Below are 144,179 nucleotides of genomic sequence, written 5' to 3'. Positions count from 1 at the left end.
ACAAGCAGACTTCACAGAGGTTTGTCCAATTTAACATGGCTTTGTGACTGCAGCCATGAAATTAAAAGATGCTTACTCCTTGGAAGGAAAGTTATGACCAACCTAGACAGCATATTAAAAAGCAGAGACATTACTTTGCCAACAAAGGTCTGTCTAGTCAAGGCTATGGTTTTTCCAGTAGTCATGTATGGATGTGAGAGTTGGACTGTGAAGAAAGCTGAGTGCTGAAGAATTGATGCTTTTGAATGTGGTGTTGGAGAAGACTCTTGAGAGTCCCTTGGACTGCAAGGAGATCCAACCAGTCCTTCCTAAAGGAGATCAGTCCTGAGTGTTCATTGGAAGGACTGATGCTGAAGCTGAAACTCCAATACTTTGGCCACCTGATGTGAAGAGCTGACTCATTGGAAAAGACCCTGATGCTGGGGAAGATTGAGGGCAGGAAGAGAAGGGGATGACAGAGGATGAGATGGTTGGATGGCATCACCGACCCAATGGACATGAGTTTGGGTAAACTCCAGGAGTTGGTGATGGACAGGGAGGCCTGGCATGCTGCAGTCCATGGGGTCACAAAGAGTCGAACACAACTGAGCAACTGAACTGATCTGAACAAGCTTTACAGTGTCACTTTTCCTTATATAGCCCTTGGCCATAACAGGAGAGTGAAAAGAAATTAGTCCAGTATTTTTTATGTTTTCCACTCCTCATATGATCTCACTCCTGTGCTCCTTCTTCCGGTAAAGTATAGAAAACTCTAAGGCTGTTATCAGTGATTTGCATAGCCAGTTTAGTACTAGTGATTAAGCATTCATTTGGGAATAATATCAAGGAAATCACTGCCAGGTCATATGGTTGGATTTATACAACTGACATTTGATATAACTCTGATTTTATTTTCCAAGCATGCTCAGAGAAAGAAAATAATAACCACAAAACTGATCTATTGAATTTATAAAATCTCCCTATGACTTAGTATGTAATTAGTTATTGTGATGCTTATCTCTAATCTTCACAAAATTGTGAGGAATAAAATGTATTAATTGACAACATCATTAGCATCCTTATTTAAATAAGGAAACTGAAACACAAGATCACATGTAATATAAAGAACAGAGCTGGGATTCATTTCCATGTGTTTCAGAGTCCAATGCCTGCACTTTTCTACTGTAACACTCATAGGAACAAAAGCTATCGAGACAGCCTTTATCAAATATCTTTTAAACATCTAAATGTTTATTCTATTTTTAAATCTCTAGAGAAAAAATTCAGTTTACCAATGATATAGCTAGAATTCACAATGCCAGCAGTCTTTTAGTCATAAGGCAATAATATCTATCAGTAAATATTTACAGGAAGATTTTTTTTTTTTTGGCTTCAGTGTAAGACAAATACTTTGTAATCTAACCTAAGTCCATAGTTTTGTATATGTACACACACACACACATACACAAAATGCATATTTGTGTTTGTTTTTTAATCTCAAACAATATATGTTTGTGTTGTACATATGTAAATTATAGGTTATTATGCAAGTATATAGTATATATTAGTATATATAGAGAGATAGAATATATAGAGTATTAGTATCAAGTACGGAGAAGGCAATGGCACCCCACTCCAGTACTCTTGCCTGGAAAATCCCATGGATGGAGGAGCCTGGTGCACTGCAGTCCAGGGGGTCGCTAAGAGTCGGACACGACTGAGCGACTTCTCTTTCACTTTTCACTTTCATACATTGGAGAAGGAAATGGCAACCCACTCCAGTGTTCTTGCCTAGAGAATCCCAGGGATGGGGGAGCCTGGTGGGCTGCCACCTATGGGGTCTCACAGAGTGGGACACAACTGAAGTGACTTAGCAGCAGTAGCAGTATCAAGTATATATTAATAATATGACCTTTCATTTTAAATTGATTTCCCATATTTTTTGTCTGTAGCATAAGTAATTCAAATTAATTTCTTCTTCCTACAAAGATTTAATTTGTAACATCTTAGTTATGCCCTAATGAGTACTCTACTTTTGTCTCTCTTCCATTTTCCAATTTGTTACAGAAATTGAATTAGTCAATAATAATCCATTTTCCACAAATCAGTAATGACAGTTATATTCAAATGACAATTATACTTATTTACATCTGGATTCTGTTTTTTAAGATCAGTATATTGTCTAGGTATGTAAACTAAGCTTGCTGGCTGACAGTGTTTATTTTCCTGCACTCCTCATTCATGGAAGTTAAAAGGAAATGGACAGTGTATCCTTTCCCATATTCTATTCTCAGTCATTTCATTAGGTTTTAATGACGTCTTTTGTAGAACTGGTTAGACAGACTAGAGGTGAGTGAGGCCCAAAGGCTTGTGCAGTATTTTATGGTTTAGAAATGTGAAGACGGAAGCTTTTGCTAGCAAATATTTAGTGTTAGGTGATATTTTTCAGACTTTTTAGGGAAAATCTAAGATCAATACATTTGTAACGAGTAAAGGAATAATGGCCTTTCCTGGTGAAAAGAATCCACCTGCAATGCAGGAGACCCAGGTTTGATCCCTGTGTTGGGAAGATCTTTGAGTCAGAGAAATGTGGCTTCACTTAAAGTCTGTGTCTGTACATTTTAAAAGGTTCATGTTCTCAGAATTCCTTAAACATTCAGATTGTATAACTGTATTTTCTTCATACTTCATATTATTTAAAGTTGAATTTTCTAAATCCCAGAGTCCAGGAAGTGATTCCTGTTTGGCTATGTAATTTTTTCCAAGAGGAAAATATTTTTTTAACTTGTGGTATTTTTGCAGTTTTAAAATATATTTTATGCATTATTTAATCACTTTTATCTTTTTCTTCATTATAAAATGGGCATATAGTTAGAAGTCAATATCAAATATATATAATTGATAAAGGAAAATATGTACCATAATGTGCTAGTCATTTGTATGTCTTTGGCTAACCTTAGAATTCCAATACATTTTTAATGAAATTTAGCACTTTTTAGTCAGAATATTGTGTTTAGGTCAGTTTTATAGAGTACGAAGGCAATGGCAACCCACTTCAGTACTCTTGCCTGGAAAATCCCGTGGATGGAGGAGCCTGGTGGGCTGCAGTCCATGGGGTCGCGAAGAGTCAGACACGACTGAGCGACTTCACTTTTACTTTTCACTTTCATGCATTGGAGAAGGAAATGACAACCCACTCCAGTGTTCTTGACTGGAGAATCCCAGGGATGGCAGAGCCTGGTGGGCTGCCATCTATGGGGTCGCACAGAGCCGGACATGACTGAAGTGACTTAGCAGCATAGATGACTTAATATAAAAAGTTATTTTGTTAATCTACTGTGCCAAAGAATTGATGCTTTTGAACTGTGGTGTTGGAGAAGACTCTTGAGAATCCCCTGGATTGCAAGGAGATCCAACTAGTCCATCCTAAAGGAGATCAGTCCCGGGTGTTCATTGGAAGGACTGAGGCTGAAGCTGAAACTCCAATACTTTGGCCACATCATGCAAAGAGTTGACTCGTTGGAAAAGACCCTGATGCTAGGAGGGATTGGGGCAGGAGGAGAAGGGGACAACAGAGGATGAGATGGCTGGATGGCATCACCTACTCGATGCAAGTGAGTTTGAGTAAACTCTGGGAGCTGGTGATGGACAGGGAGGCCTGGTGTGCTGCGATTAATGGGGTTGCAAAGAGTCGGACAGGACTGAACGACTGAACTGAACTGAACTGTGTCATTAATGAGTCCATTAACAACTGTTATATTATTAACTTTTTCATTATTTATCATAGAAGCTGTATTTATTTTGTCTTTTAAAATTAATACTCTTGGAGAGAGGCATTTCAAAATAGGACAAAAAGCTAAGGATAAATCTCAATATACTAAAAACTTCATGAGATATTTGGAGGAACTCTATTTGGTGGACAGTTTTAAATAATCTTTAAATTTTTATAATTATGTAGATAAGTAAATGTGGTCATAAATATGTGAAATCATATAATATAAAATTCTTATTAGAATTTTAAATGCAGAGATTTTTATTAGTTTTTCCATAAATACATTCCCAGAGCCAACAACACTGTCAGGTAACTGGCAAGTACTCTATATAAATAATGGTTAAATGAAATAATTTAAATAATTCTCTAGTTGAATGACTTGAATTTAAGATGAACTGCCTTTGGGATGAATAATATTAACATATTAATGTATTGTTTAGGGTTAAGTCATGTGCTGTGCTGCATTTAGTCACGTCTGACTCTTTGTGACCCCATGGACTGTAGCCCACCAGGGTCCTCTGTCCATAGGGATTCTTCAGACAAGAACATTGGAGTGGGTTGCCATGCCCTCCTCCAGGGGATCTTCCCAATCCAGGAATTCAGCCCAGGTCTCCTGCATTGCAGGCAAATTCTTTACCATCTGAGCCACTAAGGAAGCCCAGGGCTAAGTTATAGGGAATAAAAATTTCTTCTAGCTACTTTTAGTATAAAAGGATATCCTATTGAGTCCTAATAACTTACAGAATTATTGGAAAGACTAAAGAAGGTGACTCTAGGTTAATCTTTCAAGAAATGATTCCAGATGCTGTGTTGTAGAACCAAGCCACCAAGAAAGCCACTTCTATGAAAACCAGAATGTTCATAAAATCTCCACAACCACCTGATGGTAGTGATCAGGATACCACATCTACAGTGACATTTGCCAGCAGAAAAGAGCTGAAGTATGCCCTCCATGTCAGTTCTGCCATGCAAATTTGTTAAAAGGATAGCAAAAGTAACGAAATTTAAATCTTCAGTATCTTGAAGTTTAGAAAATGTTATTTTTCTGCCTTTGCAAGATGATCATTTTGGATTTGGAAAGAGGATATTAAGTGTCTTGTATCTGTTTATTTTTAAAAATTTTTTGTAATATCTATTTTTGCATACTTTGTAATTTTCATCTCATACTAGCAAGTTATTGTGCTTATATAGTATAATAGTAGTAGTGTTAGTCACTCAGTTGTGTCTAACTCTTTGTGACCCCATGGACTGTATCCCACCAGGCTCCTCTGTCCATGGGCTTCTCCTGGCAAGAATACTGGAGTGGCTTGCCATTTCCTTCTCCAGAGGATCTTCTGGAGTGAGAATTGAAACTGGGTCTCCTGTATTGCAGACAGATTCTTTACCATATGAGCTACAGGGATCAATAAATAACATTATTGAAGTGCATGCTAAAACTTTTTAAACATGCAACATCAGGAGTTTGTGTATTACCTGTCTAGAGAAAGGAGGAAAATAGCAAAATCTTGAGAGATCATTGTGTTCTCATAGGGCAGCTTACATAAGTTGAACACATAACATTATCACACATATTTACTCCTGTAGAATATAAGTCGGAGAAGGCAATGGCACCCCACTCCAGTACTCTTGCCTGGAAAATCCCATGGGTGGAGGAGCCGGTAGGCTGCAGTCCATGGGGTCGCTAAGAGTTGGACACGACTGAGCGACTTCACTTTGACTTTTCACTTTCATGCATTGGAGAAGGAAATGGCAACCCACTCCAGTGTTCTTGCCTGGAGAATCCCAGGGACAGGGGAACCTGGTGGGCTGCCGTCTATGGGGTCACACAGAGTCGGACACAACTAAAGTGACTTAGCTTAGCTTAGCTTAGAATATAAGTTCCTGCATGTAGAGGACATGTATTAGTCAACTAATTCTGTCTAAGGGTCATAGTGCATACTCATTGTTTATTAATGAGTGAGCCCAAAGTTTGAAGAGCTGTCATGGAGAAGAAGGAATAAAATTGTTTTTCTTTGCACTTCCCTGGTGGCTCAGTGGATAAGAATCTGCCTGCCAATTCAGGGGATATGAATTCCACATCCAGTGGGACAACTGAGTCTGTGCACCACAACTACTGACCCCGTGCTCTAGAGCCCTCGAGCTGCAACTGCTGAACCCACACACCACAACTGTTTGGAGCCTGCACACTCTAGAGCCCATGGGCCACAACTAATGAGCCCCTGTGTCACAACTACTGAAGCCCATGTACCCTAGAGCCAGAAAGCTGTAACTGCTGAACCCATGTGCTGTAACTATTGAAGCTCATCCACCTAGATCCTGTGTTCTGCAACAAGAGAAGCCACCACGAGGAGAAGCCTGTGCACTGCAACTAGAGAGTAACCCCCCCTCTCTGCAACTAGAGAAAGCCTGCATGCAGTGATGAAGACCCATCACAGCCATAAATAAAGCAGTCTGTAAAAATATTATTTTGCTTTTCTCCAACCTATAGTACTAGAAGGAGTAGTTCACGATTAGGGGATAAACATATGAACTGGAGTTTTCTAAGTATCAGAGTTTTCTAAAGTTGAATAGATTGCCATAATAGGCATCATTTCAGGAGAAAATGAGTGATCATCTACTAGGGATGTTGCAGAAAAGATTCTGTTTAGGTGGCTGAACTAGATGAATGAGTTCAAATTCTAAAGTCTCCTTAAATTTTCTGATCTTATTATTATAAAATTATTTTTTGGAAAAAGTCCAAGTATAAAAAAGGGAACTTTTTTTTGTTCATACGTCAGCCCAAAAACTTGAGATAAAAATTAGAGTCAGGACTATGATGCAATAGGCATAAAGAATGAAAATAAGGCTGAAAAACATGCTGGCTCTAGATGGTAAGATTCTTGTAGGAATACATTGCTAATTTCTATGCTGGGGGACTTCCACATTCCAGTCTTTAAAAATTCAAAACCATGTATCACTACTATGCTTAAACCTCAAAATATCACATTCAAGATGCGTCTGTCTCCATCAAGTAAACTTTGGAGTGTATCCCACTTAAGAAAATATCAGACACATGCAGGATGTGACTCATGTCTCCCTTCAAAATTACATGTGGAATCTTTATAGAAAGAAAGATTATATATGTCTCAAGCTCTGAGACACTTTAAATTAGTAATTGTAATACTTTAAATCTATGCAAATAACAAGACCCTGACATGGTACATAATCCATTTGTCTTTCCTCAAAGAGACAGAAAATAACTCAAAGTAACTTAATCAAAGAATCCTGCCATGACAGTAGCAGACAAAGCAAACACACCTGTCTTCCTTATCTGTTATTAACTGAGTTTGAGTTCATAGTAGACCTATCAACACTTGACAGATCTAGCCTGATTTTTGCTAGGCACACAGGCCAGTTTATTTACCTTTTATGTGATATACACTTTTAATTTAGAAAATACAATCATTGCAAAAATATTAAAACAATTATATAATGTGAATACGTTTACACTTCTTTCTCGATGAAATAATAAAATTCTGTTATATTACATCAATAACTATATTCACAAGCTTAGTAGGGTGAAAATAGTAGAAATTATTACTTTTATTACTTATTCCATTCTGGTCAGATAATAAGATTAATGATTAAATAGATTGCTCCCATTTCTATTACCTGTCATACTAAGGCTGAAGTCAGTGCACTCTTTTTCTTTTTCTTTTTTTCTTGACTTTTTGTTTTTTACATATTTTCTTGACACAAAATCAAATGCCCATTTTTTGAAGAGTGAAGACACTCCTGAAAATGTCCCTGTTTTCAATGGTTTAAAAAAAAAAAAAACTCTCTTTATAGATACCATTACTAACAGAAATTTGTAATTTTCCTGATAAATATGTGGGAGAGAAGACATTAATAGTGTATTTTCCTACTCCTTTTTGTAGGATTGGCATAAAAGCAATAGAAACACTGCTCAATGGTTAGAGATTATGCAGAAATGTGGCCTTCACATGGATTTCCCATTGTGGTGCCAAGATGCCCCAGGGAGAATGTTTACTGGAGGTTGCAAGAGGTAAACATATTGGGATATATAATTCAAATTATTTTAAAATGGAACAGAAAGCCTATCCAGTTATACATAGATGGAGTGATAAAATTGGCCTGGAATCAAGTTTGAGAATATGTTAAGGAAGCAATTCTGGATGAAGGTTGTGAACAAAATATGTGTGTCAATTTTCATTGATTGCTCTATGCTTAGTACTTGCTTAAGTGAGTAACTACAAGAACAGGGATGATCTGTGTTTAATTTAAAATCATCTAAAGTATTTAAAATATAATGTTAAGAAACCAAATTTTACATGTAGAAGTTCTGTGGAGCAATTTGAGCAATTAGGGAAGAATATTTATTTCATTATATTTTATCAAACATTTTACATTTACTGACTTGATATGTCTACTTCACTTTTCCTTCAGTGAGGCCATATTATTTATGTTTAATACCTTTGTCTTTATCACTTATTGTATATTCTTTTTCATTATCTATTATTATTATTATGTATCTATTTGAAGGTCTCAGCTCTTTTTGTCAGTAGTTGTTACAGTTTTCCACCTAACAACTGATTCCTGATGGATCCCCAGTACTGTATTTCCAATGATTTAGCAGAATATAGGAGATAAAGTATGTTGAGTATCTGCCATGTGCCAAAAATTAACTATGTATTAATATATGTAATAGTATATATATATGTGTGTATATATATATATGTATAAATAATTTATATATCTACCTTGTTTAATTCCAACCAACTGCAGTTCTGCAAGTCTAGCATCATTTTTTTATGACTTGCATTCCTTTGGTACCAGTAAGATTCTTTTAAATAAATATTATAGTACAAATGACTTTTTTCTTACATCTAAGAAAAATCTTAATAAATATGGCCCATATGCGAAGAGTTGACTCATTGGAAAAGACTCTGATGCTGGGAGGGATTGGGGGCAGGAGGAGAAGGGGATGACAGAGGATGAGATGGCTGGATGGCATCACCGACTCAATGGACATGAGTTTGAGTGAACCCCGGGAGTTGGTGATGGACAGGGAGGCCTGGAGTGCTGTGATTCATGGGGTCGCAAAGAGTCGGATACGACTGAGTGACTGATCTGATCTGATCTGATCTGATCCTTTTCAGGGCAGGAACTCCAGTCTTTATAATCATCACTCAGAAATTTTTAAAGTAATCCAAATGTGAAACTATAACCATTTTTTAAAATGTCTTGGAGGAAAAAGTATACAATAGAGAAAAGATAGTATCTTTAGTAAGTGATGCTGGGAAAACTGGACAGCTACATGTAAAAAGAATGAAATTAGAACAGTCTCTATACCTTATACAAAAATAAAATAGATCAAATGCCTGAATGTAAGACTGGGTCCTATAAAACTCTGAGAGAAAAACATAGGTAAAACCTTATTTGACATAAATCACAGCAGTATCTTTTTGGATTCACCTCCTAGCATAATGAAAATGAAAAAAAAAATAATAATAAACGAATGGGACTCAATTAAACTTAAAAGCTTTTTTCCCAGCAAAGAAAACCATAAACAAAATAAGACCACCTGCAGAATGGAGAGTGCAAACAGGAGAAAGACAAGGGATTAATTTCTAAAATATACAGTTTATTCCACTTAATACCAGAATAATAAACAACCCCATCAAAAAATGAACAGAAGATCTAAATAAACATTTCTCCAAAGAATACATACAGATGGCCAACAGGCACATGAACAAATTATCAGTATTGCTAATTATTAGAGAAATGCAAATCAAAACTACAATGAAGTATCACCTCACTCACCAGTCAGAATGGCAGTCATCAAAAAGTCTACAAACAGTAAGTGCCTGAGAAAGTGTGGAGAAAAAGGAACCCTCCCTACATGGTTGGTAGGAATGTAAATCGGAATAGCTACTATGGAGAACAATAAAAAGTGTCCTTTAATTTCTAGACATAGAAGTACCGTATGATTCTGCAGTACCATTCCTGGGCATATATCCAGAGAAAAACATAATTCAAAAAGATACAGGTACCTCAGTGTTCACTGAATAGCCATCAAGATATATATTTATGTATATATAGAGTAGAATATTACTCAGCCATAGTGTGAGTTAATGCCATTTGCAGCAACATGGATGGACCTAGAGATTATCATACTACGTAAGATAAGTCAGAGAAAGACAAACATTATATGATATTGCTTATATGTACAAGTACAAGCAAACTTATTTACAAACCAGAAATATACCCACAAACATAGAAAGCAAATTTATGGTTACCAAAGAGGAAAAGAATGAGGGATAAATTAGGAGTCTGGGACTAATGTATATACACTACTATGTAATAGATGAACAGCAAGGGCCTACTGTATAGCACAGGAAGCTATATTCAATATTTCATAATAACTATAAGGGAAAATATTAACACTATATATATAGTGTGCATATTATATAATATATCTATATGCATACAACTGAATCACTATACTGTACAGCTAAAACTAACACAACATTGTAAATCAATTTTATTCCAATAAAAAATAATAAAATAAAATGTCTCATATTCTCCAGTTTTCTACTACAGTGTAACTCATTGCAGCTTTGCATCTCATTCCTCAGAAGAACCTTGTCCTCATCTTCTGCCTTATAACACTACCACCAGACTCTCAATCAGTAGTCCTTCCCTGGTCTACATGTTCAGGCCTTGTATAATCTTAATTCTAAAAACCATGGGCTTCAGGAGTAATAAAGACAATTCCATACCACTGATCCACTGGACTATATTCATAGTAACTTCCTCAGATGAGGTTTTGAGAATGATTCCTGACCTACTTCTAAACAGAAAAGGTCTCTTAAACTAATTGTGTATATCTACTTTAGAAATTATCAGTGTTTAAATTTAGATAGTAAGTCAGTTATTTGTGTATATTGTAAGAAAATGGGTATATAGATATATAAATACATCATTTTTTGATACTAAAGGTTGCATTACAAAAACAATATTGGGCCTAATTAATGGTTAAATGGAATTTCCTAATGCATCTATTTCCAGACTTTCCAAATATTACTCTTTGAGTATTATGTCTAAAATTATTCTTATATACCTTTAGCAGTGGCTTGTACATAGCTATAAACATGTAATTATGGACTTTTTAAATAAACTAGCTGTCAGCAAATTTCACCTAAAAAACTGTACTAACTAATTGACCTTTGGTTTACGTGTGTATCTGCTTTTATGTCTAAACTTAGCTTTGATTGTTTTCCCAACATATTAATTACAGAATTTTTACTATTCTGTTAGGTATTATTTCTGTGAGTTCTGTAAAATTATTAACTAAATTCTTAGTGTGAATTAGTTGTTTTTGCTTTGGTTATGCCATTCGTCTACTTGTTAAAAATGCCTATTTCAATTTTTCTTGAGTCCTTTGTGGTTTTTTGGTGGCCTTTTAAGTGAAAATAAAATTAATTTATTCATAACAGAAAATAGGTTCATGAAGAAAACTTATTTTTTATTTCAGTGAGAAAGTAACAGCAGGAAGGTATAGTATAGGAGTGAAACATAAGAAAATGATAAACTATCCTAACAATATATTCAAGTTACTTTATCTCACCTTTTCTATCTTTGTTCTTTCATCATTGTCAAAATGTCTTCTCTGTTTAAAATTCAGACAGCACAAATGTTTGAATTTTGTTTCTGTGATTATAATGTCTACATATTTAATCAATGCCTGATTAATTTTATATATCATAGCATTGTTTTCACATGATTATATTTTATTTATCTTATACATTATTACTGAAAGTCAAGCTTTGTTGTTAAATAATTATATTAGTCAGCTAAGGCTTCTATAGCAAAATACCAGTCTTTTAATAGATGGGGCAGATGAAATAATATAAATTTATTTTCTCACAGTTCTTCTCACAGAAGTCCAAGATCAAAGTGTTGGCAGGGATGATTTCTGGTGAGGTGTCTCTTCTTGACTTGTAGGCAGCCAAATTCTGTCTATTTTTCTGTATTGAATCACTCTTGGTGTTTCTTATTCTTATGAGGACAAAGGTTCTGTTGTATCAGGGCTTGCTAAACTAAATGCTTTTCCCCTAAATTCATATGTTGAAGCCTAATTCTCAGTGTGGTGGTATTTGAAGATTGTGATTAGGTCATGAGTGTTTGGCATGAGTAACATTATCATCCTTATAAAATGCAGAACTCCTTTGCCCTTGAGGGCCATCTTAGGACACTGTGAGAAAACAATCATCCATGAACTATAAAGTAAGGAGCAAATATTCAATTCTCTAGCATCTTGATCGTAGACTTGCTAGCGTCCATAATTTTTAGTAATAGATTTTTGTGGTTTTTAAGTCACCCAGTGTTACTTGTGTTATAGCAAAAGCCAAGCAGATTAAGGCAGGGCCACACACTTAGGATTCTCATTTAACTTTAATAGCTCATGGAAGGCCCTATCTCTAAATACAGTCACATTGAGGGTTAAGCTTCAACATGTGGATTTTTGGGGGGCCACAGTTCAGTCCAAAAGAGTACTATGTTCCTGAAATATTGCTACTGGAATATGTCCCTATTGTATTATACAATTATCATCACACTTTCCTTTCATCACTTCAAGGCAAATAGATGGGGAAACAGTACAAACAGTGGCAGACTTTATTTTCGGGGGCTCCAAAATCACTGCAGATGATGACCGCAGCCATGAAATTAAAAGACACTTACTCCCGGAAAGGAAAGTTATGACCAACCTAGATAACATATTCAAAAGCATTACTTTGCCAACAAAGGTCATCTAGTCAAGGCTGTGGTTTTTCCAGTAGTCATGTATGGATGTGAGAGTTGGACTATAAAGAAAGCTAAGCATGGAAGAATTGATGTTTTTGGACTGTGGTGTTGAAAACTCTTGAGAGTCCCTTGGACTGCAAGCAGATCCAACCAGTCGATTCTAAAGGAGATCAGTCCTGGGTGTTCATTGGAAGGACTGATGTTGAAGCGGAAACTCCAATACTTTGGCCACCTGATGCGAATAGCTGACTCCTTTGAAAAGACCCTGATGCTGGGAAAGATTGAGGGCAGGAGGAAAAGGGGATGACAGAGGATGAGATGGTTGGATGGCATCACTAACTCAATGGACATGAGTTTGGGTAAACTCTGGGAGTTGGTGATGGACAGAAAGGCCTGGTGTGCTGTGGTTCATGGGGTCGCAAAGAGTCGGACACGATTGAGCAACTGAACTGAACTGAATCTGTTTCATATATACTTTAACTCATACTGTATGAGAAATATTTTAATATATATCATCTTTAATATCTTGATGAGATTTTAAAGAGGAACCCCTGATCAGTTATATCATTGTTATTTTTCAATGGCATTTATAAAGAAATAATGCTCTTAAGTCATTGTCACTAGATGACAGAACTACCACTTGCTGAGGAGCAATGCCTGGTGATTTGATAATGATCCTTGATGTAATCAAATGGCATGTATTTATATATATATATATATATATATATATCATATATGTATATAAAGACACAATTCAGTGAAATCAATTAATTCATATTTCATATAAACTCAGCAGTGGCCACAGGACTGGAAAACGTCAGTTTTCATTCCAATCCCAAAGAAAGGCAATGCCAAACAGTGCTCAAACTATCCCACAATTGCACTCATCTCACACGCTAGTAAAGTAATGCTCAAAATTCTCCAAACTAGGCTTCAGCAATATGTGAACCGTGAACTTCCTGATGTTCAAGCTGGTTTTAGAAAAGGCAGAGGAACCAGAGATCAAATTGCCAACATCTGCTGGATAATGGAAAAAGCAAGAGAGTTCCAGAAAAACATCTATTTCTGCTTTATTGACTATGCCAAAGCCTTTGACTGTGTGGATCACAATAAACTGTGGAAAATTCTGAAACAGATGGGAATACCAGACCATCTGATCTGCCTCTTGAGAAATTTGTATGCAGGTCAGGAAGCAACAGTTAGAACTGGACATGGAACAACAGACTGGTTCCAAATAGGAAAAGGAGTACGTCAAGGCTGTATATTGTCGCCCTGCTTATTGAACTTATATGCAGAGTACATCATGAGAAACGCTATGCTGGATGAAGCACAAGCTGGAATCAAGATTGCTGGGAGAAATATCAATCACCTCAGATATGCAAATGACACCACCCTTATGGCAGAAAGTGAAGAGGAACTAAAAAGCCTCTTGATGAAAGTGAAAGTGGAGAGTGAACAAGTTGGCTTAAAGATCAACATTCAGAAAAGGAAGATGATGGCATCCGGTCCCATCACTTCATGGGAAATGGATGGGAAAACAGTGGAAACACTGTCAGACTTATTTTGGGGGGCTCCAAAATCACTGCAGATGGTGACTGCAGCCATGAAATTAAAAGACACTTACTCCTTGGAAGGAAAGTTATGACCAACCTAGATAGCATAATCAAAAGCAGAGACATTACTTTGCCAACAAAGGTTCGTCTAGTCAAGGCTATGGTTTTTCCAGTGGTCATGTATGGATGTGAGAGTTGGACTGTAAAGAAGGCTGAGCGCTGAAGAATTGATGCTTTTGAACTATGGTGTTTGAGAAGACTCTTGAGAGTCCTTGGACTCCATTCTGAAGGAGATCAGCCCTGGGATTTCTTTGGAAGGAATGATGCTAAAGCTGAAAGTCCAGTACTTTGGCCACCTCATGCGAAGAGTTGACTCATTGGAAAGGACTCTGATGCTGGGAGGGATTGGGGACAGGAGGAGAAGGGGACAACAGAGGATGAGATGGCTGAGTGGCATCACTGCCTCGATGGACGTGAGTCTGAGTGAACTCCAGGAGTTGGTGATGGACAGGGAGGCCTGGCGTGCTGTGATTCATGGGGTCACAAAGAGTCAGACACGACTGAACGACTGAACTGAACTGAACTGATCCCTGGATTAAGACATTAAGAGCCAGAACAATTCATTCAAGTGCCAAGAAGACTATAAGTGTGTAAAATTGCAGAGCATAAAGCCATAGAATGCTTTGGCATCTTTGTGTTCTTTGACTTCCACTGCATCACCCTTATATCTTGACATTGTGGTCTTGGTGTGTGTGTCTGTGTCCCGATTTCCCTTTTTTATAAGGATACCAGTCATATCAAATTGATGGCCTACCCCACTCCAGTGAGACTTCATCATAACTAATTATGTATGCAATGAGCCCACTTCCAAAGTTCTTAAGTCTGAGGACTTAAGGCTGCAACATATGAGTTTTGATGAAACACAGTTAACCATAACACAAGGATATTATCAACCAAGATTCTCTGAAAGAATGACACTCCCACTTGCCACCGTGAGCTCTGCCCTTCAGGCAAGCTCATGCACTTTATTTTATTCATTATGTAGATTAATGAATAAATAAAATAAAGTTGAATTCCCTTCTTGATGTAATTAAGAGAGTTCTTGAATTTCTAAAACAAGGAGCATTCATAGATGTATTAAAACACTTTTGAAAATCCCTCCTTACCCCTTGGATTTGAAGATGGGTTATCAAAGTACAGATGTTCATATTGAAAAGCAGTATATCAGGGGAGAGAGTGAATATTACTCCCAGGTTTTTGCAAAATGATTCCCCCAAATAGAAGTACTATAGTAAAGACTTTTTACTCTATAGATTGCTAGGGGTGAGCTAGAAACAGAAACTCTTCCCCTATAGGAACACAGGGCATAGAAGCATGAATATCTGAATCTTGTGACTTCAGGGTTTGAAACAGATCTTCTAGAATTTTTGAGAGAACTAATGCTAGAACGGGCCAAGAAAAATAATTTTTTAATTAATTAATTTATTTATATTTATTTATCTGGGGCTGTGCTGAGTCCCCATTGCTACATGCAGGCTTTCTCTAGCTGTGGCCAGGAGGGGCTACTCTTTGTTGTGGTGTGCAGGCTTCTTAATGAGATGTCTTCTCTTGTTGTGGAGCACAAGCTATAGGCATACAGATTTTGATAGTTGCAGCACGGGCTCTGTGGTTGTGCATATGAACTCTAGAGCATGGGCTTAGTAGTTGTGGCACACAGGTTCAGTTGCTCCACAGCATGTGGAATCTTCTCAGATCAGGGATTAAACTCATGTCCCCTGCATTGACAAGTGGATAGCACTGTTCTACCCAGAAAGTTCAAAAAAGAATGACCCCGGGGTGCAGTAAGTGAATTGGTGAGGCCAAGAGCACTCACTGAAAAGAGGAAGAGAGGCTGGCCTAAGGGAAAACATTTTGCTGGATAATCCTCCTGTATACAGTCCCTCATTCAGTACACTTCTGACTAAAACAAACAAACAAAATAGGCTCCCATGGGAGAGCCTTCATGGGAGAGTCTGAGGCCTCTCAGTTCCAGGAGAGTGTGCCCCAAACCCAAGCCCCTATATTTAACTCTCAAAAGTAGCCTAATTAGAACCTCACTTTTTTTTTTTTTTTTAAGATTTGGTCTGTAGTGAGTAGCAGACAGCAGTCATCTGCACTGACCAGCTACTGAAGACAAGTAAGGATTGTCTTATGAAGGCTCTCAGGTGAAGAAGAGCTGATTCTGGGAATTTGTGGGCAAGTGAAAGGAACCACTGGGGTCCATCCTGGGTCCCTGAGTGAATTCATGGCATACGTAGTGGCTCATGTGTACCTGGACTCAACAGTGTTTTCTGCAGCTCAGGCCCAACTGCCTTATTTCTGGCTTGAGTAGATTTTAAGTTGTCAGTGTTGGCATGCCTCAGAATCAGGTGGTAAGGTAGTTAAATGATCAGTTTCAGAGATTTTGGCTTAGAATGTTCAGAATCAGTCCATATGGAGAAAATTTATTTTGACATTGCCACATGTGTTAGACTTAGTTTCTGATTTAGTTATTGGACAGTTTGATTAGGTTACTGGACATTATTGTCACTGTTCCACACTTCAATTATGTTTACCACTGCACACTGAATTCATGGAGAAAATATTTACAAAAAATCAACAGAACTTAAAATCACCTTTTACCTTTCTCAAACCTAGATCCCTCTTCTGAGTTAATTACTGGTTTATTATGTAGATTTTCCATATCATTTTTTTTTTTTTACTTTACAATATTGTATTGGTTTTGCCATACATCAACATGAATCCGCCACAGGTGTAGGTTTTCAAGATCTTTTCTAATATATTCACATTCTTCTGAATGTTTGAAATATGATTCTGTTTTATTGAGGTGGGTTATTTCATATGTATGGACACTCTATGTATTTCTGGAAATTGTTGAACACAGTTTTACTCTGTCCCAAATTGGATTTTAATCAGTGCAAAAAAGGTAGACATATTACAAAGAACAATGCTTGGAATACTGTATATTTTTACTTTTAATTGAATTTTTAATATGTGAAAGTGATCCCCCAAATCACTTAAAAATGCTATGCCATTTTCTACCAACATTCTAGTGGGAAACTGGATTAATGTAATTAATGTCCAGATGCTGTAATTCTTAAAGTCCTGGTTACTCTGGGAGTGTCCAGACTTTATTGAGTTGATGACAGGATAAACTCTTATTCACTGTGTATTATTACACAGGCATATTATTGACTTTATTACTCTGTTATTAATAGTTGAATTGACATTTTTACAATAAATATTACAGAGATTCATGTTCAATTATAAGAATTTTCTTCTGGAAGCAGAATTTGTGAAGCAGTTATGTTATAGAGAGAAATTTTATAAGCCATTATATATTATCTTACAGACTATTGAAGTGCTGAAAGATGATTATAAATCATGTTGTAAATAAAGCTATTTGCTTTGTTTCTCTAATTTTGGCACATTTTTATATATTATTGTATAGTTGTTTATCATTTCCTGTGTGGATGACATCTTAACAGTCTGTAGACTTCTTGAGAGAGGAATATTTATTTCTCTAGTATATCCAAGAGTTAATTCCAATCACTTCTTGTCCTACAATGGCTATAGAAAATGTAAAGTGATTGTTCTATGAAGCATTTTTTATTTGTGAGGTACTTAACACTCAATCCTCAGTGAATCTGTTTGAATGCTGCTTTTTGTGCACTTTAGAAACCTTTCACACCAAATAATGTTAACATCTCATTCAGAAACTAATCTTTTTACACTTAGCACTTGCCAATTTACAAAAAATGTCATATGTCATTGTTTAATATTCCATATTTCCTTTTCTAACTGACACCTGTTTATTTTTATTAGCAGTAGTTCATCTTAACCTCACCCTTATTGGTACCAGCCCTCTTTTTCCCACTACAATGCCACATATAATCCTTTTCTGGATAGGCATTCTGCCTCTCTTCAGAGTATTTAAAGTAGACCATCCCATTTGAGGGTAAAAGCTAGTGACTGTCCTCAGAATGGAGTGTATTTTTACTTTTTAGTTTCTTGCCGACTTCTCTTATTATCTGTGTTTAAGTCATCCAGCTTCTTAATTGGAAATTATTGTTAAGAGCAAATATACAGTTAGACTGACACAGTGGAATGAGTCTTTCCCTGATAAGTTTGATAATGAGGTAATTTTGTGCTTTTGGTAAAAGCAATAAGGTAACTCACTCTAGAGAAATGTTTTTGAGGATTTTTTTTGTTTTTTGTTTTTTCTTTCTAGGTGTGGTTTTGTATCTCTGGGCATCTACCAAGTATTAGATAATGTTTGAATAAGAAAGAACCTTATTATAAATCAGGTGTAAGGAACCTGAGATTGCTGGTATTCAACAGATTTGCTAAAGTTAGCATACTTCAGTGTTTTAGCTTCTCCTATTTCTCATAAATGTCAAGGATTTTCTCCATGCCTACACAGTGATATATGTCACCCTTTCTAAGATTAATAATCTTTGCCAATATTGGAGTTGATTTATGCTCTGGCTCTGTTGGCAACAGTCTTCCCTACCCCAGCCCTCATCAGCTACATTGATTGGGCACCAGAGCTTCTCCCAGCCTGCTGGTTAAGCAGATGCTAATGGGCAAATGAGCAACAGCAGGGGGGCATGCTGGGGTGATCTTCATTCATTAGCAACTGTTCAAGCAGCAGGATGAGGGAATCTGCAGATGCTGAGAAAGACTCTAGGATGAACTTGACCTCAAAGGTACTTGTGAACAAAACTTGAATTTTACGAGAAGGTAAGGTTTTCCATGTTTACCAAAACTCCAGTATTCTTGCCTGGAAAACTCCATGGACAGAGGAGCTTGGCAGGCCATAGTCCATGGGGTCCCAAAGGGTCTGACACAACTGAGTGACTAACACTGTCATACATTATCACACACAGAGGATCAAAGGCAGATTTAAGTCACCTGTTAAATCATCAACTTGCCTTCTGAACATTGGAATGCTTATAGAATTGATCCTTCTCCCATTTATCAGATGTTACTTTTTTTTTCTGAAATACTTACAATGCTGTCTTTGAATTTTCTCAGGAAACAGTCTCTGTCCTCATCTCTGGCAGTCAAAGTGTGCTTATATTAAGAGATGATTTTTATTGGATTATTTAGATTGTTATATACAATTATCGTTGATGTTTGAGATTATAAGTAGCTAATTAAAATTGTTATCAGATACCTCTCATTTAAAGCTGGGTCACTGTAATCATTTTCTTGGGCTGTAGTAACAAGTTACCACAAACTTTGTGGCTTGAACAACATAAATGTACTGTCTCACAGTCAGGAGGCCAAAAATCTGCAATCAAGTTGTCACAGGATTGCTTCCGTCTGGAGGATTTGAGGGAGAATCTGTTCAGTGCCTCACTTCTATCTTCTAGGGGTGCTGGCAGTCTTCCTTGGCTTGTCGATGTATCACTCCAATCTCTATCTCTGTCTTCACATGTCTTTCCTCCATGTGTCTCAGTCTTTCTCTCTTTTCTCTTATGAAGATATTTGTCATAGGATTTAGGGCTAAATCTAAATCTATGATGACCTTATCTGATCATCCAAATAAGTTCACATTCACAGATATCTGGAGTTAGGACATGGACATATTATTTGGAAGGACACTATTCGATCCACTAAAATCACTGAATTCTAATGATGTACATCAAGAAATGACATAAATACATTATTTAACATAAATGGCTTATTCGTGTTTTTCAAGTCTTTTAAGGCAAGACTAAAAAAACATAGTATGTCTGTGCTTTTTTTAGAGTTGTTTTTTTTAATTTTAAAATTTTAATACATATGTACATTAAAAATTTTATTTTTTTTTAGAGGTATGCAATTTTAATTTTTTTTAATTTTATTTTATTTAACTTTACAATATTGTGTTGGTTTTGCCATATATCAAAATGAATCTGCCACAGGTATACATGTGTTCCCCATCCTGAACCTTCCTCCCTCATCCCTCCCCATACCATCCCTCTGGGTCGTCCCAGTGCACCATCCCCAAGCATCCAGTATCGTGCATTAAACCTGGACTGGCGACTCATTTCATATATGATATTATACATATTTCAATGCCATTCTCCCAAATCATCCCACCCTCTCCCTCTCCCACAGAGTCCAAAAGACTGTTCTATTTCTCTAAAGACATTAACCACATTCACACCTGTATGTGATATATGCATGAATTATGAATTAAGTTAAAATTTTAGAATTGAAATAAATTTGTCATGTGCATTTCCTGTTAGAGGCATCTAATTATCATCTGACTGACCCACTATACTGAATTTTGATGTTGTCCAGATATATTCATGTCTTGTCAATTTTTTAGAAGTGAACATTATTCAAATTTATTTTATGTGAACTTAGAGGGAAGTGTTTTGAGCAATATATCCAGTGTTTGTTCATACACATGTCAGCCTTTGCTATTCAGAGTACTCTTAACACCAAGAAAGCAATCTGATTCTTATTTCAGGAATGATAATGACTGTGTAAGTTGAGATGAATATACAACCGAAGATTTTATTTTTTGTTGTTAATTTTCTTTTTTAGCTAACCTTCTACAGTGAGCATAAAATTCCCAGGAAACCATTAATTTGTAATTACATTCATATTTTCTTCCTGTGTCTCCCTTTGTCTCTTACTGTCTCTCAGAACTGTGTCCCTTGTGTGGCCTCTGTTTTTAAATTCTCAGTTGGTTCAGCTGCTAAAGGGAGAAATAGGTCTGCAGCACACTCCTTGCCGAACACTGGGAGTATAGGTTTCCCATTTTAAATTCGCAAAATGTAGTCCTTCTGGCCCCAGGAGGCTTCAGCTGCTTTACCTTGATGCTGTAATGAGAATATACTGACACATTTTCATTATTAGATCAAAGGAGAAGGACATTACATGAAGTCACTTGCAAATGAAATATAAAAATTGGCTGGAGTGTACACTTTCATTCTCTTTTTCCAGAATCAATAGAGGAAACCAAAGAAAGGAGACACGCAGTCTGAAATTAATATAGCTGGTGAAATCAGACTTAAAGTGGGTCCATTTATTCACAATTAACTTGAATAACTGAAACATAGATTTTATAATTAGAATGTCTTGGAAAATGCAACTTAATTTATAGAAGGGACACACAGAAAAGTTACATGTGAGCCTTATTAGTTTTAGTATTCAATTGTACTATATTCCTGATTTGATAATTCAAGGTGAAATGGTAAAACATTATTTCAAGAGATAATTTTGTCCCCAAATATAATAGCATCTTTTTAAAATTGCATATGCCTTTAATCTAAGTAATGTTTTAAAAATATTGCTTTATCTTTAGTGACTGTAATTCAAAGTCAATTAAATTATTATTCATTACTTCTGTCATTGGTTCATTACTAGTGTCACCAACTGTAACAAATCAACAAAATGTTTTATTACAGAAAGGTGACACTTGTGTTTGTTATATGTTCAGAGTTGATAAGAATGTATCAGTCTTCTCAAAGTTATATGCCAATCTTTGATACCTTAGGGCAGTTTCTCTGGAAAAAAAACTGCTTACATTGTAGCAAACTGAGAAGTCTACAATTTGCTCAAGTATTTTTTTTTATTTTTAACCAAATTACAAAACCTAAATGACCTTAGATTTTATTGCTTAGATGTATTTAAAAATAGTGTGTGGCATATTTTGGGAATATACTTACCCATTGACTTTCTTGGTAATACATTTTTTACAAACTCATGTGTCTAAATATACGTATTATATATACTACTTAATATCTGTGCATAACAATTATGCATTTATGGGTGCAAATAATCAAGTTGGTAAGACTCAATAGGTTTATGGTTGTAGTTGTCCTGTTGCTTAACTCAAATGAGTACTATACATTTCCTCCTAGGATCTTTTTTCTCTTAAACCTGACCTGGAGTCACCAGTCTTCGCAGTTGAAAGTCAGTGAAGGAATAATTATATTCAATAGTTATAGGCTCTCTTCCATATCTGTGACCTTGCCAAGATATCTATATAGTTATTAGATTTATACAAAATTATAAACAGTATCAAAAGGCTGGCAACCACAGCTTCTTTCTGTGTAATAACAGACTATATCAGAATTGTAGGGGTTCTTATGTAAAGCTTACAAATTCCTTTAATTTCAGAGAGGGATCTTAAGGTGTACTGTAGTGTCATGAAGTCTATTTTCCTAACAAAGAAATTCTCCTTTAATTGAAAGTGAAGAAAGAAGTCAGAAGTAACACCCACTAGTTGGCCTGTGTGTTTCCAGGCATCTTAATAAAGTTTGAATTGTATTTAAAGTAGTTGCTTTGGACATTTGGGATTGAATCAAGATCCTGTGATTTTTTCATGGTTCCTGTTCAGCACTGAAAGGATAAAAGTGTAACTGATACGTGGATTATATGCAATAAATGGGAAATATATATGCAGGCTCCCTAAATCTAACTTTTGTCAAGAAAATGTTAAACAGATATTAAGAATTAAAAAAAATTTTTTTAAAGTTCACAGTCTTTGTGTATACAATTGGAGGGAAAATAATCTAAGTTAATGAAAAATAAGGACTCTGAAAATCCAATAAAATTTCAGTTCAGTTGTCTCCTCTGGAATTCTGCTTCTCATCAAATATTATTTTAGATTACTATTTCCCCAAAATAATATGATAAAGACAGTTGTAAGTGGAATATTCTATTAAAGAACATTTACCCTAAGGCTAATTACTAAAACAGGGAATGATAATAGCTACTCAGTTACACTGGAATAACTTTTTCATAAGGCAATCTTCATTAAATAATATTAAGGGGACTATTTTCAATGTGAATGAAGAGGTTTCACCATATGATTCATTTTATTCTTAATTATGATCACATGGTTCTATAGGCAGCATAAAGAAAATGTGCACCCAGGATTTCAGTATATTCTTAAAACAAAAGTATTATGAAGTGTGTCATTACTCTACCTTTTTTCCCCCTCATTTGGAGTAGACATTATGACTGTTGAATAATTATACATCTGACACTTTTCCCAATACATAAGAATTAAATTTTCCTGGGCTTCATTTCAGACCCTTTGAAATTTATATTAGTTCTTTAAAGACACTTTACCAATATGCATTTAATTTTATGTTGCAGACCCTTGAAATAGAACCAGATGAAAACAAACCTTGCATGATTTATTGACCTGGTATTACCGTGAGATCACTAAACCTGAATATAAACCCTGAGTTATTTGGTTTTTTTGAGCTGATTGAGAATTTAGATAATATCTGCTTACTATTGGAGAAGCCAGGAAAATTTTAGATTTTGGTTCTTTCTTTGTAATCAATTTTTATGGCATTTTGATGAAAGTGAAAGTGGAGAGTGAAAAAGTTGGCTTAAAGTTCAACATTCAGAAAATGAAGATCATGGCATCCGGTCCCATCACTTCATGGGAAATAGATGGGGAAACAGTGGAAACACTGTCAGACTTTATTTTTAGGGGCTCCAAAATCACTGCAGATAGTGACCGCAGCCATGAAATTAAAAGACGCTAACTCCTTGGAAGGAAAGTTATGATCAACCTAGATAGTATATTCAAAAGCAGAGACATTACTTTGCCAACAAAGGTCTGTCTAGTCAAGGCTATGGTTTTTCCTGTAGTCATGTATGGATGTGAGAATTGGACTGTGAAGAAGGCTGAGCGCCATAGAATTGATGCTTTTGAACTGTGCTGTTGGAGAAGACTCTTGAGAGTCCCTTGGACTTCAAGGAGATCCAACCAGTCCATTGTGAAGGAGATCAGCCCTGGGATTTCTTTGGGAGGAATGATGCTAAAGCTGAAACTCCAGTACTTTGGCCACCTCATGCAAAGAGTTGACTCATTGGAAAAGACTCTGATGCTTGGAGGGATTGGGGGCAGGAGGAGAAGGGGACAACAGAGGATGAGATGGCTGGATGGTATCAGTGACTCGCTGGACATGAGTCTGAGTGAATTCTGGGAGTTGGTGATGGACAGAGAGGCCTGGCTTGCTGTGATTGATAGGGTCGCAAAGAGTCGGACACGACTGAGCAACTGAACTGAACTGAAGTGAGGGCATTTTACCTTCCAAGATTTATAATTATAGGATAATTCAGCTAGATTTGAATTTTAAAACAGTTTACACAGGAGGGATAGAGTGACTCATTTCCCATGTTAGCTCTTCATGATCACCCTGGTCATCACTTCACATTCCAAAACAAAGTTGAAAAAGAAAAGAACAAAGTTGAAAGACTGTTGCCTCGTTGTAAGACTTCTTATAAAGTTATAGTAATCAAGATAATTAGATATTGGTGCAAAAATAGATTAATAGATAAAACAATAAATTTGACTTTATCCTCATTAAAAATTTCTGCTTTTCAAAACACAGGTGGTGAGAACACTAAAAATAAAGATGTATAATAGAAAATACTTGATAATCATAGAGCTTATAAAGGACTTATATCCAAAATTATAGAGTCTAGATTTAACTTAATAATACAAAAACAAACCACCCAGTAAATAAATGAACAAAGGTATGAATGGACACTTAACCAAAGATTATACAAGCTTTGAAATAGGCACATTAAGATTTTCACCATCCTTAGTTATTAGGAACTGCAAATTAGTACCACAGAAAGTTTCAACTGTACATTCATTGTATTGACTAAAATGAAAAAAAAAAAAAAATTCATGCCAAGTGTTGGCAAAGATGTGGAATGAAGTCTAGTGGAAATATCAGATTTCTAACCACTTTGCTGGATTCAAGATTGCCAGGAGAAATATCAATAACCTCAGATATGCAGATGACACTACCCTTATGGCAGAAAGTGAAGAGGAACTAAAAGGCCTCTTGATGAAAGTGAAAGTAGAGACTGAAAAAGTTGGCTTAAAGCTCAACATTCAGAAAACAAAGATCATGGCATCTGGTTCCATCACTTCATGGGAAATAGATGGGGAAACAGTGGAAACAGTGTCAGACTTTCTTTTTTGGGGCTCCAAAAACTCTGCAGATGGTGATTGCAGCCATGAAATTAAAAGACGCTTACTCCTTGGAAGAAAAGTTATGACCAACCTAGATAGCATATTGAAAAGCTATCTAGGCATCAGATCAGATCAGATCAGTCGCTCAGTCATGTCCGACTCTTTGCAACCCCATGAATCGCAGCACTCCAGGCCTCCCTGTCCATCACCAACTCCCGGAGTTGACTCAGACTCACGTCCATGGAGTCACTGATACCATCCAGCCATCTCATCCTCTGTCATCCCCTTCTCCTCCTGCCCCCAGTCCCTCCCAGCATCAGGGTCTTTTCCAGTGAGTCAACTCTTCACATGGGGTGGCCAGAGTACTGGAGTTTTAGCTTTAGCATCAGTCTTTCCAAAGAAATCCCAGGGCTGATCTCCTTCACAATGGACTGGTTGGATCTCCTTGCAGTCCAAGGGACTCTCAAGAGTCTTCTCCAACACAACACTTCAAAAGCATCAATTCTTCAGCTCTCAGCCTTCTTCACAGTCCAACTGTTACATCCATACATGACCAGAGGAAAAACCATAGCCTTGACTAGACGAACCTTTGTTGGCAAAGTAATGTCTCTGCTTTTGAATATACTATCTAGGTTAATCATAACCTTCCTTCCAAGGAGTAAGCGTCTTTTAATTTCATGGCTGCAGTCACCATCTGCAGTGATTTTGGAGCCCAGAAAAATAAAGTCTGACAGTGTTTGCACTGTTTCCCCATCTATTTCCCATGAAGTGATGGGACCGGATGCCATCATCTTCCTTTTCTGAATGTTGAGCTTTAAGCCAACTTTTTCACTCTCCACTTTCACTTTCATCAAGAGGCTTTTGAGTTCCTCTTCACTTTCTGCCATAAGGGTGGTGTCATCTGCATATCTGAGGTTATTGTTATTTCTCCCAGCAATCTTGATTCCAGCTTGTGCTTCTTCCAGTCCAGCATTTCTCATGATGTACCCTGCATATAAGTTAAATAAACAGGGTGACAATATACACCCTGATGAACTCCTTTTCCTATTTGGAACCAGTCTGTTGTTCCATGTCCAGTTCTAACTGTTGCTTCCTGACCTGCATACAAATTTCTCAAGAGGCAGATCAGGTGGTCTGGTATTCCCATCTGTTTCAGAATTTTCCACAGTTTATTGGGATCCACACAGTCAAAGGCTTTGGCATAGTCAATAAAGCAGAAATAGACATTTTTTTGGAACTCTCTTGCTTTTTCCATTATCCAGTGGATGTTGGGAACTTGATCTCTGGTTCCTCTGCCTTTTCTAAAACCAGCTTGAACATCAGGAAGTTCACAGTTCACATATTGCTGAAGCCTGGCTTGGAGAATTTTGAGTATGACTTTACTAGCGTGTGAGATGAGTGCAATTGTGCGGTAGTTTGAGCATTCTTTGGCATTGTTTTTCTTTGGGATTGGAATGAAAACTGACCTTTTCCAGTCCTGTGGCCACTGCTGAGTTTTCCAAATTTTGCTGGCATATTGTGTGCAGCACTTTCACAGCATCATCTTTCAGGATTTGGAATAGCTCAACTGGAATTCCATCACCTCCACTAGCTTTGTTTGTAGTGATGCTTTCTAAGGCCCGCTTGATAAGAAGAGATAAGAAAGCCTTCTTCAGCGATCAGTGCAAGGAAATAGAGGAAAACAACAGAATGGGAAAGACTAGGGATCTCTTCATCAAAATTAGAGATACCAAAGGAACATTTCATGCAAAGATGAGCTCGATAAAGGACAGAAATGGTATGGACCTAACAGAAGCGGAAGATATTAAGAAGAAATGGCAAGAATACACAGAAGAACTGTACAAAAAAGATCTTCACGACCCAGATAATCACGATGGTGTGATCACTGACCTAGAGCCAGACATGCTATATCTAGGCATAGCATATTGAAAAGCTATCTAGCTAGCTACATTACTTTGTCAACAAAGGTCCATCTAGTCAAGGCTATAGTTTTTCCAGTGGTCATGTATGGATGTGAGAGTTGGACTGTAAAGAAAGCTGAGCGCCGAAGAACTGATGCTTTTAAACTCTGGTGTTGGAGAAGACTCTTGAGAGTCCCTTGGACTGCAAGGAGATCCAACCAGGCCATTCTGAAGGAGATCAGCCCTGGGATTTCTTTGGAAGTAATGATGCTAAGGCTAAAACTCCAGTACTTTGGCCACCTCATGTGAAGAGTTCACTCACTGAAAAGACTCTGATACTGGGAGGGATTGGGGGCAGGAGGAGAAAGGGACAACAGAGGATGAGATAGCTGGATGGCATCACCGACTCAATGGACGTGAGTCTGAGTGAACTCCGGGAGTTGGTGATGGACAGGGAGGCCTGGGGTGCTGCGATTCATGGGGTCGCAAAGAGTCAGACACGACTGAGCGACTGAACTGAACTGAACTGAACTGAACCACTTTGCAAAGTTTTTCAGTTACTTATTATGATTAGCCTTTAACTGTCATATAATTTAGCAATTTTGTTTATAGATATAAACTGTCTACCAGTGAAAAGATTAATGCTTAGACATACTTGTTTATAAATTTTTCTAGCAGTTGTAATAGTAATAGCCAAAAACTGTAAACAACCCATATATCCAATGAACAGATGAGTCAATAAACATCTGTGAATGGATAAATAGCTGAATCAACAAATATCTATGTTGTATCCTTATAATAGAATACTACTCTGAAATAAAAAAGAATGCATTATTTGATTTACATCAATATGAGTGAATCTCAAAACCTATGTAAATGAAGTCAGATTGAAAAGGTACACATTTCCTTGTTTCATTTACATAAGATTCTTGGAAATGAAAAATAATATACTATGATAGAAAACAGGTTATATGAAGTCTGTGGGGTTGGGAATATGAGAAAACTTTAGGAAAGGTGTATGTTCATTTTCTTGACCCGTTACTGGTTTCAAAGGTTTACTCATGTTATAAATCTTGTACACTATGAATATATCCAACTTATTGTATGTCAATTACAATTAAAGCCATTAAAAAATCATTTTTTATGGATGAAGGTAGGCAATAAATTTTGCTGTAAATCTGAGATTAATAGAAGCCCCAGCACTTAATTTCCATATTGACATGAGAAAGTTAAGAGGACTTCTTTCTTCATCTATAAAATAGAAATATAATACCCATCTAAGAGATATAGTCTAGGATTTAAATGTAATGATATGTAAAAATATTTTGTATTTCACCAAGTACATATTAGATTCTCAGTAAATACTGATTTCCTTCCCATAGTATTGATATTTGCTATCTCTGATGATCATATTTTGCCACAAGTAAAAAGTCACTGGGAAAAATGCTAAGTTAAGGATTTCATAAATCATATATGTATATTTTAAAATTTTCTCCAGAAATGCCATAAACCACAAAGTGAATGACAGCAGCCATGTACATGACAGGCACCACTTACCAGGAGAGTTTGAAAAATTATCACTTTCGTTTAAAATCATACCCTGAAGGAAAAAGAGGTGTCAGAAATAGCACCCAAATAAGAAACACCTACATGCCCAGATGAAAAGATACCATCTGAAACAAGTAACAGATCCTGTCATGAATAGGAGAAATTAGGTTATGACTAGAGACAGTAACAGTCCTTCCCTCCCATCCTAAGAGTTGAAAAAGTTTAAGCATTCTAAAACTGAATGTGTGACCAAAAGCATTAAAACAGCTGAGTCAGTAATTTTGGCAGATTTAATGACAGAACTAGATCAACTAAAAATTCAGCCTGACCTGTTATATAAAGGTGGATCATTAAAATATCAGGGAGAAAAGTAACCAAACTTCTTGACCCTAAAACTGTGAACTTAATTAAATACATTGTGTAAAGATAATATTACCATTTATAATATATGCACAAGCATCTTTAGAACTAATCAATTACCTTAGTTAGAAAATTCAGATTAAAAAGTATTTTCATTACATAAAGCTTTAAAATATATAGCAAAAAACATCTACCTAATTATTCAGAGGTTATGAGGAGAGGTAACTATATTTCCTCATAACCATCTTTCCTCATGGGAATAAATATAAGTTCCTATATGACTTCATGTAAAGGATAAGTTTCTGTATTGGTTATGGCAGTTTCTCTTCAAAAGAGAGCAAGTTAGATTTTGGTAATAAAGTGAAGTGTGAAAGTCTCTCATTCGTGTCCAGCTCTGTGATCCCACGGTCTATACAGTCTATGGAATTCTCCAGGACAGAATACTAGAATGGGTAGCCTTTCCCTTCTCCAAACTAGGGATCGAACTCAGGTTTCCTGCACTGCAGGCATATTCCTTACCAGCTGAGCTATGGCTTCCCTGGTAGCTCAGCTGGTAAAGAATCCACCTGCAATGCCAGAGACCCCGATTGGATTCCTAGCTTGGGAAGATCCCCTAGAGAACAGATAGGCCACCCACTCTAGTATTCTTGAGCTTCCCTCGTGGCTCAGATGCCAAAGAATCTGCCTGCAATTCGGGAGACCCAGGCTAGATCCTTGGATTGGAAAGATCCCCTGGAAGAGGGTATGGCAGCCCACTCCAGTATTCTTGCCTGAACAGTCTCCATGGACAGAAGTGCCTGGCTGGGTTGCAAGGGCTGGACATGACTGAGCAACTAAGTACAACACATTCTTCTCAAACAATCTAGGTGATCACCATTTGCTGAAATTCTATAATAAGTCATGTTCCTAATATGAACTTTTTTGTAAAGGACATAATTACCTCTGAATTATCTTCTATATTGGAGCTTCCCTGGTAGTTTAGATGATAAAGAATTTGCCTGTAATTCAGGAGACCCAGATTTGATCCCTGGGTTGGAAAGATCCCCTGAAGAAGGGAATGGCCACCCATTCCAGTATTCTTGCCTGGAGAATGCCATGGACTGAGGAGCCTGGCTGTCTACAGTCCATGGGGTTGCAAAGAGTCTGACATGACTGCCTGACTGACACTTTCACACTTTATCTTCTATGTTAATCTATCTATCTATACAGTTTCTTATAATTCATACTATATTTTACAAATTGTAAACTCCTTTCACTATAGTATCCCATTTAATCAATTTTGCTTTATGAAAGGTAAAATGTCCAAAATATTCAAAGAACTTTTAAAGCTCACAATAAAAATTAAACAACTGAATTAATAAATAGATCAAAGACCTAATGTGCTACTCTTATATTGGTCTGTCCATTGGTTCAGAGGGTTTGCCTTGTGCATTCCTCCCTTGATGTTAGTCAATGCCAGCATGGTGAGAACATTCTCTGGCTAAGGATATATGGTATGGTCAGTTTGGGTTTTTTTTTTTTTCTCTAATCAAACCTAACTTAATAAAACAGTATTGATCCTGTGACTTTACCTCATTAATACACATTCTAAACAAGCAAATTAAGTGATTTCAATCAAGTAATTCAAAACAAAAACTGGAGTGAAAAAGGGGTCTTTACATTTATGATTAGTGGACCCATACCTATTCCTAGTTCTATAACCAATTATGTGAATACTGGTACAAACTAGAGGGAAGAAAGTTCTCCTATGTTTTGATCACAAAAGAACTGATTCAGTGACTTCCACATACATTCACTCATATCAGTATTTCAAGTAAATCAATAGAGGAGACCCCTCCATTTGAAAGATGATACATTTTAACCAGCAATCTTCTCTGAATCTTTAGAAAAAATTTTGATGAAAAACACTGGACTCTTCTGACATAGTTTGTATTCCTTTCATAATGACTATATTGTGAAAAGAGGAATATATATATATATATGAATTTGTCTGAAATGCTGAATAAAGGTACAACCAGATAGCCAAACTATATAAATATTTACATAAATTATATATTAGTAAATAATTCTAGTTTGGAGTTCTTATTAATTTCATATCAAGGTTTTTTATTACCTCTGAAATTATCATATTAATTTACTAATTTAATCACTTTCTTCCTTCACTATGCTGTGTAGTCTATGAGAGCAAAACTTATTTCTTAATTATTAATTGGAGTATTCTAAGGGCATAGTATGTGTCTAGCACATATTGAATGACCAAAAGATTAATATTTCATATACTTGCCCCAATACAATATGAAGAATAGATAATAGAACCGTTGGCCTCTTTATGTGAAAATATTATTCAGGCTTTAGCATTTCCTTCTTTATTTTTCTCACTATTTTGGAGTATTGCATAGATCAAGGAAATGAAATTATTGTACATGTAGGAAGTGATTGAGTAAGTTCTAAATTAGTAAATATTCCCCAAGATTGTGATTTAATGCAGTTACTGCCCTCCAGGTAGCTGTTAATGGTTTCCATTCTCTGTAATTATTAAAGATCATCATGTTGCTGTTTACATATTTCTTTCTAATTGCTTCAACTTGAGTTTCTACTTCCTATTCAAGGCATGTGTGTGTGTGTGTGTATGTGTGTCTGTGCGTGTGTATACAAACATTTGTGTGTGAAATATAGACCTGATTTAGAAAATATTTTTGTATTTAACAGGAGAATTATTCATATATATAAGTTGAATCAATTTAAGCTAAGAGTCCTTGTCCTTGGTTAGTTCTTCTGTTATGATATTTGTTTTGTATATTCATGTTTTGAATAATTTAAAATGTCTAACTAAAATAGAATTGAACTGTGTTCCTAGAAAAAATATGGAGATTAGATATTTATACAAAGTATAAACAGTTTTTGTGAAATCTCACTGATGTTATAAATTTAATTGTTTCAGTGTGCATGCCCTGTACATAAAGATTCTTATACTGCTAGATTGTTTAAATAATAAAATAATTTTATACAATGAAAAGCCTATACAGACTTTCCATGTTTATTTTATTTTAGCTATCTAAATAAAGATACATCATGGGCCTAATAATTTCTAGTAGTTAATTTTTTTAAGAAAAGCTAATTTTAGTCAATAAAATAAAAAAGCATAGACAGTACTGAAAATATTTTCCTCATTTAGCAATCTGACTTATAACAAGATGTTCCTAATCTGATTTAGAAGCTCTATTTGTACATTTCTAAATTGAAAAATCTATGAAATTACCTATATACTGGAAAAGGTGAACAATTTTGGAAATGAACATTTCATTTAAATTATCATAGTGAATTTTTTACCATATACATTCAAACTTGATAATGTTCTTCAGAAGATATTTCCCCCAGGAGTACACAAAAAAAAAACTTCTACTTTTTAATATTACAAAAATAAGCTCACTTAGCATTCTTAATTAAAAGCAAAGAAAGACCATGAAGTGGTATTTGCTGTTCCATGCATCCATGTTTTTAAAGGTATTAAAAAAATTATGACAACCAAAAAGCAAGCAAACAAACAAAATGAACAAAGAAAGTTTATCCAAAGTGTATGTTTCAGTGTGGGAAATAACAAGAAGCTCTTGGTCATTCCTGAACAAACAGCATTTTTCTGAAGAACACTTTTGAGATTATGTGTTCTCTACTGGCAGTTCAGTTCAGTTCAGTCACTCAGTCATGTCCAACTCTTTGTGACCCCATGGACTGCAGCCTGCCAAGCCTCCTTGTCCATCACCAACTCCCAGGGTTTACTCAAACTCATGTTCATTGAGTCAGAGATGCCATCCAACCATCTAATCCTCTGTCCTACCCTTCTCCTCCCGCCTTTAATCTTTCCAAAAATCAGGGTCTTTTCCAATGAGTCAATTCTTTGCATCAGGTGGCCAAAGTATAGGAGTTTCAGCTTTAGCATCAGTCCTTCCGATGAATATTACGGACTGATCTCCTTTAGGATGGACTGGTTGGATCTTCTTACAGTCCAAGGGACTCTCAAGAGTCTTCTCCAACACCACAGTCCAAAAGTATCAATTCTTCAGTGCTCAGCTTTCTTTATAGTCCAACTCTCTCACCCATACACAGACTACTGGAAAAACCATAGATTTGACTAGACAGACCTTTGTTGGCAAAGTAATGTCTCTGCTATTGAATATGCTATCTAGGTGGTTATTTACTTTTCTTCCAAGGAGTATGTTTCTTTTAATTTCATGGCTGCAGTCACCATCTGCAGTGATTTTGGAGCCCAAAAAAATAAAGTCTGACACTGTTTACCCATCTATTTCCCATAAAGTGATGGGACCAGATGCCATTATCTTAGTTTTCTGAATGTTGAGCTTTAAGCCAACTTTTTCACTCTCCTCTTTCACTTTCATCAAGAGGCTCTTTAGTTCTTCACTTTCTGCCATAAGGGTGGTGTCATATGCATATCTAAAGTTATTGATATTTCTCCTGGCAATCTTGATTTCAGTTTGTGCTTCATCCAGCACAGCATTTCTCATGACGTACTCTGCATATAAACTAAATAAGCGGGGTGGCAATATACAGCCGTGACATACTGCTTTTCCTATTTGGAACCAGTCTGTTGTTCTATGTCCAGTTCTAACTGTTGCTTCCTGACCTGCATACAGATTTCTCAAGAGGCAGGACAGGTGATCTGGTATTCCTATCACTTTCAGAGTTCTCCACAGTTTCTGGTGATCTACACAGTCAAAGGCTTTAGCATAGTCAATAAAGCAGAAGTAGATGTTTTTCTGGAACTCCCTTGCATTTTTGGTGATCCAATGAATGTTTCCAATTTGATCTCTGTTCCTCTGCCCTTTCTAAATCCAGCTAGAACATCTGCAATTTCATGGTTCAAGTATTGTTGAAGCATGGAGAAATTTGATCATTACTTTACTAGCATGTAAGATGAGTGCAATTGTGCGGTGCTTTGAGCATTCTTTGCCATTGCCTTTCTTTGGGATTGGAATGAAAAATGACCCTTTTCCAGTCCTGTGGCCACTGCAGAGTTTTCCAAATTTGCTGACATATTAAGTGCAGCACTTTCACAGCATCATCTTTTAGGATTTGAAATAGCTCAACTAGAATTCCATCACCTCCACTAGCTTTGTTCATAGTGATGCTTCCTAATTCCCATTTGACTTTGCTTTCCAGGATGTCTGGTTCTATGTGATCACACCATCATGATTATCTGGGTCGTGACAATCTTTTTTGTACAGTTCTTCTGTGTATTCTTGCCACCTCTTCTTAATGAGAGAGTCATTTCCTAGGCAGGTTGATAGGAAATCTAGGGGTCCCCAAGGAGAGAGGGGTCTGGAATTCTCAAGGAAGAAGAAAGGACAAACTGTTTTTCTTTCTCCACATTCCTTAGGATTATATAACAATAATGTATCCTGCCTAAGGACAGTCTTTGGATTCAACCTTCTGTTATCTTAAAATGTTAATTATGGGAGTAGACCTGGTCTTTACAAGGATATATCTTGCCTGAGGACAGTGTTATCTTAAAATGTAAATTATGGGAGTAGATCTGATGAGGTCTTTACAACCTCCAGACAGTCTTTGAATTATGTAACCTCATTGTTAACACTAGCAAGCGGGTACTCTTTCTGTCCCCTTCTGATGCCTATGTCAGAAGCTTTCTCTATCTCCTTTATACTTTAATAAAACTTTATTACACAAAAGCTCTGAGCGATCAACCCTTGTCTCTGGCCCCGGATTGAATTCTTCTCCTCCGGGGGCCAAGAATCCCAGTGTATTCGCATGATTCAACAACAACCTTTCATCTTGGGGGCTCGTCCGGGATCCTTCAGGACAAGGTAAGGATGCTTGGAGCTTTAGTTCTTTGTTCTCTTAGCGAACACGTTTTCTGCTGTGCTTTACTAACTCTACGGTGTGCTTGTGTGAATGAATGGCATGCCCTGCATGAAGCAAGTAAGGGGCCCTGCTCTGCGGTTCCACGGTGATCTCATACGGCTTATGGCAGAAACCTGTCAGGGTGTTATACCGACCTGCCAATGCCAAGAGGCACCCAATGTCTCCTTCGGGAACCGACCAGAAATGGGCAAAGCGTGTGGACTGAACTCTCCTTTCTCGGTCAAACTTTTCGGTCTCTTTGACCATTTCATAACTCCTTGGGAATTAGAAGTACTAACCTAATCTATCGGATCCTAGACTTTCAAGGGACTTGTGATCTATACTGTTACTGTGTACTGTGACTTAGGTCCCAAACTTGGATTGGTAGTCAAGAAAGTGTCTAGCCTCGCTAGGAATCGAAAGTTCAGAAGCTAGATGGAGCTCTAGCTCCCAGAACATCTCTGAGGTTAAAGGGTACTCAGATTGGGACTGCAATGGATTTTTTTCTTTGGTAACGCTGGCTCTTAGTAGATCAGAGGAGACTGTTATACTGGTGTGGTGATGCTTGGAAAGAACATCTCAGTTTTATGTTCATGTCGGTCTTATTGTAGTCAGGAAATACTCAGGGTCGTGCACAGTCACTCAGGTGACGAATGTTTCCCACAGCGGTCTTAGCTTGGGAGGCATTCTGGAAGGTTACTCTGATTCACCCCGGGTGACATCAGAGGCAAGCAAGGTTAAAGGTGAAGAGCTGGACGTCAAGTAGGGATGCTATCAAGTCTACCCCTGGTACATCCCCACCCCATCTCGGTGGTAGAACCGGGAGGGACGAGTATGGCGCCTGCGTCGGTAAGGGACAGACTAAGTCCGACCAGGAAAGAAAAGCTTTTGGTGTAATGTCTGTCTACACCCCCATCTAGAGCAGGGAGGGACGCCTCCAGTAGAAAAATGGCACTGGTTACTTTTTTTCTCTCTTACAGATGGGAGCTAACAATTCCAGCCTCACTCCTTTGAACTGTATCCTGAAAAGCTGGGATAGATATGATCCCCAGGGCTTAAATAAAACACACCTGGTCTTCCTATATGATACTACATGGCCACGGTATCCATTGGAGGACGGCGAACGGTGGCCAGTTGGAGGGTCTCTTAAGTATAATACTGTTCTACAATTAGACCGGTTCTGTAAGGAACAAGGGAAATGGGTAGAAGTAGCATATGTGTTGCCCTTTTTCTCTCTGCGAAATATGCCAGACTTATGTCCTAAGGGTATAGGTCTGGGCGTGAAATCTTCAGCTCCCTCCTGTCCTCTTACTTTGCCCCCGTACCTGGGACTCCAAACTGGGATTCAAACTGCCCACATGGAGGTCCAAACAACTCCTGTCTCAGTACGACCTCAGACTACTCTGGTTTCAGTAGAAACTCAGACGATCAAAGTAAGAGATGAGATGGAGGACAGGAGACAAAGAGAGGAGGAAAAACAGGTTTCTCCAATCTATCCCTGGGATCATATGCGCAGAACAGCCAGAGAGACTGAGGAACAGCCACACAAGCTGTTGCTTCTTTATGAAACACCCACCGGGAGAAATAATCAGTCTGTGAGAGTTAATAAGTCTTTCTCTTATCAAAAAAATACAAAGAATCAAGGAGGATCTGGGAGACTATTTAGAGGGCCCAGAAAAATATATTAGAGCTTTTAAAGGTGTTACTCTGCTTCATGACCTCACTTGGAAGGATGTGATGTATATCTTGGGACAAACGCTGACTCCTGAGTCAAAGACTCGAGTTTTGGGAAAAGCGGTTGCTTATGGAGATGAATGGCTTGGTAATGAATCAGTAGGGAAGAGGGAGAACAAGATAGCAGCCCTCCCCACTGGGTATCAGGCGGTCCCAACTATAGAACCAGACTGGGACTACAACACAGCTAAAGGAAGATGGGATCAGAGTCATTTTGTTAGATGTATTCTTGAAGGACTTAGGCAGGCGAGTTGTAAGCCTTTAAACTATGGCAAGTTGGCAGACATAGAACAGGAGGAGAAGGAAGCTTCTGGTAAATTCCTAGATAGACTGAGAAAAGGCTTTCGCAGATTCACTGAGACTGATCCCGAAAGTGAAGAGGGAAAAGTGATCTTAAAGGATAGATTTCTCACTCAGTCAGCTCCAGATATCCGCCGTAAGCTATTGAAACAGGCGTATGGACCAAATCAGTCTTTAGATACTCTGTTACAACTGGCTCAGACAGTCTATTATGGTAGAGAATATGAGGAAAAGAAAGAAAGGCAAAAGAAAAGACAAAGGAAAAGGCGGAAGCCTTAGCCCTGGCTATGAAAAACGTTCTTAAATAGCCAGAGAAAAATGCCCAGAGGGGCCCAGGTGAAAAGGGATGGGCTTGCTATTACTGTGGAAAGGAGGGGCATCTCAAGCGGGATTGCCCTCAGGCATCTAAGCTGCCCCCGGCTCCATGTCCGGTCTGCAAAGGACCACACTGGAAGAGAGACTGCCCCCAGAGGTGTAGGTCTCCCGGGTCAGACTCTCAAGACAATCAGGACTGAAGGTGCCCGGGGGTCCCCACACAAGCTCCCGTCCTAATTACACCTGAGGAACCCCGGGTATTAATAGTTGTGGGGGGCCAATCCGTCGATTTCCTTTTAGATACTGGGGCAACTTATTCTGTGCTTACTGAAGCCCCTGGCCCACTTTCTTCCCGATCCGCTTCCGTAATGGGACTGTCTGGACGAGCCAAAAGGTATTATTTCAGCTATTCTTTATCTTGCAACTGGGATTCTGTGCTGTTTTCACACGAGTTTCTGATTGTGCCAAAATCTCCCTCACCCCTTTTGGGAAGGGACATACTGAGCAAGGTCCATGCCTCTGTTTTCATGAATATGGAGCCCTCCCTTTCTCTCCCTTTAGTTGAACAAAATGTAAATCCTAGAGTATGGGCTGATGGAAAATCTGTGGGTCGAGCACAAAATGCTATTCCTGTAGTTGTTAAGCTCAAAGACCCACACGTATTTCCACATAAGGAGCAGTATCCACTGAAACCTGAAGTTAAGGAAGGGTTAAAACCCATCATCGAAAATTTAAAGGAGCAGGGACTATTAATTCCCTGTAACAGTCCTTGCAACACTCCTATTTTGGGTATAAAGAAATTGAATGGTAAATGGAGACTAGTTCAAGATTTACGAATAATAAATGAGGCTGTAGTTCCTTTACACCCCGTGGTGCCTAACCCTTATACTCTATTGTCTGAAATTCCTGAACGGGCCAAATATTTCTCAGTAATTGATTTAAAGGATGCCTTCTATTCAGTGCCTTTGGCGGAAGAAAGTCAATTCCTATTTGCCTTTGAAGACCCTACGCAGCCAGCTTCTCAGTTAACCTGGACAGTTTTGCCCCAGGGATTTCGTGACAGTCCTCACTTATTCAGACAAAGTTTGTCACGGGATCTACAAAACTTTAATAGCTCTGAAGCAGTGGTGTTACAATATGTAGATGATATTTTGCTCTGTGCTGAGACAGAGGAAGCTTGTTCGCGAGCCTCAGAAGATTTCTTAAACTTTCTGGCGGGCTGTGGTTATAAGGCATAAAGAGAAAAGGCTCAGCTTTGTCAACAATATCTGGGCCTGATCATATCAGAAGGGACTAGGGCCATAGGCCCTGAGAGAATTAAACCTATACTAAATCACCCCCTACCTATGACTTTAAGACAATTGAAAGGATTTTGGGGAATCACAGGTTACTGTGATTTGGATTCCAGGTTACGGGGAACTTGCCCGGCCTTTATATAAACTTATAGCTGAAACTCAGCAGGCCCAAACCGACAAACTGGTTTGGTCTCCAGAAACTCAAAAGGCATTTAAGGTTCTTCAGACTGCTCTCCTGCAAGCTCCAGCTCTAAGCTTGCCCACAGGGTCAGAATTTAATTTGTTTGTCACTGAAAAAAAGGTGTGGCATTGGGAGTTTTGACACAACCCCGAGGGCCTCACCAGCAACCTATTGCTTATCTAAGCAGAGAATTAGATGTAGTTTCACGTGGGTGGCCCCACTGCCTAAGAGTAATTGGGGCAGCGGCTTTATTAGCACCTGAAGCTTTAAAAATAATTAATGGATGAAACCTTACTGTACTGACTTCTCATGATGTGAGTGGAATCTTAAATTCTAAGGTTAATATTTGGATGACAGACAGTAGGCTTCTTAAGTATCAGTCATTGTTGTTAGAAGGACCAGTAACTAAGCTTAAAGTTTGTGGAAATTTAAATCCTGCCACTTTCCTTCCTGAGAAGGAAAATGAAACACCTGATCACGATTGTTCTCAATTCCTAACTTTGAACTATGCAGCTCGGGAGGATCTAAAGGATACCCCATTAGACAATCCTGACATGGAAATATTTACAGATGGCAGTTCTTTTGTTCAGGATGGAAAGCGTAAAGCAGGTTACGCCATGGTGACTGCTGAACAGGTTTTAGAAGCAAAATCTCTCCCCCAGCGAACCAGTGCTCTGTTGGCGGAGCTTGTGGCCCTGACCCGAGCTCTAGAATTAAGCAAAGGGTAGCGGATGGGCCTGATAATCTATTTGAGTCTACTGCTGACACCAAAAATCCTGAGTCTGCAGTTTGATCCTCAAGACAATGTATTCCTGTCCTGGGCTCACTCCTATGCTGCATTCCACAATCGGTCTAACTGCTGGGTCTGCAGAGCACTCCCCTCTTTGTCAGTGAAAGGCTTCCCATGGTGGACATCCCCACTTCAAGGAAAAGACTTTCTCCAAGTCTGTAAATACCTTTGACAACAATCACATGCGATGCCTCTTCTTCATCTGATGACATCTACCAACCCTAAAATGGACTGGTGCAACACTTTGCACTTTAACTATGGACATAATGTGACTTTTAATTATGATTCTGAATGTTGTGTTTTTGCTGTTTGCTCTCTGCATCTGTAATTGTATAACTGGATTTGTTTCTAGCCGCATGAAAGCTTTTAAGTTACAAATGGTTGCTCAAACTCCTGCTATTGCTGTAGCTTCCTCCAGCTACTATTTGGGGCCCCTGGATCAGATATCCTCAATATGAGGATTAGGAGAATATGTTGCCTCACCAATTTAGGGACAACGCCCCTTGTCAGCTTGGAAGTAGTTATGGAATGAGAATGACGCCCCTTTTCCCTAGGCAACATAATTCTCCTAAAAGAAAAGGGGGGAATGAGAGAGTCATTTCCTAGGCAGGTTGATAGGAAATCTAGGGGTCCCCAAGGAGAGAGGGGTCTGGAATTCTCAAGGAGGAAGAAAGGACAAACTTTTTTTCTTTCTCCACATTCTTTAGGATTATGTAACAATAATGTATCCTGCCTAAGGACAGTCTTTGGATTCAACCTTCTGTTATCTTAAAATGTTAATTATGGGAGTAGACCTGGTCATTACAAGGATGTATCTTGCCTGAGGACAGTGTTATCTTAAAATGTAAATTATGGGAGTAGGTCTGATGAGGTCTTTACAATCTCCAGACATTCTTTGGATTATATAACCTCATTGTTAACACTAGCAAGCGGGTACTCTTTCTGCCCCCTTCTGATGCCTATGTCAGAAGCTTTCTCTATCTCCTTTATACTAAACTTTATTACACAAAAGCTCTGAGCGATCAAGCCTCGTCTCTGGCCCCAGATTGAATTCTCCTCCGGGGGCCAAGAATCCCAGTGTATTCGCGTGATTCAACAACAACCTTTCATTAATATCTTCTGCTTCTATTAGGTCCATACCATTTCTGTCCTTTATTGAGCCCGTCTTTGCATGAAATATTCCCTTGGTATCTCGAATTTTCTTGAAGAGATCTCTAGTCTTTCCCATTCTATTGTTTTCCTCTATTTTTTTTCCTTGATCACTGAGGAAAGCTTCCTTATCTCTCCTTGCTATTCTTTGGAACTCTGCATTCAAATGGGTATATCTTTCTTTTCTCTTTTGCTTTTTGCTTCTCTTCTTTCATAGCTATTTGTAAGGCCTCCTCAGACAACCATTTTGCCTTTACATTCTTTTTCTTGGGGATGGTCTTGTTTCCTGTGTAGGAGATCCCTCCTGTATCTACTTGCAGCAATACCCTAATAGAGTGAGGGGATAAAATTTGGAAGGAATTCCTCCATCTGAGGACTTGCAAATATGTAGCTGTCCTTATAAGTGACTGTGGAGAGAAGAAAAATAAGTCAAAACTTTGAAATTTGCAGTGGTTTATAGTGTGCAAAAGGCCTCCTCAGACAACCATTTTGCCTTTTGCATTTCTTTTCTTGGGGATGGTTTTGATCACTGCCTCCTGTACAACGTCACAAACCTCCATCTATAGTTCTTTAGGCACTCAGTCTATCAAATCTAATCCTTTGAATCTATTTGTCACTTCCACTGTATAATCATAAGGAATTTGATTTAGGTCATACCTGAATGGTCTAGTGGTTTTCCCTACTTTATTCAAAGGCAAAGGAGAAAAGGAAAGATATACCTATTTGAATGCAAAGTTCCAAAGAATAGGAAGGAGAGATAAGAAAGCTTTCCTCAGTGATCAATACAAAGAAATAGAGGAAAACAATAGAATGGGAAAGACTAGAGATCTCTTTAAGAAAATTAGAGATACCAAGGGAACATTTCATGAAAAGATAGGCATGATAAAGGACAGAAATGGTATGGACCTAATAGAAGCAGAAGGTATTAAGAAGAGAATACACAGAAGAATACACAGAATTCACAGAAGAACAATACAAAAATACACAAGAACTATACAAAAGAACTATACAAAAAAGATCTTCATGTCCAGATAACCGCAATTGTGTCACTCACCTAGACCCAAACATCCTGGAATGCAAAGTCAAGTGGGCTTTAGGAAGGATCACTACAAACAAAGCTGGTGGAGATGATGGAATTCCAGTTGAAGTATTTCGAATCCTAAAAGATGATGCTGTGAAAGTACTGCACTCAATATGCCAGAAAATTTGGAAAACTCTGCCACAGGACTGAAAAGTTCTCAGTTTTCATTCTAATCCCAAAGAAGGGCAATGCCAAAGAATGTTCAAATATTGCGTAATTGCCCTCATCTCACATGCGAGCAAAGTAATGCTCAAAATTCTCCGAACCATATACTTCCAAGTGTTCAAACTGGATTTAGAAAAGGCAGAGGAACCAGAGATCAAATTGCCGACATCTGTTGGATCATAGAAAAAGCAAGAGAATTACAGAAAAACATCTACTTCTGCTTTATTGATTATGCCAGAGCCTTTGACTGTGTAGATCACAGCAAGCTATGGAAAATACTTCAAGGGATGGGACTACCAGACCACCTTACCTGCCTCCTGAGGAATCTGTATGCAGGTCAGGAAGCAACAATTAGAACCAAACATGGAACAACAGACTGGTTCCAAATAGGGAGAGGAGTACATCAAGGCTGTATATTGTTACCCTGCTTATTTACCTTATATGCAGAGTACATCATGTGAAATGCTGTGCTGGATGAAGCACCAGCTGGGATCAAGATTGCCAGGAGAAATATCAATAACCTCAGATATGCAGATAACACCACCATTAAGGCAGAAAATGAAGAGGAACTAAAGAGCCTCTTGATGAAAGTGAAAGAGGAGAGTGAAAAAGCTGGCTTAAAACTCAACATTCAAAAAACTAAGATCATGGCATTTGGTCCCATCACTCCATGGCAAATAGATGGAGAAACAGTGGAAACAGTGACAGACTTTATTGTTTTGGACTCCAAAATCACTGCAGATGGTGACTGCAGCCATGAAATTAAAAGGCTCTTGCTCCTTGGAAGAAAAGCTATGACAAACCTAGACAGCATATTGAAAAGGAGAGACATTACCTTGCTGACAAAGGACCGTCTAGTCAAAGCTATGGTTTTCCCAGTAGTCATACATGGATATAAGCTGCTAATGCTGCTAAGTCGCGTCAGTCATGTCCGACTCTGTGAGACCCCATAGACAGCAGCCCACCAGGCTCTGCCGTCCCTGGGATTCTCCAGGCAAGAACACTGGAGTGGGTTGCCATTTCCTTCTCCAATGCGTGAAAGTGAAAGATGAAAGGGAAGTCGCTCAGTCATGTCCGACTCTTAGTGACCTCATGGACTGCAGCCTGCCAGGCTCCATCCACAGGAGTTTCCAGGCAAGAGTACTGGAGTGGGGTGCCATTGCCTTCTCCAATGGATGTAAGAGTTGGACTATAAAGAAAGCTGAACACCGAAGAATTGATGCTTTTGAACTGTGGTGTTGGAGAAGATTCTTTAGAGTCCTTTGGACTACAAGGAGATCAAACCATTCAATTTCAAGGGAATCAGTCCTAAATATTCATTGGAAGGATTGATGCTGAAGCTGAAACTCCAGTACTTTGGCCACCTGTTGCAAAGAACTGACTCATTGGAAAAAGTCCCCGATGCTGGGAAAGACTGAAGACAGGAGGAGAAGGGGACGACAGAGGATAAAATGGTTGGATGACATCACTGATTCTAAGGAAATGAGTTTGAGCCAGCTCTGGGAGTTGCTCATGGACAGGGAAGCCTGGTTTGCTGCAGTCCATGGGGTTGCAAAAGTCGGACATGACTGAGCGACTGAACTGACCTGAACTGAGGTTGGTCATAGCTTTTCTTCCAAGGAGCAAGGGTCTTTTGATTTCATGGCTGCAATCACCATCTGCGGTGATTTTGGAGCCCCAAAAATAAAGTCTGTCAATGTTTCCATTGTTTCCCTATCTATTTGCCATGAAGAGATGAGACCAGATGCCATAATCTTAGTTTTCTAAATGTCGAGTTTTAAGCCAACTTTTTCACTCTCCTCTTTCACTTTCATCAAGAGACTCTTTAGGTCTTTGCTTTCTGGTCTAAAGGTAGTGTCATCTCCATATCTGAAGTTATTGATATTTCTCCTGGCAGTCTTGATTTTGTCACTTATTTGCTGCTGAACTCTGTTCAAATATTTCAGTCTGAAATTTCTCTTGTAGAAGATGGTAATAATAAAATCACTCCTGGGGTCAGGTCAAGACTCAAGTGTAGTGTCTTAACACATTGTAGGCCTCAATAAGTGCTAACTGGCTTCCTTTTCTAAGGATGTTCAGAATTATAGCACTATACTAATTGCAAACTTTCAATCTAGTCATTGGTATCAATCAATGACAATATATTTTGGAAGACTATGCATAATATAAGGGCTTCCTGAGTAGCCCAAATGGTAAAGAATCTGCACACAATGTGGGAGACCTGGGTTCAATCCTTGAGTTGGTAAGATCATCTGGAGAAGGGCATGGCAACCCACTCCAATATTCTTGCCTGAACTCCATGGACAGAGGAGCCTGGCAGGCTACAGTCCATGGAGTTGCAAAAAGTCAGACACGACTGAGCGGCTAACAATTTCACTTTCATGAATAAAATAATAACTAACATTTCTCTGAAGAACTTTAACTAAGCAAAACAAATCTGAAAATTAAAGAATAAAATTCATGGAATTTAAAACAGTAATGTTTAGGTAGTTGACAAAAATGGTAGATATTTCAAAATACAAATTTTGTTCAAAATGTAAGAAAATAGAGATGATTCTAAAATGCAATGGGGTGATTAGAGTTATCCATGTATTTGATGAGGTTTAAAAAAGCCATGGTAAATATTTAAATCTGGTTAATTTTGATTTTAAAAAGCACACCATATATCTAGTAGATTACACTTAACATGTAAAGGTAGAATCATTTCCTGTTGTAGAACAAAATTAAAGACTTTATACATTGAGATACACAAAAGATTAATTCTTAGCAAATGACATATCCCAGGTTTGAAAACCCTAGCATCATACTGTTTATCTTTCCAAGGAACTATGCAGCCAATAGCTGCAATGAACTCTCCCTTTATCTCCAGACCAGGCAGGACTCTATAAACCATTTTTCAGATTACTAAAATGTAGGCACATCTTGTGTTAGATTTTAATATTTAGAACTGGATACCCTGCTGCTGCTGCTGCTAAGTCGCATCAGTCGTGTCCGACTCTGTGTGACCCCATAGACGGCAGCCCACCAGGCTCCCCCTGCCCTGGGATTCTCCAGGCAAGAACACTTGAGTGGGTTGCCATTTCCTGCTCCCTAAAGAAACCTATCAACAGTAGAGTATTTATGCATATTACTACCATTAAGCTAATAATGACAGAGTGGTTCAGAGATGAACTCTGAAGTCAGACCTCCAGTATCATCCCGGATTACTGATTCACTCTTCATTATTTTCAGGTTTTCATATGCTTTTCAGCCTGAAGTATTTTTATTGTCCTTTTTTCTGAATTCATAGATTCCTTCTACTGTAATGTATAAATTACTGTCATTCAATTATTATTAACCCCATCCCTACATTATCACTTCAGATTTTGTATTTTCCAGATCTCAAATTTCTGTTCGGGTTTGTTCTTATACTTTTCTATTACTATATGTAATTTGTATTTGATTTCCATTTCTATTTCTTGATTGTTCAAGCATTTTTATATAAATTTTCTTTTAGATGCTTAAAAGATTTATAATGTGTTTTCATTGATAGTCTGTATTCCTTGTCCCCAGATCTCAATGTCTCTGTCATCTCTGCCTCTGTTTCTGTATTATTTCTTATTATCTTGGTTATGAGTCACCTTTTCCTGCTTATTCCTGTGTTTGAAACTCTTTATTGTATACTGCTTTCTGTGAATGTTATTTATTTTAGTGTCTTGATTCTGTTTTTTTCTTTGAGCATTAATTTATCTTTTCTTGCTAACATTTACTTTTCTGAAAATCAAGGCTTGATTTTACATTTGGTTATGGGACTCTAGAGTATGGTTTGCCTATACTCTATAGGCAACTATAGAGAACTAAAGTACTCCTGTAGTTATTTGGGGAAGGAAGAGAGGTTTTGACTAAATGCCTGATATATTCACTAAGGTCTGTTGACTTTTGTACTCTGACTGTTCAGAATTTCCAGTTCTCCCAGGAGTATGTCACCTCAGAATCTATTGTCATCTCCAAGTCCTCTCTCTGTCCAGGAGCTGGTTTCTTCCAGGGCTCATGTCATCTGACTCTAAGCATGTGTACATTTGTGGTAAAAGACTCAAGGGGATCCTTATGCAGATTTCTATATTGTCTTCTTTATTTAGTTCTCTCTTCTGACTGACCTTACACTACAAATTACTGCCACTTCAGCAGACCCAAAGTGTCATTTTGGTCTCCGCTACCTTTGGATCACAGCTATCTGTAAAGGGCTCCAGGTCAACCTACCCGCCCCCACCCCCACCACCACACACATACACACACACAATGCTGAGTGAGTATGGTCCTCTTCTTATATGGGTCCCATCTGTCCAGGATCACAGCCTTGGTCTAGCTGTTGTCTAAATGTGTGGAAATAGGTGCTATATATATTTTATGCAATTTTATTACTGTTTATGATTAGCCAGTGTCAGAGGTCCTTCTGACTTTTTTTTGTATAACTGACCTACAACACTATGTTAGTTGCAGGCTCACAACATAGTGATTCCATATTTCTGTACTTTATAAAATTATTACCACAATAAATCTAGTTACCATCTGTCACCATATAAAGTCATTAAGATATTATTGATGCTTTTCTATATTCTGTACATTTCATCCCTATAAATCATTTATTTTGTAGCTGGAATTTTGTATCTCCTAATCTCCCTTATCTATTTCACTCACCCTCATTTCCCAGCCCTCTGATAACCACATGTTTGTTCACTTATGGGTCTGTTTCTGTATTGCTAAGTTTGCATTTATTTTGTTATGTTTGTTCACTGTTTTTGCTTGTTTGTTTTTTAGAATCCACATATAAGTGAAATCATGTGATATCTGTTTTTGTCTTTTTCTCTTATTCCACCTAGCTAATACCCTCTAATTCCATCCATGTTATCACACAGCAAGTTTTCATTCTTTTGTATGCCTGAGTAATATTTCATTTCATAGTTTATCTTCACCAACATTTGTATTTATTATCTTTTTGATAATAGCCATCTGAGAGGTGTTAGATGATATGCCATTGTGATTTCTATTTGCATTTCCATGATTAGTGGAATTGAAATTCTTTTCATATGTTTTTGCCCATCTGTATTTCTTCTTTGGAAAAATGTCTAATCAGCTCCTGTGCCCATTTCTTTTATTAGAGTGTTTTTTGTTTTGATGTTGAGTTTTATGAATTCTATATATATTTTGGGTATTAATTCCTCATTGGATATATCATTTGCAAATACCTTTTCTTATTCAGATATTAACCTCTTGTGCAAAGGATCATTTGCAAATATCTTGTGGTTTTTCATTTTGTTGTCAGTTTCCTTTGGTCCACAAATACTTTTTAATTTGATGTAGTCACATTTGTTTTTGTTTGTTTGTTTATTTTTGTTTCCCTTCCTGAGAAGACATATTCAAGAAAACATTGCTAAAAGTGATGTCAAAGAGTATACTGCCTATGTTTTCCTCTAAGAATTTTATGGTTTCAGATTTTACATTAAGATCTTTAATCCCTTTTGAGTGTATATTTGTATATGGTGTGAGAAAGTAGTCCAGTTTGATTCCTTTGGATATAACTGTCCAGTTTTCCCAATGCAGTTTATTGAAGAAGCTATCTATTCCCCCATTTTATATCCTTGCCTCCTTTGTCATAAACCGTGTATATTGACCTTATAAGCATAGGTTCATTTCTGAGCTCTCTGTTCTGTTCCTTTGATCTCTGTGTCTATTTTTGTGTCAGCACTGCACTGCTTAATTATTGTAGCTTTATAGTATAGTTTGAAATCAGGAAGCATGATACCTCTAGCTTTGTTCTTTCTCAAGATTATCTTGGCTATTCAAGATCTTTTGTATTACTATACAAATTTTAGAGTTATTATCATTTGTGAGAAATGCCATTGGTATTTTGATAAATATTGCATTGAGTCTATAGATTGTCTTGGGTAGTATGGTCATTTTAACAAAATAAATTATTCCAATCATGAGCACAGTCTACCTTTTCATTTGTTGATGTTGTCTTCAATTTCTTTCATCAGCATCTTAGATTTTTCTGAATACAGGTCTTTTAACTTCTTGGTTAGTCTTATTCCTATGTATTTTATTCTTTTTGATGGAATTGTAAATGGAATTATTTTCTTAATTTTTCTTTCTGGTAGTTCATTGTTACTGTATAGAATTATAACATATTTCTGTATATTAAATTTGTATCCTGAAAATTTATCACATTCATTTATTATTTCTAATAGTTTTTTGGTGGTGTCTTTAGGATTTTCAGTATACAAGGTCATGTCATCTGCAAGCAGTAAGAGTTTTACTTCTTCCTTTCTTATTTTAATTCCTTTCATTTCTTATTTTTCCTGATTGCTATAGCTAGGAATTCAAATACTATATCGAAAAAAAGTTGCATGCTTCTACCAAAATTCTCGAAATATTGTGAAGTTGATATTTTTGTAGGAGAGAAAACTGGAACATGAAAAGCAATATGAAGTTTCCCAAATGCCAAAATGAAACCAGATGTACTGAACAAGGTTTAAAATGAAGTTCCCTCATTAAATAACTGAGGAAGAAAGCTTAGTGCCCTCTACTGAACCTTGTTCTCTGGACAAAGTTAAAGAATGATTCCTCCAGTGTTTCCTTTAACTATATTAATTTGGACAAATAAACGTACCACTGACCTCAATAGTATGCTCAATAGATGGAGATCAATTACAAAGTCTTCTATTTTTGTATAAAATTTTGAAGAGAGATAGAGTGAACCTTAAAGGAGTAAATAATACAATTATAATATATTGTCCCTAAAACATTAGCATCTGTTTACACTTTTATGATTCACCTACTTCATTACCTGTGTGTATCTATCTCTATAGTTCTCCATATTTTTGGAGAGCTTTTTAGTTTTTTTCTTTACTCTTCTAATATCCCTAATACTTAGTCCATGACATGGTATATCAAATGCTCTTTAAATGAAAACAAAACAAAAAAAAGAGTACATTTGTTTTACTTTGTTTCAAGAGAGATTTTAATTTTGTATTTCATGTGAATAGATAATAATGGCTAATAGCAAGTAAATGTTAAAAATGTACTTGTAACTTTTATAAATACTTGAATTTAATTTATACTTAAACCTTAAAATAATCTTATTAGAAGGGCACGTGGGCATAAAGCAGTTATGTGGCATGCCCAGTGTCATGCCACTGATCAATAATGGAGGTAAGATTCAAATCCTAATGCCCTGACCCAAAACTCTTAAATTATGTGATATGCTACTTCTCATGCAAGAGAACAAGATATATTCATTAAAGAATCCCCATGATAAAAGTTCACTAAAATACTCTTCTTCTGTGTTGAATACTAAAAGATCCTAAAGGGGATTTTAATGGGCATAATATAGAATATTAAAATACGTTATTCAGAAGTTTGATAACAAACCTAGCAAAAAAGCAGAGGCCAATGTATGTTCAGATACTCCATGTCATGAGTGAAACATGCTTGCTAAAATATAAAATGAGTCTGTCAACATGATAATAGTCTTATAAAACCCAAAATTTTAGCTGAATTGTGAGAGATGGGGAAGTATTGGAGAGAGGGAGATTGTAGAGTTTCTGCTGCTTTCTAATCTGTTAAGAAAGCAGGCCTGCTTGGTGTTTGGAAGTTATCAACACATCTTTGAAAAATGAATATATATATTTTTTTCTTCACAATTATTTCATTTTTACTCTTAAAGTATGAGTATTTCAGTTTATCTGTCACAATAATATCTACTTAGAATGGTTTTCTAATGACATCAGTAAGTGTCCTTCCTGACTTTGGACACAGTGCAGAAACCCAAAAGTCTTCACAAATTAAAGTGAAGAAATTTACAAATAAACTTTCATCATTCCTGTCATTTTTATGGAACCTAATCTAGTAAAGGAGAATATTGAAGCTAAGTGACTGACAGGGAGAGTGTCTTTTTTAATTGGCACTGAGCAATTTATCAGACTCTGATGTCAGGAACACTCCATTAGGCTGTGAGGAAGTGATTGGTGCGATAACATTCAATTGAAGATCTCTGTGGATGATAGTTTATGCCACCGTTGCATCAACTTAATGAATGAGGCCCAATAGCATCCTCTTCTTCCTAGAAGGAAGACATCCATCATTGAACAAAAGATTCGCCAGTGCCAATACAATGTCATTATTATTATTTTTTTTTTTTTGCTTTCTTCTTCCACTTTGTGAGGACAAAAATATTTCAAAAGTTAAGAGAAATACCGACATCCACATCCCATGGAAACTAATTGCCTGGGCCATATCACACTATTACTTATATCACACTATTATATATATGTATATACATATATATGTATATGTAGAATGTTATTTACATTGTTTTAATCATACCTAAGGCAAACTTAAGAGAAGGAAATTGCAACCCACTCCAGTGTTCTTGCCTGGAGAATCCCAGGGACAGGGGAGCCTGATGGGCTGCCGTCTGTGGGGTCGCACAGAGTCGTACACAACTGAAGCAACTTAGTAGCAGCAGCAGCAGGCAAACTTAAGACTGTTTCATATCTTGTTCTTGGAATAGATAAACAATTTCCTGATAATGAGGATTAAAAAACTATATAAATTCTTAAATTGGTATCACTACAATGCCTCTCAGCAAAGCATCTCAGAGTATCTAACACATTTTGAAAATATAATTGTTATTTAGTTGTTTAGTCACTCAATCATATCTGACTCTTTGTGACAACATGGACTGTAGCCCACCAAGCTCCTCTGTCCCTGGAATTTTCTAGGCAGGATTACTGAAGTGGGTTGCCATTTCCTATTCCAGGGGATCTTCCTGACCAAGGGATCAAACACAGGTCTCTGTCTCCTGCATTGCAGGTGGATTCTTAACCACTGAGACCCTGGGAAAGCTCATAAAACCCAATATTTACTCATAAAAGTTAGTTTCATTCATGGAGAAAATATAAATATAATGACCAATTCAAATCAATAAAGATAATTCCTACAATTTTCACAGGTTTCAGTATCTAGTTCTTTCACCTCTAAGGAAAAAAAAAAAAAAAAGCAGAAGAGGAGGGAGATAAAGCAGAGTTTCCTTTCCATCTGCATTTTTATTCTATGTTTCTTTCTTTTACTTTCTCATTCCTCCTTTCCCTCATTGATTTATTTTCCTTCATACCCTTCACAGTATAGCAGAAAACCTCTATATGATTTGAGAACAATATGAATGGTCAGAATTGAAGCTGATATATCAAAATTTGTTAGAGGAGACTGTTCACCATGAAAGGATATATAAGTCTGTTTTATTTTGGAAAAGAAAAAATGGCACTTATTTCTGACATAATATAACACATGCATTGTCACATTAACATCTTGATCTAGCTCAGGTGAAATCTTTCAGCTGCTACACTCCATATCACATATCACATACACATATTAGCAGTTTTAACTCATCCTATCATCTGTTTTTTATTATCACTACACAGATGTACAGTGATAATATAAGAACCATCATAATGTAAATGCAGTGAAATATACAATAAAATAGAATAATTGCTAAAGCTGAAACTCCAATATTTTGGCCACCTGATGCAAAGAACTGACTCATTTGAAAAGACCCTGATGCTGGAAAAGATAGAAAGCAGGAGAAGGGGATAACAGAGGATGAGTTGGTTGAATGGTATCCCCAACTCAATGGACATGAGTTTGAATAAGCTCTGCAAGTTGATGGACAGAGAAGCCTGGCATGCTGCAATCCATGGGGTCACAAAGAGTTGGACACAACTGAGTGACTTAACTGAACTGAGATGTACAGTTGATATGAAAATATTCACAATCAACTTACTCTGTATCATATTCACATTACTACAAATGAATATTATATTAATGTTTACTTTTCTTTTAATCTTTAAATATTTTGTCATTATTAATTGTCATCTTGATTCAAATTTCATTAAAATTAATTAATCTGAGAGTGATCTCAGTGTTAAAAAGGCTCACTCCAAATCCAAAATTCATGTGTCCTATTCGGTATTCAAAATTATTTTTAGATAGCAACTATAGTACTAGGGGAAAAAAAGATTTGAAAGTATGTTTTTAATCTTTCTGGCAGGAATGATTCTACCTAGGCTGGCTCAAGGTTATTTTTTTTCTGTATTTTATTTTATTTATTTATTTTTTCCAATTTTTACTGCTGGTAAGCTATTCTCTCAAGAATCAGAGTTTAATGAAAAATAAACAACACCAGTGGAGTCTTGCCAGAAAAGTTGATGCTACAATTTTCTAGAATTGATATGAACTACTGTTATTCAAGCCAAGGTGATTTCTCTTTCTTTTTATCTTTTTCTCTTTCACTGTTTATAATATACATTTATAGTCATATATTTAAGGTGGAAATTTCAGATTCAGATTAAATAAGTTAAAAGGGAAAGTTATGAATTTTTGTTGGACTAATTATAATAAGCAGCATTCATTTAAAATTAATTTTGATACCTAATTTTGTATTCTCTCAATGACATTACATAAAGCCTTTCAGTTCAGTTCAGTCGCTCAGTCATGTCAGACTCTTTGCGACCCCATGAATTGCAGCATGCCAGGCTTCCCTGTCCATCACCAACTCCTGGAGTTCACTCAAATTCACATCCATCGAGTCGGTGATTCCTACATAATAACTTCAAGTACTTAGAATTATGAAACATACAATTCCAGTCGTTGCCATGCTTGCAGTCTAAAACATACTATACTGAGTGAAGTTTTCAAGCATACTTTGATCTTTCTCAAATACTTTTCAATCATTTTTGTAATAATTTCCTTTGCTTGAAGGACTGACTAGATATGATAAATTTTCTACTTTGGCTATTACTATTTGTCACGTTATTGGAAAATAATTAAATAAAGCAGAGTTGTCAAACTATAGCCCAATGATCAAATCCTATTGTCCAGTTACCTATTTTATTTTATCCTTCCAGCATTACTGAAGTATAATTGATCTATAATATTGTATGTTTAAGGTATGCTATGTAATGATTTGATGTAAATATATATTGCAAACTGATTTCCATAATATGGTTAGTTAACACTTCCATCACCTCATGTTATTACCTTTTTTTTTTTTTAATTTGTGGTAAGAATATTTAAGAATACAACTTTTAAGTATATAACTTTAGTCACCATGCTGTATATTAGATCTCTAGAAAGTATTCATTCTATAACTAGAAGTTTGTATCCTTTATCCAATGTCTCATCTCCTGTGCTCTTTCCATCCTAACTCTGGCAGCTACCTTTTTACTCTACATTTCTATGCATTTGGCTTTTTTAAATTTCATATATTGTTGAGATCATACAGTATTTATCTTTCTTTATCTGAATTATTTCACTTCACAGAACACCATTACCTATCCATGTAGTCACATATGGCAAGATTTCCATTGTTTTGTGGCTGAATATTCCATTTTGTATATGTGCATTTATATTTGTGTGTATTGTATTTTTTTAATCCACTTATCCACCAGTGGACACTTAGATTGTTTCTACTGTGACTAAAACGGTGATGAAATGGGAATACAGATACAGTATTGGGATAGTGATCTTATTTATATAAGAGAAAAGGTTTAAAGCTTTTGCCATTAAGCATGTGGCTTGACACATGTGACTTTTAATATGTTGAAGTATGCTCCTTCTATAAGCAGTTTGTAGAAACTATTTTTCATGAAAGGATGTTGAATATGGTCAATGCTTTTTCTTCATCTACTGAGATGACCATATAACATTTTTCTTCATTCTCTTAATGTAGTATTGTTATGCATATTTTGAAACACCCTTGCATCAGAGGGATAAATCCTAGTTTATCATGGTGTATGATCTTTTTAATGTGCTGTTGAATTTTGCTCGCTAGTATTTTGTTGAGGATATTTGTATGTGTATTAATTAAACTAAAAAGATTTTGCACAGCAAAGGAAACAATAAACAAGATTAAAAGACAGCCCTCAGAATGGAAGAAAATAGTTGCAAATGAAACAATGAGGTGGATGAAACTTGAGCCTATTATATAGACTGAAGTAAGTGAGAAGAGAAAAACAGATATCATATATTAATACATATATATGGAGTCTAGAAAGATAGTACTGATGAACCTATTTGCAGGGCCACAGTGGAGACATAGACATAGAGAAGAGACTTGTGGACACAGTAAGGGAAGGAGAGGAAGGGACAAATTCAGAGGAGCATGGAAACATACACATTACCATACATAAAATAGATAGCCACTGGGACCATGCTATATGTCACAGGGAGGTCAACCTCTCTGACAATCTAGAGGGAAGGGATGGGGTGGGAGATGGGAGGCGGTTCAAGAGGGAAGGGATATACATATACTCCTTTCCTCTTGAACCTCCTCCCATCTATATATATAGATGTATATATAAAATGTATATATGTATATATATATGTATATATATATATATGTATATATATATATATATATATATATACACCTATGGCTGATGCATGTTGATGTATGGCAGAAACCAACACAAAATTGTAAAGGAATTATCCTTTAATTAAAAATAAGTAAATTTATATATATAAATAAATAATCTTGGTTGAATATATCATTACTTTCTCCTGGCCTGCAAGGTTTCTACTGAGAAATCCACTGATGGCTTAAATAAGGATTCTCTTTTTGGGGTGATTTTTTTTTTTTTTTTCCTCTACTGACATTAAAAATCTAACTTTGTTTTAAACAGTTTTGTTATGTATTTTGGAGAATATTTTTTTTCAGTTGAAGTTTTGGGGGATACTTATGAGTTTTATGAACTTATGTTTGAGAGGGTTTGAGAAGTTCTCAGTCATTATTTCTTTAAATAAACTGCCTGCCTTCTTCTCTTTTGGGACTCCAATAGTGCATATGTAGTTTCTATTATTGATATGCCATAATTCATGTAGGCGTTCTTAACTCTTTTCATTTTTACACTGAATGGATAGTTTTATTCTCCTCTGAATGGATCATTTCAAAGGATCTGTCATCCATTTAATATGTTTTCTCTTCTTGATACACTCTGCTGCTCTCTTATGTGCGGATGCATGCTCAGTCGTGTTTGGCTCTTTGTGGCCCCATGGATCATAGCTTGCCAGGCTCCTCTGTCCTTGGGATTATCCTGGCAAGAATACTGGAGTGGGTTGCCATTTCCTCCTCTAAAGAATCTTCCTAACCCAAGGCTCAAATCCATGTCTTCTGCAGCTACTGCACTGAAAGGCATATTCTTTACCACTTAGCCACCTGTGAAGCCCCTGGTGCTCTCTAATTATTTATTTATTCATTTTATTCTTAAGCTTTATTATTTCTGTTGGTTCTTTTCTAGTATTTCTGACTGTTAAGCTTGTCATTTATGTATGCATTGTTTTGTGATTTTGTTGAATTTTTCTTGTGTTTTCTTGTAGCTTTTTGAGCTTCTTTAAAACTACTATGTTAAATTTTTTATTGGTTAAATTGCAGACCTTCAATTCCTTTCAATCAGTTATTGGGAAATTATTGTATGAAATTAATAAATTTAATATCAAGTATTAATATTAAACATATATGTTAAAGAGGCAAGATCCTTTTTCTTGAACAGGGCATTCTAAAACAAAGCAAAATAGTAATAGAAGCAAATTATGAACAACGTTGAAAATAGCAAAATATCAATATGACTGAGAGTTAACATTTATATTGTGTTTTTTACTATAACTCATATGTAAGTCAATTTTTTTTTAAATTTTCTCAGGTAACCTTCAAAACAAGAATTTGGAGTTATATTATTATCCACATAAATAATATTCTTGTAACTAATTATCTACAGAAAATAATTAGTTACATTAAAGACATTATGGAGAAGGCAATGGCAACCCACTCCAGTACTCTTGCCTGGAAAATCCCATGGATAGAGGAGCCTGGTAGGCTGCAGTCCATGGGGTCGCTAAGAGTCAGATACAACTGAGCATCATCACTTTCACTTTTCACTTTCATGCATTGGAGAAGGAAATGGCAACCCACTCCAGTTCTTGCCTGGAGAATCCCAGGGATGGGGGAGCCTCGTGGGCTGCCGTCTATGGTGTCGCAGAGTCAGAAAAGATTGAAGCGACTTAGCAGCAACAGCAAAGACATTAAGTAATCTGAATTAAAGACATTAAGTAATCTGGCTAAGATCTATTCACCAGTGCAGCAGAAGAAAATTAATGAGATGAACCCATAATATAAGATGTGAGGTAAGATCATGAGGTGGAAAGATGGATAATTTAGGAAGCCAAGGTTTAAATTTCAACCTGCTGCTTAATCCTGGCCTTGAACAAGTAAGTTGCACTCTCTGAGAATCAAACACCAACTGTAAAGTGAGCCTCTGCTTGCCTCTCAGGATTATTAAGAAGCATATATTAAATTGTATATAAAACTCTTCATATATAAAAATCAGTATATAAAATCCTTTCAAAATATAGAAATGCTGTGATGCACTTGATTTAGGGAATTGATTTTGAGGGAAAAAATAGAAACAAATCTTTCCAAATGCTTACTAGATTCTGAGACCTCATCAAAAGGCTCTGTATTTCATTCTTTAAAGTAAAATCATTGCAGTTTCAGGGAAGGGAAGTGTGACAGATTAGGTTGTTATACAGCATTCCTACATTACTCAAATCTGCTACCATTTGCATGCCAGCTTTCTAATTTTGCCTGAAAAGTAATACTGTGAAACAGTTTATTTAATACAATATTGATGTTTTCTACTATGTAATAACATGAAATAAAATAACCTGTACATTTGTTTCCTATTAATATTTTCCTCTTTAAAAGTAGAATATGCATACAATTAGTACCCATTTTAAAGGGTAGGAAAGGGTATCTGACAAAAGCAGATACTTCTACTGTCCATCACCCACCTATATTCACTCCCCAAAGGCAGGCACTGTCAGAGTTTCTATTTATCCTTGCAAGTATACTCTAGATTTGGAACCTAAAATTCTAAATCAAATAATCTTTCTAAAATATAACTTGTATTCCTGCCATTGGGGTGATATTTTGGCATCTTTTCACTTGACTGATATTAACTGTCTTTTTGAAATTATACCTCTTTTTGGATAAATATGAGTATCAAACCTCTGGATGTTATATTAGTTACAAATATTTTGACGCTGTCCTTTAAAATTTTAACTGATATTTTTACTGCTACTAATTTCTGAAATTAGTAGCAGTAAGCAGTAAGCTGCAGAAGCACGGCAGCTGCGACGGACCGAGCAGAAGCGCAGCGGAGAGGAGCTACCCCACCTCCGAGGTTAGGGGCTGCGGCCCAGAGGAGCAACCCCACATCCAAGGAGCAGCGGCTGCACCGGTGCAGGAGGCCTGAGAGGAGCTACTTCACGTTCAAGGTCAGGAGGGGGAACTCGTCCAAGGGGAGGAGCAGTGGCTCCACTCTGCTGAAGCAGCCGTGAAGAGATACCCCATGTCCAAGGTAAGAGAAACCCAAGTAAGATGGTAGGTGTTACTAGAGGGCATCAGAGGGCAGACACACTGAAACCATGATCACAGAAAACTAGCCAGTCTGATCACATGGACCACAGCCATGTCTAACTCAATGAAACTAAGCCATGCCATGTGGGGCCACCCAAGACGGGATGGTCATGGAGGAGAGGTCTGACAGAATGTGGTCCAATGGAGAAGGGAATGGCAAACCACTTCAGTATTCTTCCCTTGAGAACCATTAACAATATGAAAAGGCAAAATGATAGGATTCTGAAAGAGGAACTCCCCAGGTCAGTAAGTGCCCAATATGCTACTGCAGATCAGTGGAGAAATAACTCCAGAAAAAATGAAGGGATGGAGCCAAAGCAAAAAAAAAAAAAAAAAAACCCAGATGTGGATGTGACTGGTGATAGAAGTAAGGTCCGATGCTGTACAGAGCAATATTGCATGGGAACCTGGAATGTAGGGTGCATGAATCAAGGCAAATTGAAAGTGGTCAAATAAGAGATGACAAGAGTGAACGTCGATATTCTATGAATCAGCGAACTAAAATGGACTGCAATCAGTGAATTTAACTCAGATGACCATTATATCTACTTCTGGTAGATATAATGGTCAGGAATCCCTTAGAAGAAATGGAATAGCCATCATGGTCAACAAAAGAGTCTGAAATGCAGTACTTGGATGCAATCTCAGAAATGACAGAATGATTTCTGTTCATTTTCAAGGCAAACCATTCAATATCAATATCAAGCCTATGCCCCAACCAGTAATGCTGAAGAAGCCAAAGTTGAACGGTTCTCTGAATACCTACAAGACGTTTTAGAACTAACACCCAAAAAAGATGTCCTTTTCATTATAGGGGACTGGAATGAAAAAGTAGGAAGTCAAGAAACACCTGGAGTAACAGGCAAATTTGGCTTTGGAGTACGGAATGAAGCAGGGGAAAAGCTAATAAAGTTTTGCCAAGAGACTGCACTGGTCATAGCAAACACCCTCGTCCAACACAAAAGAAGACTCTACACATGGACATCACCAGATGGTCAACACCAAAATCAGATTGATTATATTCTTTGCAGCCAAAGATGGAGATTCTCTATACAATCAGCAAAAACAAGACTAGGAGCAGACTGTGGCTCAGATCATGAACTTCATATTGGCAAATTCAGACTAAAATTGAAGAAAGTAGGGAAAACCACTAGACCATTCAGATATGACCTAAATCAATCCCTTATGATTATACAGTGGAAATGAGAAATAGATTTAAGGGCCTAGATCTGATAGATAGAGTGCCTGATGAACTATGGACGGAGGTTTGTGACATTGTACAAGAGACAGGGATCAAGACCATCTCCATGGAAAACAAATGCAAAATACCAAAATAGCTGTTTGAGGAGGCCTTACAAATAGTTGTGAAAAGAAAAGAAGCAAAAAGGAAAGGGGAAAAGGAAAGATATAAGCATTTCAATGCAGAGTTCAAAAGAATAGCAAGGAGAGATAAGAAAGCCTTCCTCAGCAATCATTGCAAAGAGATAGAGGAAAACAACAGAATGGGAAATACTAGAGATCTCTTCAAGAAAATTAGAGATACCAAGGGAACATTTCATGCAAAGATGGGATCAGTAAAGGACATAAATGGTAGGGACCTAACAGAAGCAGAAGATATTAAGAAGAGGTGGCAAGAATACACAAAAGAGCTGTACAAAAAAGATCTTCACGACCCAGATCATCACGATAGTGTGATCACTGACCTAGAGCCAGACATCCTGGAATGTGAAGTCAAGTGGGCCTTAGAAAGCATCACTATGAACAAAGCTAGTGGAGGTGATGGCATTCCAGTGGAGCTATTTTAAATCCTGAAAGATGATGCTGTGAAAGTGATGTACTCAATATGCCAGCAAATTTGGAAAACTCAGCAGTGGCCACAGGATGGGAAAAGTCAGTTTTCATCCCAATCCCAAAGAAAGACAATGCCAAAGAATGCTCAAACTACTGCACAATTGCACTCATCTCACATGCTAGTAAAGTAATGCTCAAAATTCTCCAAGCCAGGCTTCAGCAATATGTAACCATGAACTTCCAGATGTTCAAGCTGGTTTTAGAAAAGGCAGAGGAACCAGAGATCAAATTGCCAACATCTGCTGGATCATGGAAAATGCAAGAGAGTTCCAGAAAAACATCTACTTCAGCTTTATTGACTATGCCAAAGCCTTTGACTATGTGGATCACAATAAACTGTGGAAAATTCTGAAAGAGATGGGAATACCAGACCACCTGATCTGTCTCTTGAGAAATTTGTATGCAGGTCAGGAAGCAACAGTTAGAACTGGACATGGAAGAACAGACTGGTTCCAAGTAGGAAAAGGAGTATGTCAAGGCTGTATATTGTCATCCTGCGTATTTAACTTATATGCAGAGTATATCATGAGAAACTCTGTGTTGGATGAAGCACAAGCTGGAATCAAGATTGCTGGGAGAAATATCAATAACCTCAGATACGCAAATGACACCACCCTTATGGCAGAAAGTGAAGAGGAACTCAAAAGCCTCTTGATGAAAGTGAAAGAGGAGAGTGAACAAGTTGGCTTAAAGCTCAACATTCAGAAAAGGAAGATGATGGCATCTGGTCCCATCACTTCATGGGAAATAGATGGGGAAACAGTGGAAACAGTGGCAGACTTTATTTTTTGGGGCTCCAAAATCACTACAGAAGGTGATTGCAGCCATGAAATTGAAAGACGCTTACTCCTGGAAGGAAAGTTTTGACCAATCTAGACAGCATATTAAAAAGCAGAGACATAACTTTGCCTACAAATGTCCATCTAGTCAAGGCTATGATTTTTCCAGTGGTCATGTATGGATGTGAGGGTTGGACTGTGAAGAAAGCTGAGCCCCAAAGAATTGATGCTTTTGAACTGTGGTGTTGGAGAAGACTCTTGAGAGTCCCTTGGACTGCAAGGAGATCCAACCAGCCCATCCTAAAGGAGACCAGTCCTGGGTGTTCATTGAAATGACTGATGCTGAGGCTGAAACTCCGATCCTTTGGCCACTTCATGTGAAGAGTTGACTCATTGGAAAAGACCCTGATGCTGGGAGGGATTGGGGCAGGAGGAGAAGGGGACGACAGAGCATGAGATGGCTGGATGGCATTTGTGACTTGATGGACATGAGTATGGGTAAACTCCGGGAGTTGGTGATGGACAGGGAGGCCTGGTCTGCTACGATTCATGGGGTGGCAAAGTGTTGGACATGACTGAGCAACTGAAGTGTATTTCTGAAAATTGTATCCAGTTTAAACTAGGTATTTTATCCTCATGACTCTTAAATTTTATACTTATTATAATTTATAATTGTCTCATGTGAATTTCTTAAATAGCAGTTTAAAAACAATTATTAAATTTGCTTCTTTTACTTAATAGTATGTTTTTGAGCTTTATATTCCTCGGTAAAACATATTATAATCATTCATTTTAAACCCTATATAATATTCCTTTGTATTAATACAGCATACCTGTTGATATACATCTTCATCATAGCTTGTGTGCAAATAATGGTTATAACATACATAACTTACATATTAACTAAATAGATAATATTAATTTATTTAATATATTAAACACGCATTTGAACCATTGTGACAGTTTAATAGATAGGACATTACATTTACAGCCCTTTATTTGCCATTCTTTCAATATGTTTTCTTCTTACTCATCAAAACTACCTTTTTTCTTGGAATTTTGCTGTAGCATGCCCTTGCTTTCTATAGTTTTATTTTTTTTTATTAGTGATTTTTTAAAATTTAATTTAATTTTATTTTTTGACTTTACAATATTGTATTGGTTTTGCCATATATCAAAATGAATCCACCACAGGTATACATGTGTTCCCCATCCTGAACCCTCCCCCACCTCCCTCCCCATACCATCCCTCTGGGTCATCCCAGTGCACCAGCCCCAAGCATTCAGTATCATGCATCGAACCTGGACTGGCAACTTGTTTCATATATGATATTATACATGTTTCAATGCCATTCTCCCAAATCATCCCACCCTAACCCCTCTCTACTCTACCCAACTCTGTGAATTTCTGTGTGTTCCAGACCGTGGAGAACACTTAGGGAACTGATTACTGGTTGGATCTCTCTCTTCTTTTCATTCCCCACTTTGATCCTCCTGGCCACCTCTGTCTCCTTCCTCCCTCTTCTCTGTATAACTCTGTGAACATCTCTGAGTGGTCCAGTTGTGGAGTGCACATAAGGAAGTGATTACTGGCTAGCCTACTCTCTCCTCTATTGATTCTACCTCATCTCATTCGGGTCACCCCTAACTCCCTCCTCCCTCTTCTTTTCTCCATGTAATGCTGTGAACCTCTCTGGGTGACCCTCACAGTGGAGAAACTTTTCATCTTTAACCTAGATGTTTTATCAATGGTGCTGTATAGAAGGAGAAGTTTTGAGACTACTGTAAAAATAAGACCAATAACTGGAAGCAGGAGGCTAAAGTCCAAACCCTGACTCCAGGGAACTCCTGACTCCAGGGAACATTAATTGACAGGAGCTCATCAAATGCCTCCATACCTACACTGAAACCAAGCACCACACAAGGGCCACCAAGTTCCAGGGCAAGACATACCAAGCAAATTCTCCAGCAACAGAGGAACACAGCCTTGAGCTCCAAGATACAGACTGCCCAAAGTCACCCCAAAACCATAGACATCTCATAACTGGACACTTCATTGCACTCCAGAGAGAAGAAATACAGCTCCACCCACCAGAACACCGACACAAGCTTCCCTAACCAAGAAAACTTGACAAGCCACCTGTACAAACCCACACACAGCGAGGAAACTCCACAATAAAAAGAACTCCACAAACTGCCAGAATACAGAAAGGACACCCCAAACTCAGCAATATAAACAAGATTAAGAGACAAAGGAATACCCAGCAGATAAAGGAACAGGACAAATGCCCACCAAACCAAACAAAAGAGGAAGATATAGGGAATCTACCAGATAAAGAATTCCAAATAATGATAGTGAAATTGATCCAAAATCTTGAGATCAAAATGGAATCACAGATAAATAGCCTGGAGACAAGGATTGAGAAGATGCAAGAAAGGTTTAACAAGGACCTAGAAGAAATAAAAAAGAGTCAATATGTAATGAATAATGCAATAAATGAGATAAAAAATACTCTGAAGGCAACAAATAGTAGAATATCAGAGGCAGAAGATAGGATTAGTGAGTTAGAAGATAGAATGGTAGAAATAAATGAATCAGAGAGGAAAAAAGAAAAACAAATTAAAAAAAATGAGGACAATCTCAGAGACCTCCAGGACAATATTAAATGCCCCAATATTCGAATCATAGGAGTCCCAGAAGAAGAAGACAAAAAAGAAAGACCATGAGAAAATACTTGAGGAGATAATAGTTGAAAACTTCCCTAAAATGGGGAAGGAAATAATCACTCAAGTCCAAGAAACCCAGAGAGTCCCAAACAGGATAAACCAAAGTGAAACACCCCAAGACACATATTAATCAAATTAACAAAGATCAAACACAAAGAACAAATATTGCTTTCTATAGTTTTAAACTCTATATTATTAAATATGTGTACATGAAGAAACAATATATTGTTCACTTTATTCCCTTTCAGCTGCTTTTACCAATACACAGTTCATACTTCTCTTATGTGTGTCAGCATAACGTTTATAATTTCTTCCTTGTCATATGTACATTCATTTATTATTAGCATTAATACAGAATATCATTCAGTATTCATGCAGAATGATTTCCCATTTTGTGTGTATGCCAAAGGTGTTTATCCAATATTTTTATTGACATTTGTTTTGATATCAATGTCTTAACCACTTTTGGTCATTTTTGGTTATATAAATCAATCAGTTCTCTTGTTGATTGTCCACCTATAGTTTTGATTAAGAATACTCTGGCCTATTATCTGTTTCCTAAGATGCCTGTAGGTCAGGGCCATTTTTGTTGCCATTAGGAATGTGCCATCTGTTACAGCCATCATTGCAAATAGATGAGGAAACAATGGAAACCGTGAAGGATTTTATTTTCTCAGGCTCCAAAATCACTGCAGATGGTGACTACAGCCATGAAATTGTAAGACACTTGCTCCTTGGATGAAAAGCTATGACAAACTTAGACAACATATTAAAAAACAGAGACATTACTTTGCTGATAAAGTTCTGTAGAGTCAAAGCTATGTTTTTTCCAGTAGTCATGTATGGATGTGAGAGTTAGACCATAAAGAAGGCTGAACACCAAAGAATTGATGCTTTTAAACTGTGGTGTTGGAGAAGACTCTTTAGAGTCTCTCAGGCTGCAAGATGGTCATTCAGTCCTAAAGGAAATCAATCCTGAATATTATTGGAAGGACTGATGCTGAAGGTGAAGCACCGATACTTTGGCTACCTGATGTGAAGAGCTGACTCATTAGAAAATACCCTGATGCTAGGAAAGATTGAAGGCAGGAAGAGAAGGGGAAGACAGAGGATGAGATGGTTGGATAGCATCAGTGACTCAAAGGACATGAGTTTGAGCAAGCTCTGGGATATGGTGAAGGATAGGGAAGCCTGGAATGCTGCAGTCCATGGGGTTTCAAAGAGCTGGAAACAACTGAGCAATGGAGCAACAGCATAGCAATCATGTTCATTTTGCCTCCTACACTTAAGTACTACTATTTGACCTTTGCTTTTCCAGAATCCTGTCACTGACATTGGAGTGCCCAGTTTCTTAGAATCCTCCCTTTCTGCTATTTCCTAAAAAAGACTACACCAACTGTGATGTCAGTGGTCCCCTGACTAGCAAATTGCTTTTAGAATTAGTAAGTGATATGTTTTCTAATAACCTGTCCTTATATAAAACATTTATTCTAACATGTCTCTTTTTGGCATTTCGATCCCCACTTCAATACTCTGTTTGTTCTGGCTCCTATCACAGTTATGGTAAGCCATCATTTTTTTTTTTTTTTTTTTTTAATCCTTCAAGAAGCTAGGTATCTTCAGTTAGAAGCAGTACCAGATGTTCTTGCATGATGTTAACACCTGAGTCAAAGGAAAGTTCCTCCATATCAATAAAGTTTCTCTTACTCAGATTTATACTCTGTACTCTCACTGGTCCAATATCCTCAAGATCCATTACCAGGAGTGTCGTCTCATTTCTTCTTGTTTAGTTGCTAAGTCATGTCTGACTCTTTGTGACCCCTTGGATTGTAGCCCATGAGGGCCCTTCTCTCTGTGGGATTTTTCAGGCAAGAATACTGGAGTGGATTGCCATTTCCTTCTCCAGGGGATCTTCCAGACCCCGAGATGGAATCTGTGTCTTCTGCATTGACAGACAAATTCTTTATCACTGAGCCACCTAGGAAATCACAATACATGACCTTATTTTGTGACTATTTTTTGGATACCCAGAAGCTATTTTTTGTAGTTTAGTTTATACAGTTTGGTAAAATCCTTTAATTGATTATATTATTAATTAATTATTAGATTGCCTATTATAATTATTATTTGATTATCTATTATATTCTTATATTTAAGAATATTTTTTGTCCATTTGATGTCTTATTCTAAAGAGGTGTATGAAGGTTTCTGGTTATTAGGATATTTCTGTTTATGTCTTTTGTATATCATAAATGAAGTAAATGACAACTCATTCCAATATTCTTGTCTGAGAAATTCCATGGACAGAGGAGCCTGGTGGGCTACAGTCCATGGGCTCTCAAGAGTCAGACACAACAACTAAACCACAGTATCACAAAATACTTATTTCATAAAAGTGATTGCTGTGTAAATTGGTGCATATTCTGAAGTGCTATGTATTTCTCCAGTGTCATTTAACATCAAAAGATATCCTTTTTTACAACTGTTCTTTTTAGTTTGAGTTTTGTATATGATATCACTATTTCTTTCTATTATTGTTTCTATTTGCCTGGCAGATTTTTACTCATACCTTTATTTTAGCCTTTCATAACTTTGTTTCACATGTGCAGGGCATGAATTTTGCTTGAATTGCCAAAATGAAATTTAATTTTAACAAAAAGAAAAGTGAATTGGTTGAATCCATTCAGATTTATTTATTTGATTACTGTTTGGTGCTAGCTCTGTAATAATATTTTATATAATGTGTTCATTTGCTGTGTGTTTGTTTTTTTTTTTTGCTGAAAGCTGTGTATTCTTTCCTTTTAAATTTATATTTTTAAGTTTATAAAAATTTAAATGCTTATGCATTAATATAAATATAAATATAATTATGTATTGTATTTATATGTTTATGACTTGTATTTTTTCTGTGAATCATTTTTTTAAAGTCTTTATTGAAATTGTTACCACATTGTTTCTGGGTTTTTTTTTTTTTTTCACATTTTGGTTTTTTGACCACGAGGCATATGAGATCTTTGCTGTCCAAGCAGGGATCGAGCTGGCACTCTCTACTTTGGAAGGCAAAGTCTTAACCACTGGACAGCTGGGGAAGTCCCCTGGTTTGGTTTTGAACTTTTTCACATGCAGGTGTGTCAGGTTTTATGGTATCTTTAAAGTTTCATCCATTTTCTCTGTAAACATCAATAATTATTCTACTTTCCTATTGTATATTTTTTATTTTGTTAGACTATATACCTGGACATTGAGCTTCCAGTTTGTCGTTCCTTTGTTTTAGTCTTATATTATACATATATTTACATAAATTAAAATGTTCATTATCAGATGTTTGCTGATTTTTTCCATATCATTAATTGTTTGGGTGAGTTCATTCTCTAGTGTATTCTGTAAGAATGGCTCATACTTGCAGCACTGACTAATTTCTTGCACTTCAAAAATTGTTTGATATCCCATTGATATTGTAGTAATTAAAAATATAGATTCCAATGCCAAGGTGCCTTAATGTCAATCTGTGCTGTGCTAGGGCTTCCCATGTGGTGCTAGTGTAAAAGAACCCACCTGCTAATGCAGGAGACAGGAGACATGGGTCTATCCCTGGAAGATCCCCTGGAGAGAAAATGGCTTCCCACTCCAGTAATCTTGCCTGGGAAATACTGTGGAAAGAGGAGCCTGGTAGGCCAAAATCCACAGGGTCACATGTGGACATGATTGAAACAATTTAGCATGCACACAAACATACTTTGTTCTCTAGGTATTTACCCTTCTTATTTTTCACCTTGTCCTAGTCTAACAGTTCTCAGTTCAATTCAGTTGCTCAGTCGTGTCTGACTCATTGAGACCCCCATGGACTGCAGCACGCCAGACCTCCCTGTCCATCACCAAGTCCCGCAGTTTACCCAAACTCATGTCCATTGAATCAGTGATGCCATCCAAACATCTCATTCTCCCTTGTCCCCTTCCCTTCCTACCTTCAATCTTTCCCAGCATCAGGATCATTTCAAAAGAGTCAATTCTTCACATCAGGTGGCCAAACTGTTGGAGTTTCAGCTTCAACATCAGTCCTTCCAATGAATATTCAGGACTGATTTCCTTTAGAACTGACTGGTTGGCTTAAAACTCAAAATTCAGAAAACTAAGATCATGGCATCTGGTCCCATCACTTCGTGGCAAATAGGTGGGGAAACAATGGAAACAGTAACAGACATTATGTTTCTGCACTCCAAAATCACTGCAGATGGTGACTGCAGCCATGAAATTAAAAGACACTTACTCCTGGAAGAAAAGTTAATATCAACCTAGACAGCATATTAAAAAGCAGAGACATTACTCTGCCAACAATGGTCCAATAGTCAAATCTATGGTTTTTCCAGTAGTCATGCATGGATGTGAGAGTTGGACTATAAAGAAAGCTAAGTGCAGGAGAATTGCTGCTTTTGGACTGTGGCGTTGAAGACTCTTGAGAGTCCCTTGGACTGCAAGGAGATCAAACCAGTCCATCTTAAAGGAGATCAGTCCTGAATATTCATTGGAAAGACTGATGCTAAAGCTGAAACTCCAATACTTTGGCCACCTAATGCAAAGAACTGACTCATTTGAAAATACCCTGATGCTGCAAAAGATTGAAGGTGGGAAGAGAAGTGGACAACAGAGGATGAAATGGTTGGATGACATGACTGACTTGATGGACCTGAGTTTGAGTAAGCTCCGGGAGTTGGTGATGGACAGGTAAGCCTGACATGCTGCAGTCCATGGGGTTGCAAAGAGTTGGACATGACTGAACGACTGTACTGATTGACTGAGGGCCACCCTGTGCATGCTTGCTGCTGCTGCTGCTAAGTTGCTTCAGTCGTGTCCGACTCTGTGCAACCCCATAGACGGAAGCCCAGCATGCTCCCCCATCCCTGGGATTCTCTAAGCAAGAGCATTGGAGAGGATTGCCATTTCCTTCCCCAATGCAGGAAAGTGAAAAGTGAAAGTGAAGTCGCTTAGTCTTGCCTAACTCACAGCGACCCCATGGACCGCAGCCCACCTGGCTCCTCTGTCCATGGGATTTTCCAGGCAAGAGTACTGGAATGGGTTGCCATTGCCTTCTCCGACCCTGTGCATAGAATCCTTAATTGTTCTCATTTTCTGAATTTTAAGAAAGTTAAATTCCCCACTATTATATATACTTTCCTCTACTTGAAGCTTCTGCTACTGCTGCTGCTAAGTCACTTCAGTCGTGTCCCACTCTGTGTGACTCCATAGATGGCAGCCCACCAAGCTCCCCCATCCCTGGGATTCTCCAGGCAAGAACACTGAAGTGGGTTGCCATTTCCTTCTCCAATGCATGAAAGTGAAAAGTGAAAGGGAAATTGCTCAGTCATGTCTGACTTTTCGCGACCCGATGGACTGTAGCCCACCAGGCTCCTCCATTCATGGTTTTTTCCAGGCAAGAGTACTGGAGTGGGGTGCCATTGCCTTCTCCGTGAAGCTTCTAGTTAAACTGATTTTAAGACCAATGTGTTTCATCACTGTACCAGAATGCCGCATCCTAGATCCCTTCTCTTTTTCAACTCATACTGATAGAAAATCTTCTGTGTGATGTTGATGGATAGTGATTAATGGATCACTATTAATGAATAAAGATAGTGAGTATAAATGATCCTCTGGAATGTTTTTTCATATGTCTGCTATTGTTATTTTATATGAGTAAATACTGTGTTAAAATGGTATTATGAAAGTGAAGTCAACACTAAATTTTAGCACATATATATATATATATATATATAATTTTATATATATATATTTAATTTTTTTAGCATATATATATATATATATATATATATTACCTTGGGAAAGCAGGCAGGTGACTGATACCCAGTAGAGAACTTCTGAACTAAAGAAGAGCTGGGAAAATGTCAAGAAATAGAGCACTGAGGATCATCAGTCCAAGCTGAGAGCCTTTGCCAGGGGATTGCTTTGGGGATCAAATGACAGAGCTGGGAAAGAGAAGTCCTAGAGTGCAGAGTGCAGAGGGCATCTCTGAAGACATACTTCATCATTTTGCCCAAGGTCAATTCCAAGATGAGGGGGAAATTCAGAGCTAAGACATTTATTTTAATGGCTTCATGTCTTTAACCACTATAATTTAAAGGAACAGCATTGGTTTGTGCCTATACTCTATTGTTCTACCGTAAAAGTTGATGAAAATTAGTACAATTTTGAAATTCTATAGATTTTTGGAGGGGGGCTAGAATCCTAAATAGCATTATTTTCCATCAAAATGCTAAGAAATAATTAAATCTAACCTCCAGTGAAAGTCTTTATTTTGTTATTTTGTTCTACAACTCCTTGAAACAAAGTACCTAAATTGGAACTCATGCTACCAGATACAATAAAGTGGATTAATGGGTTTATCTGCTTTATGTGAATGAGTCAAATGGCAAAGGTTTGAGGATAGAATATGATTCTGATGTGTTAGTGTGCACATGGGCATGTGTATATTGACTGGAAATGGGAATAAAATAGAACTATGAATATGATAGCTTGCATTTGGTAGTTCTCCTCTGATAACTGTTATTATATTCTATTTGCTAATGATTACATGTAAATTCAATGCATAGAAATGGACATCAGAGAGGCCAGAAAAACTGAGGTAAAAAAGAAAATAAATTCAGTGGAAAGGTAGGTATGTACTATAGAATGGGGCACTGATGAGTCATTTGTCCCTAAGGTAAATAAAGAAAATCAGAGATCATAATCCATAATGAGCCCAAGTCTCAGTGTACAGGCAGCTGTGCATGGTTAAGAATAACATCCTAATTTCTTTTAATAAATATCCAAATATGATGACAAGAAAATTAAGTACATTACCTTTTTTGGTATGTTTGACAATGTCACACAATTGCTAATACAGTTCCTTCCATAATTGTTCCATTTAGTGTTTACAAAGTTGTGAAGTAGTTTTGTTTTGCTTCAATTTAATTGATTTTGACATTTGATTTTTTGAGAACTCAGCCACCTGACTTCAAGCACTGCATTCTTCATATAAAATAAATATTACACATTATTGGATTAAGAGAATCAAATCAGCCATTTGAAAGGGACAATGAATAAATGTTAAAAGAAGGCCAGGACATTTGCTGTCTTCCTATCTTCTCACTCTCCTCTATCATTGTATTGATGTTAGAAATTCTCACTCAACTGCCATATATTTGGCTTGGCAAGACAAGAGTCTTTCCAAAACAAAATCTTCCATTTATTTTGTAACAGTTAAATGTGTAATTTAATCACCTACACCATAGTATGAATTATTCATACATAAATATGTGAGGAGGAAAAAAAAACTAGTATTAGGCTCCCAGGCTTCTGTGATAGGACAGACAGAGAAATTATCATCTTCAGAAATTGTTCTAGGCCAAGAATTGTTTTGGATGTGAATTCTCCTAACAATCATGAGAAATGCTTATGGCATGTTTGTAGGTGAGGAAAATGAGGCTTTCTAAGATTTTTTTTTTTTTTTTTTTTTACCAACATTGTCATGAAAGAGTACAGCAAAAGTACAAAATAAGTACAGCAAAGAGAGACCAACACACCAAAAGATATGTTTTACTTTTAAAATTTGCATGGAAAGTGGGCCCAAAACTCTGAAACTAAATCTGTGCATTTTAAGCCACACCCCATTACTTTTTTGTATTACATGAGTTGCTTCTTACCTTGCTATTCATGCCTTCTTTGCTAGTCTTTCTAAATAAAGCAGGACTTGGAAGTAATATTTCTGAGTTGTCAGAGGGACATTGGGATTCTCTACAATGCAGCAGATCTTTTTCAATATCTGCTTCTATTTTTCAAGACCATTCATGTTTGAACAAGGCAAAATTGAAATACAGGCTCAAAGTACTTGTGTTGTTTATAAAACTTTTCTCAGGCATTCTTTTGACAACGTCTTAACTTTATTCTTCTTAGTATTACTTTCTCATGCTCTTGCTCACTCTTGGTATATTATTGCTGTTAAGTTGCTTCAGTTGTGTCCGGCTCTGTGCGACCCCAGAGACAGTAGCCTACCAGGCTCCTCTGTCCCTGGGATTCTCCAGGCAAGAACACTGGAGTAGGTTGCCGTTTCATTCTCCAACTCTTGGTATAAGTTAAAGCAAAACAAACACATAGTACGATATAAATGACTGATAATACTAATCATATTTATTTCTTTCTTGATTATTATATTCTATTAAAAAAAATAAGTTCAAATCTTAATGAGTGTTCCTGTTACTTCTTTGTCAATACAGTACCACCGTAAATCAGATCTAAAGTGTTAGCTTCCTATTACTCCTGCTGCTGCTGCTGCTAAGTCACGGCAGTCATGTTTGATTCTGTGCGACTCCATAGACGGCAGCCCAACAGGCTTCCTGTCCCTGGGATTCTCCAGGCAAGAACACTGGAGTGGGTTGCCATTTCCTTCTCCAATGCATGAAAGTGAAAAGTGAAAGTGAAGTCGGTCGGTCGTGTCCGACTCTTAACGACCCCATGGACTGTATGTAGCCTTCCAGGCTCCTCCATCCACAGGATTTTCCAGGCAAGAGTACTGGAGTGGGCTGCCATTGCTATTACTCCTAAGCACATCTAAAAGTGTGGCTTACAGCTATATTAGAGGGTAAATACATGGGTCTGTAGTTTCACCTTCTTTTACATATTTAAGCCAATCATCTTGGCTCAGTTCAAAAATCACTCCCTCCAGGAAAACATGAACCTTAAGCTAGGAGAAGCACATTTTCCATCTTTTATCTATGGGACATTCCATTAATTTAGTGTGTGGTATTGAAATAATTTTTACAAGGTTTTTTAATATTTAATTTATTTATTTTTAATTGGATGATAATTGCTTTACAATATTGTGTTGCTTTCTGCCATACATCAATGTAAATCAGTCATAATCCCCTCCCTCCTGAACCTCTTTCCCATCTCCCACAGTGGGGGAAGGATAGAGTGAGACAAATTGAGAGAGTAGCACTGAAACATATATATTACTGTATGCCAAATAGATAGCCATTGGGAATTTGCTGTATGACACGGGGAACTCAAACCCAGTGCTCTGTCACAGTGTTGGTTTTTTACATGCTAAACTCATTGAAGGCAGAAACTATGCCTTATTTTTCTTTGTACCCACAATGCACAGTGCTTGATACATGCAGTGTATCATGTGTACATGTTCCTTTATATAAAATATTAAATTGATTAAAGGGCATATAGCAGCCTTTTCTAACAAAATCTTTATATTAGAAATAGGAAATACTTAAGATGAGTTACAGTAAATTTTAACTTGTTTGGAATTTTACTGCTTTCTTTGAAGCTTTCTGTTAAGAAATTTGAAATATTTTAGAGACAAAGACAGTAAGTACATGAATCATGAAGAGAAATCTATATCTTTAAAAGGATAGTTATTAAAAAGTATGACAAAATATTTTGAACATTTTGTAATGATTGTCTCTTGCATTAAGAACCCTCATCTTATTAAGCATCAGTGTTTGCCTTTTAATTATATCTGCAGAAATATTGAATGCAACAAGCCTTCTATTAATCATAATAATTAAAAAAAATTGTATCTGTAGTTTCTAATACAACAACAATACTCTGTGCAGTGTTACAATTTGTCTTTTCCTACTGATACCATGAGCTCTTCTAATACTGAAAATTGGCTTCTGCAAGCAAATAACTTTTGCCAGATGACTCAAAAGTATCCAACAGGTTATTTTTGCAACTCCAAGAAAAGATGAGTATGAAACAGTTGGATCCTCAAATTACAGTTTTCCTATGCAGAAAGAAATAGGATCTGTTGAGGGTTAGTATGTCAGTAACTCTTGTTTCCTGTGAAGAGACCAAGACAGGCAAAGAGATAATAAAATTGCTCCACAACCTAGCCTGGCAGCACACATGAAATACTACATATCAATAAAGGCAGAATTAGTTCTTTTAAGTGTGGTTTTTACTGGTTACTGTTAACCTGATCACCAAAAAATTGGCACTTAAATCATAATATCAAAATTCCTATTGACATCAAAATATTAATTTTTTGACTCAGAATATTTAGTCAAGATTCTCTCCTTAGTTACCCTTAACAATATCTTAACTAGGCTTAAAAACAACAACAAAAATATTGTCAAGAAAAACTAAATTCAAATTTTATAATTATCTTCATATCATTAACTAAAGAGGTACTTTCTATCTAAAATGAAATGACAGAAACAATATGCAAGCATAATTAGAGTGTGATTCTTTTCTTGACAACAGTTTTTTTAATTATATAAGTTTGGACAGCTTTATAATATCTGTTGCCATATTTCTCTCTGTGGGGCTTTCCTGGTGGCTTGGTGGTAAAGACTCTGCCTGAAATGCAGTCCATGGGATTGCAAGGAGCAAGATGCCATGGCAAGATGCTGTAGAATAGATGACTTAACACACTTGTTCCTCAGACCATCTTTTCACCTGGTCTGTTCACAAAATAGAAGAGCTAGTAAGTGAGCTCCAGCGTCTCTTCTCTTCTTATAAGAACACCAGTTCTATCAGATGAAGGCTTAATTTTATGATCTCCTTTTACCTTACTTACCTCCTTAAAGTCCTTATCTCCAACTACAGTCATATTGAGGGTTCAGTTCAGTTCAGTTCAGTCGCTCAGTCGTGTCTGACTCTTTGCGACCACATGAACTGCAGCATGCCAGACCTCCCTGTCCATCACCAACTCCCGGAGTTCAGCCAAACCCATGTCCATTGAGTCGGTGATGTCATCCAGCCTTCTCATCCTCTCTCATTCCCTTCCCCTCCTGCCCTTAATCTTTCCCAGCATCAGGGTCTTTTCAAATGAGTCAGCTCTTCACATCAGGTAGCCAAAGTATTGGAGTTTCAGCTTCAGCATCAGTCCTTCCAATGAATATTCAGGACTGATTTCCTTTAGGATAGACTGGTTGGATCTCCTTGCAGTCCAGGAAATTCTCAAGAGTCTTCTCCAACACCACCATTCAAAAGCATCAATTCTTCAGCACTCAGCTTTCTTTATAGTCCAACTCTGACATCCATACATGACCACTGAAAAAACCATAGCCTTGACTAGATGGACTTTTGTGGACAAAGTAATATCTCTGCTTTTCAATATGCTGTCTAGGTTGGTTATAACTTTCCTTCCAAGGAGTAAGTATCTTTTAATTTCAGGACTTCAAAATATGCATTATGAGGGGATGCAGTTTAGTTCATAACATGTCCCTATCCTAGTTATGATCAGATCAGATCAGATCAGTCGCTCAGTCGTGTCCGACTCTTTGCAACCCCATGAATTGCAGCACACCAGGCCTCCCTGTCCATCACCAACTCCTGGAGTTCATCCAGACTCATGTCCATCGAGTCAGTGATGCCATCCAGCCATCTCATACTCTGTTGTCCCCTTCTCCTCCTGCCCCCAATCCCTCCCAGCATCAGGGTCTTTTCCACTGAATCAACTCTTCGCATGAGGTGGCCAAAGTACTGGAGTTTCAGCTTTAGCATCAGTCCTTCCAAGAAATCCCAGGGCTGATCTCCTTCACAATGGACTGGTTGGATCTCCTTGCAGTCCAAGGGACTCTCAAGACTCTTCTCCAACATCACAGTTCTAAAGCATCAATTCTTCGGCACTCAGATTTCTTCACAGTCCAACTCTCACATCCATACATGACCACAGGAAAAACCATAGCCTTGACTAGACAAACCTTTGTTGGCAAAGTAATGTCTCTGCTTTTGAATATGCTATCTAGGTTGGTCATAACTTTCCTTCCAAGGAGTAAACGTCTTTTAATTTCATGGCTGCAGTCACCATCTGTAGTGATTTTGGAGCCCAGAAAAATAAAGTCTGACACTGTTTCCCCATCTATTTCCCATGAAGTGGTGGGACCAGATGCCATCATCTTCCTTTTCTGAATGTTGAGCTTTAAGCCAACTTTTTCACTCTCCACTTTCACTTTCATCAAGAGGCTTTTGAGTTCCTCTTCACTTTCTGCCATAAGGGTGGTGTCATCTGCGTATCTGAGGTTATTGATATTTCTCCTGGCAATCTTGATTCCAGCTTGTGTTTCTTCCAGTCCAGCATTTCTCATGATGTACTCTGCATATAAGTTGAATAAACAGGGTGACAATATATAGCCTTGACGAACTCCTTTTCCTATTTGGAATCAGTCTGTTCTTCCATGTCCAGTTCTAACTGCTGCTTCCTGACCTGCATATAGCTTTCTCAAGAGGCAGATCAGGTGGTCTGGTATTCCCATCTCTCTCAGAATTTTCCAGTTTATTGTGATCCACACAGTCAAAGGCTTTGGTATAGCCAATAAAGCAGAAATAGATGTTTTTCTGGAACTCTCTTGCTTTTTCTATGATCCAGCGGCTGTTGGCAATTTGATCTCTGGTTCCTCTGCCTTTTCTAAAACCAGCTTGAACATCTCGAAGTTCACGGTTCACATATTGCTGAAGCCTGGCTTGGAGAATTTTGAGCATTACTTTACTAGTGTGTGAGATGAGTGCAATTGTGCGGTAGTTTGAGCATTCTTTGGCATTGCCTTTCTTTGGGATTGGAATGAAAACTGACCTTTTCCAGCCCTGTGGCCACTGCTGAGTTTTCCAAATTTGCTGGCATGTTGAGTGCAGCACTTTCACAGCATCATCTTTCAGGATTTGGAATAGCTCAACTGAAATTCCATCACCTCCACTAGCTTTGTTCGTAGTGATGCTTTCTAAGGCCCAGTTGAATTCACATTCCAGGATGTCTGACTCTAGGTCAGTGATCACACCATCGTGATTATCTGGGTCGAGAAGATCTTTTTTGTACAGTTCTTCTGTGTATTCTTGCCACCTCTTCTTAATATCTTCTGCTTCTGTTAGGTCCATACCATTTCTGTCCTTTATCGAGCTCATCTTTGCATGAAATATTCCTTTGGTATCTCTGATTTTCTTGAAGAGATCCCTAGTCTTTCCCATTCTGTTGTTTTCCTCTATTTCTTTGCATTGATCGCTGAAGAAGGCTTTCTTATCTCTTCTTGCTATTCTTTGGAACTCTGCATTCAGATGTTTATATCTTTCCTTTTCTCCCTTGCTTTTAGCTTCTCTTCTTTTCACAGCTATTTGTAAGGCCTCCCCAGACAGCCATGTTGCTTTTTTGCATTTCTTTTCTATGGGAATGGTCTTGATCCCTGTCTCCTGTACAATGTCATGATATGTGTCACGACAATGTCACTAGTTATGATAGATTATGGTATTTGTCTATGCTTGCAGTCATGTACTAATGTGTGAACACTACTTCTCACTGAACAGAAGATAGGAACCACTTCGCAATGTTAAAAACTCCTTGCAAGGAACTGTGTCATTTTATTTGCCTCAACATTGTTCTGCATCACTTTTTTGGATTAATTTGAAAAGAGTATGTGTAAGTTCTTCTTGATACATTTGGTAAAATTCCCCAGTTAAGTCATCTGGTCTTGGACTTCTGTTTGCTGGGAGTTTTTAATTACAAATCCAATTTCATTTGTAGTGATCAGTCTGTTCAAAATGTCTATTTCTTTGGATATATGCTCGGGAGTGGGATTACAGTATCATAAGGTAATTTATTTGCAGTAACATGAATGGACCTAGAGATTATCCTATTAAGTGAAGTAAGTCAGGCAGGAAAAGACAAATAACATGTGAATCCATTTACATATGAAATCTAAAAAATATGATGAACCTGTTTAAAAAACAGAAATAGACTCATGGACATAGAAAAAAGGCTTATGCTGGTTATAGTGAAGGTAGCTGGGCAGAAGGCAAATAAACTAGGATTTATCTCCTATTTAATTAATATAAATTAGTATAAGTTTATATTAATTGATGGGATTAACATATACATTAATATAACATAATATAAACATGAATTAACATAACATTAACATATACATACTACTATGCAAAGAGTTGACTCATTGGAAAAGACTGATGCTGGGAGGGATTGAGGGCAGGAGGAAAAGGGGATGACAGAGGATGAGATGGCTGGATAGCATCACTGACTCAATGGACGTGAGTTTGATTGAACTCCAGGAGTTGGTGATGGACAGGGAGGCCTGGCGTGCTGAGGTTCATGAGGTCACAAAGAGTCGAACATGACTGAGCGAATGAACTGAACTGAACTGAATGTATAAAGTAGATAAAAATCAATGACCTACATATAGCAGAGGGAACTATATTCAATGTCTTGTAATAATCTATAATGGAAAAGGATATGAAAATTATATGTATATATATATATATATATATATGAATCACTTTTCTATACACCTGAAGCTAACACAAAATTGTAAATTAACTATACTTCAATTTTTTTTAAATCATGTAAGTGCATAATGTTTAAAATATCTGTTTCTTTTAGACTCAAAAATTTTCTTTTTGGCTGTGTGCTTCTGGAAATCTATCCATTTCTTCTAGGTTTTCCAGTTTGTTGGCATATAACTGTTCACAGTATTCTTCATGATTTTTTTGCTATCTCTGTGGTGTCAATTGTTATTTATTTGCTTACATTTCTTATTTTGTTTATTTGGGTTCTGACTTTTTCTTAATGAGCCTGGCTCATCAAGCATGTTGTTTAGTCTCTATATGATTGTGTTTTCCCTATTTTTCTTTCTGCAGGTTCATTTTGAGTTTTGTACCTTTGTGGTCAGAAACCATGCTTGATATAATTTCTATCCTCTTAGATTCACTGAGGTTTGTTTTGTTAACTAGTGTGTTGTCTGTTCTGTAGAACATTTCTTGTATGCTTGAAAAGAATGTGTGTTCTGCTGTTTGCGGTTGTCGTGTCCTGTAGATATCAATTAAATCCAACTGATCTACCATGTCATTTAGGACTTCTGTTGGCCTATAGATTTTGTTTCTGGGACATCCTTCTACTGATGTCAGTGAGCTGTTAATGTGTCCTATTATTAACATATTATTGTCAGTTTCTCCATTTATATCTGTTAGTATTTACTTTATATATTTAGGTGCTTCTGTATTAAATGAGTGTATATTGAGTGTAATATCCTCTTCTTGTGTTGATATCTTAATCTTTATATGATGCTCTTCTTTGTCTACATTATACTCATTGTTTTAAAGTATATTTTATCAGATATGAATGTTGCTTCTCTTGCTTTCTTATCATTTCCATTCACATGAAATTTATCTATTCCTCACTTTTAAGCTATGTGTCTTTCACCCTAGAGTAAGTCTCTTCTAGGCAGTATATTGAAGGATCTTATTTTTTTTCCGATCAGCCACTCTATGTCTTTTGATTGGTGTAGTTAGTCCATTGATGTTTTAAAGTAAATATTCATAAGTACGTACTTGTAGTCATTTTATTCCTTGTTTTAAAGCTGTCTTTGTAGTTCTTCCATTTTAAATTTTTTGTCTTCTTACAGTTTTTCTTTTTGTGGTTTGATGACTATCTCTTGTTTGTTTTTAGTGTATAGAAATGGGATTTATTTCTGTACTTTGTTTTTCTGTCCTGAAAGCAAAACTTTTCCATAGTTCTAACAGTTTTGTTGTTGTTGTTGGATTCTTTAGGGTTTTCCATATTTAAGATCAAGTTGTATACAAGCAGAAACAATTTTATTTTTTCCTTTATTTATTCTATTTGTTATTGGAGTTCTATTTACATATAACATTATATTCGTTATATGGTAAACAATATAATGGCTTAATATTTGAATATATTTTGCAAAATGTTCACCATAATAATTAAGATGTTAACTAGATTTATTTCTTCCTTTCTAATTTGGTTACAATTTTTTCTTATCTTACTAAATTGTTCTGGCTAGGATTTCCAGTATTTTGGTGAATAGGAAAAGACATAGGGCACACATAAAGAAAATTATAAATAAAAGAGCAAGCATTACCATTTATACCACAGAAATACAAAATATCCTAAGACATTACTATCAACAGTTATATATCAACAGTTTGGAAAACTTGGAAGAAATGGCTACATTCCTACAAACCTATTACCTGCCAAGATTGAATTGTGAATAAATAGAAAATCTTAACATGTAAATAACAAGTAATGAGATTGAATCTTAATCAAAAATTTTCTAAAAAAGAAAATCTTAGGAACAGAATGCTCTCACTGGTGAATTCTAAAAGCATTTCAAGAAATTAATATCAACCATTTCATACTTTTCTAAAAAAATTAAGAAGAGGGAACTTTTTCAAATTTATTTTATAAGGCCAACCTTATCGTAGCACCAAACTCAGTTAAGAAAAACACAAGAAAAGAAAATTTTAATAGAGGCCAGTATCCTAGATGAATATAGCTGCAGAATTTTTCAGCAAAATGCTAGCAAACCAAATTCAATAGTGCCTTAAAAGAATCAGATCCTATAATTGGGGAGAACTTATCCCTGGGATGCATACCTGAGGAATGGGAGTAATAATTAAATAGTTCACAGAAGAACTGTACATAAAAGGTGTTAATGACCCGGATAACCATGACAGTGTGATCACTCACCTAGAACCAGTCAGCATGGAGTGTAAAGTCAAGTGGGTCTCAGGAAGTATTACTACGGACAAAGCTAGTGAAGGTGATAGAAACCAGCTGAACTATTTCAAATCCTAAAAGAGATGCTGTTAAAGTGCTGTACTCAATATGCCAGCAAATTTGGAAAACTCAACAATGGCCACAGGACTGGAAAAGGTCAGTTTTCAATCCAATCCCAAAGAAGAGCAATGCCAAAAATGTTCAAACTACTGAACAAGGGCATTCATTTCACATGCTAGCAAACTAATGCTCAAAATCCTTCAAGCTGGGCATCAATAGTATATGAACTGAGAACTTCCAGATGACAAACTGGATTTAGAAAAGGCAAAGGACCAGAGATCAAATTGCCAACATCCGTTGGATCCTAGAAAAAGCAAGGGGATTCCAGAAAAGCATCTACTTCTGTTTCATGGCCTATGCTAAAGACTTTGAAGCAACAGTTAGAACCAGACATGGAACAACAGACTGGTTCAAAATTGGAAAAGGAGTACATCAAGGCTGTATATTGTCACCCTGCTTATGTAATATATATGCAATGTACATCATGTGAAATGCTGGGCTTGATGAATCATAAGCTGAAATCAAGATTGCCAGGAGAAATATCAGTAATCTCAGGTATGCAGAAGACACCACCACTTATGGCAGAAAGTGAAGAGGAACTGTAGAGCCTCTTGATGAAAGTGAAATAGGGGAATAAAAAAGTTGACTTAAAAGTCAACATTAAAAAAACTAAAATCATGGTATCCAGTCCCATCATGTCATTGCAAATAGATGGGAAAAAAATTGAAACAGTGACAGACTTTATTTTCTTGGGCTCCAAAATCAGGTGGAGACTGCAGCCATGAAATTAAAAGACACTTGCTTCTTGGAAGAAAAGTTATGGCAAACATAGACAATCATATTAAAAATCAAAGATAGCACTTTGCTGACAAAGGTCCATATAGTCAAAGCTATGGTTTATCTAGTAGGCATGTACAAATGTGAGAGTTGGACCGTAAAGTAGGTTGACTGCCAAAGAATTGATGCTTTTGAATTGAACTGAAGACTCTTGAGAGTCCTTTGAATGGGAAAGAGATCAAAGTAGTCAAATCCTAAAAGAAATCAATCCTGAGTATTCATTGGAAGGACTGATGCTGAAGCTGAAGCTCTGATACTTTGGCCACCTGATGTAAACAGCCGACTCATTGGAAAAGACCCTGATGCTGCTAAAGATCGTGGGCAGCGGGAGAAGGGAGCCCAAGAGGATGAAATGGCTGGATGGCATCACTGACCAATGGACATGAGTTTGAGCAATCTCCGGGAGATGGTGAAGGACAGTGAAGCATGGCATGCTGCAGTCCATGGGGTCACAAAGAGTCGGAAATGACTGAAAAACAGTAATTAAATATTTCATATAGAAGTGTCTGTGACATGTTTTTTTTTTTTTTTTTTTTTAATCCATCAGTGGCGAATTCAGCTAGACAGGAAAAGTTTCCATAAGGATGGATGGATGCTTCTCCTGTTAGATTAGATGAAGGATACATGTTATTGGTATTTTAAAACAATGATTGTTAAATCCCTTTTTTCTTTGTAGGATACATGTTGAAAGTATTTGACAGTTTTCTGAAGCAGATTCTATGAAAAGTGTCATGGATATTATTATTTTATTATATGTATGCAGATGCTATTAAGCCTTGTCAGTTTATGGAACTGCTGAAAGAAATATAAGCAATTCTTTGCTTATAATTGCTGTTTGAATCATGGAAAAAGCTTTCTAACTTTGTTGTTGTTATTGTTTAGTTGCTAAGTCCTATCTGACTCTTTTGCCACCCCACTACTGTAGCCCGCCAGGCTCCTCTGTCCATGGGGTTTTCCAGGCAAGAACACTGAAGTGGATTGCTGTTTCCTTCTTCAGGGGATCTTCTTGACCCAGCAAACAGACAAGGGTCTCTTGCTTGGCAGGCACTTTCTTTACCACTGAGCCACCTTCATAAGTTTGGCTATAATGTTAATTCCAATTCTAGATTTTCTTGAACAGTAAAAATAATAAAGGAGTGCTTGCCAGAATATTCATTAATCAAATATTAAAAAAATCACCTTTTGATTTCTATTAAGCTCACTAATACTGCACTTTCCATGAATGGGATAAATTTGAACTTGTAAGAAAAAAAATATTTAGTCATGACTTAAACAGGTAAAATAACATGTTGATGGAAAAATTCCATAGCATGAATCAATAATACTGATTTTTCATATTTTCCAGCATGTATAAAATATACTAATTATAGTATGATACAAATTGGCTACAAAGTCTGTAAGAAAAATTTGAAAAATTTAGTTGACATTGATAAATTTAGAGTTGTTCAATGTATATAGTGTGAATTATGTGACAATTAAAATAAGAATTATTGAACTTAATTTAGATTGATATAATCTTGAAAGTAATATGCTTTTACTTCAGAGTTAAATCAGTTTTTCCTGAAAAAAGTTAACCTGTCTTATCAATGTGAATTGAAATATTAAAGACAATTTTGTAGTGTTCAAGTTATTGTAAAATATAATATGTTTTGCACAGTTGATATATATGTAAGAATATTCCTACAGACCATGATGACTAGAGGGATAGATAGAAAAATACATATAGCTTTTATGATATTAAATTATGATATTACTATATATATATAAATTTTAGTATCAGGTGACATCACAGCTATACAGCATTATGTTATATTGTGTATAATTTATTATAAAATAATATTTAAAAATAAATTTTGTGTTCAGTTCAAAAAAAAATAAACTGTAAATTTTATGAAATCTGAATATAGATTGCATATATCCAATGAAAATTTTGTGTGTAAATTGAGATGTTCTATAATTGTAAAATATGTACCAGATTTTTTAAGAATTAGTTGAAAAAATATATTAAAATATCTTAGATTATTTTGATAGATTATATTTGAGATAATCCTTTATATGTATGCTTTATTTATATAACTATATAGATATAATGTTAAATGCAGTCAGCCCTTTGTGTCCACAGGTTTCATGGGTGCAACCTACCGGAGATTGTAATTCAGTCCCTAGTTGGTTGGACCTGTGTTATGAAACCACATGCAGTGGGCAGATTGTATTCATTACACTACATCATTTTGTATAAGGCACTTAAGCATACTTGGGGGCCCTGGGAGCTCTTAAAACCAATTTTCCATGGATACTGAGGGACATTTGTGCTTATTATAGTATTAATTTTATTTTTAGTCACTTATATTTTATCTTTTAATGTAGATGCTAGAATATTTAGTCTTAATATGTCACTAGCATTGTATTTATTTTGGAAAATGCTGTTATATAACTTTTATGTTCTCAAGGGAATCATATCATCAAAGGGATGAGACTAACTGCTTTGTGAAAGAATCCCAAATCATAAATTCTCTACCAAGATTAGCTTATGGCGTTGACCCATTATTCATTATACTCTAGCCATCGTACTTTCTTCACTGATGCTTCTCCAACATGTAGAAAAGGTTCATATGTAGAAAGGTGCTTTGATACATCCAAGACTGAAAGAATAGCAATACTCAAAGATCCAAGTCAACACTTAAATTTATACTTAAAACCAATTTTCAGTCTGAGCAAATATCAAAGCACAGAAGTTCTCTGATCTGCATTGCTAATATCATTTGAAAAATGAACAACTGATTTTAGTACTTGAGACTGTCAACAGGTACAACACTTCATCTATACGAATACAGTCACTTAAGTCTGTCCAGCCTTTCATTTTGTCAGTGCACTTTATAATTATGAAAGAACACAATGAAAAGTATTATTTTGAAAACTAGAATATCAAGATCACTAATTGACGTATACACATCACTTTCAAAATGCTGTTACCACATCCTTCAGTTCTAATGTGGGCAAAGAGTTGGAGTAAATGTATTTTTTTTTATAGTAAACTTAAGTTTTCAAGAGATTTCATGTAAAAAGACACCTTTAATTGTTTCTAAGAGCCACTTAAATTTTTCTTCCCCAATAGCACAAATACAGACAATCTTGACATCACAGAATCTTTAGGAAACAAACAGCTAGATTTAAATGTCAGCTAGGTATTAAAAGCAGCATAATAAAAATGAAAATTATGCCTTAAAATACTAAAATTAGTGATGGTTATATTAACGCTGCTGCTGCTGCTAAATCACTTCAGTTGTGTCCGACTCTGTGCGACCCCATAGACGGCAGCCCACCAGGCTCCCCCGTCCCTGGGATTCTCCAGGCAAGAACACTGGAGTGGTTGCCATTTCCTCCAATGCATGAAAGTGAAAAGTGAAAGTGAAGCCACTCAGTCGTGTCTGACTCTTAGTGACTCTATGGACTATAGCCTGCCAGACTCCTCCATCCATGGGATTTTCCAGGCAGGAGTACAGGAGTGGAGTGCCATTGCCTTCTCTGAGTTATATTAATAATACATATTAATTTAACTTATATTGCCATTTTATTGCAACTAATTTATATTTGACCTATTTGTTTTATCTTTGCTGGAAGTACTCTCCTTTCAGCATTAGCCCACAAAGATGCTATATCACCCAATATGTTAGACATGCCTATAAGAACATTTCAACAGCAAATCGATATGTACTTTTAGCACATTACGATTAAACCTAAATCTCTTTAAGACCAAGAATTGCATAAAACTAAACTTAGAATGAAACAACCTAAAAAGAAATGGTCATTCTTTTTGTTCAATATGCATTGACCATTGATCTAAGAATGACAAGATGTGCGTGCGTGTGTGTAGGTAGGTGTGTGTGGGTGGGTGTGTGTGTGTGCACGCACATGCTCTGTTGTGTCTGGCTCTTTGTGACTCCATGGACAGTAGCCCACCAGGCCCCTCTCTCTACGGAATTTTCCAAGCAACAATATTGGAATGTGTTGCCATTATTTGTCAAGATGCTTTAAAGCAAATCCTAGAAACATACAGTATATAGTTGGACTGCCAATGTTCAGGACTTAAAACACATTATTTTTAATATACATTGGACTAATTAATCTCTTTCACATGATTTGGCATGTGATTCAGGAAAATAATCCTTCTATTCCATCATTATAGCATCAGTAAAGGATGCTGAGCAAATTTACTTTACAAGAGCAAATAGGAGATGATAGAATATTGAGAGAGTCTAAAATGCAAGAATGCAATGGGTTGTAAAAAGTTTATGGAAAATATTTTTACCATTTATTTTTGTTATTCTTCCAGAGTGTTAAAGAACTATAAATCAACCTTTGAGTTTCAGTAGTTGTTCCCTGATTTGTCCTTGTAAAACACTCACCAGTTTTTTTTTTTTTTTTTCTTCAGCTGGATATTTTCCTTCAGAAAGGAAAATCAAAGCTATAAGTTTGACCAAAAGAATCTTTTCTCCAGTGGCAGCTTTGAAATAATGATTTCATCAGTTATTGCTGCTACTGAATGACTATTTAATTAGAAAATTAAGATGCTATTTGTTAAAATAAGAATCCTTTGCTCATAATTTTGAAAGTGCTTTTTTTTTCTGTCTTCCTAACTTACACAATATAATTTGTAATTAGAATTATTTTCCATAGCAACTTATTATTTTCATTGCAAACTTAAGACTGATAGACCACCTACTGCAGATAATGAACACATAAACTCAGGAAAAAAGCCAAGATCATTAAATCTTTCAGTTTGGATGAATGCATAGAGAAAATGTTACTTTAACAAGTGGTTTCCATATGCAAGCATTAAAGAAATAGCTTTTGCCTTCAACTGGCCTAGAGCAGACGAGAACTGTCTATTGTGTAAAATGATATATGCAAGTGGCACAGATATCTAAGTGTGGTAGCATGTACAGGTAAGGCAGTGTAGCTTCTCTGGGCAAGTGTGGATTTACCAGACAAGTAATAACTCAGTTTTTTATCTTCACTTTACCTGGTTAGAGCAATAGCATTGATAATTTGTTATTGGTTCTGTTGAAAATTCATTTACATCTGAGCTTTACATTTAGAAGTGCCAAATCAAATCTCTTACAATTATAAAACTATGTATTGGCTCATATGAAACTTGTTTACAATTTAGAGCATCTTAAAACACCATGCTATGGTTTTTTTCAGTAGTCATGTATGGGTGTGAGAGTTGAACTATAAAGAAAGCTGAGTGCTGAAGAATTGATGCTTTTGAACTGTGGTGTTGGAGAAGATTTTTGAGAGTCCCTTGGACTGCAAGATCAAACCAGTCCATCTTAAAAGATATGAGTCCTGAATATTCATTGGAAGGACTGATGCTGAAACTGAGCCATTCCAATGCTTTGGCCACCTGATGCCAAGAACCGACTCATTGGAAAAGACCCCGACACTGGAAAAGATTGAAGGCAGGAGGAAAAGGGAACAACAGAGGATGAGATGGTTGGATGGCATCACTAACTCAGTGGACATGAGTTTGAGTAAATTCTGGGAGTTGGAGATGGACAGGGAGGCCTGGCATGCTGCAGTCCATGGAGTCACAAAGAGTTGGATACTACTGAGTGACTGGACTAAACTGAAAACACCATGTCTCTGAAGGTTGACTTTATGAAATGGCAAAATGTTTGGAATGACTATAGGTAGACCTGAGTTTGAAGTTCTGCTTTAGCAATTTCCAACCTGGGATTCAGATTAAATTCTTTAACCATCTGAGTGCCTGATGTTGAAATAACTTTCTAGGCCCAAGATGAAGCCGCTTCTGCTTATGGTGCCACATCAGCAAATAAAATTTATTTGACTTTTGTGTCCTTATAAAGTTTCCATGTGACTATACAATATAGTCAGTTAGACAATCCTCAGATGTCAAACCAACTCTAGGCCTTCTTACCCCAAGCAAGGTTGACTATGTGGCCCCAGCCAATAGATATTTTCTATTCATCTCTTCCTTGTTTTTTTCATTTTTTATCCTATAAAAGCTTATTACCATTTATCCCATTTAGAAGTTCTCCACGAGGAGACTACCCATTTCATGAAGTGTTAAAGTTTGTATTTCTAAATTTTCTTCTTGAATGATTTTTTTTAAGTTTTTGGTGCACAGGATGAGATTGAAAGCTGACTGTTAATGACCTGTGTGACAAGATGCACTAGCGAGGTGCCTGCTGAACTATTCACTATTCCTTTTATAGTAACTGATGGCTGTGGGTAAGTTACTCTTGATTTGAGCTCCACTCCCTAGTGTGCAGGTCTCCAAGCAAACTTTATTTAATGTGTGTGTGTGTGTGTGTATGTATATATGTGTGTATGTGTGTGTGTGGTTCCCAGAAAGGTTCTGAGATCTTGGAAAAATTCTGGGAGTCCACAGTGGGTGGCCACTAGAGTACTCACAAAACTTCCAGGTAGGTTCAGAGCATAAACCACTGAGGGACTAGAGAAAATAAATAAAAGCAAACACATCTAAATCCAGAACATAAGAGTCTTTTGATTTCTGTTTTACTTGAAGATCTTCACCTTGAAATAAAGAAGCATTAAGTAGTTGAATTGGTAAATTAGTGTCTTTGTGTCATTCAGGTTATTACCCAGTTCTTCGAGGAGCTAAAACAAGCTGTTCTATAAATTGAGTCTTTAAAAGAACAGAAAAAGCACACCTGTTCTTTTTATCAATCCTAAAGACCCCGAGTTATCTCAAAAGACTTATAGATACTGTAAATAACCTGGGCTTTGGAAACCACGTCCTTAGAGCAACTTGTATTCTTTCTCTGTTCTTTTGAGATGTAAATATTCTACCTGGTCTTCTCTGGGAGCTGACAGCCATGTCTTTGAACTACAAACACCAGGGATGTAATAATTATCAGAAGGAACAAACAAAAAATGAGGGCAAGCTATTTGGAAGCTAGTTGAAAATATTGTCTCCCCACAAATATTAATAAAAAGTGTAAGTCATCTGAGCACATACCTTAAGTTACCATATGCCAGAAATTGCACTATGATATGATTCAAATCCAACTATCTTTTTAAAATAGTGAGTTTTGCATTATTGTACTTGTCTCATGATTAAAAATTTTAAGTGAAAGCTATAAGATCTCTCTTTGTGTCTGTCTGTATTTTTGTATATGTCAGTGTATGTATGTTGTAGATGTGTGCCATATTATCTCCAGTTTGTTTTGCCAAAATTAATTTTTAAAGAGCATGTGATGGTAAAGCAAGCGTCTGCCTATAATGTGGGAGACCAGGGTTCAATACCTGAGTTGGGAAGATCTGGAGAAGGAAATGGCAATCCACTCCAGTATTCTTGCCTGGAAAATCCCATGGATGGTGGAGTGTGTAGGCTACAGTCCATGGAGTGGCAAAGAGTTGGACACAACTGAGCAACTTTACTTTCACTTTACTTTACTTTCAATGGGCATAAAGAAAATTAAGCATTATGTCAATCAAGTATACTCTCAAATACTAAAAATCTAACCTAAATCTTTTTCAAGTTCACATGATCTAGGACACTCTTCAATAAAAAAGGCAAATTAAGGATTTATTTATTTAATTTTTTTAAAAGCATGGTTTTAAAGCTATTAGTATTAAATATAATGTAGGTTTGTTGGTGTTGTTTAGTCACTCAGTCATGCCCAACTCTTTATGACCCCATGGACTGCTGCATGTCATGCTTCTCTGTCCTTCACCACCCCCCAGAACTTGCTCAAACTCATGTCCATTAAGTTGGTGATATCATCCAACCATCTCATGCTCTGTCATCCTCTTCTCCTCCTGCCCTCCATGTTACCCAGCATCAGGGTGTTTTCTAATGACCTGGTTCTTTGCATCAGGTGGCCAAAGTATTGGAACTTCAGCTTCAGCATCAGTCCTTCCAATGAATATTCAGGACTGATTTCCTTTAGGATTGACTGATTTGATCTCCTTTTCAGTCCATGGGACTCTCAAGAGTCTTCTCCAACACTACAGTTCAAAATGTTAGGTAGTTAGAATAGGAGTCCAGAATGGTGGTGGCTAAAAGATAAAAAAGGGAAAAGCCCGCAAAAATAGAGCAAAGGAAGGTCTGAGGACCAGAGTGAGGATGTCAGGTAAAACAAACAACACTCCTGGCTAGCCCAATTTACATAGGGTAGGCTCAGGGGAAGGAGAAAAAACATATAAAAAGAAAAGCCAAAATTGGGCTGGGGGCCTCTCTTCTTCACGTCTTTTGGGTTCACATACTCTCATGCCTCGAGGATGTATTTTCCTTTACTTTCTAAATAAAACTGAGCTGTAACACGGAGCTGTAACACTGGTCTGTCCAAGGGCTGTAATACTGGTCCATCCATCGCTTAAAATTTTTGTTGCGATGAGACAGAACTGAGGAAATTGCACACTCCCCCGACATCTAAGGTGCCATTTCTGGGATTTAACCTGGCTGAAACAACCTCGGCTTGGCCCTGGCAAGAAGGAAGCCAAGCACAGCAGGAGCCCAACTTGGCAAAAGCTCCTGTGGTGGAAGCTGAATGCAAGGAAAACCCAGTGCAGCGGAAGTGACAAGAAGCCCAGGGTGCTGAAAACTTGGACAGTGAAAAACGAGCTCAGCAGAAAGCTCATGCATCTCAGTCTCAGATTCCAGAAGACTTCCGGTTAAGGTAGGAGGTCCTCCCTTCTATGACTGGAAGGACATATGGCTAACAAAACTTTAATTCCTTTAAAAACTCTCATTTCTTGTTTCCTCAAACCCCCCATGAACAGGTGAGCAACAGTGGGTACAATTGACAGACTGTGGCAGGACTATTCTTCAGTGTGTCCCAAAGGTTCCACTATCTGCTGGGCCTCAGTAGCGGTTACCCAAGCTGGTACAGGTTCTTCTGTCCTTAATTTTTTTTTGTACCAAGGATCAGGCCAATGAAAACTGTGAGCATAGGTCAGGTATTTAGCAGATTTTCTGGCAGGTTATGAAGGGGATTCCTTGGCATGTTTTCCCCACTGCTTTTTCCTCCTGTCCTTCAGCTCCTTTCTCCTGGGACTTGAGCTGGCTAAAACCCATGGCTCCTGGCTTCAGGAGCTAATGAAGCTCAGGCTCTGATGTCTCATTGCAAAAATTCAGTTAGAGACACAGTGATAGGTAAGAGGTGTATTTGTTTGGATTCAGAGAGAAGCACATTTCACAGGGTGTGAGCCATCACAGAGGGCAAGTGATGTGGCCATGGAATGTGGTGTGGCTAGTTTTTTCGAGCCAGGTGAAGTCATATGCTAATGAGTGGGAGAATCATCCCAACCATTGGGGAACCACGCACTCCATCTTTTGACAGTGACTTGGAACTCTCCTACCACCTCTGGATGTGTCATTTAGCTTACAGATTGGGGATCAAGGTTTGGTTGAATTTGACTTGTCATCTTGGACCCATTTGATTTTAATTGGTTTATGTTATGCCCTTGGGCTGTGCCATTCTTTCAAAAGCTGTGTCCTGCCCCCTTCCCTCCTGTTTCATGCTCTTCTTCTGAGCCCCTTCTGGCCCACAATGTTGTCTCTACAATCTTCTGGAGGGACAACCAGAAAATAGCTGGCCCTTGGGAGGGAAATACTGTTTAACATCCAATCCCACTAGATATTCAGGCCATCGTCTACTATGTTTCCTACAACATGTGCAACAATAGCATCTCTCAGTGGAATCACTAGGGTGGGTGACAGTCACACAATGCCTGCTAGAAGTCCATCTGTTGACATTCCTTCAAAGGCAATTGGGCTTCCAGGGATAATGTTTGTCACTTTGAGACTTAGCCCTGAAGGCTGTTTGGGCCCAAACCCTTAGCACCCTTTTACTAAAAGTGACAAACATACCCCAGGATCAAATCTCCACACCACTTTTATGGAACATCTGGTACATTGCCTCTTATCAATTTGTTCTTAAGCCACTTACTAACTCCTACAACCAGGATCCTGCCCCTTTGTAGGCAACATTGCTATACCCCACTTATTATTAAGATACTCTTAATGTCCTTAACAGGGCCAGATAACCCACTCCTTTGTCATTACATTGGTTATTAACTAAAGTGTGTCTATGACAATGAAATATTTACAATTGGATACACCCTAACCTACTCTTATGGAGGATTAGGGGAAGAAATCAGTGACTTACATTTCCTTAGAGCAGCAAGAGGATAAGGCTTATGGCTGCTTCAACAGGTTCGCAGTCTCAGGGGAAAGCCATGGATTGCTTTACATCATGATATCTATTCACATCTGCAGTGAACAAGCACGCAATGAGTTAAAATTACAACCCCTTAATCCTACCCAGCACTGGTCATTCTGGAGACTTTGGGTATGCCCAACTCCAGTCTGAGGGTCCCAGGTGGTTGACCTGCCTCGACCTGTGGTCCTCGAAATGTTGCCATGCCTCAACCTGCTCAGGGATCTGCCAGTCCAGGGGTCCTACGAAGTCGACATGCCTCGACCTGCCCAGGGACCCAATTCTCAGGAGGCCAACATGCCTCGACCTGCTCAGGGATTTGATCTCCAGAAGGCTGTCACACCTCAGCTTGCTTGGGGATCTGCACCCCAAACTGGGGACGTGTGGCTCTCAGATTGCAACAGTACTGGGTAGGATAAGCTTCAAAAAAAACTCACCCCTAAGGAAGTCCACCCATGGAAACTGAAAGAGTCCTATTAGTTTTTTCTTTTTTCCTTTTCCTCCATATCATCACTGTCTTTCAGATAGGAAATAACCAATCCATTTCCCGACAGATGCCCTTGAGATGCATCCTAGATAACTGGAAGCATCCTAGATAACTAGAAGCATCCTAGATAACTTTGATTCTCTAAGCAGAAATCACTTAAAATTCTTTTGTGCCACTGCATGACCACAGTATCCTCTGGGGGACAAGGAACACTGGCATGAGGATGGGAGTTTAAATTACAATACCATCCTGCAGCTAGATTTATTTTGCAAAAAATAAGGGAAATAGACAAGACCCCCTATGTCCAAATTTTCTTTTGGCTAAGAGATATAAAGGAACTCTGTCTTAAGTATGGGATTGTTGTATGCCCTAAAAGTGAACCTATTAGGTGAATGGTGTTAGGCACAGACAACCAAGAGAAGGAACCGCCCCATGAAGGCTCACCTCCCATGGCTCCCAAGTTGCCTAGTGCTCCTTCCTTGTAACCAAACATGCCCTCATACCTGGAAGCACCCCCTCCACAAAAGCCAACTCGAGTATGTCCCTTATCGAAACTGGAGGAGAATTCAGACATAAGCGGGTCCATAAGCCCTTGTCACACTTAGAACTAAGACATATCAAACAAGACCCGAGAAGCTATACAGATTACCCAGCCAAATATATAGATACATTCAAACACATTACCTTGGCATTTGACTTGACATGGAAGGACATCATGGTCATATTTAGTCAGACTTTATCTGACCCTGAGCATGAGTTCAGTTCAGCCACTCAGTCGTGTCCAACTCTTTGCAACACCATGAACCACAGCACGCCAGGCCTCCCTGTCCATCACCAACTCCCAGAGTCCAACCAAACCCATGTCCATTGAGTCGCTGATGCCATCCAGCCATCTCATCCTCTGTCGTCCCCTTCTTCTCCTGCCCCCAATCCCTCCCAGCATCAGAGTCTTTTCCAATGAGTCAACTCTTCACATGAGGTGGCCAAAGTTTTGGAGTTTCAGCCTCAGCATCAGTCCTTCCAATGAACACCCAGGACTGGTCTCCTTTAGGATGGACTGGTTGGATCTCCTTGCAGTCCAAGGGACTCTCAAGAGTCTTTTCCAACACCACTGTCCAAAAGCATCAATTCTTCAGTGCTCGACATTTTGATAGTCCAAACTCACATCCATACATGACCACTGGAAAAACCATAGCCTTGACTAGGTGGACATTTGTTGACAAAGCAATGTCTCTGCTTTTTAATATGCTGTCTAGGTTGGTGATAACTTTCCTTCCAAGGAGTAAGTGTCTTTTAATTTCATGGCTGCAGTCACCATCTGCAGTGATTTTGGAGCCAAGAAAAATAAGGTCAGCCACTGTTTCCACTGTTTCCAATCTATTTGCCATGAACTGATGGGATGGGATGCCATGATCTTAGTTTTCTGAATGTTGAGCTTCAAGCCAACTTTTTCACTCTCCTCTTTCACTTTCATCAAGAGGTATTTTAGTTATTCTTCACTTTCTGCCATAAGGGTGGTGCCCTCTACATATCTGAGGTTATTGATATTTCTCCCGACAATCTTGATTCCAGCTTGTGCTTCCTTTAGCCCAGCATTTCTCATGATGTACTCTGCATATAAGTTCAATAAGCAGGGTGACAATATACAGCCTTGACGTACTCCTTTTCCTATTTGGAACCAGTCTGTTGTTCCGTGTGCAGTTCTAACTGTTACTTCCTGACCTGCATACAGGTTTCTCAAGAGGCAGGTCAGGTGGTCTGGTATTCCCATCTCTTTCAGAATTTTCCACAGTTTATTGTGCCCCACACAGTCAAAGGATTTGGCCTAGTCAATAAAGCAGAAATACATGTTTTCCTGAAACTCTCTTGCTTTTTCCATGATCCAGTGGATGTTGGCAATCTGATCTCTGATTCCTCTGCTTTTTCTACAACCAGCTTGAACATCTGGGAGTTCACGGTTCACGTTTTTGCTGAAGCCTGGCTTGGAGAATTTTGAGCATAACTTTACTAGCGTGTGAGATGAGTGCAATTGTGCAGTAGTTTGAGCATTCTTTGGCATTGTCTTTCTCAGGGATTGGAATGAAAACTGACTTTTTCCAGTCCTGTGACCACTGCTGAGTTTTCCATATTTGGAGACATATTGAGTGTATCACTTTCACATTATCATCTTTCAGGATTTGAAATAGCTCAACTGGAATTCCATCACCTCCACTAGCTTTGTTCATAGTGATGCTTCCTAAGGCCCACTTGACTTCACATTCCAGGATGTCTGGCTCTAGGTGAGTGATCACACCATCATAATTTTCTTGGTTGTGAAGATATTTTTTGTACAGTTCTTCTGTGTATTCCTGCCACGTCTTCTTAATATCTTCTGCTTCTGTTAGGTCCCTACCATTTATGTCCTTTATTGAGCCTATCTTTGCATGAAATGTTCCCTTGGTATCTCTAATTTTTTTAATAGATCTCTAGTCTTTCCCATTCTGTTGTTTTCCTCTATTTCTTTGCATTGATTGCTGAGGAAGGCTTTCTTATGTCTCCTTGCTATTCTTTGGAACTCTGCATTCAGATGCTTATATCTTTCCTTTTCTCCTTTGCTTTTCACTACTCTTCTTTTTACAGCTATTTGTATGTCCTCCTCAGACAGCCATTTTGCTTTTTTTGCATTTTTTTTTCTTGCGGATGATCTTGATTCCTGTCTCCTGTACAATATCACAAACTTCCATCCATAGTTCATTAGGCATTCTATCAGATCTAGTCCCTTAAATCTATTTCCCACTTCCACTGTATAATCATAAGGGATTTGATTTAGTTCATACCTGAATTGGTCTAGTGGTTTTCCCCACTGTCTTCATTTTCAGTCTGCTAAGTTCTTAAAAGAAACTCGAAGTATGCTACAGGGCTTCACATGTCAAGTGATAAATAACCAGTAGGGGAAGCAGTCCCCTCCTCATATCCTATTTGGAATATAATGACCCTGAGTACATTTGTGAAAGGGATCACTTTCTGATCTGTGTGAAGGCAGGACTGAAAGCAGCCCAGCAAAAAATTATCAACTATGTCTTGTCTTAGCAATAATTCAGGTGCCCAACGAGAACCCCATTGCCTTTCTCAAAAAGGCTAAAAGAGGTCCTCCAAAAGTTTACCAATCTGGACTTAGACTCTTGCAAGGGACAGGTGATTTTAAAGGACACATTCCTGTCCCGCTGTGCATCAGACATCAGGGTACAGTTACAACAGCTACAGCAGCCGATTCTGCAGCCTCTTTAGATGAGATGGTAAAGAAAGCCACCAATACTTTTTATCACAGAGAACAGGAAAGGGAGGCCAAGGCCCAGGAAAGGGAGAAAAGGAAAGAAACAAGGCATGCCCAGATGCTGGCCGTCCTCCAGGGAAGCCCTATGGGAAACCCGAGTCCTTGAATGATAAGGCAGGAGACAAGTGCTTAATCTGTAGACAGGCAGGGCATCAGGCCAAAGAGTGTCTGAACCATGACAAATGTCCTAAAACGGCTTGCTACAAATGCCATCAATTGGGACATTGGGCGGCACTCTGCCCTGGGAACCCAAGAACCTCAAGGTGAAGTGCGAAGCCTTCCCTCATCATGGTTCAACAGGACTGAAGCAGTCCACTCCAGCCAGCCTCCCTGTCACAGATAACCATCATGGGGCTTGAGCCAAAGGTACAATTGGATGTGGCAGGTAGATCCGAGAATTTCTTGGTTGACACAGAGGCTACCTACTCTGTTCTGACCTCCTTCTCTGGATACTTTTCCTCCCAAACCTGTACCATTTGAGTGCCACAGGAAAAACAATTACTAAAAGATTCACCTGAGCACTTCTTTGTTCCTGGAATGGACAAATATTTTCTCACCAGTTTCTGGTGGTTCCTCAGTGTCCTACTCCCTTATTGGGAAGAGATATACTCACTGAACTGGGGACCACCCTTGTGGCAGGAAGCTTTTCAGCCCCTAGAGCCCTACAGCTTCTGGTTACTACTGAGGAACCCATTACACCCTCTCAAGTAGAGAGGGACCAAAAACTATGGGAGAACAAAATTAACCCCCAGGTGTGGGGCCAGGGGACTCCTGGACGAGTCCAGCAAGCTGAACTGGTCATCATTGTCCTCCAAGATCCCACTCGGTTTCCTAACTGGAAACAATATCCCCTCAGAAGAGAAGCTCAGGAAGGACTACAGCCTCTAATAAATAAATTCCTTGCCTGTGGGCTATTGGTCCCCACCAATTTGCCGAGTAGTACCCTGATATCCGTGTAAGGAAAAATGACGGAATCTGGTGAATGGTTCAAGATCTCTGGGTCATAAATGAAGCTGTAGTCCCCCTCCATCCCACAGTAGCCAAATCCCTATAATATTGGGAGAAATCCCACCCAGTGTCAAGTGGTTTACACTCTTGGATCTCAAAAATGCATTCTTTACCATACCACTGGCTAAAGAATCCCAATATTTTTTGCCTTCGAGTGGGGGGCTCCAGGAGAAAAACACCAACTGATGACTTGGATAGTGTTACCCCAGAGGTTCAGAGATAGCACCCACCTGTTTTGGCAGGCTCTTACCTGGGATCTCCCAGGTCTGGACCTGGGACCTAATGAGAAAATATACAATATGTAGATGACCTACTGATCTGCTCTCCAGATGAGAAAAATGCCCAACAATATGTAATTCAGGTTCTAAACTTTTTGGCAGAGGGGGGATATAAAGTCTCTCATGATAAGGCACAGATGGTCAAGAGAAAGGTCAATTACCTGAGAGTTCAGATTACACACAGGCCCACGAGGCTGTCTTCTGATTAAGTACAAGGAATCCTCCATTTGCCCTCCCCCAGGACTTGAAAACAATTGAGAGCTTTTCTGAGGCTAACTGTATTGTATTGTATTGTAACTGTATTGTATGGTAGAATGTGGATACCCAACTATGATCTAATTGCCTAGCCCTTATATGAAAGCTTGAAGGTATGGAATGATTCAATCCCACTGATGTGGGGAACTCCTCAAAAGAAAGCAGAGGCTACACTAAAACAAGGTTTAACTCAAGCACCTGCCCTGAGGTTGCCAGACCCAGAAAAAGCATTCCAATTTTATGTCCACGAAAAAGAAGGAATAGCCTTGGGAGTGTTAACTCAAATGTTGGGATCAGAGCCCCAGCCTATAGCTTACTTATTCAAGAGGCTTGACCCAACGGCCTAAGGCTGGCCTCTCTGCCTTTGAAATCTTGCAGCTATTGCAGTCCTGATAGAAGATGCTTTAAAACTCTCTTTTGGGGGCAAACTAACTATTTTTATCAGCCACCAAGTGAGACAACTCTTAAATGGGAGAGGCCATTTATGGATGTCTGATCAAAGAATCCTCAGATGTCAAGTAGTTCAGGCCTCACTATATTCCCCTGTAAGGTTCTTAACCCAGCTGCCCTCCTGCCTACCCCCCCAAGGGCCCTCTCCCCTTTCACTCTTGCCTAGAAACCTTGGACCGCTGGACAAAACCCTGAGAAGGATTGTCAGAAGAACCTGTGACCAATCCTGAGGAAATCTGGAACACTCATGGAAGCAGCTTTGTCTTGGGTGGAAAAAAGAAGAGCTGGATATGCAGTGGTCTCCAATTTTGAGACCGTAGAGGCTAAACATTTGCCACCAGGTACTTCAGCCCAATTAGCTGAGCTCATAACCCTGACTCAAGCTTTAGAGCTGGGAAAAGGAAAAAGAGTAGCCAAATGCTGCTATTTGGAAAGAAAGAGGCCACTTCCCCAGTCAAATACGGTGATCAAATCCTTAGGCTCTTGGAGGCAGTCCATCTGCCTGCTGAGATTCATCTGCCTGCTGAAGTTTCAGTCTCCCACTGTAAAGGACACCAAAATTGGAGCACAGAAGTGGCACGACAGAACCAAGCAGCTGATCGGGCAGCTAAGAGAGCAGCATTACAGAACAATGACCTGATAGGGGTTGCCACCTTAGTTCCACAGTCTAATTTGTCAGAAACTCTTTCATATACTGAAACTGAGACTCTTAAAGCTAAGCAGGACTTTCAAGAAGATCATCTGGGGTGGTTCCAAAAGGAGGGAGTCATTTTTCTGCTTGGGAACCTCCAATGGAAATTGGTTAACTCCTTACATCCCAGCACTCATTTAGGGGAAAAGGCCCTCCAAAGATTACTACAAAGGTCCTTCAAAGGAATAGGCCTCCAAACGACTATAAGGCAAGTGGTCTCCTCTTGTCCCACTTGCCAATTAAACAACTTCCAAAGAGCTCAAAGACCCCAGCTGACCCTGCCTGTCCAACAATGTGGGACCTACCCAGAAGAGGACTGGCGGATGGACTTCACCCAGATCCCAGTTTCTCAAGGGTATAAATACCTATTAGTCATGATAGATACATTCACAGGATGGATTGAAGGCTTTCCCACCCAGGCTGAGAAGGCTGAGCAGGTGGTAAAAAAAAAAAAACAAAAAACTGCTCCATGAAATCATTCCGAGATTTGATCTGCTGAGGTCATTACGAAATGATAATGGGACATCATTTACTCCTAAGGTCGCTCAAGGGATCTCTAAAGCATTGGGCATTACTTAGTATCTCCATTGTGCCTGGAGGCCTCAGCCTTCAGGAAATGTAGAAAGAGCCAACCAATTCTTAAAATCAACGATGAAAAAGATAATCCAGGAGACCTCCCTGGGATGGAAGAAGGCTTACCAAGAGCTCTCCTCCCCACCCATATTACCCCTAAGGAACAGGTTGGTCTTAGTCCTTATGAAATGCTATATGGGAGACCTTTTGTTTATGTCAATGACCTCTTCTTATATCCAGAGGCTTAGACCCTCTGGTCTTATACCATGGCCATTGGGCAATTCTAACAGGATATACACTTGTAGGGTGTCAACCAGGACCCAAAAGAGTCTAAAGAGTCACCACTATATGCTTCAGGGACTCAAGTTTTAATTAAAGTCTGGAAAGATGGATCCCCAAAGGCTCAACACCAACCCACATGGAAGGACCCCTACCCTGTAATACTTTCTACCCCCACAGCAGTCAGGGTACCAGGACATGACTCCTGGATTCACTACTCATGAGTCAAGCCTTTCAAGAAAACAGACGAGGGCACTCAATACACCTGTGAGCCCCTAGGAGATCTCAGATACCTATTGAGAACTACAAAGAGTGAACACCCCCAAAATTCTAATGAACACCCCCAAAATTAAGTTTCTAGGGATAAGATTTCTCAGTACAGCTCTAAAGAGCCAACACAGCTTGGCAGGGGTTGTACTCCAAAACAAACAGGAGACAGATCTTCTGATCTCTGAAAAAGGAGGGACTTGAGCCATCCTGATGATGGGAATTTGGAGTTGGCTAACTGTGGTGTTGGAGAAGACTCTTGAGAGTCCCTTGGACTGCAAGGAGATCCAACCAGTCCATTCTGAAGGAGATCAGCCCTGGGATTTCTTTGGAAGGAATGATGCTAAACCTGAAATTCCAATATTTTGGCCACCTCATGACTCATTGGAAAAGACTCTGATGCTGGGAAGGATTAAGGGCAAAAGGAAAAGGGGATGACAGAGGATGAGATGGCTGAATGGTATCACCGACTTGGTGGACATGAGTTTGAGTGAACTCTGGGAGTTGGTGATGGACAGGGAGGCCTGGTATGCTGCAATTCATGGGGTCACAAAGGGCTGGACACGACTGAGTTACTGAACTGAACTTAAATGAACTTAATGTCCCTACTAGTCCTTGTTATGCCATACTGATGCTGCTTATGATTGCTCCATGTATTATCAATTGTCTAACCCATTTTGTTTCTGCACAGGTCAATAAGCTACAACATGCAGTGCCAGTTCAACAAGGATTTATAAAACTATAGCTGACCACAGGAAATATCACTCACCCTTAGATGGACACCAATATAAGGACTCTGAGTCCTGAGACTAGCAAGAGGGGAAGGCTCAAGGCCCCTCACCATCCCAATTCAGCAGGAAGTAGCCAGAAAGACTTCAATGCCCTTATTCCCAAAGAATTGGGCCTCCTATCTCTTAAGGTGGGGCGGGGGGGATGTTAGGTAGTTAGAATAGGAAAAAGGAGTCCAAAACAGCGGTGGCTAAAAGATAAGGAAAGGAAAATCCTGTGAAAATAGAACAAAGGAATGTCCAAGGACCAGAGTGAGGACCTCAGGTAGAATAAGCTGCACTCCTAGCTAGCCTAATTTACATAGGGCAGGCCCAGGGGGAGGAGAAAAAGCATAAAGAGGAGTCAAAGGGCTGGGGGTCTCTCTCTCTCTTCTCTTCTCTTCGCATCTTTTGGGTCAGCATGCCATCATGCCTCCAGGATGTATTTTCCTCTACTTTCTAAATAAAACTGAGCTGTAATGGAGCTGTAACATTGGTCCATCTGAGAGCTCTAACACCGGTCCGTCCAAGAGCTGTAATGCTGGTCCATCTGTCACTTCAAAGTTTTGTTCCAACAAGACAGAACCAAGGAAATTACAAACTCCCCAGACAAAAAGGATCAATTTTTTGGTGCTCAGCCTTCTTTATGGCCCACCTCTCACGTCTGTACATGACTATTGGGAAAACCATAGTTTGACTAGATGGACTTTTGTCAGCAAAGTGATGCCTCTGCTTATTAATATGTTGCCTAGGATTGTCATAGTTTTTCTTCCAGGGAGCAAGCGTATTTTAGTTTCATGGCTGCAGTCACTGTCCACAGTGATTTTGGACCCACCAAAATAAAGCCTGTCATTGTTTCCATTTTTCCCATCTATTTGCCATGACATGATGGGACCGAATGCCATGATCTTCCTTTTTTGAATTTTGAGCTTTAGGCTAGATTCTTCACTCTCCTGTTTCATGTTCATCAAAAAACTCTTCAGTTCCTCTTAGCTTTCTGCTGTAAGGGTAGTGTCATCTGCATATCTGAAGTTATTGGTATTTCTCCAGGCAATCTTGATTTCAGCTTGTGCTTTATCCAGTGCTGCATTATGTAGGTATACAACTTTCATCCCACCTCAACTTACTAAAAGTCAAATAAGGTTGTGTTATCTCTATTACAGTATTTGTCAGAAAGAAAGGTAACTCAAAATGATGGTTAACTGTTTAGTGTCTCAAAATATTTTCATGAGTAATCTGAACATAGTTGTTAAAAACAAGTCAATTAAATAGCTGTAAGATAAAAGTTTATAAATACATTTTTCAACAATAATTATGCTTTATTGTGTGATTACTTAAAATTTTTCCCCAAGCCTTTTTGGTAACATGAAACCTTGAAGTTATTCTGAATAAGTTAATGATGGATATTCATTGAATATGCTGATATAAATTATGCCCAAGTTAGAGAAAATACTGAAACAATAATTATAAACAAAAGTTTATCCATATTTGGCTTGCTTTTCTAGAGAAATTGCAAATATTTGGGTTTATTAGTAAACATTCTTTGTGTCATTAAAAAATTCACCATGAGGAAAAAATACACTTCAAGAAATCATGCAATGTATTTATAAATTTGTTGATCCAAGAACACTAGTGCAACAGATGACCTACAGATTTCTTACTTCTCCATTTTCACTAGGATTTAAAAATTTTAAGAGTTTTCTTTACAACCACCAGACATTCTTTTGATTCACTGAAATAACTAATAAAAAGTATATAACTCCATTGCTAATACTAGCGAGGGGGCACTCTTTCTGCCCCCTTCTGATGTCTATGTCAGAAGCTTTCTAAAAAAAAAAAAAAAAGAGTTTAAGAATTCCAAATATGTGTGTGTGTGTGTGTGTGTGTGTGTGTGTGTGTGTGTTAGTTGTCCAGTTGTGTCTGACTCTTTGCAACCCCATGGACTATAGCCCACCAGACTCCTCTGTCCATGAGATTATCCCAGCAATATTTATACAGCAATAATTCTGTAGTGGGTTGCTATTTCCTTTTGCAGTGGATCTTCCCAACCCCAGGACTGAACATGTGTCTCTTATGCTTCCTGCATTGGCAGGCAGGTGCATTACTGTCCGAGCCACCAGGGAAGCATACACACACACATACACACACACACACACACATACACACACATGTATATATATATAATTAAAGCTACTAGAAATAGTACAAGAAAATCTCTATGCAAGAAAAGTAGGAAATATTTTTGATTTAAGGGTATAAGATATGTAAATGTTTTTGTTAAGAGAAAAAGAAAGGAATTTTGTCCTAAATTAAAGCAAATAATTTAGAATGAGAAAGAAGGGGAAAACACAAGACAAATATAAATAAATATAAAAAATTGCAGAAGCTTTGTAGAAAAAAATAATCTTGGAAATAGAACTGTATGTGTAATCAAGATAGCTAATATTGGAATTGAATTATTTAAGTTTAAAAATGACTTTTAATATCAAAAGTACATAAGTATAAAATTATAATTAGTTTTTCTCTTGGTTAAAAGAAAAATATTTTATTAGATTATTGGTTGTCTCCTGATAAGATTTGTAAACAATGTGTGTGTTTTTTTTTCTTTACCCTTTGAGTAATTAGCCTAGAAATCAAAGATCTTGTTTCTCACCAAAATAATTTACTGTGTTTCATGTTGTTTTCATCAAATCTTGATTTTTTTTAAATTTTAAAGATACTGTTTATATATGTTATTCTTTTTATTATAAATTTATTTATTTTAATTGGAGGCTAATTACTTAACAGTACTGTATTGATTTTGCCATACATCAACATGAATCTACCATGGGTATACATGTGTTCCCCATCCTGAACCCCCCTCCCACTTCCCTCCCCATACCATCCCTCTGGGTCATCCCAGTGCACCAGCCCCAAGCATCCTGTATCATGCATTGAACCTGGACTGGCGATTCATTTCATATATGATATTATACATGTTTCAATGTCATTGTCCCAAATCATCCCACCCTCGCCCTCTCCCACAAAGTCCAAAAGACTGTTCTATACATCTGTGTCTCTTTTGCTGTCTCGCACACAGGGTTATCACTAACATCTTTCTAAATTCCATATATATGCAAGGAAACCCATCTTCCTCAATATTAAAAGAGATAAGGTCTTTAGAACTCCATAACTTTCTGAATTTGCCTTCAAAGTCTTTAATTCTCACCTTAGTTAAATGGATAGTTCTTTTACAAACTTTCCCCAAAACAAAATTCAAAATGAAGTCTTTTTGACCTCTAACTTTGAGATTTCCCAGAGAATCTGTAGAAAATCTCAAAGGATTAAATTAGGTTTACTTGTTATGTTAAATTACATCTGTGTGTGTGTATTAATCACCCAGTTGTGTCCAACTCTTTGCTTCCTCGTGCACCATAGCCTCCCAGGCTCCTCTGTCTGTGGAATTCTCCAGATAAGAATACTGGAATGGGTTGCCATTCCCTTCCCCAGGGGATCTTCCTGATCCAAAGAGAGATAGAACCCAGATCTCCTGCATTGCTGACAGATTCTTTACCAACTGAGCCACCAGGAATCCATAAATTACATGGGAAGAATGATCAAATAAAAAAAGTAATACCTTCCTGGTTATGTTTATAAGGAGGCATGTTATTAATATAAATGTTCTAGAAATTATATGAAATTCTTATAAATTTGATATGTCCTTATAAGGTTATCAGCAGTAATTCTAGTTACTACCTTAAAATATTGTATATCACAAAAATAACCAAATTCATTGTCTATTCCATTATAATGAACTCTCATCAGATTAATGATGGGCATTTTTAGGTATTTTGTCATTACAGTTATTGTTTTACTTTGATGCTTTTTCAAAAATGAGTTTCATGGAAGGGACCCTACCAAGTACTGTTGACCACTGACATTCCTGCCAAAATACTATGTATGGAGGTTCATAACATGGTATAGAAGGCCGTGACCAAAACCATCCCCAAGAAAAAGAAATGCAACAAGGCAAAATAGTTGTCTGAAGAGGCCTTACAAATAGCTGAGAAATGAAGAGAAGCAAAAGGCAATGACAACAGCAAAGACACAACCATCTGAATGCAGAATCCCAAAGAATAACAAGAAGAGGTAAGAAAGCTTTTTTCAGTGAACAGTGCAAAGAAATAGAGGAAAACAATAGAATGGGAAAAACTAGAGATCTCTTCAAGAAAATTAGAGACATCATGGGAATGTTTCATGCAAAAATGGGCACGATAAAGGACAGAAATGGTATGGACAGAAACAGAAGCAGAAGAGATAAAGAAGAGGCGGCAAGCATACACAGAACTGTACAAAAAAGGTCTTAATGACCCAAATAACTGTGATGCTGTAATCACTTACCTAGAGTCAGACATCCTGGAGTGTGAAGTCAAATGTGCCTTAGGAAGCATTACTATGAACAAAGCCAATTTACCTGCCTGAGATACCTGTATGCAGGTCAAGAAGCAACAGTTAGATCCAGACTTGGAATAATGGAGTGGTTCAAAATTGGGAAAGGTTATTTATTGTCACCCTGCTAATTTAACTTACATACAGAGTACATCATCCAAAATGTTGGGCTGGATGAAGCTTATGCTGAAATCAAGATTGCCAGAAGAAATTTGTGGTGCTAATGATAAAGAACCTGCCTGCCAATGCAGAAGACATAAGAGATGTGGATTTAATCACTGGATTAAGAAGATCCCCTGGAGGAGGACATGGCAACCCACTCCAGTATTGTTGCCTGGAAAACTGAATGAACAGAGAAGCCTGGCAGGCTACAGTCCATGGGGTCAGAAAGAGTCTGAAATGACTGAGAGACTAACAGTTATGCAGATGATACCATCCTAATGGAAGAAAACAAAGAGGAACTAAAGAGCTTTTTGATTAAGGTGAAAGAGGAGAGTGAAAATGTTGGCTTAAAAGTCAACATTCAAAAACTAAGATCATTGCATCTGGCCCCATCACCTCATGGAAAATAGATGGGGAAAAAAATGGAAACAGTGACAGACTTTATTTTCTTGGGTTCCAAAATCACTGATGCTGAAGCTGAAGCTCCAGTACTTTGACCGCCTGATGTGTAGAACCAACTCATTGAAAAGACCCTAATAGTGTGAAAGATTGAGGGCAGCAGGAGAAGGGGGCCTCAGAGGGTAGATGAGATGGTTGCATGGCATCATCAGCTCAATGGTCATGAGTTTGAGTAAACTCTGGGAGATAGTGAAGGACAGGGAAGCCTGGCGCACTGCAGTCCACGGGGTCACAAAAAGTCAGACACCACTGAGTGACTGAAGACTAACAAAAACTTTGAGCATATTTACAGTTGAAGAAGACTCCATCTGACATCTGATTCTGTGGGACTGTTGGAGACATTAAAACCAATTCAACTAGGATGAGAAGTACTTGGCTCCCAAGATATCAGATCAAGAGAGTCATGAATGTTTCTTTTCTTTCCTACTTCCCTCTCTGAACATCCTTTTCCTAATTCTTATACTACAAAGACCTTTGTGACTCTTTTGTCCACCTCTTTCCTTGCTTTGACTAAAAAGATAATGCCATTATTCACATATCTTACACAGTTACAAAGGAGGATAACCCAATTTTCCAACTGGCTTAATTGGAATATTAAGCCAATTGGCTTAATTGGGAAATCCAATTTCCCAAGTCTCCAACTGGTTTACGGTGCTGGTGATGCTGTACTTCTTTCTGCTTGTCACAAACTTCTCCCTGATTTTCAGTGCCTTGGTTTCTCTGGAACAAATTTGCTGAATAAACACTTATGGGGAAGTGGAGACACAGTTACATGAAATACATAGACTAACTGGCTTAGCAAACTTCAAGTGTGCTTACCAGACTGTGGACATTATTTTGCCCTCAATAGTTATTGTTGTCTCTACAATATGTTGCATTCCCTCAAAAGTTTTAAATGCATTTGGGCACCCATTGTTGAACTGACAGATCATCTCTCCTTGACTGGAATGACAAAAGAAAAGGATAGGATAGGAGGTGCAAGGGTAGGAGTCTGAAATCAACTCCTGTGAATACGATACTGAGACTCAAAGAGGCAGTGGTAGCTGAGAGTCACAGTAAGAACAGTATGTTTGATCATACCTCTTAAATGGACAAAAGGATAATCAAAAGGGAAGCACTGTTGAAATAAATTTCTCCAAGATGGAGAATTTCCACGTAAGGAAACTGAAATTTAGATATCTTTTGTGTCTATGTAAATGCTCCGCTTGATTAGAAACACAGTCTATTCAGTCAGACAGTATACACATATGTCAAGCCAACTCTGCCATCTTGTCCCAAACCACTCTGTGACCAAGGCATCAGATATTTTCTGTTTGTCTCCTCTTAGCTCTTTATTATTTATCCTATAAAAGCTTCTTGCCTTTCATCCCATTTTGTAGTTCTCCAAAATCAGACTCTTCACTTCATGAAGTGTTATAATAGTAAAATCTACATCATTTGAGTTTTCTTCTTTAATCATTTATTGCTTGAAGAAGGAAATGGCAACTCACTCCAGTATTCTTGCCTGGAGAATCCTGTGGACAGAGGAGCCTGGTGGGTTGCTGTCTATGGGGATCACACAGAGTTGGACATGACTGAAGTGACTTAGCAGCAGCAGGAGCATTAATGTTATACTGGTGACTTCTTTGTATGCAAATGTCATAAGGATCAAATGAGATAATGTATGTAATGGCTCAATATACTGCCCTGCACATATGAACAATTCAGTGAAAGGCAGATACCGTTTTTATTGAGAAAAATATGAAAAGTGCCTAGTACTGTGTGAGTATTCAATAAATAAACCAGTGAATATCATTGTGATTTAACAAATAGAATTTGATTTCTGAAATCAATTTAACAAATGAAATATTAATGACTAATACATAGAAAATGTTGATCATATTGTTAGATAATTTTTCCCTGTTCTGTAATCTTTAACTAGAAATTATGTTCTCTCTCAGATCACTATAAAAAGCCAGACTACTCTTGAATAGCTGTTTGAAAGTTAATACATATTTCTAGACAAGAGCATTACATTTATTGGATATTATAGTTAAAAATGAAGCATTAATTAATTGTAAAACAGATGATTTTTTGGGGGGGATACCTCAAAAACAAATTTTATTTTCATGTTGGTACAACAGAGATATTGCCTTTTAAAAATCTTAACTTTTGGCACTTTAATCAAGTTAATTTGAAGTTTCTATGTATCTTTGTGAACCTTACATAAGGAATGTCATGATATGTTACAAGGATTGTATCAACTTTTTACAGAATTAGCTATTCTTTCAATTTTCAATAAAGTTAAGTCTCTTTTGTTCATTAAAACTAAATATTTTGCTTACATGCAAGTTATCCATATTTGCTGTTGTCATTCACAGCACCTACCCAATTATCCACACTTAAAATATCTAAATGAAATTAATATCTATTAAAAGTAATTCTCCACTAATTACCCTCAATGTTCTGTTCATTCCTAATAACACTTTTTGATTAGCCTCATAAGGACAGCATGTTCCAAATATTATGTACTTCTAATGTGATGTTATTAACTTTGTTCAATATCTCCTTGTTTATGGTGCAACATCAGTATGTAGGTAGAAAATAAAATAAGAATTAATCAAACCTTTTGTTTTAAATTTGTTTTAATTCTTTTCATATTCTGTTTGGCTAAATGTAAACTAAGATGTTTTTCTCCATTGTTTTAATGCATATTTTGATTCTTTGAGTTTAGTGGATATGTGTTAGTTACTCTTTTTAGGATAAAAATAAAATTCAGTTTAGGTTGTCTCTAATGGGTGACTATCAAACAGCAAATATCAGTAAAAGAAATCAGGGCCCAGAGTTACCCAGAGTCCAAGGCTCTCCAAAATGGGAACACAGGTGATGGCTTTGATGCCCCAGGGCAGTTTGGGTGGCTTTACTATGTGGGTCTCCTAATCACAAGAATTCTTGAATTATCACTTTAGCATACTTCCTTGATGTGATTTAACAGATTTCTCTGTATCTGTTTTTTTGTTTTTGTTTTTGTTTTTGAATCTCTTTCTATTCTGCCTCTACTAATAACTGAATGATATTCTAGGCATATCTCTAGGTCAAATTCCAGGGGAGAATCTCTTGATCCTAACTATTCTCTTTCCTGTTTAGGCAGAGCTTTCATTTAAACCTAATTGTCACTGATAAACTTATATTTTGGCTTGATTGGGTTAGATACTAACAGCCTAAAGATTATGCCAGATTCATTTGGAAGTGAATAGGTAATTTCTGCCTAGGATTACTTTCTCAGCAGGGTTTTGGGAATATATTCCTTTCCCTCAGCAAAGGGCAGTGGGAGTTGTAGACATTATAATCAGCCTTTTTAAATGTACTTTACTGAATTTAAACCAGAAAACGGTTTTAGAATTGCCAGGTGTTCCAGTGTCTGTTCAGTGTTCACCTGGCCACTTGCTAGTTTTAGAGTATAATATTCCATATACCAGTAACTGTTAATAGTACAAAGTAGAACAGAAATAACAGCCAGAAATGAATGAATAAATATACAAGGTTACTAGTTTCTAGGAGTGGTGTAGTAGTCATTGTTCTCCAGAGAAATAGGAACAAAAGGGGATCTATGGATTTTATATATATATAGGCTTCCCAGGTGCTGCTAGTGGTATAGAACCTGCTTGCCAGTGGTGGAGATGTAAGAGACATGGGTTCCATCCCTAGGTCAGGAAGATATCCAGGAGGGGATGGCATGGCCATTCACTCTGGTATTCTTCCTTGGAGAATTCTATGAGCAGAGGAGCCAGGCAGGCTACAGTCCATAGGTTTGCAAAGAGTTGGGCACAACTGAAGCAACTTAGAATGTGTGTGTGTGTGTGTGTGTGTTCAATTCAGTTCAGTTCAGTTGCACAGTCGTGTCTGACTCTTTGTGACCCCATGAACCACAGTACACCAGGCCTCCCTGTCTATCATTAACTCCTGGAGTGCACCCAAACCAATGTCCATTGTGTCAGTGATGCCATCCAACCATCTCATCCTGTTGTCCCCTTCTCCTCCTGCCCTCAATCTTTCCCAGCATCAGGGTCCTTTCAAATGAGTCAGCTCTCTGCATGAGGTGGCCAAAATATTGGAGTTTCAGCTTCAACATCAATCCCTCCAATGAACACCCAGGGCTGATCTCCTTTGGGATGGACTGGTTGGATCTCCTTGCAGTCCAAGGGACTCTCAAGAGTCTTCTCCAACACCACAGCTCAAAAGCATCAATTCTTTGGTGCTCAGCTTTCTTTATACTCCAACTCTCACATCCATACATGACTACTGGAAAAACCATAGCCTTGACTAGACGAAACTTTGTTAACAAAGTAATGTCTCTGCTTTTTAATACGTTGTCTAGGTTGGTCATGCGGAGAAGGCAATGGCACCCCACTCCAGTACTCTTGCCTGGAAAATCCCATGGATGGAGGAGCCTGGAAGGGCTCATGGGGTCATGCGACCCCATGCGACTCATGGGGTCGTAGAGAGTCGGACACGACTGAGTGACTTCACTTATACTTTTCACTTTCATGCATTGGAGAAGGAAATGGCAACCCACTCCAATGTTCTTGCCTGTAGAATCCCAGGGACGGTGGAGCCCGGTGGGCTGCTGTCTATGGGGTCGCACAGAGTCAGACACAACTGAAGTGACTTAGCAGTAGCAGCAGGTTGGTCATGACGTTCCTTTCAAGGAGCAAGTGTCATTTAATTTTGTGGCTGCAATCACCATCCGCAGTGATTTTGGAGCCCAGAAAAACAAAGTCAGCCACTGTTTCCACATCTATTTGCCATTAAGTGATGGGACCAGATGCCATGATCTTAGTTTTCTGAATGTTGAGCTTTAAGCCAAATTTTTCACTCTCCTCTTTCACTTTCATCAAGAGGCTCTTTAGTTCTTCTTCATTTTCTGCTATAGGGTGGTGTCATCTGCATATCTGAAGTTATTGATATTTCTCCCAGCAATCTTGATTCCAGCTTGTGCTTCCCTCAGCCCAGTGTTTCTCATGATGTACTCAGCATATAAGTTAAATAAGATGACAGATAGGAAAGCCAGGAGTCCCCAAGAGGCAACAGGAACAAAGGGTATGTGCTGGATTTTTTTTTTTTTCTATTTTCCTTTGCTCCCACTTTAGCCATGTAGAGGAGGCTCCTTCAGGAAGCAATAGTTAGAACTGGACATGGAACAACAGACTGGTTCCATATAGGAAAAGGAGTACGTCAAGGCTGTATATTGTCACCCTGCTTATTGAACTTATATGCAGAGTACATCATGAGAAATGCTGGGCTGGAAGAAACACAAGCTGGAATCAAGATTGCCAGGAGAAATATCCATAATATGAGATAAGCAGATGACACCACCCTTATGGCAGAAAGTGAAGAGGAACTCAAAAGCCTCTTGATGAAAGTGAAAGTGGAGAGTGAAAAAGTTGGCTTGAAGCTCAACATTCAGAAAATGAAGGTCGTGCCTTCTGGTCCCATCACTTCATGGGATATCAATGGGGAAACAGTGGAAACAGTGTCAGACTTTATATTTGGGGGCTCCCAAATCACTGCAGATGGTGATTGCAGCCATGAAATTAAAAGACGCTTACTCCTTGGAAGGAAAGTTATGACCAACCTAGATAGCATATTCAAAAGCAGAGACATTACTTTGCCAACAAAGGTCCGTCTAGTCAAGGCTCTGGTTTTTCCAGTGGTCATGTATGGATGTGAGAGTTGGACTGTGAAGAAAGCTGAGTGCCGAAGAATTGTGGTGTTGGAGAAGACTCTTGAGAGTCCCTTGGACTGCAAGGAGATCCAACCAGGCCATTCCAAAGGAGATCAGTCCTGGGTGTTCTTTGTAGGAATGATGCTAAAGCTGAAACCCCAGTACTTTGGCCACCTCATGCAAAGAGTTGACTCATTGGAAAAGACTCTGATGCTGGGAGGGATTGGGGGCAGGAGGAGAACGGGATGACAGAGGATGAGATGGCTGGATAGCATCACCGATTCCATGGATGTGAGTTTGAGTGAACTCTGGGTGTTAGTGATGGATAGGGAGGCCTGGCGTGTTGCAGTTCATGGGGTTGCACTAAGAGTCGGACATAACTGAGCGACTGAACTGAACTGAACTAGAGGTTCCTTTTCATTCTGTGTTGCTATGAGGACAAGCTGTGATGATGATAGGTTCCAGCTACAACTTTTTCCCAGACCTTGAGCTGCTAATTGCCCAGCCAGTGTATTTTACTCAATGAAATGCTTTTCTTAAGCTATGTTAATGAAACTATGTATCTTGTTTGGAGGCCTGTTTTCCTTCAAGACATGTCAGTTGTTTTATCGATACAATATATCTTGCCCAGACACACCTCATCTGGAGACCCTCCCCTTGTGCAGATATGTATGTTATGGAAGAGATACCTGGTACAACTCTCTCAGATTTGAAATGCTTCTTTTATCTGTGATCAACAGCTTGCTAACAAGTATAAGATGTCTTGCTAAAAACTGGCAAGGGGGTATATTTTCTGCCCCCCTTCTGAAGTCTATGTCAGAAGCTTTTTCTATCCCCAAAATTTTGCTACACAAAAGCTGTGGTACATATACACAATGGAGTATTACTCAGCCATTAAAAAGAATACATTTGAATCAGTTCTAATGAGGTGGATGAAACTGGAGCCTATTATACACAGTGAAGTAAGCCAGAAGGAAAAACACCAATACAGTATACTAACGCATATATATGGAATTTAGAAAGATGGTAAATAATAACCCGTGTATGAGACAGCAAAAGAGACACTGATGTATATAGAACAGTCTTATGGACTCTGTGGGAGAGGGAGAGGGTGGGAAGATTTGGGAGAATGGCATTGAAACATGTAAAATATCATGTAAGAAACGAGTTGCCAGTCCAGGTTCGATGCACGATACTGGATGCTTGGGGCTAGTGCACTGGGAGGACCCAGAGGGATGGTATGGGGAGGGAGGAGGGAGGAGGGTTCAGGATGGGGAACACATGTATACCTGTGGCGGATTCATTTTGATATTTGGCAAAACTAATACAATTATGTAAAGTTTAAAAATAAAATAAAATTAGAAAAAAAAAAAAAAAGCTCCAAGTGATCAAGCCTTGTTTCTGGCCCCAGATCAAAGTTTTTTCTTCTGGAGACCAAGAATCCTGGCATTGTTCACGGCTCACAGCCACAACCTTTCACTGGGAACTGGTAAACTATGGCCTGGTGATTATGTAGATAAATTTTATTGAATCATAGCCACTCTTTTATTTACATATTATCTATGACAATTTTTTCACTATAATGGCAGAGTTGAATAGTCACAACATTGATAACATAGTCTAAAAGGGTTGAAACATTGACCATCTGGCTTTTTTGCAGAAAGTGCTCCCTGATACTATCAACAAACTAGTATTTACCTTACCTATCAACAAACAAAAATAATTTTACACTGGTTTTTCCCCTGTGCTTGAAATAATGAAGATTGGTATTGTATTTGGTGATGGTATTTGGTAGAAGAAATCCTGTGTATAAAGTATCATGTTTACCATAGAAGAGCAGGAGGGAGGAAAGGAGGGTACACAATAGGAAGAAAAGAGAGAAGAGGGAAAGAAAGGAGAGGGAACTGAGGATACTTAGGAGCAGAAATGTGAAATAGTTCTAGAATCTTGGTTTGTAGTCCTTAGTCCTATTTGCTTTTGATGGGCTGTCTTTGGCTTTTTCCTTTTTGAATCTACGAGACATGTCATTACCCTTATAGTAAGTTCTTTTCATAAACTAGTTGAAGTCAGATTTTGCTTATGTGCAAATGAAAAATTCATAAACATTTCAGCAAGAACAGCATATCTGATGACTCAGGTGATGAGCCACACCCAGCAATAGTTTTAAACCAGTATAGACACATAGTCTCCATTCTCATTGCCAAAGGTAACAGCAGAAGAAACCCTACAAACACACTCAGTAGAGCTGCTGAAAGGAGGCTCCTTGAAAAATGGAACTTATTGGAGTAAAACTAGTAGTACACTGGCACTTATCTTACTGTAAGAAATGTTTGCATCAGATCAGTAGACTTTAAATTACTATTCAAATTTATGCTATTTTTCTGTTGGCGTTTTATTGAAATTGAAGGAAGTTATCAGTAAAAATTTCCATTATATGTTGAATTTATTGCTATCAAGATTCTATTTATATTATAAAAAAAGGATGTCTGAATTAAGTAAAAATGAAAGGTTGCTTAGTACCATCTTAAGTGTATTACTTTAGTACTTATACTTCTACACATATTTATGACATTATTCTGGCGGTGCCAGTGGTAAAGGACCTACCTGTCAATGCAGGAAACATAAGAGACATGAGTTTGATGCTTGGGTGGGAAAGATCCCCAGTAGGAGGAAATGGCAACCCACTCCAGTGTTCTTGCTGGGAGAATCCCATGGACAGAGGAGCCTGGTGATACAGTTCACAGGGTTGCAAAGAACTGGACATGACTGAGCGTCTGAGCACACACACACACACACACACACGACATTATTCTAGTTTGTTTAAATACTTGACAATCAAAAGACTGAAATCAAATGGGCTCCTTTTTATCTAAAGCATTGCCACTATACACTAAAAAGTAATAAAGCTGGTTAAATGGAAGTGAAACTGACTCCTTGAGGTTGTTCCATTTTGTATAAAACACAATAATAAGTAATATAATAGTTTCTGTGGAAACTAATTAAAACCTAAGCAAAGAGAAATATTGGTTTTTGCTGTGACTCTAAATTTAACTAAAATGAGTGCTTACTATATGCCAAGAACTGACTTCCCTGGTGACTCGATGGTAAAGAATATGCCTGCCAAGCAGGAGATGTGGGTTCAATCTCTGGTCAGGAAGATCCCTTGGAAAAGGAAATGGCAGCCCACTCCAGTATTCTTGCTTGAGAAATCTTATCGACAGTGGACCCTGGTGGGCTACAGTCTGTGGGGGTGCGAATGAGTTGGACACAACTTATTGACTAAACAACAGCAAGCAAGTCTCTGAAGAAAAAAAAAAGAAACAAAGAAAATTTAAAACATAATCTTATCATCCAGCAGCATATAACAGTTCAGGAGAAGAATCAGAGCAGTAATCAAAATATCATATATGATTCTAAATAAATCAGTGATAAGAACAAAGTAATATAGCAATGAAATTACATCCTAACTGAAACCTGAATATCCTGTGCCTGAGAAACTGTGTTGGTTTCTCTTTCATCCTTTGCTTTTCTGATGATACTCATCAGAATGATAGGTGTTCATATAAAACATTTTTCATATAATGTAGGTATTCCAGATATTTCAGTGAAGCAAATATTTTCAAAGCTTTGGAAAAAAAGGACTTCCTAAACATTAAAAATCTACACAGTATCTTATATTCTGCAATAGCTTAAGAGAATGGTTACCTCATACATGAATATCTTAAGTAAAGCAAACTATCTGGAAAGAGTAACTCTGTTGAGATGAAGTTCTTTGAACTTGGAAAAAATTATTTAAATGACTACAATTAGTTGAATTATTTAGCTTTTTAAGCTACACAATTTTTGTTATCTAAAAATGTGGGTGGTTTTCCTCATCCTTCTCTATATTTTCTTACTTGACTTCAATTATTTTTTCCTGTTCAATACCTAGTGTGCCAGGAAAAATAATGGCTCCACAAAAATATACATTTCTTGATCCCTGGAATCCATGAATATATCACCTTACATGGGAAAAGGGACTTTGGTGGTAAACATCAAAGACATTGAAATGAGGATATTATTTCAGGATATCTGTGTGTGTATAATTTAATAAAATGAATGGTAAAAATGGAAGAGAGAGGCAGAAGAGTGGATCAGAGACATAAGCTGTGAGAAACACTCTATTTTCATTATTGACTTTGAAAATGAAGGGAAGGGTCCATAAGTCAAGAAATCCATAAGGCCTCTAGAAACTGGAAGTGACCCTCCCCTGATAACCATCAAGAAAACGAGGTCTCAAGTCCTACAACCATAAGGAAATGAGTGTTCTCCTAGAGCCTTCAATAATGAAGAGTCTTACTGACCCCTTGATTTTATCCTAGAGTGAACTGTGTCAGACTTCTGACCTGGATAACTGCAAGGTAATAAATGTATGTTACTTTAAACCACTGAAGAATTTTTTTTTTTTTTTTACAGCAGCCATAAGAGAATTCTGAAACTAATAACTGATTATAGCAAGGTTGCAAGATATACAGTTAGTATGTGTCAGCAATAAACAAATTTGAAATTAAAGATAAGAAATGATTTATATTAGCACCAAAAATTAAATATTTCAGTATAAATATAACAAAACATATACATGACCTATGTGAGGAAAACAACAACTCTGATGAAAAAAAATGAAGATGAACAAAATACTTACTCCATATTTATAAATAGAATCTTTATTGTTAATATGCCAATTCTTCCCAGCCTGATCTAGAGATTTAATGAAATTCTAATAAAACTGCTGATAAGTTATTTTATGAATATTGACAATATGATTCAAATGTTTACAAGGAAAGAGAAAAGACTCAGAATACCAACACACTTTTGAAGAACCTTGTTAGAGAAGCCGGACAACCTGACTTCAAGACTTATTAGAAAGCTACAGAAACCAAAGCAGTGTAGTATTGATGGGTCAGTGGAACATAATAGAGAGCCCAGTAATAGATCCATACAAATATAGTCAACATATCTTTATGTTAAGGAGCATAGGTAATTTAAATTGGAAAACATAATAGTTCAACAAAAAGTTTTTGAACAACTGGACATCCACATGTGAAGAAAAAGAAAACTAGACACAAACCTTATGCCTTTTGTCTTTCACAAAAATTTAGTGATAAATTTATGGATAAGCAATTGTACATTCATATATATAAAGGAATTTTACTCAGCAATAAGATGACACGAGCTGTTAAGTCACGAAAAACATGAAGGAACGTTCTCATTTCATCACTGTAATTGGAGACAATCAGTTAAGTGAATATAAGTTCTGGCCTGTTGTTCTATGGACTTTTTGAGTGAATTGTACATTTTTTAAGGTTATCTCCTAAAAGCAATATTGTATATATCCTTCTTCACTTCTTTGAGAAAGAAGTAAAAGATCTGTTTTGATGTCTACTAATATTTTTTTGTCTGTATAAACTTTCTAGTAGATTTAACCACTATCTTTTTCATTGTTCTGTCTTTATAAGTTTACTGTTAAATGATTTTTATAGAAGTGTTTTCTAGGGTAAACATTTCATTTTATATTTTGGAAATAAAGACGCTCTACACAACCAGTAAGATAATCTGATGTATTTTAAAACAGTATTGCTCAAGGTAGATGTTTTGGCTGCCTTGAAAGGCAATGCTTGGTGTTAATTACTTTGAAGCAAACAGTACTTTAGATTCTCCTCAAATCACACAATGAATGGGCATATGCTTTCCAAATCTCCTATACTTTTCTCCTCATTTCTTCCATTTTGCTGTTTTATTTATCATACAATCTGCTTGCATTTCTTAAACTCCTTCTATTGTGAAATACTGTGAACTCTAACATACCTATCGGCTCTAAAAGTTTTTATGTACTGTGTGTTAAAGTCTGCTGCTGCTGCTGCTGCTGCTAAGTCGCTTCAGTCGTGTTCAACTCTGTGCGACCCCATAGACGGCAGCCCACCAGGCCCCGCCGTCCCTGGGATTCTCCAGGCAAGAACACTGAAGTGGGTTGCCATTTCCTTCTCCAATGCATGAAAGTGAAAAGTGAAAGTGAAGTCGCTCAGTCGTGTCTGACTCCTCACAACCCCATGGACTGCAGGCTCCTCTGTCCATGGGATTCTCCAGGCAAGAGTACTGGAGTAGGATGCCATTGCCTTCTCCAAAGTCTGATGAGGATCACTAAACTACCAATTTCTAGCAATTACTTTGAAGGAGTAAATGGACTTATGAGAGATGTGAAACATATGTACAAATTCTAACATAGTAGAATATAGTAAGTGCTATAATTTGCAAAAGTAAATATCATGAGTTCCGAAAAAGGAAAGCTCAGTTTCAACAGAGGGGTGTAAGACTTTGGGTAAAATTCAAGTTAGGCCTTAAAATGAGGGTGGTTTCTAATGTTGACAAAGGAAAGAGTTTCAGTGAGGTAAAGGCTGTTTGCATATATTAATACAAAATTACAGGAAAGGAAAAGGAGATGGCATAATTTTAGCCTCCAAAATGTGATTGGAGGTTAAATATTTTAGGACAGTATTTTGAAGGCCACACCGTCTCTATCACAGATATGTAACACTGTCAGTACAGCAAGAAAACAGCCATAGATAAAACATAATCAAATGGGCAAATATGTGTGAATGAATTCCAATACAGCTTTATTTATAAACACAGGCACTTGTTGAATTTGGCCCATGTGGCATAGTTTCCCACCTCCTGACCTAAATTGTAAAAAAGGACTTACACACCATTATAAAATTTTTTATGTATATGTAGGAAGATACAGCTAAAGTCTGAATGGAAGTGGTGGATGGCACTTTGATAGTGACTCTTGCCTGAGAATAAGATAGAAGGAGCCATTTACTTTCATAAACCATTTGACAAAGATTCTCTCCTTGACCAAACTCTGACCAGGCCTCGCTGAATATTTTTTTCAACTAGACTTTGACTTCTGGACTTGCATCTTTGTCCAGTTCTAGCAAGAATCTTGGAGAAGGCAATGGCACCCCACTCCAGTACTCTTGCCTGGAAAATCCCATGGGCGGAGGAGCCTGGTAGGCTGCAGTCCATGGGGTTGCTAAGAGTCGGGCACAACTGAGCGACTTCACTTTCACTTTTCACTTTCGTGCATTGGAGAAGGAAATGGCAACCCACTCCAGTATTCTTGCCTGGAGAATCCCAGGGACAGAGGAGCCTAGTGGGCTGCCGTCTATGGGGTCACACAGAGTTGAACACGACTGAAGCGACTTAGCAGCAGCAGCAGCAGCAAGAATCTAGCTAGACCTTGGTTAGGTTGGTTTAGCCAGAATCACCTCTTACTCAACTGTTTCCTCATAGAAATTTTCCAAAGACTGACCCCATTCTGCTCTTTGGCTTTGTATTCCCATGTTTATTGGTGTGTTCAAAGTTAAGCCCAATTTATCTTCCCTCACTGCAAAACCTCTTGACCTCCTAGCTTGAATGAAGTCTGCCTTACTGTTCTTTAACAAGTGAATGAAGGATTTTTTCTTTAACATATGTAAGTGATTAAAAATTATGAGTTTTTAAAGTTATATCCATAGAGATGAAAAATAATCTCTTAACAGATAAAACCAATCAAAGCTATGTTTTATTTATTATACTGTTAAAAGCCATTAGTCTGAAACCAATTGATTTTTATTTTTAGACATCAGCTAAATTTTAATTGATTTTTAAAACTGAAACGGAATATCAAAATAACCCTTAAATAATTGTAGTACTTTCTAAAAAGGGAGAATCTGTGATTTTTATGGCAATGACTGTATTTGCTTTCTGTGACTTTTGCCGTGCGTGTGTGCTAAGTCACTTCATTCGTGTCTGACTCTTTGTGACACTATGGACTGTAGCTCACCAGGCTCCTCTGTCCATGGGCTTCTCCAGGCAAGAATACTGGAGTGGGTTGTTATGTACTCCTCTAAGAGATCTTCCTGACCCATGGATTTAACCCGTATCTCTTATGTCTCCTGCATTGGCAGGCGGGTTCTTTACCACTAGTACTACCTGGGAAGCCTGTGGCTTATGCCATTGTTATTCAAAAAGCCAAATTCATTCTATTGTACAAAATTATTGCTCTTTCCTCTAAAACCATATATTGGTTGTTAAAGCCATGCAAATAATTCCCTAAGAAATGTTGTAAACAAAATGTTTCACTTTTAGATTTTGTGTATGCCTATCAGAGGGGCTTCTCAAGTGGTGCTGGTGGTAAAGAAACTTCCTGCCAATGAGGAGACATAGAAAAGACATGGGTTCAATCCCTAGGTCTGGAAGATACCCTGGAGGAGAGCATGGCAACCCACTGAAGTATTCTTGCCTGAAGAATCCCATGGACAGAGAGGAGCTTGGTGGGCTACAGTCCATAGGGTCACAAAGGGCTGGACACAATTGAAGTGACTTACTTAGCGCAGCAGAGCACATACATATCTGAAACTGGATTCCAGTTTTAAGAATACAGTTTGGATATGTTCAGTTATGGATAGACATTCTTGCTAATGCCATGTTTCTAATGTCTATAATCCATCCTGAAGGTTTTAGATGCTTATGCAAGTAGGGATGATCTTAATATAAATCCATACCTGTTTAAAATATATGAGAATGGCTTTACTCTAATCTTTTTGAAGCTATGACATGCCAATCAGCTTCTTGTGACAGATGCTTTGAAAGAAACCTATGAGGAGAAGTCCTTTTAAAATTGACTGTGTAGGAGGTAAGAAAGTGGGAGGCATTATGCTGTACCTTTTCAGGGTAGAACATGGAAATTGTTCTTTCTTAACATGTATTTTATACTGATATAGTACAAGATGTTACTTGATCATATATGTAGGAAAACTGAGACTGCACAATAAATATATACCTGATCTTTTCCTCATTAGATATGATATCAAAGATATTTTTCACAATGTGTCTAATTATTGGATGTTGGGACAAAAAGTTTGTTGCTTTAAAATATGGAAACTGAATTTCAGTCAAGTTAAATGACTTAGGAATCAGATTAAAAAAAAAAAAAAAAAAAGGTGTGAGTTTTCTTGACTCCAAGTCATGTGCTGTGCTTGAGAGAGTTAATTTTCTTCCTCATTCAGAGAACATTTACCAGACACGTCCAATAGAACTAGCATCCTTCTTTTCTGTTTTTAACCTTGCCAGGATAACATTAAAAAAATAATGCTGTATAGAGGGCTATTAATCCTGAAACATGCATTATATAGTAATAATATCAAGGCTCTTTGTTTTCTTCAGCAGTAATCTGATTCTCTAGCTGTGATAAACTGCTTTGCCTTTGGCCTTCTAGTTTAGCCATTTAGGAATTGGATTATTGTCTCATAAAGCGGAGGGGGCATAGATATCATTGCTTAATTATAATCATTATTAAAAGTTCTGAATCATGCTATCATCAGGAAAAGGGCAACTGATGGTACTTGAATGACTGATTCACAAAGAACATTTCAGTTTATTTTTGTGTCAGGAAAAATAAAAGCATGTTTGGAGTGTAATATGCAAAGTGGAACACGACCCCATGCTCTGGTTAAGAGCTCAAGGTTTTGAAACAGTTAGAACTATTTGAATTTCTACTACAACATTTACTAATATTTTACATATTTAACTTTAAAATATAAAAAAATTTTGCATCTACTAATCTTTAGTTTCTGTGAAAATAAAATGAGATTATATATGTTTCATGTTTAACAGTGCTTGGTATCTAGTAAGCACCCAATAAATTGTATCAATTTAAAATAATATTCACAATAATGAAGATGGTTATCTTATTTTGAAATGTTCTTAAAATTCACTGCAAAATTCAAAGTCACTGTAGTCCCAGTCATGCTAATGTTTTTAACATATAAATATGCAACATTTGGGATTACAGTTTTATCATGCAGTGCCTTATAGTTCAAGTTGACATACACAGATTCAGTGTACAAATTTCATAATTTAGGAATTATGACAAATGTATTCATTCAGTAAATATTTCAGAAATGTTTACTTAGTGACAGGAAGAGTGTTAGGAGAAATAAAACACAGTTCCCAAACTTCAGTAAGCCATACAAGAATAATTATTAGTGCCATGATGAGAATAAGATGAATAAGACATGTCTCAAATGTCAGTGACATTAAATTAAGGAAAGACATATGGGTGATTTACTGGAAAGAAACCAAGTAATGGAAGTGTTAAAGTTAAAAGGAAGCTATTGCTGGAACTTAGTTGTTGGAGAAATTCTGACAGAGGAATCAGAGACATGGTCTTTGAGCTAGCCTTTAAAGTTGAGAAAAATTTCAACAAGTTAAGAATGAAAAGCATTTCAGATTGATTAGTAATGAGAAAATTTAAAGAGATACAATTTTGTAAGTTTATAGTTTTTGTATTATGTAAATTTAAGCAGAAATTGCAAACATTGAATTAAATTAGAAATAGTAAAATATAAATCGGCTTCCCAATGGTTCAGAGGTAAAGAATCCTCCTGCAGTACAGGATACATAGGAGACGCGGATTTGACCCCTGGGTCAAGAAGATCCCCTGGAAGAGAAAAAGACAACCCACTTCAGTGTTCTTGCCTGGAGAATCTCGTGGACAGAGGAGCCTGGTAGGCTACAGTCCATACAGTCACAAAGACTAGGACATGATTGAGCGATTGAGCACAGCACAGCACAGCAAAATTTGTTATAAATAGATAAAAGTTACAATGAAAAAGGATATGAATTAAAAAGTAGTACATAAATGGAAAAGAGAAAATCAAGAATTAAAGGTATACATGTTCAAGAGAACTTTATAGGAATGAGACATTGATTGTATCAGAAGCATACAAAACAGAGGCATGTCAAAATATGCCTGTGTTCCAAATCCATGTAGCAGTTGGGAGGATAATGCAGCATCATTAATTGAAATATAGAAGAATAAAGGTGGTATGTGTGTTATAGAAGAAAGTGACACATTTTAATTCAGAAATCATGAACATCAAACACCAACAAGATTCTAAGAAGACATGAACAACAGGTACAGAATAAAGACACAGTTTTATGCTCCACATGACGTAGGGAAACTAAATGAGATCATATTTTGTGAATGTCGAGATAAACAAAGGAAGGCACAAACTGGAAAATATCCTATTGATTAGAGAAAGAAGAAGAGGGATATGGAAGTCAGAAATAATCAGAAAATCAGGATAGTCTCAAAACTCTCAAAATGGATTCTTTTGATATTTGGCAAAAACTAATACAATTATGATAAAAAAAAAAACAAGAGAAGATAGTAATTCTAGAAAGGTGAGAAATGAGAAAATATGTGGTAATTAGGAAGACATTTGTGACTTTTAGAGAAGTGATTCAAGTCAAATAAGGTAGAATATATGTGAAACACTAGTGAGTGAGTGAGTGAGAGGGTAAGACAGAAGATTTTGTGATAAACTCTTTTTTTCAGAAATGTGGTCATGCAATGTAGTGAATTTTTGTTTTATTTTGTTTTAGAGGACATCTCTAGCCAAAGTAAACTGAAGTTTAATAAAAATAAATAATAATTGGTGGAACCAATTCATAGAGAAGGCAGGAAAAAAATTCAATAATGAAAATAGTTCTACAAGCATTCATTGAGTACCTAGTAGGTTTCAGAGACCAGGTTACATGCTGAATGTATAAATCTATGCTGAGTATACAATCTACTGGAAGAAAAATGCAAAGAAAATAATTATAGTATAATATGTATCTTAAATATACACACATATATATGCATGTAATTATTATATATGCACATATACAATTATATATATTATATATGCATAATTAATGTATATGCATATAATATATATACAATTGATATATATATATATGATGAATATATGTATAATGAATACCAAAAAAGAAATTGTGTCTGTATCTACCTAAGTAGAGGGGAAACTTCACAAGGAAGACTTCCAGATGAAGCTGCAGTTAAACTAACCCATAGAGGATAAATAAATAGATATATTCATGAGTTACAGGTAAGAACAGAGTTAATCTAAGTAGAAGCAAGAGCTAGTAGCTTCAAGTAGTGATGGAAAAGGCAATTTGAGAAGCTCTACATTTTCCAAATAGAGTTTGCTATATTAAACAGGAATTATCAAGTCTTTTAATATATTTTAGATGTATAACTGTCAAACAAAATTATATGTATACAGCATAATTATCTGATATATATTTACATTTTGAGAGAATTCATACAATCAAGTTAACTAATACATCATCACTTTATATAGTTAATTTTTTTTATTATTAAAACCCTTAAGATCTCCTCTCAACAAGTTTCGTGTATCTTACGTAGTATTACAAGTCATGGTCACAATGCTATATGTTAAGTCATCAAAACTTATCTGATAATTGAAAGTTTGTACCCTTTACCAACAATTTGCTATTTCCTACACTCCCCAGATAAAACTGCAATATAATCCAGAAATCCTACTTATGATTATAGATCCAAAAGAAATAAAATCACCATGTTCAGTTCAGTTCAGTCGCTTTTTGTGACCTACTGTTTGTGACTCCATGGACTGAAGCATGCCAGGCTTCCCTGTCCATTACCAACTCCCAGAGCTTGCTCAAACTCATGTCCAGTGAGTCAGTGATGCCATCCAAACATCTCATCCTTTGTCATTGCCTTCAATCTTTCCCAGCATCAGGGTCTTTTCTAATGAGTCAGTTCTTCGCCTCAGGTGACCAGAGTATTGAAGCTTCAGCTTCAGCATCAGTCCTTCCAATAAATATGCAGGACTGATTTCCTTTAAGATTGACTGGTTTGATCTCCTTGCTGTCCAAGGAACTCTCCGTACTCCCACATTATTTGAAGCATTGTTCATGACAGCCACGTTGTTTCATGGAAACAACCTTTGTATTCAATAACATGTGAGTGGATAAAGACAATGTGATAGGTACACACACGTGTATACAATGGGATATCATTCCATCTTGAAAAAAAGAAGGAAATATGGCAATTTGTGATAAGATGGTTGAATCTGGAGGGCATTAGATGGAGAAAAACAAATACTGCTTGGCATCACTTGCATGTGGAACACCCTCCCTGTAAAACAACACACACACACACACACACATATATATATATATATGTATATATATAGTAAAACATATAGGAATGGAGTAGAATGATGGTTGACAGGGCTGGGGAAGTAGAGGAAATAGGGAGATGTTGCTTTTTGGTTTCATTTTTTGCTCAGAGGCATAAAATGTTCAGTTAACTCAGGGCTTACATTAGAATTCAAAACCAACAGTATTAAGTTAGTAAAAAAATGATTCAGCTAAATTATAAACACTTGAAAGAGTTTTAGGAATTCTTAGAATGTATTCTACAAACCCACAGTAACCTGGATGAAGCTTACATTAGCAAAACTAATATGAAGAGATTAAATTTGCTAAATCTAGTTGAGTCTCTTTATTTTGAGATAAATATTCAGAATTTTCAAAATAATCAGTTTTATGAAATTATTTCCAGAAATTTTAAGTAATTGTGGATCAGGAACACACACCTTTTTTGTTTTTTCTGCCAAGAGCTACATTTCTGGATTTTATTTTGAATGGTTAGACAATGACAATTAATTTTATAGCATTTATATTTAAGACACTTTATTCTGAGGAAGCTAAACACTCTTCACTAAGTTGGTCTCATCTGGGCTCAGTGAAGCCACTTATATCTGTAAACTCATGTACCTGCTCAGCTGTCTAGGGTATCTGTCTACAGTTCTCATGAAATGCATTTATGACAGATTACTAAGAAATAGGTTTATCTTCCAACAAATATAGAAATAGGTAAATCTTCCAAAAATTTTAGCTTATTTCTTATGTGATTCTCTTGTTCATTTTTGTGAAAGATTTAACAAAGAAGGATCTTTTTTTTCTGTCCTAACAAGGTAATTTTCTTCCCAACTTTGTTATTGTTCGGTTGCTTAGTTGTGTCCAACTCTTTGCAACCTCATAGACTACAGCATGCCAGGATTCCCTGTCCTTAACTATCTCTTGGAGTTTTCTCAAACTCATGTCTTCTGGATCAGTGATGCCATCCAATATCTAATCCTCTGTTACCTCCTTTTCCTCTTGACCTCAATCTTTTGCAGCATCAAGGTCTTTTCCAATGAGTTGGCTGTTCTCATCAGGTGACCAAAGTATTGGAACTTCACCTTTAGCATCAGTCCTTCCAAAGAATATTCAGGGTTGATTTCCTTTAGGATTGACTAGTTTGATCTCCTTGCTGTCTAAGGGATTCTTGAGAGTCTTCTCCAGCACCACAGATCTAATGGATCAATTCTTCAGTGCTCAGCCATCTTTATGGTCAAACTCTCACATCCATACGTGACTACTGGAAAAACCATAGCTTTGACTATATAGACCTTTGTTGGGAAAGTGATGCCTCTGCTTTTTATATGCTGTCTATGTTTGTCATAGCTTTTCTTCCAAGGAGCAAACATCTTTTAACTTCGTGGCTGCAGTCACCATCCACAGTGATTTTGGAGCTCAAGGAAATATCTGTCATTGTTTCCATTTTTCCCCATCTATTTGCCATGAAGTGAGGGGACCAGATTCCATGATCTTAGATTTTTGAATGCTGAGTTTTAAGCCCGCCTTTTCACTCTCCTTTTTTGCCTTCATCAAGAGGCTCTTTAGTTCCTCTTTGCTTTCTGTCATTAGGATAGTATCATCTGCATATCTGAAGTTGATATTTCTTTCAGCAATCTTTAGTCCAGCTTATCTTCATCCATCCCACCATTTCACATGATGTACTGTACAAATAAGCTAAATAAGCAGGATGATGATATACAGTTTGATGTACTCCTTTCCCAATTTTGAACCCATCCATTATTCCATTCATTATTCCACCCAACATTCCAAGTTGGCTTAAAGATCAACATTCAGAAAACGAAGATCATGGCATCCAGTCTCATCACTTCATGGGAAATAGATGGGGAAACAGGGGAAACAGTGTCAGACTTTATTTTTCTGGGCTCCAAAATCACTGCAGATGGTGACTGCAGCCATGAAATTAAAAGATGCTTGCTCCTTGGAAGGAAAGTTATGACCAACTTAGATAGCATATTCAAAGCAGAGACATAACTTTGCCAACAAAAGTTCGTCTAGTCAAGGCTATGGTTTTTCCAGTGGTCATGTATGGATGTGAGAGTTGGACTGTGAAGAAGGCTGAGTGTTGAAGAATTGATGCTTTTGAACTGTGGTGTTGGAGAAGACTCTTGCGAGTCCCTTGGACTGCAAGGAGATCCAACCAGTCCATTCTGAAGGAGTTCAGCCCTGGGATTTCTTTGGAAGGAATGATGCTAAAGCTGAAACTCCAGTACTTTGGCCACCTCATGCAAAGAGTTGACTCATTGGAAAAGACTCTGATGCTGGGAGGGATTGGGGGCAGGAGGAGAAGGGGACGACAGAGGATGAGATGGCTGGATGGCATCACTGACTCGATGGGGGTGAGTCTGAGTGAACTCTGGGAGTTGGTGATGGACAGGGAGGCCTGGCGTGCTGCGATTCATGGGGTCGCAAAGAGTCGGACACGACTGAGTGACTGAACTGAACTGAACTGATTATTCCATGTCAGGTAATTTTTTTCCCAACTCTAGCAAGTACCTGATTTCTCGTATGCTGTCTTTTCTACAATAGTTCCTTCATTTTTTCAGATACTGTATTTAAACCATTTCTGTGGTCCTAGCTATGGAAATGTGAATTTGCATAGATTTCGGGAGTGATGATGTTTAAGAAATATTGAACGTTTGAAAATATCTACTGCCTGATCCTCAGGGAATAGTACCTATTCCCATTTGTACCTATTATATTCTTTGTGTCTCGCCTCGCCCTAAATCTTCCACTAAAGAGCCAGAGTCAAGGGTTATATCTCTACTGGCTTTTGGTAAGAAAAACTACCTTTTAGGCTAAATTCAACCTAAGAATTATGTTACCTATATGAAAAGGATGAATGATAACCTTAAAATATTATTATCAAAGGGAAGTGTTTGAGTTTAAATAATATAAATGACATGCATTACTTTTAAATGTGTAAGCTTCCCTGGTGGGTCAGACAGTAAAGAATCTGCCCACAATGAGGGAGACCCTGGTTTGATCCCTGAATTTGGAGGATCCCCTGGAGAAGGAAATGTCCATCCACTCCAATGTTCTTGCCTGGACAATTCCATGGACAGAAGAGCCTGGCAGGTTACAATCCATGGGATCACAAGGAGTCGGACATGACTAAATGACTTTCACTTTCACAACACTATATTGCTAGAGTCTTGTGGTGACATTTTATAAGTCTAATATTTATATAATTGTATGATTGACTTAAAAATATGCTATATCTAGTTGCTACATGATTATCTGTATATTTTGTTTCACTTGTAACAGGTACTTACTCATTCTGAAATATTGCATTCATAATACAACACTGTTTTATACACTGGCAATACAGTGATCATTAAGAAATCAGTTCAGTTGAGTTCAGTTGCTCGGTTATGTCTTACTCTTTCCTACCCCATGAACTGCAGCACGCCAGGCCTCCCTGTCCATCACCAACTGCCAGAGTCTACCCAAACCCATGTCCATGGAGTCAGTGATGCCATCCAACCATCTCAGCCTCTGTTGTCCCCTTCTGCTCCTGCCCTCAATCTTTCCCAGCATCAGGGCCTTTTCAAGTGAGTCAGCACTTCACAACAGGTGGCCAAAGTATTGGAGTTTCAGCTTCAGCATTAGTCCTTGCATTGAACACCCAGGACTGATCTCCTTTAGGATGGACTGGTTGGATCTCCTTGTAGTCCAAGGGACTCTCAAGAGTCTTCTCCAGCACTACAGTTCAAAAGCATAAATTCTTTGGTGCTCAGCTTTCTTTATAGTCCAACTCTCACATCTATACATGACTACTGGAAAAACCATAGCCTTGACTAGACAGACCTTTGTGGAAAAAGTAATGTCTCTGCTTTTTAATATGTTGGCTAGGTTGGTCATAACTTTCCTTTCAAGGAGTAAGCATCTTTTAATTTCATGGCTGCAGTCACCATCTGAAGTGATTTTAAGTTCAGTTCAGTTCAGTTCAATTCAGTCACTCAGTCGTGTCCGACTCTTTGAGACCCCATGAATCGCAGCACGCCAGGCCTCCCTGTCCATCACCAACTCCCAGAGTTCACTCAGACTCACCCCCATCGAGTCAGTGATGCCATCCAGCCATCTCATCCTCTGTCATCCCCTTCTCCTCCTGCCCCCAATCCTTCCCAGCATCAGAGTCTTTTCCAATGAGTCAACTCTTCGAATGAGTTGGCCAAAGTACTGGAGTTTCAGCTTTAGCATCATTCCTTCCAAAGAAATCCCAGGGCTGATCTCCTTCAGAATGGACTGGTTGGATCGCCTTGCAGTCCAAGGGACTCGCAAGAGTCTTCTCCAACAATACAGTTCAAAAGCATCAATTCTTCGGTGCTCAGTCTTCTTCACAGTCCAACTCTCACATTTATACATGACCACTGGAAAAACCATAGCCTTGACTAGACAGACCTTTGTGGGCAAAGTAATGTCTCTGCTTTTGAATATGTTGTCTAGGTTGGTCATAACTTTTCTTCCAAGGAGTAAGCATCTTTTAATTTTGTGGCTGCAGTCACCATCTGCAGTGATTTTGGAGCCCCCCAAAATAAAATCAGCCACTGTTTCCACTCTTCCTCCATCTATTTCCCATGAAGTGATGGGACCAGATGCCATGATCTTAGCTTTCTTAATGTTGAGCTTTAAGCCAACTTTTTCACTTTCCACTTTCACTTTCATCAAGCGGCTTTTTAGTTCCTCTTCACTTTCTGCCATAAGGGTGGTGTCATCTGCATATCTGAGGTTATTGGTATTTCTCCCGGCAATCTTGATTCCAGCTTGTGCTTCTTCCAGCCCAGCGTTTCTCCTGATGTACTCTGCATATAAGTTCAATAAGCAGGGTGACAATATACAGCCTTGACGTACTCCTTTTCCTATTTGGAACCAGTCTGTTGTCCCATGCTCAGTTCTAACTGTTTCTTCCTGATTGCATACAGGTTTCTCAAGAGGCAGGTCAGGTGGTCTGGTAATTCCCATCTCCTTCAGAATTTTCCAGTTTGTTGTGATCCACACAGTCTCAAATTTCCTTAGGCATACACACTAGCCTAGTATAGCAGAGGCAATGCTGTGTTTTCCCCAATTCTGTGATTTTCCCCTTGTAATTATCTTTGGATCATGTGATGAAGTTATGGCCAAATTGTATTGCTCAATATAATATACCACATTTAACCCCATCCCTAAAACGCTGCTTGATACTTGACATCCTGTCATCTTTTCCACATAGTTCTTGAAAGTCACATGATGATGATGACAGCTTTATAAACTGGAAGTGTTCTGGATCCCAGAGTCTCCAATTAGAATAAAAATTTCAGGCATACACTATGATGTCAATGGGAGACCAAAAAACAACAAAAAAAAATCATTTTAAACCTTTGAGACTGGGGTTTGAGTTGTACAGGAGTTAGAAAATACTGACTAACATAAATAGTATGGCTAAAGGATGACACTAAGTCTTCTTTTACAATATAGTAAGATTTAAAGTTCAAGGACTACTTCCAATAATGGTAAGATAAAAATGAAAGTGAAGTTGCTCAGTCGTGTCTGACTCTGCGACCCCATGGATTGTAGCCTATCAGGCTTCTCCGTCCATGGGATTTTCCAGGCAAGAGTACTGGAGTGGCCTGCCCTTTCCTTCTCCAGGGGATCTTCCCAACCCAGGGATCAAACCCTGGTCTCCCTCATTGTAGGCAGACGCTTTTACCGTCTGAGCCATCAGTGAAGTCTAATAGTAAGATATGTATTATACAAAAAGGAGAAATGAATACAATGAGTGGCCATGACCTCTTTAGGTAGCTAACCTTAAACAGCTTATATTTCACCCTTATATTTACTTGGTTTTTATTTTAAGGGGGAAATAAGATGCTGCATCAAACCATAAATGGATAGCCTCCCGGGTAGTCTTCTCGTTCCAAGGATGTGTACTCTGAGAATATGAAAAGGTGTAATAGAAAGTAACTGTGAATGGACATCAGCAGGCCTCTTACATATTAAATCACAATATTCTGACTGTACAGAAAGAAGAGATATAGACATGTGAACACATTTTTCTTGGTATTTTTCTAAGCAGAGTGTGAATTTTTACCCTGCAAAATATAGTCATAAAACTTTTATTCTGCAAGGAAAGAAACTAATGTTTATACATCTATACATATAGGTTTATAATGTGTGTGCAATAATGTTATTTACATACATTATAGATATAAGACTCAAAGAACCTTGCAATTTATTATTCCCACTGAAGAGGAAATAATAGGTTAAAGAGGTTAAATAATTTACTCAAGATTACATAATTTGTATGTAAGATTTAAAACCAAAGTGGTCTGAATTTCAATCTCATGAATTTCTTATTGTACCACTACTCCTTAGTAGAGTCAAGCAAACTTTGAAATTCTCATAACTAGTGAGATCATTTTGCTATACATGTGGACGTAATGCCACTGCCTGTACTCTGTTCACCGAACTATTTTAAATTTTAGGTAGTAAGTTTGTAGGTACAAGAGGTAAATTCTATTTAAATAGTTTTCTAATTATTAAAGAAATTAATAGATGCTGGTTGATCTTTGTATTTAATTCTCTGTTGAACTAGTCAGAACACTGATCTACAATTTAACAATTAATATCTGATACTAAGAATTGGTGCAAGAATTTCAAAATTGACACAATTTTTTGTTTGTTTTGCCGGCATGATTATTTTGAAATAATTATTTGATTTGCCAGTTACCGATATGTCACAGATATGCTGCATTGTTTTCAATAAAATTTTTCCTAGTATTTACAAGCTTCTAAGCCAGGCTTCAGCAATACACGAAACGTGAACTTCCAGATGTTCAAGCTGGTTTTAGAAAAGGCAGAGGAAACAGAGATCAAATTGCCAACATCCGCTGGATCATGGAAAAAGCAAGAGAGTTCCAGAAAACATCTATTTCTGCTTTATTGACTATGCCAAAGCCTTTGACTGTGGATCACAATAAACTGTGGAAAATTCTGAAAGAGATTGGAATACCAGACCACCTGACCTGCCTCTTGAGAAACCTGTATGCAGGTCAGGAAGCAACAGTTAGAACTGGACATAGATCAACAGACTGGCTCCAAATAGGAAAAAGAATATGTCAAGGCTATATATTGTCACCCTGCTTATTTAACTTCTATGCAGAGTGCATCATGAGAAATGCTGGACTGGAAGAAGCACAAGGTGGAATCAAGATTGCCGGGAGAAATATCCATAACCTCAGATATGCAGATGACACCACCCTTATGGCAGAAAGTGAAGAGGAACTAAAAAGCCTCTTGATGAAAGTGAAAGTGGAGAGTGAAAAAGTTGGCTTAAAGCTCAACATTCAGAAAATGAAGATCATGGCATCTGGTCCCATCACTTCATGGGAAATAGATGGGGAAACAGTGGAAACAGTGTCAGACTTTATTTTTGGGGGCTCCAAAATCAATGCATATCATGATTGCAGCCATTAAATTAAAAGACACTTACTCTTTGGAGGGAAAATTATGACCAACCTAGATAGCATATTCAAAAGCAGAGACATTACTTTGCCCACAAAGGTCTGTCTAGTCAGGGCTATGGTTTTTCCAGTGGTCATGTATGGATGTGAGAGTTGGACTGTGAAGAAATCTGAGCGCCAAAGAATTGATGCTTTTGAACTGTGGTGTTGGAGAAGACTCTTGAGAGTCCCTTGGACTGCAAGGAGATCCAACCAGTCCATCCTAAAGGAGATCAGTCCTGGGTGTTCATTGGAAGGACTGATGCTGAAGCTGAAACTCCAATACTTGGGCCACCTCATGCGAAGAGTTGACTCATTGGAAAAGACTCTGATGTTGGGAGGGATTGGGGCAGGAGGAGAAGGGGACGACCGAGGATGAGATGGCTGGATGGCATCACCGACTCCATGGACGTGAGTCTGAGTGAACTCCGAGAGTTGGTGATGGACAGGGGAGGTCTGTTGTTATGTGATTCATGGGGTCGCAAACAGTCGGACACAACTGAGTGACTGAACTGAACTGAACTGAACTGAGTGATTAATATACGTATCTAGTTCTTTCTTGTTTGAAAATACTTGATTGCCAGGAATATATGAAGCCAGTGTTTATTTCTCCCAGGATAGCAAAAGACAGTGAGTACATGAAAAAATAAAGCCACAGATATTCATTTTAGCTGGCTCTTAATTCTCTCCCATGATAGTTGAGCCAGAGTAGGAAACAAACATAATAAGTAAACTTATTTGAAGTTGCTTTTTCACTGTAAATGTACTCCTTTTTAAAAGTGTAGAAACAAATACATCAAGTGAATAGCGAAATATGTGTAGACAGAGAAAAAAAAAGTAGAAACAGCACATCTAGAGTAACCTTCAACTGAGTAAGTCTCTGAAGAATTGTTGGCTCATTGTGCATTGCCTTGTGTGCTTTGAACAGAGATCCCCATAAAACATCGTTCCATGAACCAACTATCTTTTTTTTTTCTGTATGCATTTTTTTTACTTATTTTTCTTTCTTATGTAAAACTTCATGTATTTTATACTGTTGATTTAAATATTATGGAATTTTAATATATTTACCTATCCTAATATAAGAATGGCCTTCCCTGGTGGCTCAAAGTTTAGAGCGTCTGCCTGGAATGTGGGAGACCTGGGTTTGATCCCTCGGTCGGGAAGATCCCCTGGAGAAGGAAATGGCAACCCACTCCAGTACTGTTGCCTGGAGAATCCCATGGAGGGAGGAGCCTGGTAAGCTACAGTCCAAGAGGTCCCAAAGAGTTGGACACGACTGAGCGACTTCACCTTCACTTTTAATATAAGAATAGTGCTTATCTTTACCTATATACTCCATTGTCAAAGGCAGGTATTTAGAGAATGACATGGTTCAATGTGACAGTTCCTTTATTCTTGAAAATTTGACAGTATTTCTTATGGAAATGACAGAGAATGAAGCCTCACCAGTGATGCTTATTAAAAAGGAAAACAAAGCTCTCCCCCAGTGTGAGAATTATCTTAAAAATCTTTCCGTGAGTAGACAGAGCAGTGGGAGTCACAAGACAGCTCACAAACATTCTATAACTGCCAGAGAAAAGCCCTAACTTCATAACTTAGCATGCCATTCATGTGCCTTCAAGATACAGTCTCCTTCTACTTCTCCACATTCAGCCTTCACTCTTTCCATCCATTACATATTTCTGTAGTGGAAATACCTGCCAGTTTATTAACTCAAAGCACAACTGAAAAACACTAAGCTAAGGCTTAATCTAAATGCATATTGATCTCTTAGCTCAAATCTAGATTAGACCAAGTAAGGCTAGTACAGAAGAATAATTTTCCTAGCTAACAAGAAAATGCCCATGACCAGCTATTCTTGCCTCATTTTGACTAGAGGTTTTTTCAAGTTGACAGGATATGAAATTCAGTTATTTATAATAATATAAAAATAAATATTTTTATATTTTATATTTATAATCTATAATATAAAAATGCATTTTAAGACCATGTATCATTAGAATGCCCTTATAAGTTTTTATTCAATAATATAATTTCTCAACATGCATTCTTAGAAATAAATATTTAATGTTATTAATTTCATAAATTCTTATTATTTGGAATTAAATTTCAAGAATGTTATTATTCCATTACTGGATCATTTGCAGGAATATAATAGGGAACTCTCATAGAATACCTATTTAGTATTTTGCTATTAATTACCCCCAAGTTGACCTCAGCAGTCCTGACTATATAAGAGAAAAATACTTTTTTCAGTTATGATAGATTATGTCCAACACAAAATATTTGGAGAACAAAAATATTTCCAATTAGAAAAAAATATCTTTTGGAGGAAAAATGTAATTTTATATTTCAACAGAAAAATTTTGATACAAAGTTTTGATAAAACTTTGATATTTAAGACATTTTCTGCATAGTTATTGATTAATAGGTACCTTAAAGAAATTAAATACTAGTTTCCTTTGTGTGAATATGATTTACAGTGTTTAAGTATAGTTGTTGCTAATCATAGTTTATATAGATTTGTGAATTACCCTGGCTTTTTTTCTTAAAGTCATTGTTCAGTCACTGAGTTGTGTCCAACAGTTTGTGAATCCATGGACTGCAGTGCTCCAGGCTTCCCTATCCATCACCAATTCCCAGAGCTTATTCAAATGTGTCTCCATTGAGTCAGTGATGCCATCCAACCGTCTCATCTTCTGTCGTTCACTTTTCCTTCTGCCATCAGTCTTTCCCAGCATCAGGGTCTTTTCTAATGAGTTGGCTGTTCACATCAGGTGACCAAAGTATTGAGCTTCAGCTTCAGTTTCAGCATCAGTTCTTCCAAGAATATTCAGGGTTAATTTCCTCTAGGATTGACTGGTTTGATATCCTTGCTGCCCAAGGGACCTTCAAAAGTCTTCTCCAGGGATTTCTGTGTGTTGATTTTATATCCTGCAACTTTACTATAGTCATTGATTATTTCTAGTAATTTTCTGGTGGAGTCTTTAGGGTTTTCTATGTAGAGGATCATGTCATCCGCAAATAGTGAGAGTTTTACTTCTTCTTTTCCAATTTGGATTCCTTTTATTTCTTTTTCTGCTCTGATTGCTGTGGCCAAAACTCCCAAAACCACTCATTATCAGAGAAATGCAAATCAAAACCACTATGAGGTACCATTTCACACCAGTCAGAATGGCTGCGATCCAAAAATCTACAAATAATAAATGCTGGAGAGGTTGTGGAGAAAAGGGAAGCTTCTTACACTGTTGGTGGGAATGCAAACTAGTACAGCCACTATGGAGAACAGTGTGGAGATTCCTTAAAAAACTGGAAGTAGAACTGCCTTATGATCCAGCAATCCCACTGCTGGGCATACACACTGAGGAAACCAGAAGGGAAAGAGACACGTGTACCCCAATGTTCATTGCAGCACTGTTTATAATAGCCAGGACATGGAAGCAACCTAGATGTCCATCAGCAGATGAATGGATAAGAAAGCAGTGGTACATATACACAATGGAGTATTACTCAGCCATTAAAAAGAATACATTTGAATCAGTTCTAATAAGGTGGATGAAACTGGAGCCTATTATACAGAGTGAAGTAAGCCAGAAGGAAAAACACCAATACAGTATACTAACGCATATATATGGAATTTAGAAAGATGGTAACAATAACCCGGTGTACGAGACAGCAAAAGAGACACTGATGTATAGAACAGTCTTTTGGACTCTGTGGGAGAGGGAGAGGGTGGGAAGATTTGGGAGAATGGCATTGAAACATGTAAAATATCATGTAAGAAACGAGTTGCCAGTCCAGGTTCGATGCACGATGCTGGATGCTTGGGGCTGGTGCGCTGGGATGACCCAGAGGGATGGTGTGGGGAGGGAGGAGGGAGGGGGGTTCAGGATGGGGAACACATGTATACCTGTGGCAGATTCATTTTGATATTTGGCAAAACTAATACAATTATGTAAAGTTTAAAAAGAAAATTAAAAAAAAAAAAAAAGTCTTCTCCAGCACCACAATTTAAAAGCATCAATTCTTCAGTGCTCAACCTTCTTTACTGTCCAATTTTCACATCCATTCATGTGAGTGAAGTGAGTAAAGTCCCTCAGTCATGTCCGACTCTTTGCGACCCCATGGACTGTAGCCTACCAGGCTTGTCTGCCATAGGATTTTGCAGGCAAGAGTACTGGAGTGGTTCGCCATTTCCTTCTCCAGGGATATTCCCTACCCAGGGAACAAACCCAGGTCTCCCACATTGCAGGCAGACGCTTTACCCTTTGAGCCACCAAGGAACCCCTCATCCATTCATGGTTACTGGAAAAAATAAGTATATATATATATAACTTCAACTATACAGACTTTGTTGGCAAAGTAATGTCTCTGCATTTTAATACACTGTCTAGGTTTGTCATAGCTTTTCTTCCAAGGAGCAAGCATCTTTTAATTTCATGGCTGCAGTCACTGTCCACAGTGATTTTGGAGCCCAAGAAAATAAAGTCTGCCACTGTTTCCATTTTTCCCAGTCTATTTGCCATGAATTGATAGGACTGGATGCCTTAATCTTTGTGTTTTTAATGTTGACTTTTAAGCCAGCTTTTTCACTCTCCTCTTTCACCTTCATCAACAGGCTCTTAGTTCCTCTTCACTTTCTGCCTTAACTGTGGTGTCATCTGCATATCTAAGGTTATTGATATTTCTCCTGGTAATCTTGATTGCAGCTTGTGCTTTATCCAGCCCAGCATTTCACATGATACATCATACATATGAGTTAAATAAGCAGGGTCACAACATACAGCCTTGACATACTCCTTTCCCAATTTGGAACCAATTTGTTTTTCCATGTCCACTTCTGATTGTTGCTTCTTGACCTGCATACAAGTTTCTCAAGAGATAGGTAAGGTGGTCTGGTATTCCCATCTCTTTAAGAATTTTCCATAGTTTGTTGTGATCCTCACAGTAAAAGGCTTTAGCGTAGTCAATGAAGCAGAAGTGGATGTTTTTCTGAAATTCCCTCGTTTTTTTCTGTGATCCAATGGATGTTGGCAATTTGATCTCGTTCCTCTACTTCATCTAAATCCAGGTTGTACATCTGGAAATTCTCAGCTCATATACTATTGAAGCCTAGCTTGAAGGATTTTGAGCATTATTTTGCTAGTGTGTGATATAGTTGCAATTATGAGGTAGTTTAACAATTTTTGGCCTTGCTTTTCTTTGGGATTGGAATCAAAACTGAACTTTTCCAGTCCTGTTGACATTGCTGAGTTTTCCAAATTTGCCTGCATATTGAGTGCAGCAATTTAACAGCATCATCTTTTAGGATTTGAAACAGTTCAGCTGAAATTCCATTACCTCTACTAGCTTTGTTTGTACTGATGCTTTGTAAGGGTCACTTAACTTCACACTCCAGAATGTCTGGCTCTACGTGCCTGATCATACCACTGCAGCTATCTGGGTCATTAAGATTTTTTTGCATTGTTCTTCTATGTATTCTTGCCACCTCTTCTTAAGCTCTGTTGCTTCTGTTAGGTCCATATGGTTTCTGTCCTTTATTGTGCCCATTTTGCATGAAATGTTTCTTTGGTATTCCTAATTTTCTTGAGGAGATCTCTAGTCTTTCCCATGTATTGTTTTCCTCTATATCTTTGCATTGTTCACTTAGGAAGTCTTTCTTATCTCTCATTGCTATTCTTTGTAACTCTGCATTCAGATGGGTATATCTTTCCTTTTCTCTTTATCCTTTTACTTCTCTTCTTTACTCAGCTATTTGTAAGGCCTCCTCAGAAAACCATTTTGCCTTTTTGCATTTCTTTTCCTTGGGGATGGTTTTGATCACAGTCTCCCATAAAATGTTACATTGGGCAGTCTGTCTATCAGATCTAATGCCTTGAATCTATTTGTCACTTCCACTATATAATCATAAGGGATTTGATTTAGGTCATACATGAATAAGCTAGTGGTTTTCCCAACTTTATTCAGTTTAAGTCTGAATTTTACAATAGGAAGTTCATGATCTGAGCCACAGTCAGCTCCTGGTCTTGTTTTCGCTCACTGTATGGAGTTTCTCCAACCTCGACTGCAAAGAATATAATCAATCTGATATCTGGTGATGTCCATGCGAAGAATTGATGCTTTTGAACTGTGGTGTTGGAGAAGACTCTTGAGAGTCCCTTGGACTGCAAGGAGATCCAACCAGTCCATTCTGAAGGAGATCAGCCCTGGGATTTCTTTGAAAGGAATGATGCTAAAGCTGAAACTCCAGTACTTTGGCCACCTCATACAAAGAGTTGACTCATTGGAAAAGACTCTGATGCTGGGAGGGATTGGGGGCAGGAGGAGAAGGGGACGACAGAGGATGAGATGGCTGGATGGCATCACCGACTCGATGGGCATGAGTTTGAGTGACCTCCAGGAGTTGGTGATGGACAGGGAGGCCTGGCGTGCTGCGATTCATGGGGTCACAAAGAGTCAGACACGACTGAGCAACTGATCTGATCTGATCTGATGTGCAGAGTAATCACTTGTGTTGTTGTAAGAGGGTGTTTGCTATTACTAGTGTGTTCTTGTGGCAAAACTCTCTTAGCCTTTGCCCTGCTTCTTTTTCTACTACAAGGTCAAACTTGCCTGTTACTCCACGTATCTCTTTACTTCCTCCTTTTGCATTCCAGTCCCCTGGGATGAAAAAGACATATTTAAACTTCAGCTTCTTCAGTATTAGTGGTTGGCATTAGTATTTCTTAAAAGAGAAAATATTAATTTCTATTTTTTTAAAAAAAAAAAAAACTTTTATTTCTGAAAATGTTTTGTGTGTTTTGTAGTTATACATTTTATAATGTTTAAAAGCTTTTTAAATATTGCTTTTTAAAATATGAGAGAAAGCTGTTAGTTTCCTGTATGAAAGTTAGAGCATTATTTTCCTTGATGTTGATTTCATGTGCTCCCAGATTATAAGACGACTGCTCACTCTTAACATTTACTAAATTTAGCTCATAAAGTATAAGGAAATTTTATCTATGTTTTCTTCTTTATATTGGCTTCTTAGAAACTTTGATCAAAATCTGCCCTTTATATTGTAAGGACTTAAAACCTGATTGTAAAGAGTTTCTGTACTTACACCATGGATGGTGATGTAATAACCACTGTGATTTAAGACTTCAGGAAAGGTGGTATAGAGATCAAATTGAACTGACTACAATGAAAATATAGATTTCAAGAAGTTAGGATGGAATAAAGATCATTTTAGTAGTCTAGCTAATAAAGGACAGTCTCTTGAATTTTAAAACACATCTTATTATTTCTATTTTGGATTTCAAGTAATAAAAATTAATTATAGGGTAGAATTTTCCCTTGTTTGTATTGGACATAGATGGTTGGGGGTATAGCTGATTATACACAAAGAGGTGTTTTCAGATTTATTAGGTAACAATCTTTCATAACATTTTATAAATAAAGAAAAAAACAAGAATCAGAAAGATCACTTTTTAATGAAGCCAATAAAACAATTATAAAACAATTACCTAAGTAGTGGCAGCTGAAACAGAGATAAACACTGATAGTTAGGTTGCATTTAAAAAAGTTGACAGAGCCTGATGATTCATTCACTGTGAGCTGCAAGTTTTAGTCTAAATGCTTAGACAAATTGTTATTTTGACAAAAGTTAGAAGGTCAAAGTGAAAATGCAGGGCAAGGTTTTCACTGAGGATTGGACAAATGGAAAGAAACATGTATCTTCAAATTTAAGAGGGACTTCTGTGTAAAAAAGTGCTTACACTGGTAAGTGTAAATACTTACTAAGAGACAGAACCAGAACCAATCAATGGCAGCTAGAGATGGATGCTTAGAATAAAAAATAAAAAATATTTCTGATAGATAAAGAAATTGGTTGTCAGAAAGTTGAAACTATAGATGTTCCCAAAGATGATAACAAATGTATTTGATAAGGTTGTTGCTAATGAAAGGTTGTAGGACTCATTATCTTATGTAATGTTAAATATTTTTTAGTTTTTAAATTATTTAATTTTTCATTGAGAACATACTTACCAATTTTTGGTCTTATTTATATTTATAAAGCATTTGAAAGTTAAAGAACAGTCAAAATAATGCATTTTTTGCATAAATAGCTCAATTTTTCCTTATGTGTTATTTTTATCTTAGGGTTTCTTAGATTTTGTCCTTTTAAGATTTCTTGCCCTCCAAAATGTTACATTTCAGGTGAGATTTTTACAGCTTCTCAACATGAACAGCTTGCAGTTCATATTTAAGAAAATTTTTGTTAATCTATTAGGTTACTAAACAGCCCTCTTATAATTCATAATTCTTAGAAATATGTTTTTCTTTATCAATTTTTAATATTATGACTATATAAATAATCAGGGTATTTGTACAAAATCTGGGAAAAAATTGTATGGAAGCAGAAACATATATGTAAAAGATGAAATTAATTTTAGTCATAGTAGCACCATCCTTGGGAATATTTTTCAGTATATATATATTTTTTTTTCTAAATTTCAGTGACTACAGTTATGTTTGCATGTGTACCTTTGTGTATATATAGCAAAATTAGTGTTTTACAGTACAGATGATTTTGTATACTTACTCATATTTTCAATTAATATTGCAACTTGCTATTCAGAGGCTGTGCTTAGTTGCTCAGTTGTGTCTGACTCTTTGTGACCCCATGGACTGTAGCCTGCCAGGCTCTTCTGTCCATGAGGATTCTCTAGGCAGGGATACTTGGATTGGGTTGCCATTCCCTTCTCCAGGGATTCATACGCTAGTATTCTTTAAAGACATGACTTGTCGTTATGGCTTCAATAGACTGTTATTTATTTCCCTGCTTGATTAACATTTCTTTGAGTCTGTACTTTTACGTCTATTGAGAAGACACTGGGCCATGTGATCTTGAAACCCTGTTGAGTATTGATTTGACCACAGGTAGATTATCACCAGAGAAGGCAAAGGTAACCCGCTCCAGTACTCTTGCCTGGAAAATCCCATGGACGGAGGAGCCTGGTAGGCTGCAGTCCATGGGGTCACTAAGAGTCGGACACAACTGAGAGACTTCACTTTCACTTTTCACTTTCATGCATTGGAGAAGGAAATGGCAACCCACTCAAGTGTTCTTGCCTGGAGAATCCCAGGGATGGGGGAGCCTGGTGGGATGCCATCCATGGGGTCTCAGAGTTGGACATGACTGAAGCTACTTAGCAGCAGCAGCAGCAGCAGCAGATTATCACCAGAGCTGGGCCAACCTGCTTCTTTATTTGAGTTGTTATTGTTGTTCAGTCTCTCAATCATGTCTGACTTTTTGCAACCTCATGGAATGCAGCACACTGGGTTTCCCTGTCCTTCACTGTCTCCTGGAGTTTGCTCAAACTCATGACCATTGATTCAGTGATGCCATCCAACCATCTCATTCTCTGTCACCGACTTCTCCTGCTCTCAATCTTTCCCAGCATCAAGGCTTTTCCAGTGAATCAGCTCTTTGCATCAGGTGGCCAAAGAATTGGAACTTCAGCATCAGTCCTTCCTTCCAATGAATATTTATGGTTGATTTCATTTAGAATTGACTGGTTTGATCTTCTTGCTTTCCAAGGGACTCTCAGGGGACTTCTCCAGCACCACAATTGGAAAGCATCAGTCCTTCGGTACTCAACCTTCTTTATGGTCCAGCTCTCACATCCATACATGACTACTGAAAAACACCATATCCTTGCCTATACAGACCTTTTTGACAAAGTGATGTCTCTGCTTAATTCACTGTCTAGGTTTGTCATAGTTTTTCTTCCAAAGAGCATCTTTTACTTTTGTGGCTGCTGTAACCCTCTTTAGTGATTTTGGAGCCCAAGAAAATAAAGTCTGCCACTGTTTCCATTTTCCCCAGTCTATTTGCCATGAAGTGATAGGACTGGATGCCTTACTCTTTGTGTTTTTAATGTTGAGTTTTAGGCCAGCTTTTTCACTCTCCTCTTTCACCTTCATCAAGAGGCTCTTTAGCTCCTCTTCATTTTGTGCCATTAAAGTGGAATTATTTGCATATCTGATATTGTTCTTTCTCGCAGCAATCTTGATTCCAGCTTCTGATTCATGAAGTCTGATATTTTTCATGATGTACTGTGCATATACATTAAATCAGTAGGGTGACAGTATACAGCCTTAACATATTCATTTTCCAATTTTGAGGAAAAAATAAAGAGAAAATTATTCTATATTGAGGAAAATGAGAATAAAATTGGCAATTATTTAGTTCTGGAGAAAAGAGAGAAAAGACGGAGTGTGAGACAGAGAGAGAGTCAGGTCATTGAAAGACACAGAGAAAAACAGCATTGCTTCCTATAGAATGTCCAGTTCCTCTTCTAGTCTTTCCTGGTAACGATGTTTCTAAGTCACCTTATTAAGGTTGACAGGTTTAGCAAATAAAAATACAGGACACCTAGTTGTATTTGAAACTCAGATAAAACAAAAAGCAAGTTTTTAGTATAAATACAGGATAATGAAATATTTGGGACATAGTTTTGCTAGAATATTATTTGTTTATTTGAATATCTTATAATCCTGCATTTAGTATCCATCCTAAAAGGTGATACTCATTTTAGTTAGAGGTGCCTTGAGAGGTTGTCTTGGTTTATAACTAACCAAACTATGACTATCCCTGAAGCACCCATTTCACTCTATGGCTATACCAGGGTTTCTTTAACTCTTTTAATCATTTTACCTGTAGGATTTTCCACTTGCTAGATAATTTCTGTGATCTTCTTGTTTCCAAGAACATAAGCACCTGATGAGAAATTTCTTTTTTCCTTTTTGGAATTGTCTTTAAAGCAGAAACAAAACCTGAAAACCCTCCAAAACTTTGATTTATCTATTTCTTGGCATTTTCTATAGGTTACTATTCTATGGTCTCCTAGGCCCTATTCTGAAAAGTGTAATTCTGCAATATATGTTTTACTTGTTATAACTTTATAGGAAGATAAATAAACAGGATGTCAAAATTTGAAAATAAGTGGTTCTATTTTATTTTTGGAATTTTTTTTTTCTTTACTATTTTCTCCTCAGCACCTGTGTGACTTCTCACAGTTCCAGTCTGTTAAGAATGTGGGCATTTCTGACAGCACAGGTGGTCTTTGCTTTAGCATTGAGATGAAAATAAAGACATTGCTAATTTTCTTTATTTTTTTTCTTGTCGTGTGTTTATATGCCTTCACTTTTTTCTCTAACTATTCATAGCCATGAAATGGAAATTAAAAAATTTTAAGTTATATGCTTTGAATTCTTTATAAATTGAAGGAAGGACATGCTGCTGGTTGTATGATTGGTAGAATCCGGCTTTCAGCCTTGCTTTATGATAATAGACCTGCAGTTTGTGTGTTTCTTTTATATAAAGCAACAAAATCTCAGTGAAGATTATATTTACGGCATCTACAGAGATAGAAAAATAGTACAATACAATCGAGTGTTTGAAATGTCCCTTTTGTAACATATCTGAGACATATAGGGTGTCTATGAAAATATTAATTATAATCTGTCTGGTGCTTAACTACACTGTACACACTTCTCTTAGGAATGTTCATTCTAGGTGAATCCTTTCTTTCAAGCAGCCTGTAGCTTGTAATTCCTCTTAACTTGTAAGTGCTTAGGTGACAAGAGTAAATAGTTTTATTTACTGCAGTGCCTTTTAAGTCTCAATACATCTAGAAATGGAGAGGGAAATACTTTTCTTAATATATCAGTTCACTTTTCTAAGTTCCCTTTCATTTAGCATAGATTGATGAAGTTACAGAGAAATTAGAAACTGTCAGGATGGTATTTTATAATTTGACTTAAAAGAGTTAAAACTAAATGTCTTCTTTTGCTCCCTCTAAATAAGTATATAATACTTATATACATATGCATGTGTGCATGTTCAGACACTCAGTCATGTCCAACTCTTTGAGACCCAATGGACTATAGCCTGCACAGTCCAGTAAGAATACTGGAGTGGGTTGCCCTGCCCTCCTCCAGGGAATCTCCCCAGCCCAGGGATTGAATCCATGTTTCCTGCATCTCCTGCATTGGCAGGCAGATTCTTTAAACTGAGCCACGTGAGAAGCCCTTGTATACATATAATACATATACTGATGTGTGTATGTTTATATATTTATCCAGAAAGGACATTTGATTACAGCTGTACTTAAAGAAAGATCATGAGTTGGCAATAGTCATTTTCACCATACTCAGATATTTAGCAGTTTATCTTTTATACAGTTACTCCTTTAGATTCCAGGGCTCCATCTTTTAACTGAGAACACTGACAAAGGAATGTAGGATGTTCATGTGTCAAAGTTAGGTTAGGAAGGAGCTGGATTATTTTCCTGTAGATGCTATAATAAATCGCCATAAATTTGATGACTTAAAACAACAGAATTATATTCTCACAATTCTGGAGGCCAGTAGTACAAAATCAAGGTGTCAAAAGGATCATATCCCCCACCCCCACTCCACCCAGAGGCTCTACAATATAATCTACTTCTTGGCTTTTCTATCTTCTGGAGGCAGCATTTCTGGGCTTGTGGCCACATCACTCCAATCTCTGCCTCTGTCTTCACATTGCCACTCCTTTGTATGTTTGTCTAATTTCCCTCTGCCTTTCTCCTATGAGGATACATGTGATGTCATATATGGCCCATCAGGATAATTTAATATCATCTCCTCATCTAAAAGTCCTCTTAATAACATTGACAAATATCCTTTTTTCCAAATAAGTTAACACTTTCAGGATCAAGAGATTAGGATAGGGACATATTTTTGGGACTGGGGCTTCCCTCGTAGCTCAGGTAGTAAAGAATCTGCCTACAATGAAGATGACTCAGGTTCTATCCCTGGGTGGAGAATATCCCTTGACAAAGGGAATGGCAACCCACTCCAGTATTCTTGCCTAGAGAATTCCATGGACAGACCTTGGGGTTGCAAAGAGCTGGACATGACTGAGTGACCAACACTTTCACTTTTACTTGGGACTAATCACCAGGGAAGATCTTGGCCTAACTTGGTTGAGCTTCTCATCATCGAACACATCAAACATATCTAACGTGGTTGTTTAGGTAAGATTCATCACTTGAAGATAGTAGCTGTACAGTTATCACATGGGTCAAGTGAGAGGGCTTATTTGGCAGAGACGGTGGATTCACCGACATTCTTATGTTCCCACTATTCTGCTGATTTGTGCTACTCCTATTTGTAAAGTTTTGGCTCATAATCAGTCATATCTCATCTATTTTTATTCTGTCTAAGAAGTTTTGCTGTTGGATGAGAAGGAAATAGCTCTCTTTTATATATATTATTCAAATCAACCTCAATTCATTCTTCTGTCTCACTAATATATGCTTTTATTCATTTACTTGTTTATTTCTGTTACACTACTGTAATAGCCTCTGAACTGGGATTTCTCCTTCTAACTGAAATTATCTTCAATACAGATGCTAGCTTATTTTACATAGATCAGATGTGGGTCTTTCAAGGCTTTATTCTTAAACCTTCTATGAATCTCCATGCTTTAGTAAATGTTGAGCAATTTTCACTTAACACTAGTGGATAGAATTCTCTGTAAAATACATAAAAAAGCTTAATAAATCATTTAGTAAACAGGAGATTCTGAATTTATGATTTAAAAGGTTGGAGAAGAGTGGCTTGTATACGAGAAATTCTTTATCAGTAATTCTCTCATGGCATTTATCACTTGTAATGTGTATTATATTTAATTTATGTGTATGCCATCTGTCTTACCAGACAGTAAGTACCTCAAGGGCAGAATCTATATAAATTGACATTGGAGCATCTCAAAGTTTAACATCAGGATTTGCACTAAACAGTTTTCTAATATGTAATATTAAAGGAAAAACTTGAGACTGAAAAGTAAATGAATGACCATTAGAAATTAAAAAAAAAGATAAATAAAAGATAAAAAGAAACTGAAAGATAGAAAGACACAGTAGAGATAAAGTTTTGAAACACATGTAAGAGAATATTTGAATAAAGGATCATTTTTAGCAGCATTTATGTATAACAGTTTCAAGACAGACACATGTTAATGTGTAAGGTAAAAACTGTGAATAGTAATGAAGAGGACTGAGTGTCAAAAAGTAAGTCATAAGATTTTAGTTTGAATTTTGATATTATCCATGACATCAATCATTCAA

Source organism: Bos mutus, chromosome 8 (genome assembly GCF_027580195.1).
Source record: "Bos mutus isolate GX-2022 chromosome 8, NWIPB_WYAK_1.1, whole genome shotgun sequence".
NCBI classification, from domain to species: Eukaryota; Metazoa; Chordata; class Mammalia; order Artiodactyla; family Bovidae; genus Bos; species Bos mutus.
This window is presented reverse-complemented; position numbering follows the sequence as displayed.